Consider the following 143,263-nt stretch of genomic DNA (forward strand, 5'->3'; position numbering starts at 1 on the left):
TTCAAAATAATTTCAATGCATTAAGAAATTGGTATAATATCTAATTTCAGTGACACTGTAGTTCTACAATATTTAGTGTTCATTTGCATTCCTGGGAGGGCTCAGCTCAGCAGGGCTTCGTTGCTCCAACACACCTGAATCAAGGTGCAAAGGATTGGATTGTTAGGGAGTTTGAGTGGGTGTGTCAGGTTTGACACGTGGTCTATATATCCATGACATCATGTAACGTTATAAACATAATAAACTGACAGCAAATCCCATGTGTAATGAAAGGACAAATCTCAACCATTGTTTGGAATGCTACACTTTTACATAAACACACCCCTCCAACTCCACCCATTAAAAGACCTCGACAATCTTGCTATTTATAAAGTACTGCAAGTCCCTAACAGAAACAACATCAATGACAGTTCTGACTTCTATTAGTTGTTCATACCTGCTTATATAACCTGGCCCTTTAAAAAAATTTCTGAATTAAATTCACAGCCTCACTACATTTCAATTACTTTACATTTAACAAAGGAAACCCTTTTAAAGGCACATACGAACTTCAGTAAAAAAGAAATTCATGACTTTCAATTACTGAAAGCCACTTCAAACAGCAAACATTCCAGTAAAGCAGCAGAGCATGACAGCATTTTAACGTAGTTCTAACTAGGCTGCAGTTTCATTAATTATGTTCATTAACATTTGTTAACATCCATATCAAAGCTCTTCCACACTTTCAAAGCCAGTTTCTGGTCCTGGATTTTATAATCACTGGTAGTTAATTGAACAGTTAACATTAGTGATTGGACACCATCACTCCCTCTGGTGTCTTGCTGCTTGGTCTAGCATATTTGGTAACAACGCTGCCTTTCCTGTTTTTACATTTTTACTTTAAACCTCAAGAGCTCTGCTTTGAAAACCAATGTACTATGACATCAACAAACTAATATCCTGGACTGGGTTTTGATTCAAGGTCTGGAATAAATCTTTGATCTACAATGCCTTTAAAAGTATTCAACCCTCTGGATTACAAATGACACCTACACAAATCAAAGCCAATATTCTTTGTCAGCAGAGCTTGTGGACGTATGCTACCCCTTTAGATCAATACTTGAAAGATCCACTTTTTGCTGCAGTGAGAGCCTGAAGTCTGGAGACTGCTTGGGAGTGATGCCCATTCTTCGTGGCACAATGCTCTCCAGCCATTAGTTTTGGAGTTTTGTCTTGCAGAAGGTGACATTTTTCTTCCCATTTTCTCTTCAAACTGGAGCAGGTGGTCTTGATGCATCTCAGTGTATTCTGAACAATCTATCTGTCGATGAATTTCAGCAAGGTGCCCAGTCCCCAGTGAACAACTGCATTCCCACAACATGATGCCATCCCACACACCCCATACTTCACTGCTAGGATGGTGTCTGTGAGGAATGGGCAGTGTTTGCAACACACATAGAATGTTGAGATTTGGCTAAAAACCCTCTATTTTTGTCTCATCAGAACACAAAACCACATCCCATATTTCAGCTGGGTCACTATGATGCTTTCTAGCAAATGCCACATGTTCTTTTTCCCAGTATTATCTAGCCCTGGCATTTCGTCCAGTTGTATGCGGAGGTCTTGTTATCTCTGACAGGTGCATCTTCTCTTCAGTCTCAGTCACTGAACTCTATAGCTCCTGGGGCTTCCCTCACAGATCCCATCTTGCTCTGATGTTGGGTTTTGAGGGACGGCCTCATCTAGGCAGCGCCTGACCCAACAGCGTCTGACTCCTTGTAACTGAGCCAACAGTGCTCACTGGGATATCCAAACTTGGATAATATCTACAAGTTAACCTCTAGTTTCCTTAGAATTCTCTGGTTTTATGTTTTACAGCTTCCTTTAGATTCCTTCAGTGTGAATAATGGTATTTAAAATTAAGAGGGTCTTTTATTCGGAAAAAAACAAAATTATTTTTTTTTAATTATCCACAGGTAGAGGCCAACTGTAATCTAACTGACATCCTAGGCTGACACCCTTCATCTGTGCAAACCTGGAGCTTCCATGGTGCAGGAGTCGAATCTTACGCCAACAGGATTTTACAGTTAGCAGTGACAATTAATTTATTTTTTAATTAATATTAATTCATTTCGAGGGTCTTTCTTTTAAAATAAAATACGAGACAGAAAATATCAGTCATTTGTAATCCAGACAAATCTGATGACTTTTAAAGGGGAGTGAATATATATAATAGGCATTGCATATGTTAGTTCCCTGAAATACACAGCTTGAAGTTACTTTGCCTCTCTGAAAGGGTAATATCATCTGGTAAAAACCCGCTGAAAACCTTCAGCAGTGGTAATCTGGCCAGTAATGCAATAGCAGCCAGTGACGGATGGGATTCTGGTGTTTAATTCTATGGGTTTCTAGGGCGTACAGGTGCCCTAAAAAAGCCCAAATAGAAATTTTCCCCCAAGGCGCCCCCTGATGTCAGGCCTGTTTGGAGCTCTGTGTTCCATCGATGCTGCGGTAGATCTGTGGAGAGCTTTCGGCTACAGGTGACTCTGCTAAAGGGAAGAGCGTCGGCCTGCTCTTCACATTCCTGCGCAGGAAGCGTCCAGATGTTACCAGGTCACCGTAGCCACGAGCATGCGAGAAGGCGTAGCCAGAGCGACGGGTGCTGATACGTCGTCGTGGGAACCGGCGAGGAAGAGGAGGAAGAACTGCTTTATCCTGTCTCATTTTGTAGCGCACCTGAGCGGAGAGCAGAGGGGAGGTGAGGGGGAGAGGAGGGGAGAGGAGGAGAGGTTGGTGACAAAGGTAGGGGAAAAGAGAGGAGAGATTGGGGAGGAGAAGTGAAGACGGAGGGGAGGATAGGAGAGGAAAGAGGCATAAAATAAATGAGAAGAAAACAAAGAAAAAGAAAAAAGATAATGAGAATGAAAATGGAGGAGGGTGTAAGAAATTAAAACATAAAGCTAAAAACAGAAATGCTTAGTCATCAGTGAGTGCAGGTCATGAGACAGTGAGTGTAATTAACCTACATTACAGCTCTCTGCCGCACACTCTCACTCACACACACACTCACACCACACTCACACACACTCACACTCACACACACACACACTCAGACCACACTCACACTCACACACAGCCAGATGTCTCTCTCTCTCACCCACCCACACACCAAACAAAGTATGCTACACATCATTTTCTTGGTCTTTCTCTCTCTCTCTCTCTCTCACACACACACACTCTCTCTCTGTATGTATGTGCGCGTGTGTGTGTGTGTGTGGACCTGTACGCATGCACATTGTTTTGATCTTTTGATTTCTGAATCACTTTATTCCATTCTTCATACATGACATAGAAAAAGACCACAGCTCAGATGTGATTGCTTAGATGTGATTGGATTGAATTGGTTAGACGTGATTGGATAGATCTTGCACCTTGTCGTTCATGGTTGGACGGAGCTGAATGAGCAGGAATCGGAAGGCTACCACAGGCAGCACACACAGGATGGTGGTGAGGAAGATCGTCAGCCACACGTTTGGCTGGTTCAGAGAATTCCTTGCAGTACCTGACACACACACACACACACACACACACACACACACACACACGCGCGCAGGCCTTAAAATGTCACTTATACACAGGCGCATGAACATACACAGCACACATGCAGTGGCGATGATTGCGGAGTGACTCACCGATGAAAGGGAAGGAGGAGGTGAAGATGAGGAACATGCCATTACTGTACATGGTGAAGGTGACAGCGAAATACACGGACAGGCTCCCCCAAAGGAAGAACTGGTTCACTGCTGTCCAATAAGACGTATCCAAGCCAAGCTTCAAGAGCCAGACAACATCTGCAATTACATGTGTGTGTGTGTGTGTGTGTGTGCGCGTGTGTGTACATATCTGAATCCCCAAACCTGTTCTGCAGGGTTTGCAAGTGTTAGATGAAGTGTAAGTGAAGTGAAGTTAGCTATTAACACAGCTAGTCACAAATGGAAGCCAATAGCTGCTAATAAGCAACAACCAAGGAAGGTAGTATACACACACACGAACACACACACACGCGCAAACACACATGCACGCACGCACGCGCACGCACGCACGCACGCACGCGCACACACTCACAGCGGCTTAGTGAATTGACAGTCACCGAGTATTATGGTCAGTGTAGTCTGCAGATGTACTCTAGTGATGTCATCAGTAAGGGTGTGGCCAGTGGTATGTGCGGTATGGTTGCCGTGGTTCCCTACCTGCACATTAACGGCGATGAGCAGGCAGGTTTGGGCGAGCAGAGCAAAGGATTGGTAGTCAGCGATGTCCTTGCCATCATCCCGCACGGTGTCCTGTATGGCGGCGTACGGGATGAAGAAGAGAATGATTGAACTGTAGGAGCTGTGCAGAAGGATCCTGACGAAGGCCATCTTATTGAAGTACAGGTTCTGCTGCCCCGGGGCGTATAGCTGGGGGTAACGGAAACTCCAGCGGTCATCCACATCCTGGAAAGTGAGGTGCACACACACACACGAACAATAATAACTAGTCGAACTCATGGAACGCATGGAATGTCCACATCGGCTGGGAGACACAAACCTGATCAAAGAGACCCAGGCCAATGACAGGCAGTGCTGTGTATACCAGGTTGTAGAGGGTGATGAACCACTCGTCATACACCGTCTAGCTCAGAGAAACAAGGCCGCATAAATATAACCAATACCTGGGCTGGTCAGCACATAACATCAAACTAGTAACAACCCCTGAAGTTCTCGGCCATCTCATTCTACACATGCTAATAAAATGTGTTCAAAACAAATACACAGACATTGATAAACAGATGGATTAAAAAAGAAGAACACACTTTAATCAAATATGATTCTCCACACATGGCCTACACAGCAGAGGCTCCACGGAGGCATTTAAAAAACTGCAGTGCAGTCAGAGTGTTTAACCAGGCGGTAAATGACTTCACCTGGGCAGTGCTGTGTCCTCACCTGGGCGGAGAAGCCGCAGAAGAAGGCATACCACAAGTGCACGAAGGTGAAGGTGAAGTTCTTGTAAAAGAAGTAGCGCAGGAAGCTGCACATGCGCAGGTAGGACCAGCGGCCATGCACCAGCAGGAGGCGCTGCAGGTAACGGAACTGCGCGAAGGAGAAATCGCTGGAGAGAGCAGCCTGCATGCCCTCCTGCCCACTGATGCCAACTCCGATATGGGCAGCTAGGGGGACAGATGGGGGAGAGAGACATTCTTCATTTCTTAAAATGGTACAAATATATTATATATACGGTGACAGCAATAAAACTTGAACTAAAAACTAAATTGAAACAGATATAGAAGAAGAACAGAGGGAGAGAGAGAAAGAGAGAGCTAAGAAAGCACAGAGGGAGGGAAAGAGGAGAAGAGGAGGAACAGAGGGAGAGAGGACGAAAAGACGAAAAAGAAAATGATTCCTGGTCAAATGATTCGGAGATGTTACGGTTCCTCTGCCGTGCTACTGTTGTGTCCTTATATCCTGTTTGCAGGAAATGTCTCTCAGGGACAAAGCCATTAGGACATATAAAATAAAAAATAAAAATTCTGCACTAGAATAGGACGTACAGTTTAAATTTAAAAAAATATTCTTCTTTTTGTTGCTCTTTTAAATAATCACCTCCTTCCAGGTCCTCGCCGTCTCCGTCCAGCCACACCCACCTTTGATCATGCTGACGTCGTTGGCTCCATCTCCGATGGCGAGGGTCACGGCTTTCTTGTGCTTTTTGATCAGCTCCACCACCTGAGCTTTTTGCAGAGGTGTGACTCTACAGCAGATCACTGTCTGGCACATACACGCAGTCCTCAGCAGCTCCAGCTGCTGGTCCTCCTGCAGACCATACGCCTAGCCAGACACGACGAGCAGGGACAGAGATAAAGGGACATTAGCCAAAGAGTATTACAAATTTTCAAGTAAGCGTGTTCATAGTGCAGATAAATGCATCGGGAGTCACACGCGCCATGATTGCTGAATCAAGACTAGCTCGCAACATACTTGCTATTTATGTCTCTGTTTTACTGGTTTGTTTAACATTCAGTGTTGGCAGTTATAAAAAAAGAACTGAAACAGTCAGTTTTGGCTTTTATGGCTTTGAATAGCTCCCCCTGCTGGTGTGTCTCACCAAGCTGTGCCCATTTATAACGAGGCCATACTCTCCTTCCACCTTCTCGTCCAGAACCTCCTCGGACTTTTTACCAATAATGCCACTCTTTAGGACGGGAGGCTCATCTGGTGAACCTGGTGACATCATCTTTCTGGCATTCCTGCATGTTTCACAAACAACGAACAAAGAACCTTTATTGTGGTGAGGAAGATGGACACAATAATAAGTTTTATTTTGTTGTTTTTTTTTGTAGCAGCAACAGCTAAAGGGACGTAGCAGCGCTGGGATGGACAGAATCTCCTTTCACTTTGCTATGGCTCTTCCCTTCACTCAGAGAGCAGCGTCGACTGTATCAGGCCTGCGGGGTTTCCGTGAAGTGGAGCGAAGAGACTCACACCAGCTCCTGTCTCACACCCTCGGCCGTGTCCGCCGCGACGACGAAAACCTCCGTCATCTCCTCCTGCAGCATGTTACAGGAGTAGCCGATGTTCTCCGCCGTCTCTGCATGACACGGAGCATTCAGGACAAGACTATGCAGTTCTATAACGAGCCAGCAACTTAATGCAGTGGCACTGTAAGGCAATTAAAATGCAGTTAGAACCTAATTCTGTGAATTGGTTGTCTGGACACCCCCTTAGCATTCCCTGATATTTAGACACTTTTTTGTGACGTTGACTTTAAATAGATTAAATAGTTTAAATTTTGAGAAAAAAAAAGGTATAATAAAAATGCATCTAGAATGAAAAAAATGCATCTGGTCTGACCCTGTTTGTCTCCTGTTAACACCCAGATCTTAATGTCAGCCTTGGAGAGCTGTTCAATGGTCTGGGGCACCCCATCCTGCAGCTTATCCTCCACCGCAGTCGCCCCTATGAGCTGCATGCGCACGCACGCACACACACATGCAGGCATGCACACATACACACACAAACACACACGTTCAGGCTCAAACATTAAATTATTTATTGCAAAAAGGAACCAAGTTTAAGGAGGACAGAGTGTATCCTACCATTAGGTCCTTCTCGATGTCCTCGTATATGGCGTCCAGCTTTGCCTCACGGTCCTCCATGGTAGTGCTGGCCTCATGGTGCCGTACTTTCCACACCTCAAACTCTGCTTCATCCAAGTCCTTGTAGGCCAGAGCCAGGGTCCGCAAGCCTTCACCAGCATACTCCTACACACACATGCATGCACACACACACACACACACACACACACGCGTGCGCATGCACACATGCACACAGACACATATTTACTCGTTTTGCTATATATTTGCTTATTTTACCTGTAAGGACCAAAAGATCCAAAATTCAGCTTGTTAGGTCCTGCCGATAGTCCACATTTAATTTATTTATTATAAATACAAAATGTAATTAATGTTGTATTTATTAGAGAGTTTAGGGTTTGGTTTATTGTTACTTTGTTATAGTATCACTACAATGTGAAGATGGTGATATATGTGCATACATAGGTATACATACACATGCACAGATATACATACATAAACACTCATATGCGCATGCACACTCATATACACACATGCATGTATATTTTATTTCATCCCCCATTACATACAAATATCAACAGGAAACCCCCTTATGATTTAATCAAATTCAAACTGCTTAATTTCATCAAATATATTTTGTTATATCAGATATATTTTTACCTTATTCAAAATGTTGAACTATTTTTCTTCACACGAAACAGAAAATGAGAGTGTCTATTAGGGAATGTTAATGGAGTTTCCTGTTGATATTGGTACTGAATGTGGGATCAAATAAAGTATACAAGTGTGTAAGAGAATGACATACATATTCATTTAGACTGATATTTTGTGAAATAATTACATACAGCAACACCGCAGGTACTTGGGGGCGCATTAGGATAGCTGTTGTTACTCAAAAGGCTATCGGGGCAGTGGTAGCTCAGTAGATAAGGTACTTGACTTGTAATTTGCTGGTTCAAGCCCCTCAAGTTGTATTCAGACATAAGTGTAAGTTGCTTTAAATAAAAGCGTCAGCTAAATGCTGTAATTGTAAATGTGCTGCTGTGGGTGGAACTATGGCTGCACATGTGTGGGGTAAATGGCAGACTACTTATATAGCAGCATAAATGTTTTTCAATTTAAGTAAACAAGCTAGACCATGTGGTGTCATCTGATGAAGGTTTATTGTGTGAGCTTTGCTTCATATCAGAGTCTTTCCTAAAGAGTGCTGACATTGAACCCTTTTCACTTTTCTGCAATAATCTCTCTTATTTGGAAAAGTAAGCAGACACTGCAGTAGGACAGAAGGTGCTGCCATATCTGGTTGAGAATTTGTTAAAGACATCTCCATATTGTACTACATAATATTTAAAAGCCGTTGTAAAGGTCAGAAGAAGGCAGATAAAGAACATAAAAGCTGTCTAGGGCAGCATCCCATAATTCCCTGTTTTATTAGCGTCAGTTTCGACTGGTGAGTTGGACTTTTGTGGCAACTGAACAGGCAGCAAATGGCCATAAAAACACTGCTGTTTCAATATTGCACACACAAACACACACACACACACACACACACACACACACACACACACACACACACACACACACACACACACACACACAAAGTGACGTTGGCTCCTCACATTGAGGTGATCAGTGGTGACCTCCATGAGTTTAGAGCAGGAGGGGTGGAGCCTCTCATAGATGATCGTATCTGCACCCTTACAGTACAGCGTCAGCCTGCCGTCTGGACTTCGTACTGAAGAAACACACACACACACACACACACACACACACACACACACACACACACACACACACACACACACACACCATAATTTATTCATTTATTGACTAAACATACATAAAAACTAAAAAACACAATAAAAAACAATTAATCTGGCCCCCGTATTTCACATCATTTAGGTCATGCTGGAGTCATTACGGACCGATGACGGACATCCTCTTGCGGACGTTGTTGAAGTCCAGCACTGCCAGCAGCTGGTAGGCGGTGCTGATCCCCATCTCCACCACAGATATGGTGTCAGGGGTGCGGCCTCTGAACACAAAGCCAAAGTTCCGCGCCGCAGTGACCAGAGCGCCCTCATCTGGAGACTGCGCCTGGTAGAACAGCTCACCTGGACAGGGTCAGAACACACCTGAGTACATTTAGAGAGGACCAGCATACCGAACATGACACCTTGGGAGGACCCAGGACCTACAAGATCTTTCGACAGAATCTGTCACTATTGGCCACTATGCGCCCACCTACCAGCATGACCACCATTTTGTCAGTGTTCAAAATCTGAAACCTTTCTGATCTACCTAAATCTGATATATTGTTTAATGTTCTGTAAAGAGTTTAGTAGGTTAGTTGGAGTTAAAAGGGCCAGTGGGATGAGCACTGAGGTAACAAAGATGACAAATGCAAGGCAACCAAGAAGTGAACCTTGAGGTACACCTCGATAAAATGGAACAGTGTAGAATTTGAATTTGCTAATACAAATGAAGTGCTGCCCATCCGTAATGTTTGATATTTGATTTGTACCAAAACTGAAGTATCAGCAGTAAAACTTGAGTAGTATCAGCACTTGGAGTGTAAATAGTGGAATGAGGTAGAAGCTCTTTGTAGATATTGTTAACATTAAACTGAAGAAAGATTTCACATAAAATAGTGGAAACAGACTGTGCTGAAGATGGGGACTGAGCAAGTTTGCAGATTGTTTTGAATTGTGTTTATTGCTTCCATCATGAATGTGCTGACTTTGTGGCTTCAGGAGCATCTGTGTATTGTTTGATATGGTAAGAAAAAGCTATGAGGTAACCCGGGAGGCCAGCTCTACCGGCAGCTGGGCTCAGGGATGTACGTTGGGAAGGAATAGGTAGAGTGCACAGCTCTGGTTATCTGGGAGCGCATCTAAATGTCTGAGATAAGAGTATCACAATTGGAATAAAAGTCAGTACAGAAAGAAAACGAGAAAAATAATTTTACTTTGTAATAAGATGTGATAGTTTTCATGCATGATTACTTCAGCATCAAAATTTAATTTGAGGAGAACCCAAAAGGAACGCAAAGGATGAGTGATGTCCATATCAGCAGAACAGAGAGTGTGGACAATGTGTCCATGTTTGTTAGTAGGAAAATCCACATGTTGCAGTAAATCAAAACAAGCTATTAAAGACAGAAACTCTGCAGTCACAGAGCAGCATGAACATTTAGGTCTCCAGCAAGCAGGACTTTAGCACAGATGGTAAAAGGTGAAGGTGAAGTAAGGAGTTCACTCGGTCATCAAATTACAAAAGTTTAGGTTGGTTATAGATTAAAACTAAAGCTCTGATTAAAAACTTAATAACTAGTTATTTAAATGTTGTAACTTCTAGAAGACTAACAGTAGCACAATTTTAGTGTACTGCAAAACCTCCACCCTTGAACTGCTCCTGTAGGTTTAGAGAGGTATCAGATAGTAGGACTTCCAAGAAAATAGAAAATACCAGGCATAGATCATATATATATATATATATATATATATATATATATATATATATATATATATATATATACACACATATACACATTTCACATTATTCCTATAGCTGTTGGCCAATATAAAGTGATAACTGTTCATTTGGGGGGGTTTGCCTCCTCCTAACACAACAGGTTTTACTTGTTAAGAGCTCGGCAATTAAATAGTCAAAATCAAGGTTTTTGTTAGAAGTGTCATAGGTCAGTGCATAATGAAGTTGAACGTGAACTAAACCAAATTGAGGACCAGGATGTGAATAAAGAAACCACAGTCAATCTATCTGATAAGGACACCCTGTCTGGCAGAGAAATGGACACCTAAATGTATAGAGCAAAATACAGAGAAAGCCAGTCAGGTTAAGGGAGGTCTACAGGATTGCAGACTAACGACATGCTCTCAGACTGTCTGATGAGTGGCTCATACAGAACAAACACTCAGAGGGCATTCATTAGTTGTGGATCACTCACCCTCTCTCTTCTCCTCAGGCATGACAGTGTGGCAGAGAGCAAGCAGGCGAAAGAAGGCCTTCACCTCCCTGGAACCCTGCTTCACTGCTTCTATCAGGCTGTGGTCATGGAAACAGAACTTTGGATCTGCTAGCGGGTTCCAAGAAAAATCTACCTTCTCTGTTTTCTACCCACAAGACAGAGACAGAGATGATGGTGAACATATGTTTTCTCGCACACTGACAGTCTTTGAAACTTTGAGAAATGGCAAAAGGACTATAACAATAACTTTATATAGATTGTTTAAATTAACTACCAACCTCAGTAATCTCCACCCTCTGTCCAGAGAAGTCCACAACTTCACCTGGAGACATAAAAAAGCATTCAGAGCCAACATGGGAAGGGTAGAACAGTTTTCCTATGCTAATGCTAATGCTAACTCCGAATGAAAATCAATGTACACCACCTAGCATGACATCATTAGCTTCAAACTGACTGCACCAGTCTAGGCCTCACTGTATTGAACTTAGTTTGTGTTCTTACTTAAACTGTCCAGAGCACAATGACCACACAAGCCCAGATATTGTAAGCTCTCACCATAGGACTTCCCATTGATGGAGCACCTGTTGAAGACCATGATGTTCTGAGTCAAGGTGCCCGTCTTGTCTGAGAAGATGTATTTAATCTGCCCCAGCTCCTCGTTGAGGGTGGTGGTTCTCGCCTGGGCTGGAATATCACTCTTAGTGTGGTACATTTTCCTGTCCCAGTCTATGTAGTAGCTGTTTCCCAGCCGGAGGATCTCCACACTGCAAACAAAGTGCCATCTAATAAAACACTACCTACTGGAACCTAGTTACCATGTGCAACTTTAAACCAGGTCCTCTGGTACAACTTGCTTTGAGTAAAAGGTTCTGAACAAGTCAGCGAGATCACTGGCAGTAAACTTTAAGGAGCATCACTGGTATACTCTAATTAGCATGAGTAGGTGTCAAATCAAACAAACACCAGCAGTCTACCAGCATGGTAGACTAAGTTGTTGCTTATTTGCTGTGTAATTTGAGTTCAGTTCTTAAATCTAGGTCTGAATCTGAATTGATGAGATCCACAGAATCAGTTTCTTATACTAAATGGACCTGCAAGTAGAATTGAACAATTAAGGAATCAAAATACAAATGTTTGTTATACAATTATGTTGTGTAATTTACCAATCTCAAAGCTGTCTACAAACTCTTCCTCACTCAGAACTGTCTTTTCACGAGAGCATCCTAACCATCACATATGGACACAGTTATAAAGCAACGATCATAGTCACTATCCTTAAATATTACTAATGTAATATAAGTGATATTTTATACTACTTCTGATTTAAATGTTTTACCCAATTATATATTCCATATGTATTTCAATTATATTTTTTTATATATTCTAAATGTAAATAATCCTGATTCCTGCATGCCCCACAGGTGGAGATCGTCTCACCTGGAGGTTGTGCAGACTGACCTGACGTAGAGGGAGATGGGCACCACCGTATTCAGGATGATGACGTAGGACCAGAAGGAGAGGAAGCTGCTGAAGTCTGCGTTTGCACCCTCCTGACGAGGGAGGAAGGCGGTGAAAGAGGTGCCCTCCTGATGCTCCCAGATCGAGTTCCCGATGGCCAAGGCAGTGCACATTAACGCCAGGAGGCCAAAAATCTCCCGGACAAAGAACAGACCCCACTGAGTACCTTACAGCATTGCATATGTATTGTAATATGAGGTCTTAGATTGGACACTCACAAACAGAACCAGAACGTTCATCAGGTGATCGATGCTTGTGCGCTTGAATGTAGACTTCCCAGAGTTCTGCATCAACTTGGTGTCAGGTCCTAATGGCATTCACACACTGCTGTAACCACCAATATTACACGCACAACAGCCTGTAGAACCACTCAAAGGAGCAAACACACTGGGAATCGTAGTTTTTAAACATCACGTATGCCTCACGCCGTCTACACTTGTCTGTTAGGGTAATGCAGTGCAGGTGTGAATGTAATGTGACCATAGGGGTGTCCCACGCACCTCCGAAGAGCACCAGGCCGAAGCACCACTCCGTGTTGCGCAGGGTGCAGCCTCGAAGAATGATCCTCTCGTTGTCCAGCGCGTACGCGGCCCCCTGCACCGACAGCGTACCTGTGAACTTATCCAGGCGGTTGTTGGGAGCTTCACAGTGCACCTCCCCTGCACAGCAATGGCGTGACAGAGAAGAGAGCCGAGGTCATGCAGCAAGGGTCAGAGGGCAGGGGTCAGGTAGCACAGGTCATGGACAAGAGGTCAGAGGGCAGGGTTGAGGTAGCATAAGTCATGGACAAGTGGTCAGGGGTCAGGGGACACACTTTTCAGTTTCCCCGAAATAACACACATCTTTCGGCTCATTAGATGATTCAGGGAAGATTCAGGTCATTATCAAGCACTTCATGAGCTAAATTAGACGTCTCCGAGTTGCACTAAGAGTATTGGACCATGCACATGGTCCAGCATACGCAGCAGAGGAGAATAATTTAGCAGCTGCAGTCATGACTAGTGTTCATTCTCATAGCTAGACAGGACCAAAGATAGGACCTTCTTGTCTTTTGTGTGACTCACCTGTAAAGGCTGCCAGTGTGTCAATGTCATCTCCCATATCACCTGTGACTGTCAGAGCCTGTTTAACCTTTAGGTTGGTCTCACTGAGCCACAACAAGAGAAGTGCATAAAGCAGAATGAGCGGATGACAATGTCCTGAAGTTTAATGAGCTATGCAAGATCTCTAGGTTTGTTGTGAGCAGTTACTCACCCATCCAACTCAGCAGTCTCTATGTAGACCAGGTTAAGAGGCTCACTGCTGGACAATAAGAGCAGGTCAGCCTGCACAGGCAGAGCAAGCAGGGGGTTATGAAGGAGCTATGTGTGTGTGTGTATGTGTGTGTGTGTGTGTGTGTGTGTGTGTGTGTGTGTGTGTGTGTGGGTGAGTGTGTGTGTGTGTGTGTGAGAGAGCATCCTTACCGTAACAAACTGATTGTTCTCCAACTTAATGATGTCCCCCACTTGAACGTTCATCCATTTCTCACTCTTCAACCTGGTGAAGGTAATAGAATGCAGCACTGGACAGACGACTAGTACCCATTTTATTAACAGCATCTTTACTAACCGTGTCAGACTGAAGCCACCACTATGGTCTGGTCTACAACTGTAACATCTACACCATCAGTCCTCTGCATTCATTTTATATATTGTGTGGATTTATAACTAAAAAAAGCCTTGAACTATTAGCTAGGTATTAATATTTTAGGTTGAGGCTTTGAGCTGACTTCTAGTTCAGTTAAATGAAGCCATTTCCAACCTTTTGTCTATCAGTCTTCTAATAAAAGTGTGATTCATCATTACAAGTCTCCTAGACATAAAACACCCATGAAGTAAATGTAGAACTTAAAGGTATGTTTGAAGGTGTGTTTTCAGGTGTATTTTGGATAAGAAACTCACTTTCCATCAATGAGGACATCCACTCTGCGATTGTTCACCTGTCTGTCATTTTTGTGTCTATTCTACAAGCAGAGAAAGAGAAAGCGAGAGAGAAAGAGAGAGAGAGAGAGAGAGAGAGAGAGAGAGCCATAAAGGTACAGTGGAAGAGAGTATGGCATATATGAACAGAAACCAGAGCTAAAGGGAGACTTCAACTGCTGATCTGAAACTCAATTAACGGAAATTAAAGAAACAGAATAGTGCTCATTCTTAAGAGTGTAGTCAGTGTAATCAGAGACTCGTACACACTCTCTTCTCCCTTTGCCTCTTGCTCGCGCTCACTCTCGCTCTGTCTCTCACACACACACACAGCTGTAGAAACTGCACTCACAATGTCATCAGAGCCATCTTTAGCCAGGGTCATGCACAGTACCAACAGTAGAGGAACCACAGTGGTGAACCAGGAGAGAGAGGAAATGGCTGGAATCAGCTGCAACACACAGACGCCACATACACATCTTTAGACACATCCATTTATGTTACACGTGCATTCTGACAAAATGCTATTAGAGACCCATTCAGTATGATTCACATTATTTTTTTCTGGCTTTTAATATTCTTAATGTGTTTTACATTTCAGGTTATTGAGGTCTGATGAAAATGTCTTAAGAGCTTTTTGTGGAATTTGGCCCGATCACTGCTGTTAACACTGGAAGATACACTGGCGAATACGATGTTGCCATGGCGGTATTAGTCTGCCAACACAATCTCTGTCATACATTTGTCCATGTGTCTTGTACCTGGGTCCAGGAGAAATAGCCATAATGACAAAAGATCTACTGGGCTGGACTTGATTTAAAAGGACCTTATTCTAGGTGAAACTCCAGTGCATTTGTGCAAAAAATACAGCAATGATAGATGACTGACAGCAATGTAGTGCAGGCCTCAGAAAGGCCTGTGTGTATGTGCTACAGCACAGAGGTGTCCCTTCACCTGTAGGATAAGCAGGAAGACGAAGTAAGCATTGGCCAGCCTCTGGAACTGCTCAAACAGGTTGAGGGGCAGGAAGGTGAAGATGTTGTACTTGGAGGTCTTGATAGCATTGTTCTGTAGAGAGCATACACGAGACATGCTGATGAACCCGCAGGTACTGAGAAACTGGGTAGAACATATTCATGTACGCACACAAACGCACACGCACACACACACACATACACGCACACACACAAGCACACGAAAACAGCCCTTACAGCATATTTGAAGGAAAGATTGAATTCTCTATCGTTGGCTCGTAAATGCCTCTCTCCTGTGGTGGAAGAAAATAGAACCAGCACTTACAAACAGAAGGAGAACAATGTATACTTAGAATGAAAAGACCTTTAAGCACTGTTTTAAAGTGTTCTGTTGTGCATTCATATGAAAGCATCTGTTAGACTTTCACAAAATGACAAAGGAGTAACGTTACACAATGCAATTCCTGCAGAGGGACATGATTACCTTGTACTTTGTCTTTCCTGAACGTCAGACCACACGCAGACAGCACAGATCCCATCTTCCAGTCTACACAACGTGCAGCATACTGGAAACAGAGCAGAAGAAACAGAATAAAAAAAGACCCGATTAATGTCACCGATTACCTGGTCAGTGGTACTGAATAAAGCAAAACAATGACCTCTAACAAACAGCGCTCACATTAAAAAAGACTCACTGAAAAATTCCAGTTGAATTATAATTATAACAATATAAAATATATAATATAAACAATATAAAAATATAAAAATAACAAAATGACGACATAAAAGATCAATACACAACAAACTTCACTTTCATCAATCCCATGTACATAAGGTATGTGCAGTTTGTGTATCAGAGTTGTGTGATAATTAGTGGATTACAGGTGTGTTTCTGCCTCTGAGTAGTTAATAATCGACCAGACATGGCTGGGGAAATACAGAAAGCTTTCTGCAGTTGTATCTCTTATCAACGCTGTGGACATGGGGATGCATTTACATTACACCAACCCCCCCGTAATTATTAATTTTAAAAACTGTTTACATTAGAGCTGCTATTAAAGTCATCAAACCCTAACCAGAGTCCATGATCCTTTATCCGTGATCAAGCCGTGATCCATATGGAGCATTTGGGAAACCATTTTATTTATTTATTACAAGATATTGACAATATTGCCAGTGTAGTGCAATAGAGTCCAATACAGTTCAAACTAAGATACATTTGTGAAGGAAGGTTGGATCCTTATGTGCTCTTGTGAGTAATTTCAAAAAGAGAGAACAAGGGAGAACCGATAAGCATCTTGCCTGCCCCGCCCCCTGCCCCGCCTGCCTACCCTGCTTAACTCCACCTTCCACACCTACACCATTTGCCCCGCCTGCCTACCCTGCTTAACTCCACCTTCCACACCTACACCATTTGCCCCGCCTGCCTACCCTGCTTAACTCCACCTTCCACACCTACACCATTTGCCCCGCCTGCCTACCCTGCTTAACTCCACCTTCCACACCTACACCATTTGCCCCGCCTGCCTACCCTGCTTAACTCCACCTTCCACACCTACACCATTTGCCCCGCCTGCCTACCCTGCTTAACTCCACCTTCCACACCTACACCATTTGCCCCGCCTGCTTGCCCTGCTTAACTCCACCTTCCACACCTACACCATTTGCCCCGCCTGCCTACCCTGCTTAACTCCACCTTCCACACCTACACCATTTGCCCCGCCTGCTTGCCCTGCTTAACTCCACCTTCCACACCTACACCATTTGCCCCGCCTGCTTGCCCTGCTTAACTCCACCTTCCACACCTACACCATTTGCCCCGCCTGCTTGCCCTGCTTAACTCCACCTTCCACACCTACACCATTTGCCCCGCCTGCCTACCCTGCTTAACTCCACCTTCCACACCTACACCATTTGCCCCGCCTGCTTGCCCTGCCCACCTGCCGCAGCACAAAGCCCATCCTGAAGCTTCAAGCAGCACTTCCTTACCTACTAAGCTCTTAGATATCAGTGTGAATTACAGTGGTGATAACAGCTAGGCCATAACCCTGTACATTAGACCAAAAACACTCTCTCTCTCTCTCTCTCTCTCTCTCTCTCTCTCTCACACAGTCCTAACATCATTTATCTTATCTTTCAGCTGGCTGAACCGCCATGATGCCAAGCTCATCTCAGGAGTAAGGAAAAGGTCGACAAAAAAGAATGAAACAAAATCAAAACGTTTGAGTCAAAAGGAACAACCTTCTGAGTTTCACAGGATGTAATCTAGTTCAGACATATTAACTGTGCTTAAATTAAGACCAGACAGACCGCCAGGAGAGGAAGTTTTTCTTTAACAGAACAGTAGAAGCCAATATGAATATGGGGTTCAGAAAAGAAACATTTAACATGGTCAGTGCGACAACGGCCCTGACAACCCTGAGTTGGTCACAGTGACTTGTTACAGGTCAGTGACCACAGCTATGCTGTGACCTCTGCCAGTCTAGACCCAATCACCCCCACCGCCCCAACACACCGTCAAACTGGTAAAACAACTGTTACACAACCACCTTTATCCTTACCTATACTCATGCCTAACAGCGCCTAGAAATTACACCAAAATACCTGTAACCTTTGGACCAGGGCAAGGCTCTCATTCCTTTTTTTTGTACAAATTATATCTAAATATCTACCATTTGTGTTTCCTTCAAGGCTGTCATGGTGATGAGTAAATTCTGTGTCAGGGCAATGCGTGGCATGCCGCAAATAATTAGTTCCTTCCTTAAATGTCTTTATATCACAAGAATCTTTAACACCAGTAGGACTGAAGCCCAGCACAAAGACCCCTTTATTTAAAGGTCAAAATAGCCCAGTGTTGACACATACCTGAATCAGAAGAGAAGTTCCATCCAAGTTCCTGAAGACAGAGCCTCGTCTCTCACGCTGCCTCACCCACACACACAATCACAGGAAGAGCAAAAAGATGGACTACAATTCCCACAATGCAACAGTGCACACCCCTCCACTTGTCCCAAGTAGGGGATTGTTCAGATGAGGGCTTCACATGAAAGTAACACCTCTGGGCAGGGTCTCATGGGGTTAAGAGCAGAGGAATAGGTCAACGACTCAGGGAAGCAGAACAGCGTGGAGGAGACACAGAGGTAGAGAGAACCGACAGAGAGCAACAGAAGACAGGAGCTGGGCGGCAGGTGGAACGCAAACAGTACCTGACCTTTGGACTGTGGTGGGTACAGCCAGACCAGTAAAGCCCCGGCTGCATGCGTGACGTAGACTGTCCCAGAGGAACTACAAACCGCATGTGGAGAATAGCACTTCAGCACAGGGCCCAGCGCTTGTGTGTATTTCCAGCTGTTTCTTTGTTTTCTTGTGAGTTTTAATTTTTTTCCAACTTAGATTGTTTTTGGTGTAATAGGGTGGTAGCTATGTGTGTACAGAATGCTACTGTGCAGTACAACTGTTTACATACCTTATACACAAAGTCATTTGCAGGATGGTAGATTTACACGTTTTAATGATTACACAAACACAGTGACAGCATACAATATAAATAAACTTTCACATTTCAAATGTGATTTCAACAGACTTCTTGCATCATGTTTGATCAATCACTGTTATTAGTGCAAGAATTGTTTAAAAAAGGACTAACAAAAGCTAAATTCTGCACAAATTGGCACAAGGAGCTTGTATTTAGCAGAGGTCACACTCTCTCTTTTAAAGGTCACAGTAACTAACAGTATATTTATACAGGGTGAAGGTGACTCTAATATACAGGTGTGCTAGGTATATAAATACATTTGATAGTTTTCTATGACCACTGACAAAATGATGAGGCTTTCTAAACATAGAAAATGTTTTATGAAAAACCCAATATTCTCTGAGACAACGTTTTAGCTTCACATGGTGAGTATGTTACAGTGAGTATTTTAATGTTGTTTTATACATTTAACATGATGCCAGTGTTGGATTTTCCATGTAAGCATTTCAGATGAAAATACAGATATTCTGAAATAAGCCACATGACAAGCCCATACAGTAATACCAAAATCTTCAACCTGAAAAATTACTTCTAATAATGGAAACATGGACACAAACATTGCTTTTATAAACCATTCATAAAAAAACTCAGAAAAACTACAGCAAATAGGCAAAAGAGGAGAAAAGAACAGAACAGACCTCGTTCCTATTTACTTCACAAGATGAGAAATCCACGTCAAAACGACCAAATCAAGATTCAACTGAACTTCCATTTTTGTTTTGAAATGATCAACTAAAGTAAGGCCACATAGCAGTGAGGAAAAAACACGTAGAACTTTTTGACCAACTCTGGTGATCATCTGACCTTTGACTCCTGAGGGGTATATACAGACTCAACCACCACACTACCATAGCACCTTTATACAAATTCATACTGGTTCATTCACTTCATGGTACAACACATTCTTTACCTACAGTGATTAAAACGTCACATAGACCCGAACGACAAACCACACCATGAAAACTGAAACTAGAACAACATCTACGTGCGTCTGAGTGCCATCTGGGATCTGAGGTGTCTGGGACATCTTAATGGAGGTAAGCACCTCGGCTTCTACTTGACCGCAAAACTAGAGACACAGATCTGATTGAATTAACTGTCCAACCAAAACCATAATGCTACAAACAATAGGCATCAATTAACATCAGGCAATTTACACTACTCTGCTTGTGGCTACTAACTTCCAATTTGGTTTGCATGAACAATTTTGTTCAAACTCTAATTTTCAGTGTTCGAGCTTTGTTTATTGCTGTATGTTGACTCCTTGTCTGTAAGCCCACAGGCTTGGGCATCATGGAACATCACATTACACTACCATCCTATCATAGCCTTGCATGGTTGGTTCTTTAGCCGGGACTTTTATTCTGAAGTTTACTCTGGCTTCCTAGCTTTCACTTTCTTATCAAAGTCACATGACTATTAAAACATGGTTGGTTCCAGCTGTTTTCCAGCCAGACAACCTTGTTGAAGTTTGACTAAATTCCATCCTGTGTTCCTGGTCAGGAACCATGTGTTTTTTGGTCGGTCGGTCGCTCTCTCTCGCTCTCGCTCTCCAGTGCTGACCAGGTCAGACGACAAGCACTGTAGTGTGGAAGGCACACAGCTGGCTGTCACATATATCATGTTTGGCTTTACTAAGTGTCACAGGGAGGTCACGTATGAGTGGTCATGGAGCTGTACTGTTTACAGACCTAGGACAATAGGACCTGAAATACAAAGTTAAAATAGTGACTAGTACGAGAAGAAAAAAAACAAAACAAAAACAAAACACCATAATTACTTCACTGCATCAACAAAATAAGGCATTTATACACAGTGCAAAACATACACATGACAAATACACGGGATACTGCAAAAAAGTGCACAATACATCTAAGAATTGTGTGTATATTCTACTGTTTGAGCCTCATCCGATACACTCGAATGTAGTCAAAAGTGCACGTGTACACACACACACACACACGCATGCACATGCGCATGCACACACATGGTAGCCAAACAAGTTCACAGTGACAGATTAATCACAGGACTGAGTGAGTCCTGAGCATGACAAAAAAAATACAGAGGCGGGGGGGGGGGGGGGGCGGCAGAGGGAGAGAGAGAGAGAGAGAGAGAGACACAGAGAGAGAGAGCGGGTGTGTGTGTATGAGAGAGAGAGAGAGAGAGAGAGAGAGAGAGAGAGGGTGTGTGAAAGAGAGAGAGAGGGTGTGTGTGTGAGAGAGAGAGAGAGAGAGAGTGTGTGTGAGAGGGTGTGAGAGACAGGGAGAGAGAGAGAGAGAGAGGGGGTGTGTGTGTGTGAGAGAGAGAGAGAGGGTGTGTGTGTGTGAGAGAGAGAGAGAGGGTGTGTGTATGAGAGAGAAAGAGAGAGAGAGTGTGTGAGAGGGTGTGAGAGAGACAGGGAGAGAGAGGGCACAACAGAGAGAATCATTCTGCTAGTGAAAAGCTATTAGCTTCTGAATCAGCAGTAGAATGAGAACAACCCAATTTTTCCATCTCCTCCACCCACATGTGCAGCATTCAAACCCCTCCCCCATAACACAGGAACCTGGCCAGGACACGCCCACGAGTCTGCTCCGCCCATCTGTGCACCAGTGAACCCTCATCCACAGATCACAGGCAGCTCCCAGTAGCAGCACAGATGTCATGACACCTCCCAACAAATCACACATCCTTCCCACTTTCTACTTTTCATCCGTTGTTAGAGAGAGAGGCCTACTCGCTCTCTCTCTCTCTCTCTCTCTCTCTTCACCTTCCCTCCTCCGCAGAGCGCGTCTCGGACTTTAGCTTGACGAACTCTTTGGCTACCTCGTCCCCCGAGCGCTGCGACAGGATGCGCATGATAGTGAGGCCGGTGTCATCCATGTGCACCTGTGTGCCCAGCGGGCACCAGCAGGCACAGCTCACCCGCTGGGCAACATCACCCAGCTGGATGACAGCGACGCCCACCACGCGGTCCGCCCGTCCAAAGCAGTAGTCCTTCACACACACTTGCAGCTCGTAGCACTCTGGCCCATCCTCGTTTCCTAGGATACTGTCTCACACACACACACACACACACACACACACACACACACAAATCATTGCATGGTTTGACATTGCAGAGTTTAAAAACAGTTACTACAGACACACAGGCACACACACTTGTGTAACCAGGTTTGGCTGTAAATAACTGCAGTTTTGAAAGCAACAAATTCTGGTTCATGACTTCTGTTTATAGTCAGCATCAGTAAAAGAAAAGAGGAACAGACAGTGAGAGAGAGAGAGAGAGAGAGAGAGAGAGAGAGAGAGAGAGAGAGAGAGAGAGAGAGAGACACACACACAGGGAAAGAATGAGAGAGTGCAAGAGAGAGAAAAAGATACAATAGCAAAATAGTAGTAGATAGAGTAAAATAGATAGATCTGATCTGGTCTGCTGGAACCTTTACTCACAAGTGGAAGGTCTCGTTGAATTTCGGTGCCCAGCTGTTGTTCTTGGACTTGGTGGTGAACTTGCGTTTCTTGTCACTGAGGTGTGGGCCAATCATGGTGATCTCCACAAAAGGCCGGAACATTCCGGATGTTTGCCACTTCAGGTCATTTGCAGCCACCACTGAGCCCAGGTTGCAGATGATTAATTCGTGATGAAAATCAGCTTTACTCAGAAACGCTAGAATGGTCTTATTTGCACCTTATCAGCTGTCTACCAGTCAAACTGTCCGTTGGTTTAATGTCATGGATTAATACTGAAGCTTTCAACAGGAAAAAGTGGGACAGTCGTAGAATGGGCTGTAACTAATGAAAACATCACGGGGCGGTTGCACCAACAAGGCTTAACTAAGACGGACTTACTCAGTAAATTAGTCATAGTGAAGACCATTTACCAGAAAGGAGATTACGGCTGGTGCACTAAGTAAAGCTACACCTAGGTGCAACTAGGCCCAGTTGTAGCTGTGTGCATCCACGTCATACATCTGTAACAATGACAGTTGCTAAGCAACTTGCACTACTATTAAGCAAAACTGCAACTCATTCTTACTGTGGCAAAAAAGTCTGCTGGTTCCCACTAGCCTACCAGCTACGGAGCAAAAAACAACCCGCAGAAGTAATTTTGCCGACAGTGAATTGAAGTATATGGTTAGTTTACACAGAGCGACAATGACCTCTAAACAAAGCAGTGTAATAAATTTAAAAAACAGTCACCTTCAGCAGTTCTCTGACTTGAATGAATTTTATGCCCCATCTTAGGGAAAATTCAGCTTGCGACAGGTCGGTTCAACAGTCTTAAAGTTATGGCCAGAACGTTACAACCAAAGGTAGCTTATGATTTAACTTAAGAGCCATTGGTGCAACCGGCCCCAGGAACTCAATAAACGTCTAGCGTTCGCTCAGGCTGCAGGGGACCTCACCTTTCACAGTCACCTTGTGCTCCCCTGTGCCTGGATGGGTGAATAGATCAATCTGTATGGACACTTCTCCCATGGGCTTATCCACACCTGAGGCTGGAAATGCGCGCACACACACGCACACACACAGAGAGAGGGGCTGAAACCTTCTAGCAAACGTTCAAGGATTGGGTGGGGGGCGGGGTTACATACACTTCTTGTCCTATCATTTACATTTGCAGGTTTGGTCCTGTGGGTTACATTGTGAGCGAGGGGAAGAGGGAAGATGGCCTGGAGGGGAGCTGTTCTGGGGTCAGAGGAACCTACCCCTGGATGGCTGGGTTTTCTCACTATGTGTTATCCTCATCCCTTTCCCACCATGCACTGGGGCAGAAAGATGGTGCAGAAAGCAGAGCACAGTGGTGGAGGCAGAGAAACAGAGAAAGAACAACAGGACGAGTCAAAAGCACAAGAGAGCGGAAGACCAAAGCGGAGAATAAAGACCTAAAGAGAGAGCAAAGGTTTCCCCTACAGCAGGAAGTTCACAAGCACCATAATGGGTCAGTGACACCTCTGGATATACCAAGGACATGCTCTTCAGTGACCTCTGCTGGTCACTAGCTCATACTGCAAAACATCCCCAAAACTCTGAATGTATGGAAAGCATGAATACATTAGCTGGGACCCTTCTGTTTGTGTTTAAGTACGCAGCATGCTTTGGTGCGTGTGTGGTGTGAGAGAGAGAGAGAAAGATAGTAATAGATATATAGAGATCTAGCTATCTGTCTTTCTTTCTGAATATGATTTTAGTTAGTATATACACAGAGATAGTGAAGGTTTCCAGAGAAACAGGACATTTCATACAGAGCTCCTTTAGCTGTGCAAGCAAAGTGCTTTGGAAGTTGTAGGAGGTCAAAGAAATTTGTTTCAAACAGTAGATGTTTAAATTCCAATATTCCGGGCCCATGACTCCTACCCTGAGCATGCTGGGTAGTGACAAAGATCTTGATGAGCGTGTCAGTGGTCTGTGTGTAAAGGGACAGGGCATGACGGAGCGATGCCAGCTCAGGGCTCTTCTCCAGAAAGGTCTTCTTCAGCCCATTCCCTCCAGCATGGAAATATTGCTGAAGAGAGAGCAGAAAAAGACAGAGATCTCCAACACCACGCCACACTAGTGGAGAGACTTCAGCTGCACCCAGACAGTGCTTGTGGGCATTTTAGTTTTGCATTGATGAATGTACTTTGTTCCAGATGCTTCTGATACCTTTATTGTGTCCAGAGCCACATCCATGATGGCACACTGCTTGGGTGTGAGGTTTTTAGCCTCCCCAGACATGTGGTCCTGCGGACAGAGTGAAGCAGTCAATATTAAATCAACCTGATTAATCTGATGACCACGTGACCACAGTCCCAGATAAGATGGAGCTTTCAGTACACCTGAATGATGTTTGTAAATTTGTTAAGGAAAAGACAAGAAAGCAGTAGAAGGTGAGTACAGGAGGTGAAGGTGTCTGGGCTACCTTGAGCTTGGAGAGCTGACCCAGATCTTTGGCAGCTGAAAATATGTTGCCCTATGAGAGAAGGAGCAGAGAAACACAGAGGAACTGGCTGAAAATACATAAACTAAACTAAAATAAATAAACTAAACATCACATTAATAACAGCAATAACAAACATACTAATAACACACATATGACTTCTAGGTTTGCTTTTGCTTTGCATCTCATTATTATCATATAATGTGATCATGGATATAATTTACTTAGCCAGTGCAACTTCTAAATTAATACTTATAAATGAATAAGGCAATAAACAAATAAATATCAAAAAACATGTTCCTTGCAAGATCAGCAGTAGTGTAACAATCTGACGTGACTGTGGTCGTGCTGGCGGGTTAGGAGCTGTATGTGTGAGGGAGCGAGCAAAGGCCGTACGAAGGAGTCACTGCCCTGCGGCAGAACGATGGTCCTCTCCAGGCTGATCATGACAGTTCTCCACAGCTCCTTCAGCACGCGCTTCAGAACCGTCTTTTCACACACCAATGCAAACAGCATCAGGCTGGAGGCACGCATGCGCACACACAATCACAAACACGCACAACATTGCATTTCTAAGGGCACCAAAAAGTGGATTTTAAGTGACTAATTCCTGGACAAACAGCAGCACCATAATGGAGTCAGGGAAAAGGTGGGGTGGGGTTGCTTGGTTATTTTCACTTAGCAAATCATGTAATCGCAGAGAAAATGCACGATTTACAGCCTTCTTATTTTCTTATTTTCTGGCATGACTCAATTCCAGAACGTTCCAGATCCAGACATCCCTGCAGAAGCACGTTTGGGTTTGCAGTGCTGACTCACTTCCCATCCAAGAAGTCCATGAGGGGGCGGAGCGTGTTGTCTGCATCTGCCTCCACCTGGTGGCGGTTGTTGGCGTTGACCGGCCCTTTGATCTGGTATAGCAAGCTGGCCATCTGCCGCGTGCAGTCATCAATACGACTCTGAAATCTGCACAGACGCAGAGATCAGACATGTTAGAGTAGGAGAGAAACACTAGGTGGCGATATACAAACACTGGATTAGAGCAGTGAGATCCCTGCTAAAGTTGTAGCTGTAGCAAATACGTACTTTAAAATAATTCTTAAAACAGAGATACGACACTGCATGCAGAACACAAAAAGACTAGATGAAAGTGACTCACACGTGACTCACAAAGACTGTGGTGGCATGTTTGAGTGACAGTGATGCACTGACTCATGTGTCTGTGGGACACAGTGATCCACTGATTCACGTGTCTGTGGGACAGTGATCCACTGACACACATGTCTGAGTGTCACAGTGATCCACATTGAATAACATGTCCGAGTGAGACACCGATCCACTGACACACGTCTGAGTGTCACAGTGATCCATTGATTCACATGTCTGAGTGACACAGTGATCCACTGACTCACGTGTTTGCAAATGTGGAGCTCAACTCATCCAGAACATTATTCAGCTTGACCTGCAGTTCATTCAGAATGTCGCTGGCTTCTGTGTCCATCTGCGTGCGTGCACACACACACACACACACACACACACACACACACACACACACACACACACACACACACACACACTTAAACCACCAACATAAGTAGTGTGTGTCTATAAGAAGTCACAATACCAAAATGACTGTCATTTTTTATCCAGTGTTATTGTATTCATTATATGACAGAAATTAGAGAATGTAAACACAAAATGACAGTGTGATAGAACATACCCCCTCCCCAAACCAACATCAGACATCTATAGTGAGAAAGCCTTCAATGCAGACACACACACACACACACACACACACACACACACACACACACACACACACACACACACACACACACACACACACACACACACACACACCAGCTCAAGGCATCTTTATCCTACTGGTTTCCTCCTCTATAGGGGGATTAAAGATAAAGCCAGTTTTAATAACTCTTCTGTTGCCACATTACTGGGATCCAGATTTCATTGTAATTGGGGATAAATAAAGATAATGTTCAGGAAAATTTCAAGTGCCAGCAGTTACATTTCATGGCTGTGAAATCTTAACAAAAGTCCCAAATAGCCCATGCAAATTGGGCTGTGTAAGCAAGGGTTAATATATGCATTCATTCATTCATAGAGCTGTTGCAAGTGAGCCTTCTTGCATGCTGAAACACTATAGCTGATTCACATAAAAGCCATGTCACTGGCTGAAAACACCATTGCCACAGTAAGTTCCTTTGCACTCAGCCTGCGTAGAGTCATGTTAAGTCCATCAGAGAATGTTAGGTCTTATTTGGAAGGTCAGCCTGATTAATAGAACAGCTTCTCTTAATGAAACTGGAAAACATCTACTAATGGAGATTAAATACTTGATTTGGCAGTTAGTAGGAGTTGTCCATCTTACAGACAGTGAAAAGATGATGAGAGTAGTATTTGGTGACTGTGTGCCTGAAACCGTTTTAATGTTTAATTTAAAGCACGATTATTAGTTGTCCATATAAAGGACAAATTATCGATCAAATAATGTCTCTCTCCATGTCTTTGAAATGAATTTTTGAAAATGAATTCACACACATTTATAAATCACCTAAGTGTACTGTAAATACACACTGCAGTTTATCCATTACTGCACGTTATATGAACTCTCTACATACTGAGGTTTTTAATATTGATTTGATAATACAAGAGGGCTCCATAACACTAGAGAACCTGGATTTATCTTAAGTGTCCTTCACTGCTGGAACTGTACTGACACTCTAAGCTACATGTTACAACACCCACCTCACCAACCTTCACTCAAAACATATGCAAAGTGCTTGACTTGTAATCGGAATGTTGCCGGTTCAAGTCCCACCAACGCCAGGTCATCGGTCATGGCGGCTTCGCCCTACCTGTTTTCCACCCATCGACTCAAACATCTTCTCGAGCTGAACGCGGAGCTGCTGGGCATTATTCATCAGGACGCAGGGCTGGAGGAGCAGGGGCGCTCGCATTAGGACATGGCACGGAAAATCAACATCGACAGAACAGGCAAAGAAATATGAGGGAAGAAACAGCCTCTGACGTCAAGACTCACAATCTTCTCTTTGTCACAGTAGGAGGAAAATCTCTTTTTCAGAATGGCACTGTACTGAAGAAGGACTTTGGCGATGGTCTGGCGGGGAAAAAAAGATAAGAACAAAACATGGACGAGAGATGAGAAAACATTGTTATCTGATATGGTGATTCATAACCAATAAAATCTGAACATTGAAGGAGCATCTTCTCAAGAGAGCAGCTATGAGAATGCTTGAATTCCTTCACTTCCTCTCATGTCATTATCCCCTAAATGTCCATTTCCGCACAGAAGCAATGCCCTTGCATTCTGCTGTTTCATTTCATTAAAGAAGGATTTCAGTCTTTTTCAGATCCACATGTCCATTGCATTGGAGTCCCTCGGTTGCTGTTCCTCTGAGATGCTGTTTGCAGAGGGCAAAGTAGGGACAGGCTGCTCTCTCTGACCACAGACGGTAACGCATCAGTGGAAATATCAGGCGAAATATCACCATTTGAATAAATGAAACGACCTAAACCCAGGCAGGATGGGGCAGAGGGCCTTGCGCGGCTGACCCAGAGCTGGGAGGTTTTACCTGGGCAAAGCGACGGCTGTAGTGGGCCATGATGCTGGGATCAGGACACTCCAGTTTCCTGATGATCTCGCAGCTCTGGTTGAGCTGCGTGAACACATCTACCACAGAGCAGGAGAACAGAGCATGCTCCGACGTCTGCTGGAACTGCACCAACAACAGAGGGGACCACACCGAGAGGATCGTGTGCACACTGAGACCACCACATCCCAACCGATCCAATCACATTCATACTATGACGATCACTTTCACACTGAGATGATAGCATTCACATCAAAGCCTGTTTTCTGTTATATACAAGTTGCTTACAAGAGTCAGGAAGTACAGGAAGCTGTCATGTTGCACATAGAGGTTGAATTCCTGGATAGGTGCAATATTTCAGTGAAAAAAAGGCTTTTCCTTGCTAGCTAAGGAGCAGGCTTGCTACGCCTTCCACAGCGCGGCTTACAGCAGGTACGACGAAGGGAGAAACTCACGCCATCTTTCTTATCTCTCTCCAGAGCCCCATGCATGAACTCCATGGATACATCCTCATTCTCATCCAGCCAGTGCAGCACGAACACCATAAACCACCTAAATAAAGGCACATGCGCAAGAGTCGCTATGGCAACACTTTTGCTAACAACATCCGTTGTTAATATCGTTAATGTCTTTAATACATTTGTGACATTTAATCACTTTTGTGCTCTTTAGCAATGCCGTGACAATTTTATTCCAAGTGTGTTTGGTACAGGAGCGGGGAAGAGAGGCTGTGTGCAGCGCTGGGGACACTCACGCTGGATACTCCGGCACCACTCCTCTGAAGGCAGGCAACTCCTTCACATACTCAATGTACAGCCACTTCACCTTGAAGTGCAGGTTCATGTAGTCTGCACTCCTACACAAACAATGCTTCTCATGCTCTGAGAAGACGCACGCACACACACACACACACACACACACACACGCACAATGTCAGAGGTGTGTGCAGTAAGGGGGCAGAAACGTGCAAAATGGGGTGATCATAGAAAAAAGGTGGAGACAGGCTGATGGGGGGGTGGGGGGACTCTCTCTCTCTCTCTCTCTCTCTCTCTCTCTCTCTCTCTCTCTCCCCTCCAGAAGCACAAGACGCATATCCTAGGCAACAGCACAGACAGCCCCCCTCCGAGATCCCAGCTGTGAAAACAAACTCAGCTAGCAGGTGACTTTCCAAACACACTGGAAACCAAATACACCTAGAAGTCATTTTCAGAAATAATTAGAAAATAGAGCTAGCAGACAGAACCAAGCAGACATGTTTGATCTTGCTAAAAAATTTTTTTTTTACATTGATACAAGACACAAAAGGAGGAGGACCAGTGGTTACAGAAAAACAGATGAGGGAAATGTATTTAAGGGACAGGAATGGGGATTATCTTACTAGGATTACTCTCTCCACACACACACACACAAAGGAATTACTCCCCTCTGAGTGATTTGAGTGATTCAATGTCCCCATGGCAATGCTCAATCTTATTAGACATATGCAAAGACAGCTAGACACAGCACACACACACAAACACACACACACACACACACACACACACACACATCATTTCTGTAATTTAACTCACCTTCCATGGCATATTTCATGTCCTGGGAGAACTGGTTCCACATGACTTCAGCACAAACCTTTCCCACATTCAACTCTTGTGGAAACCTGCAGAAAGCGGCATGAGGGGACACAACAGCATTTCACACAGAGAACAGACAGAGTGTGTGTGTGTGTGTGTGCACATATGTTTATATGTGTGTATGTGCAGGAGAGTTTGCATGTGCAGTTGTGTATATGTGCATGCATGTGCACGCTCGTGTGTGTGTGTGTGTGTATACAGGTGTGTGTGTGCGTGTGGATAGACTGCCATGCTCACTGGTTGAGCACAGGGGTGTAGGAGTTGCGATCCTCCTCTATGATGGAGACAATAAGGGTGATGAGTTTGGGCCAGAAGTCCAGGTTCTTGATGCTGGGGCCTTGTTCCTCTGGAGGGCACTCATCTTTACTCTGAGGCAGAGCACAAACACACGGACCCGGAGTAAGGCCACTAGGAAAACAACCACATTTTGCTGAAAATGTCACAAAATTTGTCCTCATTGTGTAATGACTATTATCAGAGTAAGAAATCTGACAGTCTGATATGATTTGTATTGTTTTGTATTGTTTATACACTGGATTTGAAAAGAAACAATGAACATGAGGATTCAAGCACAGAATATCAGCTTTAATTTCAGGGTTTTTTACATTTAATACTGAGTGAAAACAAGATTTTTCTGGTAAATCTACATGCAGCTCATTATGTATGGAACTAATCAGATTCCACATTTATGCATGATGACAGCTTTTGAAAAGAACTGACCAGGTCTCCTACTGGTTGGTACTGGCGGCTATAGAGCTCTTGGCAGTTATTGAAGATGTAATCGTAAGTGGAGTTTAGGCAGGCTTTCACACAGTCCCGTACCACCTGACTGGCTCTTGGCGGACTCTGCAGTTCCTGGACCTGTCCAACAGGAGGCGATAACCAATGAGAACATCATACTGGGCCATGACGTGTCTAGCAGAGCTCAAGGGTGTGCCTATTGCACCGCATCCGTAAAGGTTCAGGAACTATGAAGTAAATAGCATCGTCTTCCCGAGCAGGACCCCGTGGCAGTGGCTGTAGAGTCTCACGGTGCCCCCCACCCCTGTACCTTCATCCTGAAGAAGGTGATGCTGGTGAGGAGGTCCACGGTTGACTTCAGGTCCTGCAGACGCTCCTTACTGCTAGCAGGGAAATTATTCTGCAGAGGGGGAGGAAACGGCCATTAACCAGTACTGCAGAATCAGCACTAGCCTACCACTTGACTGGAACAGCTTCCTCGTACCCACACTCACTGGTCACTATTACACACACCATTTTCTAAATGCAAAATTAAAATCTGTAGCCCATCTGTTACCAAGTACACCAATGACAGTGACATGGTCCACTACATAAAACCAGCTAGCCATCAGTTATACTGTGTGGATGGGAATACTCTCTTTTGAGATCTGGTTGCTAAGACTTACACGGTACATGGACAGATCAATGCGTAAGGAGTTGTGAAGCTGGTCCAAGAGCTTGACAAACCTCTCTTTCTGTTGGGGGAGAAGTTGCAATGGAAAGTGAGACAGTGAAAATAGACCTGTGAGTGGATCATAAGCTTTCCTGTCATAGAAGCTATGAACTACGAACTCTGCTGCATTAATGCAGTAACAAGCTTCCAATCCACTGAACAGAAACCAAACAGTCCACATTTGATCTGAATAAAGAACACGCTCAGTGATGGCGGTCTTTAAAGTGATGAGACGTCCAATGGCCACTACTGACAGCAGTGAAATAATGGATGGTGTTAGTAGAACATAATGGATGATTTGGACTGAGTATTGTGATGCTACATTGGACTGTGCAGCCATGTGTATTTTATCTAACTATTCTGTCAGTAACTCCTTAAAAGCACAACTGTCAACTTGCTTCTTGCTTAAATGGTTACCTTAAAAAGTTACATTTGCAAGGCTTTCTGTCCTATGGAAATGTAAAATATGTTTCTTCTCCTCTCTGACTGATGGAGGCACCACACTTCACAGAGACAGAGGTAAAGAGAAATACAAAAATCTGGAACTCCATTCTCTTGCAGCTGATCTACTCTAAACAGACAAACACTGGTGCAGTGTGTCTGCACACAGAGCCACAGTGCTGCAGTGTGTCTGCACACAGAGCCACAGTGCTGCAGTGTGTCTGCACACAGAGCCACAGTGCTGCAGTGTGTCTGCACACAGAGCCACAGTGCTGCAGTGTGTCTGCACACAGAGCCACAGTGCTGCAGTGTGTCTGCACACAGAGCCACAGTGCTGCAGTGTGTCTGCACACAGAGCCACAATGCTGCAGTGTCATTACAGTAATGCAACTCAAGTCTTTTTTTTAAACAAGCCTTTTAGAATGCTGTTCTTTTAAATGAGAAATATTTAATTAAAGAGCTCTGCAATAAATATATGAAAAAATACTAAAATGAAGACAACTACAGCATTGTAGTGCCTGTTTATTGTCTGTAATTTTGCTTTGTGTTTTTGTTGGTGTTTGTATATTACTACTGTTGTCTATGGATAAACAACAGTAAGACATTTATTGTACACATTACAGAGCTTTGGCTTCGGGCAGAGGTAAAGGAGATGAGCGTGAAAGCTTCCTCACATTACTGTAACATCTGATCTTCCTTAGAAAACTACCACAAACATAAGCAAAGTAACATTTCTTCTGCGTCAGCCTCAAGTTGATACACATCGAATGTGACACACACACACACACACACACACACACACACACACACACACACACACACACACACACACACAGTGAGTGGATTCTGGGTGTAGGTGTGTGAATGGGTCCATAGGGGGTCCGTACTTCCAAGAGTCATTTTGGGCATCTGTTTTACATCCGTGGACAAATTGTCACACCTGCAACACGGCTATGATGCTGCCCCCTTGTGGCTCGTTTGCTGTGTGTTGGTGTCTCCTCTTTTGTCTGTTTTGATGTAGCCTGACATGATTACACCGTTGCTTGCTGCGATGGGCTGGCGTACGAAATAAGTTTGTTTGATGCCACGGGGTCCATGATGGCTCGAGTTTACCGTCTGCCTGAGTACAACTTTGTAAAGAGTGATTTGTTTGAATTGTGCTTTGGTCACATTGACATTGTGGGGGTTAACGCCTTTTATTTTCAACCCTATTGTTTTTTTGCCTCTTTTGTTTCTTGTTTTAAACAGGGAGATCAGATATTTCTAGTTTGATTTGTTGTTTCTTTTATAAGAGGTTAGTATTAGGGGGCTGATCAGCAGTTTTGTTTGTTATTTTTGTTTATTTTTTTTGCCACAAGCTCACCCTGACATAGATCAACTCTGACCTGTTTTACTTTTCTTTAATGCCTTTCCTTTCAGAAAAACTGTTTCGTTTTTACACCTCATTTGTTGTGTAGAATGTCTTCCTTTATGTAGCGGCCTCTAGAGCAGTGGTCGTAACACCGTACCCCAAAGTTGGAGGCAGCGAAGCGGTCAGAGGCGGAGACGTTGGTGGACGCTGTGGTGTGGGCGTAGAAAGCGTTGATGTTGGCCAGCAGAGTGCTCATCACGGCTGGCACACCGGGGCACATGTACTTAGATGAGAGGCAGGCAAAATGCCTGCAGGTGAGAGAGAGAGAGAGAGAGAAAGAAAAGCAGCAAGAGAGCGAGAAAAAAGTGCAAAAGGGAGAAAAAGAAGAGCTATAAAAACAGGTAACAAAGGATAAAAGAGCAAGAAAGTGAATTTAGCCATAACAACATCCTAAGGCAGCCCTGCAGGGTCTGTGAGCCTGAGGAATGTGCTGAAGTCATCAGGGACGTGTTCATGGTCAGTAAGGCTGTCCATGCCCAGCATGGAATGTGCTGGAGGTCCAGTAGCTTGAGTGAACCATTGCAGCCTGAGGCCAGAGATTCAGCTAGACAGCTCAACCAATGAACCCCATTACCGAGCATCACAGCGCACTGCCGCTACCTGAATGTCATGCCGTTACCGTGTGAAGACGTGAAGTGCCACCAGGACTATTCCATTTTCCCTTCCTGTTTGCCTAAACTTAGGGTTCAATTTAAAATGATGGTAGCATATGTTTCAGTTGTGTAAAATAAGAATGGACTTTCCACACTATTCTTTCCAGAAGTGCCCCTGTCTCGTCACTTGTCGCAGCAGACTGCTTAAATGGCTGAATTTTTAACCGCAAGCGTCACATTCATTTGATTTCACCGCAAAATTCACAAACGGCTGAGGTGCACGAACAAACGGAAAGCCACCAAGCTAACATGGTTAATGTTGAACAAAATACTGTTTTTAAATCAACTACACAAGCTTCGAGGAAAACGATGATCTATTCAACACGTCACCTAACATGTGGATGAGCATTTAGCGGCGGTCGTGTAACTTCTGTTTGCCAGGCTCTCGCCTGCCGGCTAACAGCACAAAGCCAGAGCTCCAAGTTCTAGGCAGTCAGGGTGCTTTTTTTAATGGTGTGAAAATACCAAAATAAAAAATTCCTTCAGTTCTCAGTGGTCAGCACATCCTTTCCTTTTGAAGAGAAGTTAAGGTGGATTTCATGCCTTCTGTACAATGTCAGACTTACTGGCAACGTGCAAGTAGGTGCCAAGTTTGGTGGGTAAAACATTTATATTACAGGTTACGGTTTTCATTTTGCCTGTTGTAGTGGCATACACCTGTCCCCTGAACGCCATCCTTGGGGGCAAGGGGGATGATCTGCTCCTTGTAGCGAGAAAAATGTGTTTACATACTAGGTAAAGACGATTGCGTAATGAGACAGAGGCATTTGCGTACGTACGTCATGGCCTGGTAGATGGATTCAATCCCATAACGCATTGCAAACTCATCCACTATCTCCTGCACTACGTCATCAAAATAGACCTTCCAAGCATCATCTCCACGGGCACCTGGGATCTTCACCACGCCCTGGCCAAGGACGTCTGTCGTGTGGTGGAAGAGATTCTGGGGAAAAGTTAGAGATGACACACATTAATCACATAGTAAGATTTTTGGGTTTTCAGTCTTTCAGCCATTTTTTTAACACCATGAATAGGATTTGGAAGTGTCAGTGTGTGTTTTAAGGCCACTTGTTTAATCACTATTTTAAAATGATTCATAACTTTATTGCCAGCAGTTTCACACCCATTCACACTTCCAGAATCCAGCAACATAATGCAATCATTTTGTCCTACTACTGCCACAGGATAAAAAAAAGATGTGTGTGTGTGTGTATGTGTTTTACCTCATGTAGGCAAGTGTACTGCACATGGTAAGGAGCTACTTTTTCTTCTCCTTTAATTTCCACACTGATCTGAAGACGAATGGCACCAGACACCGCAGACTTATCAGTCCTTTTCTCTGCAGAAAGAGGGATGCACATACACACACAAACACACACACAGGGAGAGAGAGAAAGAAAAAGACTGGATACCAGAGGCTATTTAAATCAACATAATGGGCCGGTAGAATAAATGCATCTATTCCGTTCTTATTTCATGTAAAACAGGCTGTAGATAGGGAGAAAACAGACTAGACAACACTACAGCCTTTTTCCAGAGATACGGCGTTCATCCCAGGAACACTCTTTTTTCCCCTCTGACAGGAAAATTATTGGGGTAATTTGTACGTGTCTACTGATCAGTTGATTTCCGATGTTAGTGGGGTACGTAATAATCAAGGCAGCTTACGCCAGAGAGAGTGGGAGTGGAAGATGAACAGAGAGAGAGAGCGAGACTGTGTGTGTGTGTGTGTGTGTGTGTGTGTGTGTGTGTGTGTGTGTGTGTGTGTGTGTGTGTGTGTGAGAGAGAAAGTAAGGCTCAATTACTGGTATTGACTGTAATTGTTACAACCCATGCGGAGTCCAATGCTATAGAAAAGAGCAATTAGAAGAGCAAAGAAATGTGAAAGATAATGAGGGAATCAGGACAGCTTAAGCAGAGAAGATGCACATACGGAGACAGAGAAAACGAGTGTTGCAGAGACAGAAAGACGACTGAGAGGGGGCCAGAAAAAGGATTGGAGTGAGAGGACAATGAGAGATGGAGGCGGCTTCAGCAGCGAATTTGGAGCATGATTTAGAATGTGTGTGAATTTAGTATGTATGTGTGTATTTTTCTGGGATGAAGGGGACAGCTTGGGGGCCTCAGCATCCACACGGAGCTTAACTGTCCAGGAAGACACATTCCCTAGAGCAGGAAGATGTAGGTAATGGAGTTCAGACACACACACACACACACACACACACACACAAATCCTGCACTCCTGCATGGTCTCCCAATTGAGATTTTTGAGAACATTAGTGTTTTCTTCCTGCCAGCTTTTCCCATACATCATGTGTAGGTCTGAATATTCAACAGCCCATCAGTCATGGCAAAGATACAGCAGTTTTCAGCACCAGTATCACATGGCATCAGAAATACAGGCACTGTGCAACCTCTTACATCAGCTACATAGGGACTGGCGACCAGGGCTTATACAGTTCATATACATGCCAACGTCACAGCTGCATATGGTCATCATATCAATAACCCATGAATAAAACAACATTTCAGCCTATTTGACCTGTGATACATGCAATAATGGCGGATCATATATCACGGATAAGCAGTTGGTCAGAGACTAATAGTAACATTTTTCTTTTTTAGTGTTGGAGGACTCCGACATGCATTGTGTACATATCTGCTGCACAAATTGCATTTGTTATCATCAGCAAATGAAGGGGTGCACAGTGCGACGTAACAGTTTACACTAATAACACTACAGATCCTCTCAGAAAGGCAATGCACACACACACACACACACACACACAACTTACCCAGGTTGTACCAGACATCCATCTCTCCACTGAGGGTCCGGACCTCGATGATGCTCTGACCCAGGAAGTCGTCAGACTCCCTCTTCAGCCTCTGCTTCACACGTGACTTAATGTCATCATCCTCATCCCACACACGCACCTTAATGCGGTCCGATGAGTTGTGGCACTCACTGGGAGAAAAAGAGGAAAGTGTCAGATAGTGCTCTTTGTCTCCTGGTTGTTGAACCAAATTAACTAGTGTGACTCTCACAGGATGTGAAAGCAACAACATGCTTATTCACCAACACAACTATATAATTGATAAACTTGTGGAGTGCAGTCAGTCATTTATGGTAAAGCTTATAATTGCATAATACATTCAGTCATTGGTCATTTTTCTTATCCAGTTGGATCTAAAAGTGTGTCTAAAGTTTTGTTTCCAAATAATTCAGTAACGTTGAGACAGTAGCATTAGAGTTTGTAGTATCACTCTTTTCTGATGCAAAAATATATGGGTTTATAGTAACGCCCCTTACTGAAGCAGAAAAATGTGGGTTTATAGTAACACTCCTTACTGAAGCAGAAAAACGTGGGTTTGTAGTAAAACTCTTTACTGAAGCAGAGGTGTCTGGTTTTAAAGTATTTGTATATGATTCAGATTCTTTACTCTGACAGAAACCAACTCCTGTATTAATAGTGGCCTGTAGCAGGAGAGCTGTGCTTCCTCAGGATAAAATTTAGCACACTCTCATAGTACTGTAACTCCACCCTCAAAAAGAACTGAATCTTCAAGAAAAGGTGTGATGGATTTTAAACCACAAATCCAGGGGCTGTCAGTGACAAAGACAATGCTTAATAATGTGTGAAAGGTCTGGCACAGTCTGTTTGGCACTCACAAGTGAAACTTCTCCTCCCAAACAGGGTTGAGGTTACCATAGATGGTCTTGGTTCGCTTCTTAGTCTTGCCCACCTGAACGGTCACGTAGGGATCACTGGAGCCCGTCTTATCTTTAGCCTGCAGCCCCTGAGCACAGACCACTGGAGCACACAGATAGGCAGATAAAGGGACCAATGAGTGAATCCTTAAAATCACTTGTGCTGTTTTTAACAGCCTGTCTTTGAGTCAAGCATAGATGAGAGTAACATTCATTAATGGAAAATCTCAAACTGAAGACATATTGAGAAAGTATTTTCTATCCAACACAAACATTCTGAAATTAGCAGCTGGCTTTGGAGTGTTCAGAATAAAGAAAGACAATGCAAATTATTCAGTGTGAATTGGCTAGATCGTTACAGCAACTCCAACACAAATCATACCTGCATATGACAACCCAGCGTTTGGACTTTTTTGGAGAGTGATGGGTCAGTGTGTCTTGAGTTTAACTATGTGCGAATCCCCTTAGATCATAAGACTGGCATCACTTTAAAGACTCGGTCTCAAAAGAATATAGTTATCCATAAAACGACAATCCCTTTAGATAACTGGTTCCAGCTGAAGTGCATGGCATTTGTCACAGCATAGAACGTTAATGCATGCGTTCACTGCTTCATACCTGTAATGGTGATCTTGGCCGACCACTTGGAGGTGCCGTCAAGCACGCTCTGCTTGATGGTCTTCATCTGCTGGGCATGGACAGCCTTACTGACCATGAACACGTCCCTGATGACCTCAAAGATCTCAGGTTTGTTCCTCTCACGGATCTTCATGCGATCCTTCATGGCCATGATGATGTTCTGCGTGCGGTCCTCTGCTCCATGCTTTGAACTCTTCTCTGCTGCACCTGTGTAAGTAGCACGTGTCGGGAAGAAAAGACCAGTTACACACCAGTGCACACAAAACAGATTGTAAAACCATTACATTTTGCAAATGGCATAACAAAATACATGATCAATATGACCAACAATACATTTTCTATTCTATTCCTCCTCCTAGTAAACAGGCAATTTTACAGTAGTGAACACATCTAGTCATTATGAGAGCTTCAGATTTATAGACATTATGAATTAGATTTTAAATCGAGATCCATATACTGTTTCAAGAAACCCTGGAAAATATGATCCCTAACTTTAATTAAAACTAATTCCAATTTTAATATGCAGTAAACAAACTTGATCTGGCAAGTCTATCAATCCTGCAGGTACCCAAGCCTCTGAAATACATTACGCTAATAATTCAGGACTCTGCTTCTTCCTTAAGTCAGCTCAGAAAGCTAATAAAGCTGCCACTCAATTACTCAATGAGATACCCGTTTGGATAAACACTGTTGGCCAACACTGCAACCACTACCCTCTTGCTTAAAAATGGATACACATGCCCTGTGATGGACACCTAAATCACATTTAGGGCACCTCTAGGCCAGACCTTAGAGACCATGTTCAAGAAAGGATGAGAAGAACTAGGCTGATTTGTGACCAAACACGAAAATCTTTTCTGTTTTTGCAAAGCACTTTGCCAGGCTGAAACCTGATTAACTTTTGAAGCAAAGGTCTAAGGATTTTTTTTTTTTTCAAAAAGAAATCAAAAGGGCAACCCAGATAAAATCTAACTATGGAATACAAATAGTTTATATTGAGATATAAATTTTGCAAGTAATAATGACAGGGCATAGACAGTCTGTCCCCTGCAACAATAAACCAATCAAATCTTCTTAGAGCTTATTTGGTGTCTATGTTAAAAGCTGGAGAAAGCTGCTTTCCATGGACATGTGTTTGTTTCTCTGTCTGTCTGACTCTATATTACATTAGCTGTCTCCTTTAGGATTTTCACAAGGGCACAGTGGCATCAGTCATAATGGAACCCACAAATCAGTGAGTTGTAAACAAGATTTCTGACATCTGAACTGTTCCCAACACATGGCACCTTAATGACTTTCATTTAATACAGAAGACTATATTTACAATGCTACCCTGTACCACTTCCTATAGAGCTTAGCTACCACCCTAATTCACCACACCTGATGTTACTAAATTATGTTTTTTGAATTTCTTCATTAGCTGACCAGCTGAGCTACATTCTGATAGGAATGGAGCTGTTCTTAAGGAAGGGTTGGTGACAACTGCTCTATTAGGAGATCATGTTCCTCCACTGTACACAGTCACACTGCAGTCCTCACTGCACACAGTCACACTGCAGTCATCACTGCACACAGTCACACTGCAGTCACCAATGTACACAGTCACACTGCAGTCCTCACTGCACAGTCACACTGCAGTCCTCACTGCATACAGTCACACTGCAGTCCTCACTGCACACAGTCACACTGCAGTCCTCACTGCACACAGTCACACTGCAGTCCTCACTGTACACAGTCACACTGCAGTCATCACTGCACACAGTCACACTGCAGTCATCACTGCACACAGTCACACTGCAGTCATCACTGCGCACAGTCACACTGCAGTCATCACTGCGCAAAGTCACACTGCAGTCCTCACTGCACACAGTCACACTGCAGTCACCACTGTACACAGTCACACTGCAGTCACCAATGTACAGTCACACTGCAGTCCTCACTGCACACAGTCACACTGCAGTCATCACTGTACAGTCAAACTGCAGTCCCCATCATTCATACTTGCAATACAGTGCCCATCATCTATACTCACACTACAGTAATCATCATACATCCTTCATCACCTCCATACTCTCCATTCACCCATACTCACGCTGTAGGCAGTCTGCATTGAGGAGCTCCTGGCACTTCTCGTGACATTTGACCCCGCACTCAGTGCAGCGCATGCCCTGCCGGGCGATGCCCCACAGCAAACCCTCGCACTCGTAGCAGTAGGTGGGCGTGGTGGCCGTCCACACCTCAAAGTTGTGGGGTGTGGTGCAGGAGATGGGGTAGATCAGAGCCTGCAGGGTCTTCTTATACACGTGGTTCTTCTGCAGACGGAGGTGGTGGTGGGGGGTGAGAGGAGAGGTACACATTGAATGCCAGATGTCTCCTGATGTTTGTAACAACATCAAATATACATGAAGAGTAAATTAGCTCTTACTGTTCTCGCACTATGAAAAGGACATTTACATTGTCTTATTTAAATTGTATTAGGTATTATCTGTAGCTGTATTAGGTTTCGGGAAGATCAGCAAACTCACAAGTTCCTCATCTTTGATGGATGAACGTGTGGACATTGCAGAGGTGATACCTGCTTTCCTGGCCTGTACCAGTGACTGTGCCACAGAGAACTGACATTAGTGGGTGGTAGCAGAAAACACTTCAACAGATTCTCCAAGGAAAGTGAAACACTTAATGATATCCAAGTCTGGTAAAAACAAAGGGAATTCCAAGCAACACAAACAGACCGCAATTGAATCCTTTCAGTAGATGCACATTGCAGGATTCAATTCTAAATGAAACCGATTCATGGTTTGATATTCCTAATTTGCATGATATTCCTAATTTGGCTGCCAATGTAAAGCAGGGTGTAAAACAAAGCCAAAATAAACCAGTGGTTGAGGAGGTGAACAATCACTCCCATGTCTTTATGCCAAGTAATGTGCAAAAACATAGCAGGAAATGCACAGTAGACTTTCACCTAATGTACTGAAAATGTACTTCATTAGTAAAGAAAAATATCTCATTAATTGTAATTTCGATGAAAAAGGAGGATGGTGTATTTGTGGTGTATTTGCACATTATGAGACTGAAGCAATACTAATTCCACAAATTCAGTACTGTCCAGTCCTACTTAACATAAACGATAGCCAACGTTCATATCTGCAAAGGGGGTATTTCTTTAAACTTACCATTGCCTGACCACATTGAGTGAATGCATTCAAAAGAGGTACAGGTTTGTTTTAAGTTTTTCCAAGTTGGGGAGAGAGGAAACAGTGTCATAGCAGCTCTGTTGCCAAGTTGATGAGCCACGGTAATAAAACTGATGATTTCTTAGGATTTAGTCATCCATGTTGACAGTAAACTAGGTTTTTCATGTGAATGTTTGAGCTGGCTTGAATCTATATCATTTTCTCACATCCATAAAGCTTAGAAAATAAACAAAAAACAAGTTATGCTAATAAATGTTGGTTATTGAGTTTATATCTAACAAATTTTAAAGCATAAAAATCAAGAAAATATTTCACTAGTTTACCTTAAAAAAAGGGATTCAAGAGACAATCTTCCCACAGGGAAAATAAATGCAGCAATTAACATTTGTTAAAAGGAGGAAAACTCCTTAAAACATTAAAAAACTAGACACCAACAGTTCAAATAAAAGTGATGATTGCTTCTTTTGCTGGCAGGCAGAGCTGTATGGAAGAGTCCCATCACTTACCACATCACTAACCAGCGGGACAGGTTTCTTCTTCCTCAAGTCTGGCATACTGTCAATCCCAAACAGGCCACTCCCACTTCTTATCAAGTGAAGTGTGCATGCAAGCGCACCCACACACACACCCACACACACACACAAATGTAAATTTAAACAAACAAAATAAGGATACATGCTCATAATTCTATTTGTCTACCATAAGCTGCTACTGGTAATCTGCTGGCAACAGAACAGCTTTAGCAAAAGTCACAATAGTATGTTGGTCTGAAATCTTATGAATCAGAGTTAAAGCTACTAAAGGATAGCATATATCAAAGGATAACACAACAAATTACATCTAACCATAATCCTTAATAAAATGAACAAAAAACAATACAAAACAAAAATAAATATAAAAGGAAGCTCTTGAAATAAGGAATAAGGTACAAGATACAAAACACTTTTTAAGAATCTGGATATGGCCCAAAACTGCACTGCAAGGCCATTCGGCCTTTTCTGGGGTTTATTCTGCTCAAAAATGCCTCCACATGTCTGCACACTTATTTCACCAAAAAATGTACTTGATTTTATTTTTCATTTTCATTGCTTCTCTTTAGATCAGTAAACACTTTCCTTTACTGCTACTATACAGCATATACAATGGCACGTGGTTGTGTTTAGGGTACAGTTAGGAGAACCCACCCTGATTTCAGCCAGGCTTGTGTGGAATTCTCTCCATTCCACCGGTTCTGTTTCAGGCACAAAGACAATCATGTTTGGTATATACTAATGAGAGCAAAGCAAAAACATACGTCTTCCATCAAACAAAACAAAACAAAACAAAACAAAAAACAAGCATGGGTAATAAGACCTAAAATAAATGACAGACATGTGATTGGTCGAGTCTCACCACTCTTAAGGTAGAGTCAAAACTTAAAGGGGCAATACCAAAGACGACCTGGGAGACGAAGAAATACCATTTTTTATTCTAAAAGATTGAAATTCATATGATGAAATGCACAAAACTGTTACATCTGATAACAAATCAAAGCTTAACTTTTAAGTTGCCGCTTGCCAAAAATAAGTATTTGTTTTATTTTTTATTATTTTATTTATAGAGAAAGTAGGCTGAAAGTTTGAGGAGCAGATTAAACTCAGCAAAATTATTTTAATATAAATGTTTGTAATGTATAGATATTTGTTATACATATTGTAAAATAATTTATCCTCTGGTTTTGTTGATAAATATACGTCACCTATGATACAGAAAGCAAGTTCTTGAAAAATTCAAAATGGAAATATCTCTGGATGTAGTACTTAAGTATAATGTTTGTACATTTAAGTCTGCTGTTGTTGGAGGGTTGTTTTTGCTCTTACAGTCTTGATCTTAAGCATTGATCTCTTACAATTCTGCACACGTGTCACAATACTGTGCTTGTGCAGGCCAACAACAGCAAAGGCAAAAAAGAAAAAGAAGTGAACCCCATGGTACACGCAGAGTGATATGCTCTTGTAGGCTTTTTACTTCATCATATGTGGCCAATGCTTCCAGTATCCGTAACAGGGTCTCTCTCTCTCTCTCTCTCTCTCCCCCCCCCTCTCTCCTTCTCTCTCTCTCTCAGACATTCTGATTTATTCAACACGTTCATTTTTTGTAAAAAAGCAAAAAAGAATAAAGAATGAGGTCACAAAAACGCTTATTTAGACAACACCTATGCATTTCACATTCAGTGGTGAGAGCATGCATTTTGTTATGAGCACCCGGAAACAGTAACACAACAAGATGGACACTGAGAATGCAACTTTAATCAAACAAAAATCAAGGAATTGATCAAAATGACCTGATCATCCTGTCTGCTTTCTTCTGCAAAATAGATTAGGATAAAAACAGCCACAATAAGTTTAGTGCAAATATGTGAGTAAGCAATTTTTTAGGAATATTTTTGGTGGCCTTATATATAATTTATACCTGTATTGAATTCCTCCTGAGAAAAAGTATGCTTTGACCCACTAGAAATCCTACACAAACTGTGTCTTTGTCTCTGCTCCTTGAGAACACGCTGGATATTGGCAAGGCACTTCTGGTGGTGAGGATCTAGTTGTTCAGGGCCATCATTGTCTGGGTCTACCTGAGTCTCTGTCTGATCTAATCCAGTCTCCGTTTCAGGGATTGTGCCCAGAGATCTTGGTTCAGTGGTTTCACAGGCAGTCGAAGTTATTTCTATGTGAAGTAGCTCCTCAGGACAACTATTGACTATCCCTGAATTGGGGTCTAACCTCTCTGGGCTTAGATCAGGAGAACCATCTGCATTGGAAAGTTCTTGGTCTGACAGACATTTTTCTGCACTGAATGAATTGTGCATTGAATAGTATTCAGTTGGAGAACAAAAGGGTGATGCAGTACCAGAGGTGGATCCCTGAGGATCAAACAACTGCAAAGATTCAGTTGGTTGGATTACTTTCAAATTACATAAATTATATTCTCTGTGGAAAGAAGCATCACCTGTCTTTTGCGGTGATGAGCATTGATCTAAAGCTTCGCTGCTGGCTGGTATAATGTGAGCGGAACCATAACTATCCACAGTTGAGTCGACATCCAAAAGCTCATTTGAGTGGTTGTCTGGACTGGAGGCTACATCTGATATATTCTCCTCATCAGAACACTGACAATCAGACACCTCAAGCCTCTTCAGAGTTCCACAAAGAGCAGACCGAAAGGTAAGCATGGCTCTGCTCACTTTTACCACGTCGATCGCAACATTAGGTGGCTGGGAGGCATCTGTGACAGTATTGTCAGAGCAATCTGGACCACCCTGTTCTTCAGTCACGCTTGGATAAACCCCGTGAGGCCACATCCTCTCCATGCTGTCTGCAGAATCCATACCTGTGTGCTTGACGGAAAGGCAGTGTTCGCAAGAAGAGTGCAAGTCCTGGCAGCCATCATCATAATCTGTTAGTCCCAGTGTGGAACAACTAAGGCTTCTGGATGGACCACTACACGGCTCATCTGCATATGCATCCATAGTGTGGTAACCCGAACTCCGGGAATATGGGCAATTTGGTGCATATTCACATTCTATATCAGACACCGCCTGTTTTCTGGTATGCTTCCAGTCTGCAACACTTGACAGACTGGAGAGAGAGTTGTAGTGGTGTCCAAACAGTAAGGAGAAGTGCTCAGAACTGCTTTCGGATGAGTGGTCTAGAGTGCTACTAGTCTCCCCACCATTGTATCTGTGCCAGGCATCAGGATTCCTTACATCTTCTACCTCATCTGCACTATTCTGGCATGAGCAGCAATCTTCCTCACTCCACCCTGTGTCCCCACTCCATCCTCCTTCTCCACTTGCACTTAGAGTCATGTGTGAAGGTTCCCATCCACTCATTTGAGGATCTACATCCCTGGAATGAAGAGTACCATTCTGCCCTCTGCTTTTGGAGCTGTGACATGAGGACAAAGTGCTAGTGCTTGGGAAGTCCTGGCCATAAGCCATGTCATGATGGGGGTACTTAGAAGGTCGCACTCGGCAAGATGATTCATCCGAGTTTTCTGAAACCTCTGGGTCAGGCATTTTGGATTTTCTTGACACATCGCAATAAGCAGATGTTCCATTCTTTTCAGACTTTACAGGTCTTTTTAATAAAGGACTTTTATTATGTCTCTTGATAGCTGTGACACCTTTCTGTCTGCCTAAGCTCTTGCGACGAGTCACCACTCTCTGAGGTGAGGGATGACCAATGGCACCGGTTGTATAGAGCTCCTCAATTTCCATCAGCACAGCATCTACACAGCAGGACATCTCATTAACTGAGCCACTCACAGACATCAGATACTGACGCAAGTCAGAGATCTCTTCTTGGATTTTATTAATGCCCTGAAGCTCTTTTAAGATGTGTTCCACTATGGTGCTAGAACATCTTTCTTTGTTTCCACCTTCTTCTACCTCCTTGTTTGTGGGTTTGTGCATCTCTTCCATTTTGGGTTTTTTGTCTGTGTACTCAGAGTTGGCTAAGACTCTGCCAACTGTTGCAGGGCACTGGATCCCAGTGGTGCCATCACTGAGTAACTCAGTAGGTTGGTGCTTCTTGTCTCCTTTAACTGGACCTTTGCTACTTGGCAGAGAGATGACACTAGGTTCATGACTAGAAGGTCCTCGTTTTATTCCACAGATAAACATGTCTTCCTCCACCTCCAGAGCATTGTGATGAAAGCCACAAGTATCATGTTCTCTTGAGCTCTGAAGAAGTTTCTGGATCTTCTTGCACAGGCCTCGTCTGACATTGTGGCTCTGAGCTTTCTTGCCAACTTTTTTGTCCACTTCTTCTCTCTTGGGCAAGTTCTGATGAAAAATGCCTGTTTCGCTTGTTTCATCTTCTTCATCTTGATTGTGTGATAACATTACTTTGCATCAGGTGGTGCTTAGCTGTTGCCCACCATACAGTCAGGTGTTCCTCAGATGTTCCTCACATGGTGACCAGCAGTTTGAAGCTACAGTTTGTAAAGCCACAAAAAAGGGTCATCTCACTTGTAGATCCAACCTGTAATGTATGAAGAAACTGTTCAGTTCCACATTACCACAGAAGAACTGACTACCACAGACTGAAATGCACTTGACAAAAAATAAGGAAAGTTTTAAAAAAATTAAAAAGACTCACAGATGTCACTAAACATCATTTACTATGACAACAGAAATGTTCCTCTCAATTATAATACTGCACATACCAAAACACTTCACTTTTGCTATTCATTAATTGTAGTTATACCATAACAGAAAGAGTATAAAATGTCTTGGTGTGCAATAACAGCTCTTGTGAACTATTTATAAGTCAAAGCAAACAACATCTGAATACACATTCAATATACTGAGCAACTACACCAACAATTTCCTATAAAATCAATGAGACTTTCACAGAGGATACTTAAACATGTTAATATTATACCCTGTAAGCACAATGCGGAATAAATATACACAATTTCACAGGCCACCACAGAAAACTCAGAAATACAAAAGATAAAAACTTTGGCATGCAGTGGTAAAATAAGTTACCATCCAAGCTAATTATGATGGAAACCCTTAGTAATATTTGACATAGTCATGAGTCATCATCAGAACAGGCTCAGTGTTTTTATCGCTTACTCTAGTAAACCTTAAACAAATCATCTGTCACTTGAAGGTAATGACAGCATTGTAAGCCTGGTCTTAAAGCAGTGAACATTTGTGCATGCAAGTGACAACAAGATGACCTTTAAGCATTATTGTCTTGTCTGTGGCCAGTATTAGCATGTGTTAGAAACAATGGACTCACTTGCTCATCAATTTCTCACAGTTTGAAACCTCATGACCACAATAGCAAATTCCTAAAAATGATTTCTTAACCAGCAACACTATCTTTGTGCGTACTGCACTCGACATACTTGAGTCTTTGAAGGAATGGCAGGCTTGACACATGCAAGGACAAGTTCCTATTAAAAATCAGGGTGGTATTTAGTCAGCATGTCCCACAGTGTGTGCGACTGTTGCCTCCATCCAGCTGTGTGGACCGTGTGTCATTTAGCTGTTGGCCAGATCCCTGCTGTGTCTAATAGCTGCTTTACCATCTCCCCAGGCTGACAGAATGACACCACATTTAGCTCATCTTTTTCAGAATAACTGACCCCCTCCCCCAGAAATTTAAGATATATTTAAGGTAATTAAAAAAACAAGCAAAATCTCAGGAAGTCTGCTTGCTCACATAACCAGTTTTAAAAGCTGATCATAGTGACAGACTGTAAAATTTTATTTATTATTCAGTCTATTAGAATTTTCAACAGCAGGCTCGACAGTTCATGCTCATGATGGATCATGAGTTTGGCCAGAACCTTAGTGAGTATAAGCAGGGAGTCATCTTCTGAAACAAGAAGTTGAATACATTTTTTTATAACCATTCTTAGCACAGCTAATATCTGTTACTCCACAACAAGGTGGTCATTGAAATTCAGAGCCAGTCCCACTAAGCTTCTAAATGCACTCAGTGGTCGACATGATTGTAACTGTAACTCCAACAATATGCGTTTGAGGTGGTTGCACTCAAGGGCACGCATTGGCTTTTTGCCTGGAGTTTTAAATGGGACATTACAGATTATATTTTTACCAGACATACACCATCAGATATATACAGCATTTGAAGTCATATTGACAAAAAAGCTCATTCTTTTGTTTAATTATGAAAAAAAAAGCCAAAAATGCACTTATGAACTGATATCACTAAACTTATTAACCAGGGTGTGTTCAGCCTAGCAGAAAAAAATGTCTTAAAACATGGATCTTGTCCAAGACCACATTCTATATATAGTTATTATCTAGCATCTCAGTGTTCAATCATATATACAAAACATAGCAATAAAAATGCCAGACCCCATACAAATAAATTCATTAATCCCAGCTGAAGCTTATCGTCTAACCAGTGCCACTCAGAAGCTGCATGTGTTCATTAGCATGATAATAGAACAGCCAGTAGAAATGACAAAAATCACACACTCTGTAGGAAATCATGCAAGACCAGTGAGGTTATCAATAATATGCATATAAAATCTTAGAGGAGACAGCCAGGATTACATTATATATAGCAATTCATTTTACATTTAGCTGGCCCTTTCAGAAGTATCATAATTTTATTTATTTATTTTTTCGCTCATATGCAGACACAGAGAAGCAGTTTGTTAAGCTTCATTAGAAAGTCTTGTACTCTGGCAGAAGTTAAGCTACTCCAGGGAAGATGGCTCTGGGCCATTTGAGGAATCAAGTTAATCGGGTCTTGGTGGCCATGACCTGTTTAATCCAGTTAGGTCTCTGCTCCCCTCAATGTGGAAACAGCTGCTGAAAATCTTGATTGTTTTTGATGGAAATGTTGCTGCACCCTGCTACATAGTGATTTCCTCTTCCTGTGTGAGCTGTTTTGTCTCGTTTCAAACACATGCATGAGTGAGGTCCCTCTGATACCAATAGATCATCAGTTACTGCTTATGCAAAGCCAAAAACTCATATGTGCCTTTTTCTCTTTTTTATGCATTTCAAGCAGCACTGCACAACATGACTTTCCACAACAAAAGTGACACATTTTCAACAGTCCAGTGAGAAAGAAATATACTGCTTAATGAGCAACTTGGCACACTTAGTCTTGTGTTTGGGTTTCTTTAATTTAAGTAATATGCTATAATACTGAAATAATAGTTACAGAAAAAAACATGCACAAAAAAGTGAGTAATCTTACCTTGCAGAGGTGACCCAGGCGAGCGGAAGAAAATTGTGCTTCACTTTGATGGAATTATCCGATTCATCACGCTGACAAGTGAATAAAATATCCCCAAGATATAAAATCCATTACTACAAGTGTTTTCATCAGATGTGAATGGCTCATGGGTCATTGGAATGCTGACTGTTGGCAATGGAGCAAGACTTCAGAGAAGAGGCACTGACAACCTTCTTTTCTCTATGGCTGACATGGTTGAGTGGGGTACAGTCCAGCCTGGCATCACACTATATTAGACTAGCGGTTCTCCCTCAGACAACCAGCCCCCTACTGTCCGTCTCTCCGTCTCTCTCTCTCTCTCTCTCTCTCTCTGTCTCTCTCTCTCTCTCTCTCTGTCTGTCTCTCTCTCTCTCTCTCTCTCTCTCTCTCTCTCTCTGTCTCTCTCTCTCTCTCTGTCTCTCTCTCTCTCTCTCCATTCTTCCTTAGCCTCAGACAACCCCCACCTCTCTCTCCAACCCCCCACGCTCTGTATCCCTCCATCTAACCCCACCACTTTATTTCTCTTCCTCCCTCCCTGTGCATCTGTCCCTGTCCTCTGGCAGTGTATTCCAGCACAAGGCTAATCTGAAGCTGTCAAAATGCCAGCTCAGTGTTTCCTCTCTCTCTCTCTCCTTATCTGGCCCCCTTCCTCCCTCTCTGCCTTTCATTCCTATAAAAACAATATGGAGATACTTACTGTGAGGACCCTCATGCACAAACATCAAACAGAGATGAACATTACAAAGTTAGCAAACAAAAAATATGCGCAATTTTCATGGCAAAAATGGTCAGCTGCACGTCACCAGTAAAAATACTGTCCAGGATAATACTTTCAAATGAAAATGGACCTCTATGACCATCTTTGAACATGGCAAGGATGAGCTAACATGAGCTCCATTTCCCTGCTTTTTGCTGAAACTAAAAAGCAACATAAATCGGTCCTGCATTCATACGTGTTTCAGTACCGAGACGGAATGCTGAAGGGAATGAATCTTGCCCAACTTTAATTCATTAGTGCCTTTTAAGACTTGTGTTTTGAGCGCTTCCTCCTGTCCTCTGTAACATGACATTTACATGAATGTACACTGTGCTCAAACCTTGCCTCTCCTCACTTCCACTCTATTCGATTAGTAGGCGTTTACGCAGACATCTCCAACAGCCTTCCTAACAGCAATCGCCATAATGGAGCTTGGAGCCAGGGCCGCTGTATGAGGGCAGTTAATTAGCATTAACTGAGTTTTATTAATGGAATGCTTCACTCCATACACCTCTCCATCTAGCATCAAATGCCCTCCACGCCAGAGCACTTGTATATCAATCTAATGAAAAGCCCTTGCCCAACACATCTTTATGTTCTCTTCTGTAGCTGGATTTTCTGTTCCCATACTCCACTTTCCTTTCATGATCCCATGTCATTCACAAGCTCAGTGTCAATCAAGTGTTGCAGTCACACTTTAGGGTTAATTAAAGCCCCTGACAAATCACACACACACACACACATATGCAAAGACCTGATCCCCCAGTTACAGCCTGTTCAGACAAATGAGGAGCAAGAGGAGAGAGGACAGAGAAACAGTGATCAAACAAAAATGAACATATAAAACTGGAATAAGGGGAACATGCCATGGCACTATATGGAAATATAAGTCTACATAAATGCATACAGAGCCATTCCAAGCAGATTCATTTTTGATGGATATAAACAGGCAATAGAATACGTTATTTGATCCTTCAGAAAAGCCTGTGAACATACATTAGTGTATATAGGATTTCAAACACATTCCCTTTTGTTCTATTAAATTCCAGACCATTCATCATTATGGGATTTACCAAAATGACAGGTTTACAGGGACTAAACTGTATGGATTAGCTATACACATTTTAGACAAACAATTTACTTTCTGAAACATTGCCATGTTCCATGTAGTTACCTTTAAAACATTTTTATTTAATTTCTAGATGCAAGCACACACACACACACACACACACACACACACACACAGCTCTCTGTTTCTTGCTCTTTAATTAGTCCTCTAGACTTTATCAGTGATGGCAGGATGGCGTCTCCTGAGAGCCTGACCTTGGCCTTAGCAGATTAGCGGTCTGCTGTGGGTTTGAAGAGGAAGCATCCTCAGAATCTCATGAGCCTTTACCTGCCTGATATTAGAGTAGAAGATTAACGGCCATACACTGGCACCGAGGACCACACATCACTCTCCCAGCCACACCTGATGATCTATGCTATACAGGCGCTCCAATCAGGGCTGAAGGGCTGAAAAAGTATCGCACCTGTTCCAGTATTACTGGGGTTTAGTGCCTGAGAGCAGGGCAAATGCACACATTAAAGGCTTCATGAGGCAAATGGTATTGTTTAAATTATTTGTTGTTGTAGTACTTAAAGCGTGCAAGGAGTAAAAACTGATTTCCAAGAGAAACTAATTCGTCTACAGATTGCAAAATGCAAAGCCCTCTTTTTCAGAACAAGCCAACATGTCCCACTAAAAAATGTGGTGAGATTTGACCAATCTAAAACACATGTTTATGTGTCAACCTCATAAAAGAGTGTGATTCATACTTACCCGCCTGCTGAAGTGGGAGTTTTAATAAAGTATATTGGTAAGATGTCGGTAATAGGGCTAGACGGCGGCGATAAAACAGCTCTCTGTGGTGTTTTATGTGAGGCATAGGGGATGGAGGGTGTAGCCTCCCTACTGTACCTCCTGAAGCTGAACTCTCACTCTGTTGACAGCCTTTAGCCAACGAAGTCGAGATGGGGAGAATGGCAGAGGTGATCCATTATCCTGGGAACTGAGATGGGTGCATATGCTTTGAGAGTAGCTCATTTTCAGAAATTTATGACTTAGTACACTCAATCAATTAGTTGCACTGAGCATTATTCAAGGGTCCAGTGGCAGTACCAGCAGCAGGAATTAACCAGTGCTCAATTATACTCAAGTGCATATGGCTGCACAGTTAATATTATTTCATTTGAAATGTTAAACCCTGCACTTGTTACATTGGAACAAAGACTTATTCCAGCACTTTAGCAAACAGAGAACACACAGTAGCTCATAAAGTGCATATAAATCGTCATCATACCATACAGATTTCTCTGGCTGATTCTTCTCTTGGAGCACACCATCTTTTTCCAAGGAGCTGCTGTTACCCCTTTCAGTCTTTTGAGAAGACTTCAATCCTTCCTTCTCCACAGAGGTGTTTACATTGGCAGGACAGTGTCCTTTGGCAGTGTACTGTCCATTGGCTGTGTGGTGTCCATTTGTGGGTGGGCGATAGCCTGTACTGTGGAATGAGTGCTGCGACTGCTCCAGTTCTGAACACACAATACTCTCATGGCCAATCTCACTAAGTGGAGAACTGGCCTGGCTGATGTTCCCTGAAGATCCAAAGTGACTACAATCTCCTGGGCTGATTTGTGTGAAAGAAAAAAAAGACAATACTGTAAGACACAAAATAGATTTAAATGATCATAAAATAATAGTAACAATTCTTAATAATGTTTTTTTGTTTTTTTTTCAGGAACATGTTAATGCACTCAGCTTTGGGGTAGGAAAAAACTACTAAGATCTGCTAAGGTCTTAGCAGGAAAGCAAAAGTATGCTAACACCCCCTTCCCCCACACCTCCACAAACCCACACACAGGGAGACAACATAAAATGATGATCTAAAGGATTGAGGGCAATAATAACAGAGGAAGCTACTAGCTTTTGATGCTAATGTGGTAATGTTGAAGACATTTCATCATAAATTCTTTTCATTTATGATGCTACTAGCCTTTTTGCACTTAAAAGCTCCTTGTTTTCCTGCTGTAATCCTGAAGAGAGCGCTGCAGAGGGTAGGGGATGAATCTGGGACTCTTGCTGTTTTTGGGATGGAGGATCTGTTTCTGGTGTTAAGACACTAATCTGGGCTTTTGCCAAGTTACCTATGGGGCCTTTTATTTGGACCTTTGTCTCAGAGTTTTCTGGGTGTGGAAAAATGTCATGTTTTATTTCAACATCATCTTTGTTGACATTTTCTACACTGCTAGGTTTTATGTTTCCTTGGGCACTTTCTGGAATGTTTACATTATTGTCCTGGCCTTTGGATTGGGTTGTAACAACAGTGGGAGTCTCCTGTGTGGTCGATGCTGGAGTATCTCTTTGCCATAAAAAGTCTCTCTGCTCTGCAAACAAAGAACCTGTTGATATTGTATCCTTTGATGCTGCTGGCTTTTCTTCTTGAAAAATAACTGTTGAAAGTGACTTAAATCCAGACAGAAGTCCACCACCATCTGCTTGTAGCATTGCAGGAAAACCTTTTGGTATGCTGGGTGCTGAGGAAAAGAAAGATCCAAAAGACATTCCAGCATCTCTGGATCCTGCTGTGAAACCAAGTTTTGGGGATAATAAACCAGCCATGCCAAATATGTACTGTGATGGATCTGATGAAGGCAATTGAGCTGGTTTAGGTATGCTGTCTTTGGGAGGTCCTGACTTGTATCCTATCTTATCTTCAGGTTCTGCCAAAATGACAGTGGGCTTCTCATGTATTGCATCATGTTTTATGTTTTTCTCAGTATCTCCTGTCCTAGTTGATGGACTAATATCAGATGGGTTTACAGCTGCAGGTGTTTTGTCTGAGTCTTCAGTGGACTTATTCAACCAAGCTGATTCTTTGTTAATCTGATCATTGTTGTTTTTGTTTTCTATTAAAAACCTCTCAGCTTCTGGATATTTTTGCTGAACTTCTCTGTCAGCAGTTATGATCTGTGTAGTAGTCACATCTTGTTTAGGCTGAGTTTGAATCGGACAGGAATTCTCATTTTGTGAGCATGGCTGAGTATTGTATGGTACTTCTCCAGAACAATAAGGCTTACTTACGTCTTGGCTAACTACCGTAAATTGTATATCAACAGTCGCCTTCTCAGATCTAGTGAGGTACTGAGAGTAAGAAATGCTCTCAAGTTGTTTTCCTGTGTCTGCCATTACAGTTTGTGCTTGCATAGTCACTGCGTCAATGTCAACACTTGTTTTTTTAATTATTTCTTCTGGCATATGGTTAGGTGATGTAGCTGTTTTTTGATCTTCTACAAAACGTGCCGGACACGTATCTTGATGTTTCGGCGGCTTGTTTAAGAGACCCAATCCTTCTGTTTTGGATTCATCATCCCCTGCATCACCTCCTTGAGAAAATAATGAGGAAACATTAAAAACACCCTTATTTTCAGATTGTCTGTACGTTGTCCGTGTCTGACCAGGTGTTGAAGCTGGACTAACTCCAAGAATCACAGACAGCAGACTTCTCTCAGGAGCGTCTTTTGCAGCATGGCAACTAGGCAGAATACCTCGAAATAATGAGGAAATAGGAGGTGTGGCCTGCTGGGCACTTGTCCCAAAAAACACAGAAAACAAACCTTTTCCTTGTAGTTCTGAAGCTGAATTTTCAGGAATATTATCCTCTGATCCTGAACTGCTCTGAACACCAGCAAAAAAACTCTGGCCAGGAATGTCCTTATATCCTGAGGTAACTGGAAGAGGGTCTGTATCTAGGGAACCTGACCCACTAAATATTGACAATAAACCTGATATCGCTCCTTCTTTAGGTAGGAAAGCACCCTGGGAGTCTACCTCAGGAGCTGAACCTTCATAAGGATGGGTTAATTTGACAGTTGATTTAGCAGATACAGAGGTTGTGATTGGAGAAACCTCCTTTTGAGCAGCTGAGGTACCTACTGTGGGAGCAGGAGTTTGTATAAGCTGCATTTCACTGGCCTGAAGGCTAGATCCATTTAGCGTTGACATAAATCCTTTACCTGAAGTTTTATTTATCACAGATGTACTGGACAGTGTTCCACTTAGAAAATGAGGTTGAGAAGGTCCTTGCTGCTGAGTTAGGGTGCTGAACATGGACAACAAGCTTTTAGCTGGTGACTCTTCAGACTGTTTACTGTCAAGAATGGTAAAGTTCTTGGAGTCTGGTTGTTCTGCAAAAGGACCACTGGATACTGAGGATACATTTTTGACTCTTATGTCTTTAGATGGTTCATTTTCTGGAATAACTGACTCTGGGGTTAAACTCTCCTGCTCATTTCGCAGAGCACCAGTCTGTTGATGTGGTTGAGGACACATGTGAGCATTTGACTGGAGACTTTGTCTATCAAACACTGACAGTAATAATTTTGCTGGCCCTTCATTACCACTAGATCTGGCTGCGATACCACCAAAAATGGATGTTGAATGAGACGTTTTCTGTTGTGGACCAGGACCACTGAACAATGAGAACCGACCTTTTGCAGGGGGCTCTTTTTGAGTGGCTACTTCTTGAAGATTACTTGCATCAGAAGGAGCTTGTGGGGAAGTCTTTTGAGGACTGGATTCACTAAATACAAAAGAAATACCTTTGCCCTCTTTCTTTGACTCTTTGGGTGGTACTACTTTTGGAATTTCTGTACCTGGAGTTGGCCCTGTTGCTGATTGAAAACTGGCTGGTGGTTTTGGACCAACTTCTTTCAACATAGAAATCAAGCCTTTAGCTTTACTCTCATTAATAACTGATGATCCACCTAACACTTCACCAAAAGCAGATGTTATAGTTTGATTTAAGGGTCCAGTTTGTTTGCTGGTTTGTTCAGTACTAGGGCCACTGAACACTGAAACAAAACCTATGCCTGTGGTCTCTTTTGGAGAAGCAGTTCCAGGAATTTGACTTATGGAAGCAGCCTCTTGTGTCTGCTGTGTGCTGGTACCACCGATGATGCTTTTGCCTGATGTGGCTCTTGCAGGTTTACCTTCCACTTGAGAAGAAGATACAGTCCGAGTTGGTGCCTGTTGTGGACTAAAACCACTCAACATAGACAGGAAGCCTTTCCCTGGAGATTCATCTTTACTTCCTAAGGTCTCAGAAATTATTTCCCCAATGGAGAAGCCAAAAAATCCAGTTCCTGGTTTGTTGGAAGGTTCTGGTTTTATTTGCCCAGATGTTGGTAGTCCATCATTAGCATTGGGGGAAAATATTTGTGATTTAGTCTTACTTGATAATTGGACATGCGGTATCTGTGATGCATCAGGCATATCTGACATATCTGATAGACTATCACAACTAAATGTATTCATTGTCACTTGTTTCTGGATTCCTTCAGACTTTGACGTAATTTGCTGATCATGACCTTTTTTTGCATAATGTCTCAAATCAGCGGACAGAGGTTGATGTAAAGAGGACACTTGTGAATCTGTTTTCTTCGATGTGGCCTGAGAGCAAGAGTTTCCCTTTAACCTAAAATGACTGGACTTTACAGTGCCCACATTCTTTGTGTTTGAATCTTTAAATCCACCAGGAAGACATTTGTTTTCCTCTGGTTGTGTTGCAACAGCTTGAGAGGATAGGGAAGTCATTTGCTTTGGCTCTTTAAGCACTGCTCCATTCTTGAAAAAGTTTAGAAAACTTCCCTGGGGTTTATCAGAAGGTATTTCATCACTCTGTGCATCTGGAGAAAGAGTGGGTTTTGTAGGTGGACTTGAGTTTGTGGAAACTACAGCAATGGGTGGTGTAATAGGAAAAGCTAACTGTTGAGGCATTGTGGCTTGTCCAGCTAGTTTAGACTTCAGAGTTGTACAGTGAGAACTTGAAGAGGATGTTGGAAGCCCTACTGGTATTTGGGGAAAGATTCTAGATGACACTGAAGCGGTTTTTGATGTTTCCAGATTCCTGCTTCGTGATAGGGTTATAGCAGCTGACTCATCATCCTTTATGAGTTTTGTTTTTGTACTATGAATACCTGTTGAAAGAATGCCATTTTGGTCATGTTGGTATGCAGAGACTAAGCGCGTACAAAAATTTCCCTGTTTCACTATAGGATGTGTATCATCTCTATCTGTTGTGGAGCTTATATTGTTTGATTCTGATTTTGGACTTATTGCAACAATTGAAGCCAGTAAAGAGGATATCTTAAGGGACTTATTTTGCAGTATCTCTCCAGGCTGAACTCTCTTTCGCCATTCTTCCTCTGAAGCGTCATCTATATGCTTTATTTGTATTCCAGTATCTGAATGGCGTCTCTGGTGAGGCTGGTAGCATCTGTAAACACATGTATCAGCAGAGTACGTTTCTGCAGTTGGGGAAAAAGAAATCAGCACTTTCTGTCCAAGGAGTTCTTTCTTTCCTCTGCTATTTAAATCTGAGTGATTGTATTTGGCTCCATTTACTGTGAGATCAACAGCTTCCTGTAAAGGCTTCAGGGTGGCAACACTGTTCTGAATTTGTCTTGTATCCAATCTAAACCTGTTTAATTGATATGATGAAAGAGCCTTAGCTTGTGCTTTTTGGGCAAAAAGAGAGCTCTCAAACCACTGAGAGAAACGATCCAAGTTCAGATTCATTATTTCATTACCTTTCCTATATGCCTTAGACAGGTTTAAGGGTGCACTTAAGAGCTGAGCCTCACTCTCTTCTTGCGCTGGAAGCCCGAGGACTTCATCTTCATTGAAGAGAGGAATTTTGAAGCCACAGACAATAACCATCTCATTGTTGAGCCAGGCACTAGGGTAGCTGCTCGTCATCTGCCCATTTGTGATCATCTCTTCTTCTGGAGTACATGCATAGACATACTGGCCAGTGCCATCGGTCAGCAGGGCATATATATACTCATAATCAGTATAGATAAAGTAGCCACAATCTCCATCATCCGCTTGCCACCACATACCTTGCTCCATAAGTGAGAGCCATTGTTGGTACCACTCTGACTCTTTAAGATATACATAGTCCTCTGTATCCACATTGGCTATAGAAGGAGGATTACAGCCATTGGGATAACCAGTTACATCTGGATGGCTTTCATTACTAACACGTCTGTAAAAGTCTGATGTGCCATTATACATATATTCTCCATTTTTGTCCACCAAATTTGGTGGGTGCTCCTCATAATACCCCTCATGATATTCTACACTATTTAAACTGTGACAGCTCTCAAACATGTGAGAACTGCTAAATGTATCATTGTCTTTTGTGCTTAAATTTAGAGCACCTACTTCTTCAGTGCAGTACCCATGATAATTGATCCCATTCAAACTGGGGTATGTTTTTTGCACAACTGAATTGTTTACTATATCCTTGCAATATTCTGGCTTCTTATAGCTCTGTCCCTGGTTAGTGGGTAATTCAGTCAAGGCTTGTGGGCCACAGTACTTTTGATTTCCATCCATATTTATGTTGCCTAAGGATTGAGAAGATTCTTGTACTGGCTCTCCATGTGGTGGTTGCCCATATTCCCCTCCATAGTAGCCCAATGACTGATTATTCAGCTGTTGCCACAGAAGAGAGTCTTGAATACAGGAATGTTCATAATTATGAGAAAGTTCATGTTTAGTATAGAATGTGCTATTTTGACAGCCATTCTGTCCTGGCACAGCATGTAAGGAATGACAGCTCTGTCCTAAATATTGCAGAGATGTCATTCTTTGATCTGGGATACTAGGAGGGAACACACAAAGATTTTTGGCACTATATGATATGTTCTTTACATTGCTTGAATGAGATGGCTTTTGATAGAAACAGTTCTGAGGAAAATAGCTGGTGCTATTTAAAGTATATGCTACAGGAGTTTGCTGCGATCTTGCATAACTTGCAGATATCTTGAGGTCCCAACTATTGTTTTCACTGCAGACAGGCTTATTATGTGCGATAGCCTCCTGTTGAATGGTGTGACTTTCAAGGAGCCCATGCCCCTTTGTTTCTTTTTGTGTTTCTAAGCTAGCCCCTAAGGTGGTTTCATTTGAACTCATTTTTAAAATATTTGACATGAAGCCTAGGGAGTTACTAGAGCTTTCCTTTTGATCTGTGCAATGCATAGGTTGATCCCCTGATTTTAATGTAGACACATCTTTTAAAGTCCGACTGAAAATGCCAGATACAAAACCTTGCTGATCAGGGGACTTTTGGTGTCTTGCTATAGCCTTACTAGGGGATGGTGCCTCAGGCAGCTGCCTAGATAATGGGCTGCTGTGAGAAGAAACCATTTTTTGTAAATTTTGCTGGTTTTCTTTCTGGTCATGTGGAACCCAGTTGCTCTGTGGTGCTTCCTCGAATGAAGTTGTTATCTTGTTAGATCCAGAAAATATTCCTGATTTGGTATCTTGTCCTCGAGGAGGATTTATCCCCAAGATTGTACATTTACTCTCCATAAAGGAACTTTGGTTTTGTTCTGTAACTTTTTGAGTTTTGATGTGGTGCAAGTTTGTCTGACTGTTGGATGAATCTGCTTGTTGAGTTAATGCAGACTGAGTAGCAGAATCTGAAGAAGCCAATTTCAAAAATCCAGAGAGGAGGCCACCTTGCTGAGGGGTTACTTGTGTAGATACAGGTTGACATTGTCTAGAACCCTCAACCATGCCAGTTTGAGTATCTGAGTGATTATTTGAGGTCATCAGCTGTTGAGGGTGATAATGTCTCTGTGTGTTTTGCATGTTTTGCTTGGAAGATTGATGAGGATGAGCAGGTGTTGATTCATGTTGCTTCTGCTGGGGTGAGTTAGACTGAGTGTTTGGTAGACTATCATTTGAATCCAGTTGAAACAGGTCAGACAACAAACCTCCTTGACTATATGTGGGATCTGACTCTCTTTGTTGAGGTTGTACATTAGTTGATACATTATCAGAAGAAAGACTTAAAAGTCTTGAGAAAAAGCCTTGTGACTGAGATGGATTGGATATACTCTGTTCATGCTGTGGCTGATTTTGCAGATGGATCTGCAATGAATTTGTTGTTTGACCTGGCTGCTTCTTTGGGTACGTGTGACCCATCAATACTTCACTGGCAGAGGCAAATTTCACGATACTAGAGAGCATATTTCCTTGGGGCATTTGACTAGAACATGCGCTGGAACTTGATATATTCTCAGAAGAAGCAGATTTAAGTAAACTAGAAAACCTGTCCTGAGGTTCTGCCTGAGAATTGTGTTGTTCTGAAATACAGACTCCAGCTGGACCTGGATTTTGTTGCTTATTCTGTGTTTGCTGGTTAACTATCCTCACAGGGTTCCATTGTTCAGCTCTTGCCATGCTCTGATTTGACCCAACTGGAGACTGAGAGCTCTTGTTCTCTGGCCTCTGGCTCCACAGTGCATCAGCCACAACATTTTCCTTTGGTGCAGTCCTAAATAAATTGGAAAACCAGCCTGTCTCTGTATTCTCTTTACTTTTTATTTCATGCTTAGCAAGGTTTTGTGGCCATGATCTGGCACTGTCCGAGTTTACAGGGGAAACTCTGAATGACAAACTACTTTTAGAAGATGCATTTTGATCTGGTTTGACTGGATTTTGTGCTGAACTCTTGGGTGAACTGATATCATCACCAGAGGCAAATATTAAGAGTCCCTCTTCTGCTTTTGGGGACTGCTGGGTAGATTCTGTGTCTGAAGGGAAAAAAGGAACTATGGTTTTGCCCTCAAGTGATGAGATATCTGTCAGTTTGTGTTCTGTGTGTTCCATTTTCTCTTCTGATCTGAAAACAGGAAAAGCTGTTTGTGTGTGATATTGAGGAGGCCTAGTAGGTACTGGGGAGATCAGTGAAACAAATGATTTTTTTAAAGGACTGAAAAAATTAGAATCTTCATGGGATTGTTGCAATATGGTATCCATATGTACATTTGTCTCCATAAACACAGTTGTTCTAGATTTTCCAGTGTCAACAGTCTGATATTCACTTCCAGATATACAGGTTACAGGTCTGCAATCATCCCCTGATTGCTTATGACCTCCATCTGGCTCGCTGATATCAAAAGAGCCATCTTTTAAAAAACTTCTACAAGTGCTCTTAAAAAAACTTTCAGTGGAAAATGCAGAGTTTACAGAAGAGGGTGGCTGACTTGTAATGCCACTGTTATTTTTGGTCTGGGTCTGATTTATGCCTGTGGTATGCCCATTTATCTCTTGTGACATGACATCTGATGGATGAAATGGCGAAGGGAACTTCCTATCAGTGGAAGTTTCTTGAGAAGGGGATACCACAGCTACTGCTGCTGGTCTTGGAGATGTTTGCATAAAAGAAAATAATTTTGATAACCCAAAACTACTAGCAGCACTAACTGAGCTTTCTGACTGTTTAAAACAATTAGATCTCATTTGTTTTGAACTTGGATTAACTTTATCAGTGAAGGAGCTAAAGAATGAGTTCATGGTATTCTTCGCTCCTAATATTCCCTCTTCAGATGAATTTCTTGCTTTGGACAGCACAGAGTTTTCTCCTCTCATCTCCTCAGAGGTGATACCTTGTTCATCTCCGAGTGATTCTGTTCTTGCAGTACCATGAGATACCCGCCTTGACGTACTTGATTTGGGCAGAGAACCATACTTGCTGATCTCCTCTTCTTTTGCAGCCAGATATTCTGACACGGTATTAACCAGGCACTGGAGCTCATCCATAGGATCAATATACACATCACTGGGTTCTTCCACAGGGGACAGCATGGCCTCTGGTGCCCAACCCCAGCTTCTACCCTTTAGGGTGGTCTTATCACAGCAACACTGAAGCTTTGCATTACAGCCACGATAAGGTGACACATACCTGCGGTGATCATAAATCCGCCAGCCCTCAGAAAGGAATGCCTCAGCTAAAGAGGCAATTTCTTCCAACTCCTCCTCAGAGCCTACTGAATTCAGTATCTCCGAGCTATTGGAACTAAGGCCCGCACTCGCCAAAACTTCACCTGCTTCTTTCTCCTGATATTCATGGATCTCTAACGTGTTTTTTAACTTGTCGTCTTGAGCCCACATTTTAGTTTGGTAGAGTAAGCTGTTTTTGTATGGTCTCAGGCAATGCATCATCTTCTCCTCCTCTTCCTCCATTTCTGCCACTTGACGCAGTACCAACTCTCCTCTTTTTTGAAGGAGGGGAGCAATATCAGGAGGGAAACAGTCTTCCTCCATGCATTCTTCGCCAGTGTGAACAAACCCCTCTAGATCCCAGATCCTTGTCTTCGGTCTTCGGCCAGTGGTGTCATAGCCCTCTGGGTAGGCAGCTTTCACTGGGCTCTTCCCTTGTGTTTTTGTTGGGTGTGGGCTGAGTGTAGTGTCATGGCCAGTGTTTGCTGTGTAGACGTCGTTATATCTGCTTTTCTCTTCATCCCAATCACAGTCTTCATCAAAGAAACTGTTCAAGGAACTTGTATGCTTGATTTTGTATTTCCCTTCCCAGTCCTCCACTCCCATACCAGGATCTATGGGAATGATTCTGACCCTTCCTCTCTGGTTTAGAGTTCTGCTATAAGATAAATTCGTTACAAGATGGACGTGGGAATGTAAAAAAGGAAAGAAAAAGAGAAAAACAATTTAAAACACAAAATATACAGATATAAGAAACCCAGAAGATCGCAAACTGTAACTAAAACTTGATGAACTGCCAAACCAAAAAAAAAAAAAAAACCCTACAGAATTTTGTGTGAATCTGTAAAGCATTATCGGATCAAGTCAGTTCACACAAGAGACTCATATTTGCCAGAATCTCAGGTAAACTAATTGCTTTCCCCTTTTAATCTTAATCTTAGTACTACTAAACCCGGGAGGCTACAAGACCATTAACGAAACACATCTAAAGTTCAGCCATAAGCCAAAAAGTCAAAGCCATTGACAAGGAGACAAATGAAAAGCAATCACGAACAAACAGCTAATGTAGCATCACGGTTACACACATCCAGTGTGTATGTGCCAACTGCAAAGAGAACACCAAAGTCACATCTGTGAATGTCATGGCCAGTAAAAGTAATGTTAGGGAAATAATATAAGGGACCATAACAGCGAACACCTGGATTAGGACCCAAAAAGAATGTCTGCATAAATGTCTGAATAAAGAGAGAAACAAACAATTGTAGCCTAAAGTTTCCTTAGAAAATAGTCTGCCAACTAAGCAATTTTACAGTGCACAGGGTAAAAATGTACATGTGGTAATATGTGACATATCTGTCCTCATTTCTCTACTGTGTGCTTACATCGAAGCTTTTGATGGTTTTAAACCAAACCAGCCAGGGCTGTACCAAAGGGAGCATCTCACAGTCCACAACAGGACGTTTGGATGAGTAAAGCTGTTTTCTAAAGACTAGCATCAGACAATGGGACTAATGCCTCCAGTTCCAGTGTTGCAGTACACCCCCTATAATAACAACAAGGTCTTTCCACACTGGGTTTAAGCCGGGTTGGTGCCTGAAGAACTTTCAAGACATCTGAAACATATATGTGTTATTCTGTGTCACGCCAAACTAGCGTGTTCTGGTGTGACGAAAATAATATACCTGCTGGCATGGTGCTCTCTGTAGTCCAGGTCAAAACTGTGCACCGATTCTGTGCAGGAGTCTGTCTGCTGCTGGAAACGTGGTCCCAGAGGGTACTGGTGTAGGGAAGAGTTGGGCTGGGACGTGCTGTGGTACCGGGGAGGAAGACTGTTGCTCGTCTCGCTCCTGTAGTCACTATCCCGATCATCTACCACACTGTCCATGTCATCCAGCGCTGTAGGGTTGAGATACACAGCTCAGGAATGGAGTGCAGCATGTTCAAATCAGACAAACAAGGCAACAAAAATGACAAGTGAATATCACATTACAAAACTAGAATCTGAGTTAGGCTATACCTTGAACAAAATATAAAGCAGTTGTGCTTCATGTGTAAATGTACTTTCACACTGAACGTGATATCATGCTACTCATTCTGTATTTATTTGATATGAGATATAATAATATATAACCCTTTACTGGGTGAGCCTCATTAAGGCAATACACAATACATCAAGCATCCCAGTAGCCAACATAAACAAACATTCACAACTAGTCACACAAGAAAAAAAACGCGTTTTAAATTATAAAGGAAAACACAAACTCAACACACACACACACACACACACACACACACACACACAGAGACAATATTCATTACTTTGTCAACAAACAGTCATCTGGACTCAGAATCAGAAAGGATCAAATGGACTCAGATAGGACGTTTGTGCATCCACTCACTCACGTAAACAAAGTACTACAAAGTATTCAAATCCCTGTTTCTCCATCCCACCTAAACTGTTCATATAAATGATGCAACCCTGTTGTGGTGTGATGAATGTGCCTTTGTGTGTTTGTCTATTGCTGCTAGACTCTTTTTGTTTAAATAACTCATGTCTGAGGAGGAGCTCATAAGTCAGACAACATGCACATACGGTGGGAAAACTGAGGGTTACAGAGGAGGAACCCAGGGAAGATGAACCAGGGCAGATGAACCCAGGGAAGATGAACCAGGGCAGATGAACCCAGGGAAGATGAACCCAGGGAAGATGAACCAGGGCAGATGAACCCAGGGCAGATGAACCCAGGGCAGATGAACCCAGGGCAGATGAACCCAGGGCAGATGAACCCAGGGCAGATGAACCCAGGGAAGATGAACCCAGGGAAGATGAACCCAGGGAAGATGAACCCAGGGAAGATGAACCAGGGCAGATGAACCCAGGGAAGATGAACCCAGGGAAGATGAACCAGGGCAGATGATTTTTTGCCATCAGGGCATGTGATTCCAGTTCTGCACTGCATAGTTCAGTGCTTTTCCCCCTCAAACATACCTGATTCACCTCAACAAAAGGTTTAATAACTTGCTAGTTAGGTGAATCAAGTGTGCATGAAGAACCCTACTGGAATGTACCACCCTTGGGAAAGGGCAAAAGGTCAGGGCACTTATAATTGTAAAATGACAGTTACATACTTTGTAAGTTGGCCCATCCAAAATAGTCACCTGGTAAATCAAACATCAGAGAAGCAGTTGAACGATAAGGCAGAAATGACTTATTTTCCCCAAATTCTTTCTACTGGGAGGAACATTTCTTTTCACAGCTCTGCAAATAAATTAGGCTCAAGCAAACTCAGACTGCATGACACAGTGACACATGACAAATGAGTTTTCAGTGCACAGGTAAGTACAGAAAGAGTATGACCTGCTGGTGAGTTGCCCAGAGGCTACAGCAATGACTACATGGCGCCATCTAGTGTGAAAAGGGGAAAAGTACTCACAGCACTGGGAGGCTGCGAGAGGCAGTGGGTGTGTCTCTTCATCATCCTGGAGTGGGTACTGATGTGACAGGGAAGGACATGAATAAACAGGAAACAGAAAAGAGGTGTTGTCACTGTAACTAATACAACATCCCCTTATTTCACAGATATCTCCACACTCTCAATCCACAGCTTATGCTTGTTACCAAAAGGTGTTTTGTCCATGTTTTGGTAAAGGTTTGCCAAAAGTGGCACATCAAACCAGGAAATGAACAACTCAAAATTCAAACAATGATAATATGATGATAAAAATGATAATAGATCATAAATTAATAACATTTCATAGAAAGGCAACACAGTGAGTCACTGGTCAACACAAAATCAGCATCAGTGCATTCTATTGTCACTTCAAACAGTTTAGTTTAAAGGGGATTCTTGGTGCAAACTGACGTTGCACAGTAATGGTGGTCTGAAGTGTTCTGCACAGCGTCCAGGGGACATTTTGCTTTGTCATTTCAAGCACTCACAGCACATGCAAGCCATGGTCATACTTTTTTGGTTGAAACTGGGGGAATTGGTGGGGAATTCTGTGAAAGATGATACACTCTCACTCTCTCTCTCTCTGCTACTTAACTCACTGAAACCTGAAATGTACATTATAGATTGTATTGTTTTCCTCATTGAATGCAACTGTAATTCCACTTCAAATTAATATTTTAATTTAAATTAATGTTAATGTTAAATTAATGTTTTGATTCTACTTGTAAATTTCAGTGGTACCCTCTACAAAACCCACACACACTAGGCACTAAATGAGCAGGCAGAGAGAGGCTTACTGCACCTCTGAATTAAAACCAAAAGAAATGCAATATGATAATTACAATTCCAAAATTTCCAGTCCATCTTAAAACTCAGCAAACTTAGCAGCTCTGACGTGTCATGTGGTTTGAACATACTAAAGCCACAGAGTAATTAACTTCATGAATTTAGAGGAGAGTGCTTTACTCATTTAGTTAGAGTTTCTCCTCTCTGGCTCTCTGATATAATCAGGAGATACCTTTCTTCTTTCCTCAACTTGCTTTACCTCATAGTCAAACTGCAAATGGCTTAATAAACAAATACGGATGGTGGTGAACAATGCTAAAACACTATTTTGTCTCATTTAAATGCTCTCACTATCATTCCAATAGCAATGAAACTCATCATGCGAGTGCAGGAATATCTGCATTTGGACAGAATAGTTTCAGTCGCGGCTAAAAATACAGTGCTCAGACTAACCTGGCTGTGATCACATAACCTGCAGTACAAGGCTGCCAGCAAAGCTCTGCTGGGCCATTTTAAGGCAGGACTGTGACTGTATTGGATCAGATTTTCTTAAAAATGTTTCTCCCGATATCTGATCCAGCCTTTTATGAATGATATAAGGGATTTTTCAGTGGATTTATGGTTGCCATGGTATAGCCCTTGATCTGTCAGAAGTAGAAAGAGTTTTTACAAGCATCACTCAAATATCTTCACTGTTGTTAGTAACTTCTTTATTCATTTTGGCTATTCACAGCCTGCAAGTTATTGAACAAGATCACTTACAGAACCATTGCTGAGCAATTTTTTAATGTTTTTTCTGTTATTTCAACTTCTTCATAGCACCCTGTGGTTAGCCTGCACTTCTGTTTAAACATCTGTCACGAATGACATTTAAAAATCAGTCTGAACAGTGCAACTGTGGTAAAGTCATTATACTGATTTTGTCATTATTTCATTTAAATCAAATCTTCAGTAATGGACATGTTTTTATTTTTAATTATTATTTATTATTATTATTATTATTATTATTTTATTTTATTTTTTTCATTCTGTCCCATGCTTCTGTTTTATCAACATTTTTCGAAATAAGAAAGAAAAATAAAGAAACTCCTTACACTAGAAAATGATGATGTGTAACGAGAAGCAGACCTGCATGGTATGTAACAAATGTGAGGTCACGTTAAATGCTTCACCTCGTTGTGGATCCCCAGGGAGTTGATGCGCTCCAGTTTACTGGACCAGTAGCAAGCTTCCTCCTCTGGGATTTCTGTTGAAGACAGAGAGATCAGGATGTCATGTGGCTCCATTTGTCTCAGACATGCTAAGACTGCATGTTCTGGCTGTTTGAAAACTGTACATAAGAAGAAACGCAATGAAACAAACAAAAAAGATCTTGAAGCAGTAAGTGGCAAGGGCCAGCATTTCGGAGTCAAGTTCACAAGGGCACTCAGCTCCCACTAGGCGCTCCAAATCCCTGTTATGTCTGTGCTGGGGGTTGGGCCTTCCCCCAGGCCAGGGTTGCTGTAGAGTAAGTAAGATGGCATAAGCTAAAATTATTCCCCAAAGCTGAAAGGGACATATTCTACAAAGAGAAACAGACATACAGCTCCTAGCCTGAAGTCCAGTTTTACTTTGTAAGTAAAAGAAAGACCCTGGTCATTGTAGGTGGTAATAGGAGTTAATCATGCCAGGAACTACAACAGCACTATGATGGCTACAGCCAATCCTGACCACTATTGGCAAACACAATTGCATCTTGTTTACTCATTCAGTAATAGACCCCACTATGTGTAACCAAGTCATAATAACCAGGGCCAGTAAATCTGGGGCAGATCCATTTGTCCCTGAATCATATGACCAACCTTTGAAGCCACAGAAGACCCTGAGTACAGGTGAGCAAAAAAACCCACCAAAAACAAAAACCCTGTAGCTTCAAAGACGGCAGATGAAAGCTGCAACAGGCAGACTGAATGGGATCAATCACAAACAGCGCCTGGGTTACCAAACCAAAACACACTGCTTCAGTAAAACCTGACCTTCCAATACCAGCCCAGTATGTAGCAGATGTGCCAACTATCAGCAAGGTTCATATATCTGCTCTACATTCCATCTTCTCTTAATTTTGGGCTTTTTAATCAAGAATCAAATAGAACAAAGATAATACATAAGAGGTACATTACAATATATAATTGGTCCAATAGCACCAAAACACATCCCGCTATTCTGGTACTGAATTATTTTGGGGCTGGCAGGGTTGTTTTATACAGGTTGTTCTGTCAATGTGTTCATAAAATATCTCTCGAATCAACTTTTTATGTATTTTATGAATTGATGTAATGTATATATTTTACTAAAAGAAAATAAGAAAAATGCTTTTATATCTCAATGCCCCTACCACACAAATTATGCTCAAGCAAAATTTGAATGTATAATCCCTCTGAATTTATAATCTAAGATATCAATGCAACAGTGGCTATTAATGCAAGGAGGTAAATGACCATGCTGGCTGCCTTAAACAGGATTATACATTTGTAGTTTTTAGCATCTCTGTTAACACTGCTGTGTGTGCGCGCATCAAATGCACACTACACTACAGGGCTCCTGATTTTAATGAGTCCATCATAGCATTTAGCATGAATTCAGTATGGATCCTTCGAAGGCTGTTTATACTCTTTAGGAGGCAAATGGATTTTATAGACCTGAGTGGTATTGATACCTTCTTTTGCATCAATAACCTTCTTTAGAAAATAACTGTGATTATATAAGTAAGTTAAAGGATCAAATTGTTCCAGGGCTAAATTGGGATGCTCATGTTAACTACATTAGGATTTAAGAATGGCTTATCAGTAACTGGAACTGATCGATTGTGGTAAATCTCAGTTGGCGATGTTGGTCATGGTGACTATGTCCAGGTGAAATCTGCTAATATAAAGACATTGAGTTATCTGGAATAATTGTTTGAAGAGGGTGAATTTAACATCAATGCAGTGGGTTCTGTGCACAATGGGCACAAATAACAGTCATTGCCCATTTAAGAAGGAAACGCACCAAATGGCAGCTCGAAGCGTGTGTCCAGTAGGATCCGGTGTGACGTAGGGTTCTTCGTGCCATAGATTTCGTCAGCCTTCATTAAAACCTCTGAGTCCAGCAATGCCCATTCTCCAGGGCCTTCCTGAGGAGATGAGAATAGCTTAACAAGAAAACATAATGAAGAGGGTTGACAAGATAGGTTGGTATTTGGGAATGTGAATAAGTGCTAGACAATCACGGTGCTTCTATCACAAACCCTGCAAAGTGTCATATAAATGTGAGTAGAACAAGAGGAAATGCCAAATGAACCAAAGTGAACCACTGTTAATCAATGTTAATGTAAATCAGAGTCATTCACACGTGTGTTATTAGTGTTTCTTTCTGATGTGTGTATGAAATTACTGAAAATCTACACAGTGCCAAGTTAAAAAGGCTTCACACGTATTCTACCTAATCCTGCTCTCCATCTTGAGAGTGTGTGTGTGTGTGTGTGTTTCCTCACCTCCTCTGCATGCTGTATGCTTTTGAGAGGGACCCATGCTGTCCCCAACAAGGTGTCCCAGATAAGGCCTTTGTTCCACACCTCTACAATGAGACCCAGGTCCAAGCGGTTGATCTCACTAAGGAAGAGAATCGATGTGGTTTATTAATTTATTCTTTACCCATAATTGTTTATTCGAATAGCAATTATACAAATAGCAAGCACGGGTTCAGTGTGTCATTATGCGTTGTCCATGAGGGTAATAAAAATTCAGAAAAAAAATAAACACAGTTTAAGAAAATGTAGTAATGCAACAGGTAGTAATGAATGCTTTTTTAACCACCATCTGCAGTAATCAACTACTTGTTGCCCAACATGGAAGCGATTTTTGAAATACATATACACTCAGACAACAAGTATGTTGTTGCATGTCACCTATAAATCAGACTAATTCTAATCTCAGCATTAGCAAATATCTTTGCATTGAAATTATTTTACTCTGTTTTGAAGTCCCCCCCCAAATAGCTCTAATGCCCAAAATGCTCATTCAGTGCATCCTAAAATTGAAACCCAGTGCTCTACAGGTCCTAAGGCGTCAGAGCTCCGCACATGTTGCGTGCAACACTGAAGAGCAGAAGATGTAATGATTGCAGACAAAGGAAGAGGTCTGAGAGTGGGAGAAGAGCTCACAGCTCAGCATGAAAGAGCTGCGCTAATTAATGCAAGCTCCTGCTCTTTTGTCTCTGAGCTTTCAAAGATACCAGGTGCATCACACAGAAGGGAAAACAAAACAACATTATACATATTACACAAAACAACATTACACACACACACACTCACACACACACTCACACACACACTCACACACACACACACACACACACACACACACACACACACACACTGCTGGGGGCTGGAATACTCTCAATTCTCAAAGACAAAACCGAAAACCTCATGATGAAGAACACACCTATTTGTTTATTTATTTTCACCTTTTTTTGGCAAAACACACACACAGATCAGAGGAATAGGAGCTAATTGATAAGTTGTATGGAAATTGGGAGTAGTCTATTTTTGAGGTGGTGTATAGCCAACAAAACATCATTAAGGCCCTCTGAAAGAGTTCTTTCTCACACACAATGGTACCAATGGTAAAGGTACCCCCCAAAAAGCCTCTATTTATAAATACAAGCCAAGTGTGTACATCTCCCACAGATTCTTGCTGCGTCAGTTATGTCAGGGACTTTGCAGTAAACACTAGCAACACATAGGTTAATGGATAAAAAATAGTTGATTTGCAGGTACAACTAGCCAACCGAGCGAACAGCAGCAACATTTGAGGAGATGGTGAAGAATTTTCAACCACCTATAAGGTGTTCTGATTCTTCATACAGTTCTAATTGCTGGTGAAATAAGAATATGTGAGAAATGGAGCCCCAGATAGTCTATACAGTTGATGTTGAAGTCATCATACAAGGCTGTGTCTCTTCCTATGGGTTGGACTATCAAAAAGGGGAATTTTAACTGCGATGACAAGCCATGTGAGGGCGACAGTTTGGCAAGTCTCCTGGTGTTGTTTTCACACCCCCCGGCACTCATATAAACAGACCACCTTTCATCGACAAAAACAAGAAGCTTTCAGAATAAAAAACAACAAACTGAATCCAAAACATAGGCTGTTTGGTGGTGCTGAAAGAGAGGAAGCAGATGTTGGCTTCTGGAGTGCTGAGTGAGAAAGCACACAACTGCACAGCCGCAGCAGCTGAGGAGAGTTCACACGATTCTGACCACACAGCCAATTCTGAATATGATCGTAAATACACAGCTGATTCTGAACACGCAGACACAGTGCCGGTTCTGAACACGCAGACACAGTGCCGGTTCTGAACACACAGACACAGACACAGTGCCGGTTCTGAACACACAGATATGGTGCCAGTTCTGATCTGCTTTCAACCAACTCTTATTGGCTCTCAGCTTCTTAAACACACACAAATATCCCTGATGTCTGTTTACGTACTTTAGTCAGGTGATTTTTATGTCAGAGCATTGAGAGCCAATCTTTTCACCTTCATTCTGTTTGGACCATAAAGGCTACACACACAGACACACACATACACACAGACTCAGACACACACACGTGCGCACACACACACATTCACACTCACACACAATGCCAGCCAGCCTTCACCTTATTCACAGGTGTCTTTTATTTCTTAGAAATCTCCCCAATTTTGACCATAATCCCATCCTCCACCCTAGCCCTGACCCTGAACACAACCACTTCATATGGCATAATTTTCCCAGAACATGGTCTACTAAACTCCAACTCATCACCCATTTTGTAAAGGGGTAGAAGGAAAAACAACCAAACAAATGCTAACGCTGCTAAAAAATGAAAGGAAATGAAAGGGGACTACTTAGCATGACCTCATCTGCATCATGCTAACTGGCCCCCTTTGTGTTTCCTTCATTATTAGCAATGTTTGCAGGGTAGCAGTTAAGTCAAAAATACTGCATTGTGAACTCACAACATAAAGTCTTGCTCCCAGCAAGGCTGCTCCCCCCGTACCGCAATTGTTGTGCTTTTCACATTCTGCACCTTCAGGGTAACGTAGGTGTTGAATTTGTCTGTAATAAAAACAGAATAGTGAGAATTAATGAGAAAGTATATGGCAGAAATAGAGAAACACATCACTAAAAATTTCAAGGTAAAAATTAAAAGCACTGTGTTATAGAATGCATATGTAATGCACGGAAAGAAGTAATCAGACACAACATATAGGGCTTTATACCGTGTGAGGCTTCCAGTCGTGTAGGCTATTGAGTCTAAAGGAGACCTGTAAGGCATTTCCAGTTTTTCCCTTTCCTTTAGCATGTTGTACAATTTTTTGTGCATGTTCAAATTCTGCAAAGTTATAAAGCCCAAAATTCACATCAAAGTGTGTAACACACTCTCAAATAAATGACTTTTTTTCAGCTGCCTGAAAAGCATAAATCCTGAAATCTGCAGTTGCCTCATTGGAAAATAAGCCATTTTCTTTGTTACAAGATGATGCCTACTGGCAAGCTTGGCACGCCTTCATACATAGGAACTACTGGAGCCCAGGAAGAGTTTGCTCATTTTTGTAGTCATTTCAGGAATATGTTGTGTCCTTCATTGTGAAGGGAAATCTCCTTCATATGCTCTGCCAAAGGCAGAAACTCAAAGAAGTCAGTAGTTGAAATTCATTTTTACCACTGTTACAATTATTTTACTGTGTTCCCAGCACATCACGGAGGACTGCTTCAAAAACCGTGTGAAGTTTGATGCTAAATTTTCACATCTGATACTCCTGAAGGATGGGGCAGTTCCAACTTTGCATGGTCTAACAGAAGAATCAGGTACACAACTTGCAGGTATGCATTATTATTGGTGGATTTGGGATGTTTAAACCAAATGGGATAGCTCCTACAAATGTTCAGGTGTGGAGTGGTTGCCTGCAGCTAAGTGATAGACACAACGTTCAGCTAACAAGGCTAACATAGTCTGATTTCATAATCAACTGCAGGCTCCTTTTTACCCAAAATTGTGAGGAAATATGTCAATCAGTGTTCAAGTGTGGAGGTGGATTTATGATTACAAGTGCTAATATTTCACGGTTTTAATCTACTGTTGTGGGACTGTGAACATCTGTGAAACCACCAGACACTAATGTTCTAAGGGCAAGTACAGCTTGAATATAAATTGTGCCTAAAAAGAAAGCAAAGAGTTTACCTACAGAAAAGCATACCAATTTTCAGTCTAAAACCTCTTCAGTAATAAGCTTTGTATCATTTTTAATCATTGATAAACCTAACAAATATTTGTACATCATTTTCAAGTGCTGTGTGCAGACTGCACGACAGGGCAGAACATGTAGGGACAGAGTGGGCAAGCTGACCACAGGTTGATGGCACGGGTTTACTATAGTCTCGAGAGTTGCATTTCATTCCACTTTCCTTCGCTATTCTTTCCATCTCCTCTTCTGAATTCCATGCCATTACAGTGTCTTTCCCCACCAAACTTCATATCATTGTCATCTAATGCCCTCCAGGTTCCCTAGATCACTTCATTGATGATCCTGACATTCTCCTGAGTCAATTACCTTTGAAAGAAATCCACTCAATCTCCTTGGAGACTCCAACCTTCCAGACAAGCTTCATTCCTCCTGCATCCTTCCACTGTTCACAGCATTTGACCTCACCCTCAACCACTCTCCTCCAACTCACAAAGTGGGCAGTGTTCTGGACCTGATCTTCACCTGTACAACCACAACATCAGACATCGCAGTCCTCCACCTCTCGGACCATCACTTTCTATCCTTCTCTCTCTCCTTCCTGCTCTTTCCATCCAGTCCTCCCCAGCATGTTCCTCCTCCTTCTGTAGCAATCTGCACTCCATAACTCCCTCTTCCCTTATTTCTACTATTGTGTCCACCTTTCCTCACACTGACTCTGTCTTCTCTCTCTTTGGATACAGTTACAAAGTCTTTCATTTCTACACTTTGCTCATCAATGAATATTCTGTGCCCTCTCTCCTCTATACCTGCAAAATCCTCTCCTCTTCCAACCAGTGTGCATTCCCCAACATCCAACTCTCTGACTTCTTTTTCTCCTCTCTCCTCAGAGAAAATTCTTCAGCTCCTGACTTCCAGCAATCCAACTACATGTCCACTGGATCCAATTCCTTCAACTCTGTTCCAGATAATCTCAAGAGATCTGCTTCCTTTCATCTCTGTCATCATCAACAACTTCTTATCTTCTGGATACATGCCAACTGCATTCAAAACCACCAGGGTGGTAACAATCCTCAAGAAAGCCATACTCGATGGCTCCAACGTTACCAACTACAGACGAGTATCACTTCTCACTTTCCTCTCAAAAGCCCTCGAACGAGCAGTTTACAATCAATTGTCTCTTTTCCTCACCCAGAACCAGCTGCATGATCCTAATCAGTCTGGCTACAAACTGGCACATTCTACAGAAACAGCCCTCATAGCAGTGATGTAGAAACTTCATGCTGCTAAAGCAGCCAAACTGTCATCTGTTTTGATTCTTCTAGACCTTTTGGCAGCCTTTGACACAGTGAACCACAACATTCTTCTCTCTGTTCTCTCCAGGCTTGGTGTGACTGGCTCTGCTTGGAGATGGTTTCAGTCCTATCTGGAAGGATGGTCCTATCAGGCAATATGGAGAGGATCCACATCCAAACCATGTAGATTCTCCACTGGTGTTCCACAGGGCTCAGTATTAGGCCCCCTTCTCTTCTCTTGGTGTTGTAATATCTTCTTATGGTTTCTGCTACCACTGCTATGCCAATGACACTCAATTATTTCTTTCTTTTCCACCCTCTGACACGCAGGTCTCCAAACGTACCTCAGCATGCTTTGACTGACATTGCGTCATGGATGACAGCCCACCACTTGAAGCTCAACCTCAGTAAAACTGAGCTTCTGTACATCCCAGGTACTCCCAACGCTTACCATGACCTCACAGTTTCCTTCGAGAACTTCCTGAAGCTGCATGGACATAACTTTGGACAACCTGTTGTCATTCTCAATTCATGTTTCAAATCTAACCCAGTCTTGCAGATTTCTCCTTTGTAACATACGAAGGATTTGGCCCTTTCTCTCGCAGGAAGCTACCCACGTGCTTGTGTAGTCTCTTGTAATCTCATAGCTGGACTACTGCAACTCGCTACTTGCTGGTCTTCCTCTAAGAGGCATCAGACCTCTACAACTTGTCCAAAATGCAGCAGCACGACTGGTCTTCAGTCTTCCAAAGTTCACACGTTACTCCACTGCTGCACTCCCTTCGTTGGCTTCCAGTAGCTGCACGCATCAGATTTAAAAGCCCGATCCGTACCTCGAGTACTTCGAACCTCAAGTACGGCTCGGCTTGAAATACTGTGATTCCGATCTCATGGAAGACAAGCATCGAGACTATTTTCTCTCCTGGGTCCAAGATGGTGGAATGAACTTCCTGTCCAGACAGCAGAGCCCCTTGCAGTCTTCAAACACAGACTGAAGACCCATCTATTCGTGGAATATTTAAATAACAACTGACCCTGCTCCTATATTGACTGACTAAATTAGTACTTATTGTTTATTACACTGTTGTTTAACAAACTCTAGCACTTATTGTTTATTGCACTTATCATTGTCTAAGACAGACTTTATGCATTTTGTACTTCTAGGCATCAGCAGCGATCCCGGTATTTCTACAGTATTCTAGATCGTTGGTATGTTGGACTCTAACCTGCTGTACTGTACTAGGATGTGTTCTATGAGCAAATGACAAAGTGCTTTTGTAAGTCACTCTGGATAAGAGCTTCTGCTAAATGCCATAAATGTAAATGTAAATGCAAATCTAAGCATTTCAGACTTAGTGAAAATATGTAAAGTATGAGAAAAATAATGTGTTTGGGAACAATCTATTCAAGTAGACCCCAAAATTGAAATTATGAAAATTAAAAATTAGTAAGAGCCTAAGAGAAAGCCCAGCACACCATGCTGAGGCTAAAGACGTAAATAGTAAATACTGCTCACTCAGTAATGAATACTACAGCTGAATAAAAAGGGGAGGGACAACAGAAAGCTGAGTGCCTTGAGAAAAACAAACACACAAAAACAATAGTAGGAATGAGGAACACACACACACACACACCACACAAACACACACACACACACACCCAACACACACACACACACCAAACACACACACACACCAAACACACACACACACCAAACACACACACATAGGTAAAAGCTTCAATGTAAAAAAACGTTTTTAAATACTGGATTTTTCAGTCAGGTCCTTCATCAGCTGTGTAAGTTTGATTTGATTGTTTATATCCATTCTGTTTCACTTTTCGTCTCTCTCTATTGACGCTCTAACTGCACAGGTGCCTCTAGCAGGCGGCTGAGACAGAGGCCTGCACTCTGTCCGTTGTCCTAACGCTGTGTGCACTGACCCCGTCTGACCGTGCTCTGGTAATTTCACGGAAGCCTCATGCAGGCCGCAGGGAGATTACAGACATGGTGACAATCAAGCCTCTTCATTTCCTGCTCTTTCTGAGAGAGGAGTGCGTTGTGGGAGTGACATGGGTCCAGTAGCACTCCCTTTCATCCTCACCAGCCCCCTCCACAACCATGTCCTCTTCTCCCACCCCAGTAACAGAAGAGGACAGAACACACACACACACACACACACACGCACACACGCACACGCATACACACCACACACCACACAAACACACACACACCACACAAACACACACACACACACACACACTAGTGGAGTGGTACTATGGATGATCACAGGCACACAGACATATATGTGTGTATCGACAGCAATGGGCATGGCTAGTGATAGAACCAGAGAAGAATCTCAGCTGATAAAACAGATCCTCCGATCTTCAATGTCCTCCATTGTCTCGCTCTTTGCCATAGGGATTAAAAAGCAAGCGGTTTTGCCCATGACAACAGGTCAACAAAACAAACAAAAAAATTCAAACAAAAACAGTTCATTTTAAAAAACAAGGTCCTGTAAAAATATCAAATTCAAAGGCTGCTATAACAAAAGGAGGTATCCTACTTCAACCAGAACATGTCTCTGCAACTGCCAACCAAAAGCCGATGAATGCCTTTTGTCATAAGATTAAACAGGAAAGATAATGGCAAAGAGAACAACCATTTTGTTTTGTGCACTGCAAAAATAGCGTCACCTAATAAACTGCAGTAGCATTAAAGAAACTATTAAAACTATTAAACAAACAAACAAATAAATAAAGTCTACTGGTTGAGAACTCTGACTGTAATTGGAAAAGCCTTTCCTCTGAGGTAGCATTAGTATCGCTAAGGTAGTATTGTCATCGCTGAGGTATTATTAGCGTCGCGGAGGTAGACTGATAGCCATTAGCGCTGTTGTCCTGAGAGACAGGAAACCTCTGTTCACTTGTACCTTATGCCGGGTTCTGCAAAACCACATTTTACTTTCTCAAACAGATTACACAGCATTTCCCATGACTGCTGCTGCGACTTGTAAACAGCACAAGAGTATGAAGACAAAAGCGATGAGAAGATGGAGGAGGAGCTAATTAATCACAGGAGCACTAGAACCAGGCTGAGGCACCAACTACAATAATCCTACAAAAGCAGTAAACTGGATGGAAGACAAAAACAGGGAACTACATTTCTGATGAGTTAGAATTCAACCTTACTATAGATGAATAATTCAGCTTTAAAAACTCTTGAAGGTTGCTTCTTTGCTAACCAACCAGTGGTGTACCAAATGTTTCTTTATTCATTTTTGATGCTTGTTAATTTTTTATGGATAGGTGTAGAAAGCCTGGAATCTAGAAGCCAATGCTTTGCATTGATCTCCTAATGAACATGTGAGTGCTTAGTATCATCCATCCAATTAGTGTGTAGTACTAATCATTCAAATTAGTGTATAGTATTAATCATTCCAATTAGTGTGTAGTACTAATCATTTCAATGCCTGTGTGCAGAAAGTTCTGATGCCTCTGGGAAATAGTTCCAATGTATGCATGAACATAAATCTGATGTGTGCAGACATTGCCAATCCCTGTGGTGGACAGTTCTGATGTCTACGTGCAGATAGCTTCAATGTCTGTGGTGGATAGTTCTGTTGTTTTTATAGATAGTTCTGATATCCAGGGATGTCATTAGGGATAAGTCTTTGGGGCTAAAGCCCTAAATGTTTCGATGTCGCCCACAAATAATTTTTCCTTCTGCACAATAGCACTACAGTCAATTAAAAAAAAAAAAGTACATTGCAAGATTGAGCCCAGAATCTTTACATATACAGCTAATGCCCCTGGTGATGTGTGTGGTTGATCAGTCTGATATATGTGGAGGATAATTCTGTCCCTGAGGAGTCTGTTCACCGTCAAAGCGAACAGCAGTGCATCTTTTGTGTGTCATGTCTATGATGACTGATGTGAACTGCCAAGCAGCGGCATTGATCAGCAGAGACAATGATCGAGATCATGAACTGTAAAAGCCTCTCTCAGAGCCAAACCAAACCACTCCAAGACAACACCACATGTCCCTCTGACTTTCTCAGAGATTAATGTAAGATTAATGTTTATACAGTATCCAGAGTAAGCTCCAAATTAACTTCTCAGAGTAACCTTTTGTTTGTTTCTTTCTTTCTTTCTTTTTGTTTAAAAAAATGTTTTTTTAACAGTTTATATGTTTTCTCAACTTTTATTCTTCAAGTAGATGCAGCAAAAGTAAAAATCATAGGGATATATAGGAAGATCGCTTCACTTACAATATTTCAGGTATGATTGTCACTGATACAACAATTCATATCATTGCATTATTACAGCCAGGGTAATAATGCAATGATATGAATTGTTGTATTAGTGACAATCATCAAGCCCATTAAATCAAGACCTGTCATAATTAATTTCCTTTCACCCAGAGCAGGCCACATATTGTTTGGCACGAGAACACCCATGCCGCTGAGATAGGTGTGGGGTGGGCGTGGAGGGCCCCGGGTGAACGTTTACAGAGCTAAGCAAACACTGGATTACATGGAAACAAAAGAGCCGACAGCCAGCCATAGAGGCAAGATTGGTAGGCCTGTTTACAGTCAGTCATAAAGAAAGGCCCAGTGTCAGCACGACAGCTTGCTTGTCTGATCCCATGTTTGTCCAGGACATGAAGCACAGCGACATCCCAGTTCTTGTATGCCATGCCAGTTTCATGCAATGGCTACGATAATTGAGCCATTACATCATTCAAGGAAGCTAAAAATCAGCAAGCAATAAGCACGATGGAATGCGTCACAGGAGAAGAGAAGGAAGGAGCTGATGACTTTAGTGTCGTATTTTCATGTTGCATTTTGTAATAAAGCAATCCCATGCAAGCAGTGTAGCTTACAGGTATTTTAAGGGAATGTGAGAGGTAGTTTAGGGGTAGTCTGGAGTAATTTAGAGGTAGTCTGGGGTAGTTTAGGGTAGTTTTGGGGTGGTACAAGTCATCCTGATGTGGAGCTACTTTCTTCGCTGCTCTAACACAATCACCAGGCTTTTCAGGAGTTGAGACAATTGTTATAGCACAGGGAAAATTGCTGTTCTGAGGGGCTCCAGGACTAGATGTCCTCTCGCAGTGTGGGCCATGGCATAAACTGGACTATGGAAAGTGGACTAAGTGTCAGAACTAGAGGAAATCCTGACAACCGTATCCTTTGTTTTACAGAGTCATATCATGTAGGGTAGATCAAACCAAATATTGTTTCCCTGGAGATGTACAGAAAGGTCAGGCCCTGTCTTAAGATGCATCACAGATAAAGGAGCAGTATTTAAATAAATAGGTTTAAATTATATACTAGATAAGAAATAACAATACTGCACTTACCTCGTGGGCCCTGAAGTTTGGCTTTCTTTACTAAAGTAACAAAAGGAGAAAGAGAGAGAGAAAGAGAGAGAATGGTTAGAATGTAAAACAAGCCAATATAATACATTGAGCAGTCCCAATGAAAAGTAACTGAGATTGGCACCATTCAGAATAGATTTAGAGGGTAGAGGGTATTTCTCATGGTGTCCTTTGTCACTTCGATGCTGGACTTCATTCATTAATCCTGCTGCCTTCTTCTCAGAGGCCCTGTGCACTGCAGCCATGACCTGTGTTCAAAACTACTGGGGCATTGGGCTTTGTGGCATTGTGGAGCATATTAACTACATCAACGAGCAAAAAGTGAGAGACTAATAATAATCATGTTCATTTATATAGCATATTCCAAAATCTCTGAATGCTTCAAACAGAGTAAAAAATTATTTGATTAAACAAAGTCCATGACAGTACATTAATGAAACATTTTACATATTAATAAATACATTTTTTTTAAATAAAAAATGACAATAATACTTATAGTCCAGCTATATGTCTTTAAGGTTTACATTCCTAGTATTCTTTGAATATCTAGTTCAAAGTTTAGGAGTTTTATAAGAAAACCATCTTCTATGAACTTGGTCGGAAGTGATCAGCAAGATATGTCAAAGCAAATCCACCAAGGGCTTTACACATCAAAAGCAAGCCTTTGCAATAAATATGTAACTTAGTAGGCAGCCAATGTAAAGGATTTTGTTGTGCTGGTAAGGACTATGTTGCTCACATGATAAAATCTTCAAGGGTTACACCAAGGCACTTGATCTGAGTTTTTAATTTTACAGAATATCCTTCAAGGATAAAACTTGGAAATTGTTGCCAATAATCTCCTGTTCCACTGTATCAATAAAGCAGCGAGGACCCCGGAGCAGCTCAGTTTTTGGGGTTTTTTTCCACTCAGTTTTTTCTACAAAAACTTACTCTGGATACAAAATAAAATTTAATGCTTGAAATCAACCTATGTTCCAAATGATCATAGAAACTGACTGCTCTTAAAAAAATCTTTTTCCTGTTTCAAACAGTTTAAAATATAACTTTTATTCATAACTATATTTATAACTATAAAAATATTTTTAGAAGTACAGAAATGAAAATGTTAAGCTCCTTTTGTATAGACACAATGACTATTATGGGATTGAGTGTGGATTTGGGGGAGATTACCGTAGCCCGCATTATAACAGCAGCTGCAGCGGCAGATAGATGAGAGGACCAAATGTCTAGCAGCCATCACTGGATTATTCCACATAAACACTTCCAATAACAGTGTGTACTGTATTATATAAATTCTAACCTATACGTAATCTAACCTAGGTATAGTTGGTATGTAACATCCTACAGTGTGAGTTTTAGGTTATTTCATATAAGCAGTATAGTCAAAGCTGCTCTGGCTGAGTATGGCTTGGACAGCTAATGTGATAGCTCACTGTCAAATATGCAAATCACTAAGAAAAGTCAATTCCTTGTAGGACATTTGACTACATTAAAGTTTCAGATACAAATCAGCACAAGTCAAAGCAATGTAAAGTGGCAGGCATGATTGCTTATGCAAAGACATGCAAATTAGAACAAAAACATCCGCAGATTGCAGGCCAAGAGAGGAACACGCAGTGGAAAATAAAAATTAGGTATGCAAGTGCCTTTCCCCAGTTTCCTTATGGCTCTGGAGAGTGGGTAAGCATTCAGTGTCTCAGTGGAAACTGAGGCTTATCCTTCCGGTTAGTTTAGATTCAGGTTTTCTCAGAAACCCTAATGACATTTTAACTTTCCCAGTTTCGCTCCTAGATGTAAAATGTTGTTCACATATTCTCTCAGAATCTTAAAGTGCACCACAATAACATACTACACACTAATCCTATGAGATATATACAATATACTGATCTTAATAGTATGGGTTTGTTAGGTTAGTACACAAAATATTAACATACTACTTTGTTTTGTAATAACAGAAAGTGATGAAGCGTTGCTATGCCAACATGCATCACTGTAAGATGTGACAGTTACTTTTGACAGGGGTATTAACATAAAAATCTAAAATACTTAGTCCTGATCTTTTACCTCGCTTATAAATATGGATAAGTTATCTAAATTTAGCTGCCATCATCTAGTTAGATAATTAGCTTATAAAGGCCAAGCACTGAGCTAGGTGACTACTGTGGCTAGCTAAATTCAAAATTCCCTAGACATAAGTAGCTCCTCCCTTTCCATTTTGCATTGCATTATGGGACAATAGTGTCCATCCAAACCATACTAAAAAACAGCTGGCAGCATGAATATATACTCAACTCATTAACATTTTTAACTATGCTACATACTCAAAAACTAGTTCGAAATTGCTTATTCCTTTACATGTGGCCTGTGTCATGAGAACTGGGTCATTGTTTCCATTGTAAATCAGTTCCAGAAGCAGACAATTAAAGCATTCACAATGTAGAAATATGGACTGGCTGAATGATCCAAGCAACTGCACTGGGGATCTGTGGTGCTGATGAGCCATAGTGAGCTTGTACACTAAACATGTTTCAGTGGGGCAGCAGAGCAGGACAGTATATTCTGGTAGCAGAAGTAAGAGTCACATGACCAATGTTTTGCTATTACAGAAGGTAAAAAAAAAACCCATCAAGTATCTTCACATCAGATATAAAATTGCTAACAAAAGGTAAAAGAAAGAAAGCCAGATTGACACTACATATATCTTTGCTGCGACCAGTGGCCATATTCTGGTGAACTGAATCTGTGAATCTGCCAAGTAGATTACCAGTGATGATGCCTGCATCTTAGGTCACATTACAGCCATCCTGAGAGTCATGTGACAGAGAGAGTCATTCACCTGTATCATTCTCTCTGCTAGGACTCTACACCGTATATTGTAGTGTTTCCCTACATTATCACACCTGATTAAGCTCAGAAAGCACTTGATATAAAATACATGGCTTAGTACTGGGAGAAAGTCTATAAAGCTGGGATATGTAGCCTTCCAGGACTGAAACTGTGAATCCCTCTAGGTAGGCAGGAAGTGTGCAACAGGAAAAAGGAAGTGGGGGGTTGGTGTCTTTTGCAGTGCCTGCTGTTTACATTTGGCACTGTGGAGTCAGCGCGGCGAGGCCTGAGAGTCAGCTGGACGAGCGGACAAAGGAGCACAGCAGATGGGTAGAGGATTATCGTCCAGTTTCCCTCCATCTCTCCTTTCCTCTCAATCTCCCTCCCTTTTTCTCGCTCCCTCTCCCCAACTACGCCAGTCACTCACTGCAGACTGCCTTACCTCTTACAGACAGAAGCTTTTTAAATTCTCTATCCTCTATCTGACATATATACACTAAAATATTAAATAACAGAAGCCCCCCCCCCCAAAAAGGACACTGCGACACCAAGTTTTTTTTTTAATTATAGTGCTTTGGCCACTTTGAGCTCATTCAGTATTTTTAAAGCACATCAATTTCTTTTCCAGCATATCTGTGCCAGGATTTTACTTTGTGCCATACATTCATGCAAACTACAGGCTCACCAATGTTCTGTGCAACACAAACGCATTCCCACAACGTCACAATAAGACAGCTACTGAAAATGATACATATATAACAACAGCTATAATAGAATCGTCTGCTAAAACAGATCTGATTCTGAATGCTTTCCTCACCTCCTAAGTGCTTTGATGGGCATGGCTGGACCCTACCTGTCTCTCCCTGTACAGATGTTTCTTACATATCACACAATACCTGCTGTTAGCATTACAGACATGCAATTCAAAATACATCATATGAACTAATGAAAATGTATTCAAGTCAAACATGCACTGTGTGATCTCTGCATTGCTTCTTTTCCATTGATCTAGAGAAGCAGCAGCGTGAAGACGGGACAAGTCAGGGCGGTGGGAGAGGTCAGGGCAGGGTGCTGAGTTGATGTGGTTCACCACACCATCTTTTGATCTCATGTGGACACTCGTTCACCATAGACACTGGCCGTGACATCACCATAGAGATGGCTCTTTTGGCGGGAAATAATTGAATAAAGAAATTGCAGTGTGACTGCAAAAAGACAAGGAAGAAGGCAGTCATGTGCAGCAGTTCCACTGGTCTCACACAAACACACACACACTCTCAAACCTCGGGTTTAACTGTCCAATATTTGTGAGTTATCATCAACAAATAAATCTGAATTTTGGTGTGAGTTTTGCAGCCTACTGTGGAAAATCGGAAATGATGCTCATAGACCAAAAACATTAGGAAGTTATATGTAGCATGATCTATATTGTGACATCACCCTTTGTGATGAAGAGATCATACTATGTAAATGAGCCCTCTAAAACTCTCTAAATGCTTGACTGGGTGTAGTGATCTTCCTGGCCAAACTCAGATGCTCCTGATGAGTGTTCTGTGGACTGTTGGATTTATCAATTCTGAAAACCAGTCTGAAACCATGTCACACTAAGAGTTCACGAATGTTTCGCCAGGTGTACCAGGTGTTAGCAGCACCATGCTCTACCTGCTCTACAAGGTGCTAGCAGCACCATGCTCTACCTGCTCTACCAGATGCTAGCAGCACCATGCTCTACCTGCTCTACCAGATGCTAGCAGCACCATGCTCTACCTGCTCTACAAGGTGCTAGCAGCACCATGCTCTACCTGCTCTACCAGATGCTAGCAGCACCATGCTCTACCTGCTCTACCAGGTGCTAGCAGCACCATGCTCTACCTGCTCTACCAGGTGCTAGCAGCACCATGCTCTACCTGCTCTACCAGGTGCTAGCAGCACCATGCTCTACCTGCTCTACCAGGTGCTAGCAGCACCATGCTCTACCTGCTCTACCAGGTGCTAGCAGCACCATGCTCTACCTATTGTACCAGGTGAGCCACAGGAGTTACTGGAGCAACACGTAGTAATATAATCACAATGTGATTTTGTCAATATCATGCAATTCTGTTAGACATTCAGTGCAAGTGTCAGACAAAGTCCATGATGAAGTCAAAGCCTAAACTAACACTTGAATGGTGAGAATCCCTGCAGCTGGTGCATGACGCTGATGAGAAGATGAAATTACAAGGGAGGACTGTTTTCATTCAGTACACAGAGACCGCTGAAATCACCTGTGCAGCTGCCAGTCAATGTTATGCTGACCTCTTCCATATCTATAGTAATACCTATCATAGATTAGAACTCATGTTTATGGAATAAGGCAAATAGGAGAAATGTCTGTTCCCATTTTTGTTGGGTTAATTTTTGGGGCCTGATTCTTGGAGATCTTTGCAGCATGCACAGACAGGATTTTTCTTGGTAAATTCTCCAAGTAATTAATCTTTTTCTGTTGCATAAACATTATTTCATGCCTCATATGGTAGCTAATCTCTGTGCTACAGTCTCTCTGGTGATTTTATTTCACAGCTGTTCAGTGCAATCAAATCTTTCCCCAACCGTTTTGTTAAAACAGCCTCAGACACAACTGACCCAAAATACTTACCTTTTCTGAGCCTTTATTGTAAACCCATTGTAAACTGAGCCTTTTGTCAGTTTACTGTCAAATTGTCAGTTGTACTGTCAAATTTATTGTAAAATGCTAACTGCCAATTAATAAAAACTAGTAAGTGTAGTAAAATCATGTTACCTGATCCCAAGTTATCTTTCAGCAGTTGTGAAATTACCCAATGGACCCTAGTATAACAAAGAAATCATTTCTTCGAGTGAAGATAGTCAGTATTTCGTAAATCTGAGATCAACATGGGAGTCAGTATCTTCAGGTTTTTTAAACCTGTAAACCCAACAGGCAGAACAGACTACTGCAGTGACCAGATTACTACCATGCACAAAATAAAGGAACCAAGGTTAAAACAAACAAACAAACAAACAAAGAAAAACCTAATTGTAAATGTCATATGGTGTTACCATATACCAAAACAAAGAATCAACAACAAAAAAGTCATTGCTGGGGTTGGGAATGCTTCATGGCAGCCATCACTGAATCTTACAACTGCTATCAAAATTACAAAAAAAATCAAATAAACTTCTCAAAATGACTACACATACTACACCCACATTCACAGTTACTACAGCTTACTTAACCAATGCATTCATTTTTTTCCTTTAGCCCTTGTCCTCTTAACTTAAGTGGATTTATAACACATTACTATGTCATTACTATGCATGTGTGACAAAATACTTGTCTCCATTCTGAGAGCTGCAGGCTACAGTCACAGCTTGTCTCGTTTTCGAGGCAGTCACATCTTCTCTCGTTTTTCGAGGCAGTCACAGCTTCTCCCGTACTTGAGGCAGCAGCTACACAGCACTGTCAGTTAACCGTGCAGGACTTCAATGTTCAACTGGTTAGTACATTTTTTCACCTCAGACACACTTTCATCCAAACAACATGGCTTTCTGCATGCTTGAAGACTGGTACATTACACAAAATCTCTCCTCGTTCTGAAAAAAACTGCAATTTGCTGATCTCACACAAACAGGTTTTGAGTTTATATCAGCGTACAGAATCATTGATATTTTTTGCACATCTCTTGCATAGTTGTAAGTCATATTCCAATTCTGGCACAGCACAAGTGAAGAAGGGCATAGACAGAGGAGCACAGATAAGAGCAGATCGACCCTTCACATTCTCGCAGACCATAATCACTGATATCACGTGCTACCCACCAGTTAAACATTGAATCTGCACTGCATCTGTATTTATTTATTTCTCATACCATGTATGCCAACATTCTTCTCTTTCCCGCTCAGATAAGAATACCAACTGTGATGCACAATTTCATGATTTATCTGCCTTTTTGGCATATGAAAAACTGCATTTCATTCTCCTGTACTTATACTGTGTTCAATGACAAGGTTGTATGTGTGTATGTATCTATCAGCACAGAGAATAGATTCAACACAGAGTGGACAGAGAAGCAGAGGGTACTTGGAGAAACGGTGAAAGAATGAATAGGGCAGCACAGGGTAGGTAGACGAGGGCAGATGGAGTAGAGGAGCACAGGGTAGGTAGACGAGGGCAGAGAGTAGAGCAGCACAAGCTGGATAAATATACAACAAAAACAAAAACAAGCACATCTTAGGGGTCAACTTTTCCTGGGTAACTGGAATCTGAACTCATTTCTTTGACAATAAAAACCATATGAATGTGCATATCTGATGCAACTATGATAAAACAAAAACTGTAAAGTGACCCAATGTCCTGTCCACTTATTGGATAGCTTGAATATAGATGATGTACAACACAAAAACATTTCTGTAATCTGTCTATATGCCGCACTCACAGCACTACTGGATTGGCAGAAATAAGGACCACGTGTCGAGTAAATCCAATCAAATGTCGTTTTTGGTGTTTGGAGGAATACGTGAACCAGCCGAGGAAAGAAAAGAGCGAGTTAAACAAAGGAGTTGGCAAAAAGCACCCTGTATTCAATCATAATGTCGCTAATGCACTCTTGCACACACTCAGATGATGACCCTCGTCAATTACACACTAGCCAAACAAACATGCCCCTGCCCAACAGCACATGGGTTTGGTGAGAGACAGGTCTCTGGTCATGGGAGCAACAAGGTATTCAGATCCATACTGCTTCTTCTGTAGACTGAATGCATCCAGAACGTGTGTGTCTACATCCCAATTTACACCAGATGTGCTGTGCCAAGTACAGCAAATCCCAGATTCTCCTAAAGCTCAAAATGTTTCTTTTTTTTTTTACAGTGTCATAATTTTAAATATTGTGTTCATTTAATGTGAATTGTTAGTAAAAGTTGCATTCTCATAAATACAAACAATCAAATTTATGGCAAATGAATATAGGCCCCAAATATCAGTTACCAATGTCCTTGATTGCCAATAATCTGTATTGGTTTTGGTATGAGACCTGAAAAAAAAATCTGTCAACCCTTGGTAAAGACAGATTATCCCTGCCATCTCCTTTCTTCTAACATTACACTTTCCAAAATGTATTTGCATAGAAATAAGATGTTTTAAAAGTTGTCATCAAGAAAAAGATGAAGATCACAAACATGCTTACAGGTCTTTAAGAAGTGTTTCTGTCTTATTGACTGTCTCATCAGTACCAGGGCTTCTCCCTATTCAAATCAATCTGTGTAATAACAGACAAAGGCCATATGAGCAGTGTGCACCCCCCCCCCCCCCCATTGCCTTACACCCTAAAGCAATACCACACAAACAAACAGAGGCAGTTCAACAGAGAGAGAGAGAGAGACAGAGAGAGAGAGAGAGAGAGAGAGAGAGAGAGAGAGAGAGAGAGAGAGAGAGAGAGAGAGAGAGAGACAGAGTGCCCATAACGTGCAACCAGAAGACAGCTGACTGCCAACCAGACAAGGAAGCAAAGGGGAAATGTTGATCAGTGACTTGCCAGTGGCCACAGATGAAAGTAGAATTTCTAGAGCAACTCCCCTTATACACACACACACACACACACACACACACACACACACACACACACACACACAAACACACAGGATCAGACTGGAGTACTTATAATTATTTCCATATACACCATATGTCATGACTAAATAATAAGCAAAAGTAAATAATGATGATGATGGTGATACTATTGTTGTTTTTATAGCAGCAACAAATATCAGTTAATGTTAAGTGAATAAATGTTAACAATAAGTGAGTTGGATTTAATGAATTAATTTAATTATTCATAACAGGTTAAATTTCCGCACAGGGGCCTACATGTTAATGTCGACAGAAATTAAAATCTGTATTAATTCAGTGTGAATTCGTAATAATATACAGCATGTAGTGACAGTTCTTCGTTAATGAGATAGTACTTGCTTTGTTGAACAGTAGAACTGGTGGGCTCTACCTATTTGTTTACTTTGGGACATTCCAGTCTCAAAAGTAATGGCATCACGCTGGCGGGGAGAAACAGCTGCTAGGTTGTGGTTGTCTTACACGCCAAATTACATTATTATTTTCAACAATCCTTTCCGTTCCAACAAGAGATTCTGCTCGAATCATTCAGTCAAGGGAAGCTTTACACAGTAGTGCGATAACTAGATTACAAAGACCTTAGTTACAGTCAGCACTGAAATGGCAACTGGTATAGTATCTTATGTATATTGGACAAGAGGGACCGGCGCAACTTTCCGAAAAAAATCTAAACAAAGTAAAGCGCGTATTATCTTTTGTACACAAAGCATAGGCTACGACAATGACACGTAAGAATCTAAATTAATTAAACTCAAAGTGAAAACACCTCACCTCTCACACAGAGAAGAGACATGCCAATCTTTTTCCTGTTGGGTAAATCCTGGGTTAGTATAAATCAAGGGATTTAGAAGAGACGACTGCTGTCCGGTGACATTGCAAACGATACCACAAGTCACTTTACTGTGTGCGTAAACACGGACGTCTGGCAAACTAATGCTGCGCGGTGAACTTTCTCCAACTATTCTACAGGTGCCGCGTTGAGTGTCCGAATCCTCGCCATGATAAAAGGTAGCTGGAGGCAGAAATCAGCGGAACGGGTCGAGGGCGGTACCATCCAGATCTTCATGACATAACAACTATCCATTCAACAACTATGATTCCTGAGAAGGCGGGGCACCAAAGTCTAATAGCCAATGGAGAGCAAAGAAGCGTTTGCTATCGTTGACTAGACAAGTAGTACGAACAGGTGTGACGCACGGAGTTTTAAGTGCAGTGTAACACAGGTAATTCTGTACTCGGGAAAAATTGGGACTTTGTAACATTTTTTTTTTTTTTTTGTGGAAGCTGTCTAATGAAAAAATAAGGCATTTCATTTCTTAATTTAAATTTTTAATCTAATATTTATGACTTTATATATCAACAGTGAGAGATAATCATAATCTTATAATAATGAGAAACGTATTATTAAAACTTATAATTATGGGATAATATTGAAAAAGACTAAATAATATATTATATTTATGATAAATTTATGAGGGCTTTCACGTTGAGCAAACAAGCTTTTGAAAGGAACACCATTCTACTATCTGCCGCTACATTTTAATCACTGAGAGTAGCTGAGCAGTATTTTCTTATTTGAATTTATTGTTTGAAATCATAGTAATCATAGTATCATTATTTGAAATTTTCATTGTTTGAAATGATTTGTCCTGCCATATTTTCCTGAAAATGTGAATGTGTATGAGAAGAAATCATTGAAGCTGTTGCTTTTTGTTTGCAATAAATTGGTCTATATGATGAACATGGTTTACTTAAACAGTTTAGTAAGGCCATTGTTGGGTACACGAGGAATATGCTATTAGAGGTGATAGCACAGTTTTATGCAAACGAATCTATTGATCGTGCACGATTTATTTTTCCCTTTGTCTTTTTTTGGGGGGTGGGGGTGGGGGTAGCGGGGGTTGATTAGGCTACTTAATTGCATTCAAAAGAAAAAAATTATGGAAAAAAATAAGAGTTTTGGAATCATTTTTTTTTACTTTTGATCATAATTATCAAACTGGGTAGTACTGGGCTTTTTGAAACTGATATTTTAACGTACTCCACCACAGCTCCCCCCTAGTGGAAAATTTGAGTGTAGATTTCTGAACACGATGGTGTTGTCAAAGGAGAACAGAACATGAAACCTATTTACACTTTCCTGGACAAGCAGGCCTAAGTTACGATTGGAATTATATATCAGGAAATATCAGAAATTACATATGTCCATGACCTTGATAATTGACGTTAGATGTCAAATGCGAGCCTCTGCCTCTAAACGATGGATTTGTAAACCTGTAACGAGATAACAATAACTAAATGTGATGTTGGAAATATTCGATACCATAAGAAAACGATTGAACTTGTAGCGTTAAGGAACTGAGCTATAAAATAGGTAGGCTCTACCGTTTAATACCATCGTTAACAACCCGGAACGATACATGGGTGCTATAGGCTTCTACCAAGTGGACGGATGAGTTTCAGCGTTGCACGTTCTATCGTGGCGCAATCGTGCATCTCTAACCTGCAAGAGTCACGTTTGGAAAAGCGGGCTGGAAGGTTGGCGAGGAGCTTTCCGTTTTCTCAGAAAAATTACCCAGTAACGTGTGTAATTTAATCTTGATATGCTAAGGACTGTAGTATGGCGGGCCGGTAGTGGCCTTCTAAAGGTAAGGAATTTTATTTGTGAATGACATTCTGTCTTTACTGCTGTAGCCATGACAGCTAAGTAACCTAGCGTTAGTTAGTTAACTATCCAAGCTATCTTAGGTAACTTAGCGAAATAATTAAGACTAATATAGACGAGGAATCTGAAATAATAATTTAGTATAAATCTAAAATATTTTAACTATAATATATTTAAGTGTTCAGTTTGCCTATGTTCGAGATGATGACTAGTGTAGCTAGCTACCAAATGATCAGTATAGTAACGTTCCTGCAGGGCCGTGGTCCCTGTCCAATAGTGATGATAAGCGAGAGCTACAGCAGCGGTGGTAATATCTGAAACTAATCCGGATCAATACCTAGAACATCTCGGTGAGGCATTACACAGACCCAACAAGCTTTGATATGATCCATGCTTCACTGCTATCAGCTAACCCGAAACCAGTGAAGAAAGCTCCATGTAATTTTCAAAGGGCATTTAAAACTTTGGTCCAGTATTCTTGTCATTGAAACCTATTTTTAGAGGCATTCGGTCATATTTCTAAAGGATGTGTGTGTGTGTTGGTGTGTGTGGGTGTGTTTAGCACTCGCAACAGACTGTCCCAGTGTCGTGGAGAACTCGGATCCAGCAGCGATGGGCATCCAGTCTCCCCATGAACACAGTGGTTCTGTTTGTACCACAGCAGGAGGCCTGGGTGGTGGAGAGGATGGGTCGCTTCCACCGCATCCTGGAGCCAGTATGTGAGCGCTCTGTAGAGCAGATTGTGGCATCCCTGGACCTCCAGTCCAGATCTGGAATTTGCAGTCCTCGGTAGTTTATTGATATAACGCAAGTATTTCAATCACAGCCCTTGATGTACAGATATTACAACCTCCTTCCTTTTACTTTGGAGTCAGGTGTGATGACAAATTGGCCAGTCAGTTACATCATCTGATTATTAACTACCAGTGATTACAAAATTCAGGAATGGATTTGGTCCAGAGTTGTAATATCCCTGCTTTAGACCTATCTGCTACTCTAGTTGATTCCTAACCTAGAATGGAAATGTAGAGTGGTTGAAAGTCTTCAAAGACTATGTTCCCTAATTAACGTTCACCAATTTCTGCAGGGGCTAAACTTCTTAATTCCAGTACTGGACAGAATCCGGTATGTACAGAGCCTCAAAGAGATAGTGATAGATGTGCCTGAGCAGTCTGCTGTATCTCTTGGTGAGTAGAACTCAACTGTTTATATATTTTACCTTCACTAAACTGGATTATTTTTAGTTTCACTCTGTTGTCTTAATAAGTGTGTCTTTTGTGTTTCAGACAATGTGACGTTGCAGATAGATGGAGTTTTATACCTCAGGATACTTGACCCCTTTAAGGTCATAACGATACACTGGATTGTGAAAGAGTTCTGTATCTGTGGCACAGGGCTCATAGCATTCTGTTATGTCCTGCCGTTTCCAGGCCAGCTATGGAGTTGAGGACCCAGAGTATGCAGTGACCCAACTTGCACAAACGACTATGAGATCAGAATTAGGAAAACTCACGCTGGATAAAGTTTTTAGGGTATTGGAGTCTTGTCCACCTTCCTCCACAAAGCATTTCAATAACTGTAATAGTGCCATGCACTAGCAGATTAACACACTGTATTGAGGCTCAAAAGCTTTTAGATATGAAGCCGTCTTGTCTTTTGGTATCCATGTATTGTAGATGGTTAGACTTCACTGCTTAAGATATAATGACTTAAAACAACATAATTTTGATAACAAGTTAAAGGTTTCTATAAATGTCAGTAGTTCAGGTTGCATTCAAGCCCTTTTTGTGTTATTGGTGATCCTCAATGGGAACTACAGCAGTGTGATCCTGACTGACAGTGCAGTGCTACCCTAACATGAGCTACGACTCTACACTTTTCCAATAGGAGAGGGAGTCTCTGAATGCCAACATCGTGCACTCCATCAACCAGGCATCCGATGAGTGGGGGATCCGCTGTCTACGCTACGAGATTAAGGACATTCACGTTCCCCCACGGGTTAAGGAATCCATGCAAATGCAGGTGCGCAAAAGGGAACAATCTAGAAAATGTCAAAAGTTGTAAGACCTTTACGCAGAATGCTCACAGCCTTATTATTATTAAACACTGAAGACAACGGTGGCCTGCATGGGACTATGGAAACGAACTCTGGCGTGACAGTTCACTGTGTGGCCTCAGGACTATGATTTGCTCGTGCACAGGTGGAGGCTGAGCGGAGAAAGAGAGCCATGGTTCTGGAGTCGGAGGGAACACGAGAGGCAGCCATTAACGTGGCAGAAGGACGCAAGCAGGCTCAGATCCTGGCGTCTGAGGGAGAGAAGGCTGAACAGATCAACAAAGCTGCAGGTGGGTTCAGAGCTTCCATTACTATGCCAAGTGCTTTTTACAAGTTTTATAGAACTTCTGCTATTATGATGCTGTGTGTGTTTGTGTACAGTAGGTTGACTGAATAGGTGAAGTTTAATGTGTACCTTCACCAATAGGTGAAGCGAATGCTGTACTGGCAAAAGCAGAAGCCAAAGCCAAGGCCATCGGACTTCTCTCTGAAGCCCTCACTCTGGAGGTCTGAGCTTTTGCGTCATGTCTCTGTGAACTCGTGTCATTGTGAACGTGTGTTAAGAAACAGTACACACAGAAAGAAATTCATTAGCACGTGAAAACAGATATGCTGAGTGCGGGATGTGCTACTGTCTGTGCTTTAGAACGGAAATGCCGCAGCGTCTCTTAGTGTGGCGGAGCAGTATGTCTCTGCCTTTTCTAACCTGGCCAAGGAGTCAAACACCGTCATCCTACCCTCCAACACAGGAGACATCTCCAGCATGGTCACCCAGGTCAGTCTTCCGTGACTAATGTCCTTCAGTTATTTTGGTATGGAAAATTATTCCCTATAATGAGTATTCCTTATAACTGCCATGGCCTGCAGTAGCCTCCTTTTTTCCAAACCAGAATCTCTTATCTTGTGTATTCTGTATATTCTATAACATTCTCGTATTCCGTGTTCTATAACATACACTGGCTTATTCTTTGTATTCTCTAAGGAACATTGTCTTGTCCTGTGCTCTTATTCTTTGTATTCTCTAAGGAACATTTGTCTTGTCCTGTGCTCTTATTCTTTGTATTCTCTAAGGAACATTTGTCTTGTCCTGTGCTCTTATTCTATGTATTCTCTAAGGAACGTTGTCTTGTCCTCTGTTCTTCGTGTGTGAAGCTCATACCTTTTATCCCTGTCCCATTAGGCAATGGCTATATATGGGAGCTTAGGAAGGACGCAAGGCCGAAGCTTGCGTGAGGGGGTGGCCCCTATAGCTCCAGAAGATTTTCTAGAGATCCCACCAGCACCTGAACCTGCAGCTCCCGAGCACACCTCTAGCATTTAGAGCACACAGTCCATCCCAATGAGGAGGCCACCGCCCAAACCCAGCGTCTGCGTCCGGCACTGGGGCAGGGTGTGACTGATACGGGCGTGTCCTGTCCCTGCTGAGCAACCTGCCGAAGAAGAGATCCAGGCTAACCATTCTGCCTTATAGCTCTGGCTGCACACCAGGCATCTGAAGAGAGAATAAGAGAGCAAAGGAAAAAGAGAATAATTCATATAATTCCACTGAGGATGTCAGTAACTGGAGTTTTTCATTGTTTTTTGTTTTTTCCCCTCCGGGAAAGAGTAGGTGAAGGTGTTACATATTTTAAAAATATTTTTGTTGGAATACATGATAAATGTTAACTGAAACATACTTCTTTAAACCCAAGTTTATCAGAATTTATAAAACATAATTGCATCATAGACGTTTGTTTTTTTTTTCCCCCTTGATGTGAGCATTGGGAATTTAAACAATATATGCTAGTGTCTATGTAGTCAAATGATGATAAAATAAATTATGCCATGTTCTGACAGCACTTGTATTTAAAATTTAGAACTGAATATAATTAAATTCATAATTAAACTGTGTGTATGTATGTGTGTGTGTGTGTGTGTGTGTGTGTGTGTGTGTGTGTGTCTACATACTGGTTATAGCTTGTGCCTTAGGCAAAAGCAAGTGCTTTTGCTCTATGCAGGGAAAAGAATTCAGAATACATGTATGTCGGGTCTTTTATTAGCACTGCACATGACATGCAGAGAATATGCTGCCAAGTATGTGTTCTGGAGGGATTAGATTTTAGTGAGTTCACTTTTGGTGTTTTACACCCTTGTGAGTAAATTTCAGATGCAACTAACACATGCAAGATAAGAACAAAATGGAATAGGAAGTGTCGCTATACTGTATAAGCACTAAAAGTTAGAATTGATTTGTGTCGGTAACTAAATTCGGTTTGCATTGTTTTGGTTGTGCGCTAGCTGTGTCAAATACAAACACCAACACGTGACTTTTACTTTGACAGTCACTAGGTTGCTACCGGTTTTCGCGTGTCGACGGAAGTAGAAACCGCGCAGCGAGGCGACCAATATTAACAAGGCTCGCTGTCTCGTGTTGAGTGTGGTACTGGTCCGGACCTGAAGCCCGAACTGGGGTTCGGATGAGGGTAATTCAGCATTCACTTGTGGCACCAGGTTCTTCTGGCCGTGTATGCTGCGGGCGCGTTCCCAGTCCCGACTGACCCTTTGAGAGAGGACGAACGGAGCTTTACAAGGTCAGTAGTTTGTAGGCGAGTAACCGTAACGAGCTGTAGTTATCAGCGGTAATCGTACACCTGTACTAGGATCTTGTTATTTGCGTTTCACGTACCGTTTAACTGAGTGGATATTCCACTACAGTCCACAGGATAAGAGGTTGTTTCGATAAATAAGTTCTACTACGTTACCTAACATTGCACAAAGTCTAAAACATTCTTACAGTGTTTCCAAAGACACCTCCCCTTGTCGTAGTGCCTGTTAATTTATCCCCTGCTTCAATCTCCACAACCACCAGAATGAAGAGGCTTCCAATCCTGCTCCTGCTCCTGTGGTTGTGCTCTGTGTTTTACGTGGGAATCTTCCTCTTCGTGGGGGGCTTCCTTCTTGTGCGGCTGGAGGTGAACAGGACCAGCAGCTGTGCAGATGTCTTACCTCCAGGAACATCAGGCAACAGAGATTTCTGCCTGAAAGAGCCACGTTTCCGTAGGGCTGTCATCCTGATCGTTGACGCTCTCAAGGCCGACTTCGCCCGCTATGACCCGCGCAACACGTTGCCCAGACCGTTTGAGAACAAACTGCCAGTCCTAGATGAGATGGCATCGTCGAGGCCGTCCCATGCCAGGCTCTATACCTTCAGGGCGGATCCGCCCACCACCACCATGCAGAGGATCAAGGGCTTCACCACTGGGTCACTGCCAACTTTCATCGACGTAGGGAACAACTTTGCCTCCAGCGCCATCCTGGAGGACAACCTGGTCCGCCAGCTGGGTCAAGCGGGTGAGTATAGCCATGCTATGAAAGCATGAGGTCAGCTTCGTATATCAACTTCACGAGCATTAGGGTAGGAGGTCGTCAGTGTCAGCTGATTTTGGCTGCAGTTCAGTTGATTCATTAAAATTCAGCCCAATGTTAACATCCATATATCTTTTTCAGATAACTAATTGGATATGTTTTGCCCCAAGTAAAGATACAATGGGCCATGTGTCTCACATCCATTGCTTAATGAGTTATAAAACATCCTGGTATTCCACTTGAGGACCTTAAGGAGACAGGTTAACCTGTGTTGCATCAAATCGTACAGTAGACAGGTTTTTTAAGTCAGATGTGACCACCCAGACGTGACTGAGGCTAACAATTGTCTTTCTCTCCTCTTTTCCTGTGTCTGAAGGCAAGCGAGTAGTGTTCATGGGCGATGACACATGGGTCAGTCTGTTCCCTGGAGGGTTCCATCGCTCACTGCCCTTCCCGTCCTTCAACGTGAAGGATCTGCACACCGTGGACAACGGAATCCTCCAGAACATCTTCCCCATTTGTGAGTGTCTAGGGCGTTTAAAGCGGAGGTATTTGACTCCACCTAGGTTTTCAGGTTGTTATTACCTGCTGAGCAGCGGGTCCGGAACAAATTAGACCTTGATTGCATTCTACGCTTAGCCAGCCGAATTGATGAACATGTAACGGCCGAGTGTCCTCCCCACAGTGGAAGGAAATGACTGGGACGTTCTGATCGCTCACTTCCTGGGAGTGGATCACTGCGGCCACAGATTCGGCCCTGACCACCCTGCCATGGCAGAAAAGCTTACTCAGATGGATGGAGTCTTCAGGTCAGCGTTAAAATGGTTAAACCCGAAGTACCCTGCTACTGGAGATCCACTGCTAAGCTAACACACCCGATGCTAACGTTGCTAATAGTAAATTAAGCAGATGCTAATGCTAAATTAAGACTAGTGTCCACCAACTAGCATGTCATAATGTGCGGTGCTGTTTGGGATTATTTTTGTTGTAGCCTTTAGTCATTATTAGCTGCCGTGCTGATTGGTCATACTACTCATGGAAAATACAATGTACTGCAGAAGCACTAAGGGTGTCTTGTGTCCACCCGTCGATGATTCCAGATCTGTGATTCAGCGACTACAGAATGACACACTGCTGGTGGTGCTGGGAGATCACGGGATGACCGACACGGGTGACCATGGAGGAGAGAGCCAGAAGGAGACGGATGCAGCTCTGTTTCTCTACAGCAGTTCCGGCCTGCTACTGGCCCCCAGCTCACAGGTGACCTGCTGAAGCTATAAACACTAGACAGCCCCACCACTAAAGGTCCCCAACCTACTCAGCTGTAACGCAGATACGTGATGGTAGATGATGGGCAGAAGAGGTGAGCGATAAGCCAAAGATTTAATATCAGGCATTCTGAGGCCCTTTGTGCAGTCCATGAAATATTTCAAAATAGTTTGCTTTCCTGAGTTCAGCTGATAGCTGGTTAGGGTCCAAAAGGACTGATGATACCGCTGATGTGCTCAGAAATCATAATGTGTAACAATAATCATAGAATATGATCATATCACCCACACTTAGTTACTAGTAGCATTCATGTTCGCTTATTACATGGCAGCGCATGACCAAGTGCATACAGGTGAGGTGTTGTTCTGTTATTTACCACAGAGTCAGTATGTCAACTGGGCCAAGGCTTGTGATGCTTGTGAATCTAAAACAGTAGAATATCTGTCTGCCTCATTTTGACTTCTGACAGTGAAAGGTGTTCCATTACGTTTCAGTACGTGTTTTCTCACCTCCTGCATGCCCATAACTGAATTCCATTAGTCAAGGCAACGTGGTAATGTACCACAGTATGTTATATGCCACTACTTCCACAACAGGGTTGAACAATATGGACAAAACCACCATATTGTGATTGTACTGGTATATAATGCAATAGCAATATGTTCTAAAATGTCTTACACATCAATATCATAGGTTGGCCTGTTTTATTTTGATTAAATTTGTCTGTGTGTTTGACCATGTGAATACAATGATTCACCAAACCACCCACACAGCATCTGGAATATATAGGATTTGTCAGGATGCTCATAGAATACAATAATTTGATACACTGTGTGCCTGAAAGTAGCTATTATAGAACATTTGCATATTTCAGCCTTCTAAGATAACAGTAGTGCACCAGCTAGTACATGTTAATAAGCAATATGTTCTGTAGCTCTGGTCTCACATGCATGTGTTTGCAGATTTTGTATAGCTCAAGTGATCAGTGACATGCAGCATTTGTGAGGAACAAATGATTCGAAGATCGCAGAAGGTCTATCTTTATGAAGTCTGTGCAGGTAGAGCCAGAGGTGGTGCCGCAGACCGACCTGGTGCCCACGCTGGCACTGCTACTGGGAGTGCCCATACCCTACAGCAGCATGGGCCAGGTTCTACTGCCCCTTTTCCCCCTCAACACCACTCTGGGTGTACCTTTGGCTCTCAGCCAGGAGGAGGCGCTGTGGATTAATGTCAAACAGGTGACCAGGAATGACGAGATAAATAAACCTACCAATAGTACACCGAGAAGTACACTAGTCGCTGAAGTTTAGAATTTTTTTCAGTTAGAAAGAACAATTTTGTATGTAAGCTGTCAACACTATTAGAATATAGGTAGATGCATAGAAATTCCAAACTTGCGGTGCATATCCTGTTGTATGTGGTCTGCTTGTTAATATTGGCTAAAATCTTTTTTGTCTTGCAGGTAAACCGTTTTCTGGAGACCTACTCGAACATGGCGACAGACATCCCGGCAGACAGTCTGTGGCACCTGCGTGCCCACTTCTCCCAGTTGTCCTCCCAGTATCTCAGCTCCGTGCACACCGGTACCCCTCTCCCCCCTGCTCTCGTGGTCTCCATGCAGGAGTACCTGAGCTCTGTTAGGGAGACCTGCCGTGCCTCCTGGGCCCGCTTCAACCCCGTGAAAATGGCGTGTGGCCTGCTGGTGCTTTGTGGTGCGTGTGCCGTGTGCTATGTCCTGTCGGAACTCTCGTCCGTGGTGCTGCGGGCCGGTGTACTGAAGCCAGCGGTGCTCGGCGGCCTGGCAGCGGGCCTGGCGGTGGCTGCCGTGCGGCTCTTCGCGCTGGGCTCCGCGGAAGCGTCGTGGGGTTTGGGAGCTGCAGCACTGGGGTCGGAGCTGCTGTTCCTGTGGAGGACCTGGCGTGCGTGTCCCCGTGGCAGGCTCTCTCCCCGGGGACTCCTCACGGCACCGCTCCTCCTGCTCCTCCTGCGATGTGCCTCCCTGCTGTCAGACAGTTACATCATCTCGGAGGGACGCGTGGTCACCTTCCTTCTCTTCACGCTGGGAGTCTACGTTCCAGTCTGCCTGAACTGGGATGGCTTCCTGGTACCTGCTCCCCCTGCTGATGCGCAGAAACCCCCGGGGCTGCACTCTCCCACAGTGCCACCCTCCACGGTCCGCCGGGAGAGCACCTTCCTGCTGGTCTGCCTGAGCGTGCTGGTGTCCTGCCTCTACCTCTCTCTCTCCTTCCATAACTGCCGTGAGGAGCAGGGCTCCTGCCAGCCCTCGGCCTTCCTGATGCCGCTGTCACGCCTGCAGGACAGCCGTGTGCGCAACGTGCACTATGTCCTGTCTCTGGTGGCCCTCTCTGCCTGGGCCTTCCTGCTGCACCACTGGCTCCGCCACTACGGGAACCTGAACGGCTCGGGCGTGGCTAGGTTCTCCGCCCGCTGCCTGCTCCCGCTGGCGTCTGTCTGCATGGGACTGCACTGGGCAGTCAGTGCCGCTCCGGAGGACAGCTTCAGGAACCTGGCAGAGCTTATCGGCCTGGCGCGGGTGGTGATGCCGCGGGTGAGCTTTGGCCTGCTTGGCCTCGGGCTGCTCTTGCTGTGGTTGGACCCGCTGATGGTGTACCTGAAGAGCCGCGGACCTCCCAGCTCCGGGGGTCCCATGCCTCCGCCCAGGTACCGCGCGAGTACGGGCATCAGCCCACAGGCGGAGCTGCACCACCTTGTACCGCAGCTTTACCAGCGCATACGCCAGTCGTTGGAAGACGGCAGCGCACTGGGGGCAGAGTCAGACGGCCGCCCCGCCGTGGAGGCCTACGGGCTGGGCACAGTGTACTCGGCACCCCTTGTCTTGCTCTGTGGACTCCTGGGCCTGATGTTGCTTCTGCTCCACCCTGAGGGCATGGCGCTGGCGTTCCTGATGCTTCTGCTGCAGGCCACAGCTCTGCTCCACCTGCATGCCTCCACCTGCACCCTCTCCAGCCTTCAGAGTCACTCCAGTAAAGCTGAACTTTGTCACTCTAAACCGATGCTATACCTAAAATAAATAAATGAGCGACAGCATTGAAGAGCTCAATTACCATAAAAAAACTAAGGTGCTAAAGAAAACTATACAGCTCAGAGTTAACATAAAGGCTAATGTTGTTCATCAATGAATGCTACCATTTCCAAAATTAATGTAATCTGAAATGTAATGTAAGCGGTATTACAACCATTTGTGTTGATTAACGACAACGTCTTTTAATGTATTTCTAATTTAGAAACAAATTTAGAAATGTAGTCCCCCACTAATGGTGTTCATTTCCACGTGACTCTTCTCAGGTGGGTTCTCTGTGCCATGGACTCCAGTGGTACTGTGGTCACTGGCCGCATCCCAGTTCTTCCACGCAACAGGTCACCTGCCCACCTTCCCCTCCATACAATGGGGCGCTGCGTTCGTGGGCTTTCCGCAAGGCCATGCAGGCACCGTGCTGCCTGCTTCGCTCGTCACCCTCAACACCTTCACCTCACACATCCTGTTTGCAGGTAGACTCTGAGCTCCAGGGGTGCCTTTTATGCACAAACTGGCACTTGGAGTTTGATGGCACCTGTGCTTGGCTGTTCAATAATTACTAATAGTGTAGTTTATCGTTTTCAGCAGATCATCACTGAGGTGATAAATGGTTAAAGGAACATTCCTACTACAATCTCTGTCTGCCACAGCTGTAGTGTGTCATTAGTTATCATGAAAAACACATTTCCCTCTACTTGGAGACGGAAATAAAACCCGCAGACTGTGAAAACACATAACAGAACCCTAGGGGCAGACAATTTATGCAAAACATTTTTGTAAAACACTTTTATGAATTCTAAGGACAAAAGCATTTGTAAATTAGGCTTTCATTTATATGCACAGTCCTCGACTGTGTACTGGTTGTAGTTTTGAATTTGCATTACATCAGCATGTATTTTGATACATTTTGTAAACAAGCATTAAGTTTGTTCCCAATCAGAAGCATTTCTAGTTTTTTTTAAGTACCAAGAAATATATCAGAATTATTACATATGGCCAACAACCAAATGCTACAAATGCAGTTTATACAGTTTGGGTTGAAAAATGCCAAAATATTTCTTTAATAACTTTTTCGCTTTGAAATACAGATTTGACCACATTCTTGACCACATCCACAGAGCTTTGACCACATTCTGACACATTCATAATTAAAGTGAAGTCCTAATGAAACATTTGACTAAGATGTCAAAGCAGTAAAAATAATACATTTTTAACATTTAATTAATGTTGAATCCATATTTGTGTATTTTCTACTTGTTCACATGTACATGTTAATTTCAGAAAGTATAGTATAGTTATACAAGGCTCAAGAGTAACTAGTGCAGCCCTGCTCTCTCTCTCTGTGTGTGTGTGTTTGTGTGTGTGTGAGAGCAGTTGCATGTCCACTGCTGCTATTCTGGCCACTGGTGTGTGAGGTGCGCAGGACTCGGTCTGGTCGCTCAGTTGCCGGGGAGGATGGAGATGATGTTGCCATGGAGATGAAACTGCGAGAAAACCCACAGCAGTTCAGTTCAGCACTCCTGCAGCTTGCAGTGCGCTATCTGCTCGTCAGTGGAGCTCAGGTGCCCACTACACACACACACATACACACACACACAACATGCCAAACTGGGGGCAGAGGATTAGGGTTAGAGTTGGTTTTGGGTCAGGGCTGTGTTTTAATCTGTGTTTGCTTCTGTGTGTGTGTGTGTCTGTCTGTCTGTCTGTGTCTACCCTGTCTTAGGACTGTTTTGTCAATAGGATTTTGTTATGGTCTGTGTGTGTGCATGCTCAGGTACCTGCAGGTGTCTGTTTCAGGGTGTGTGTGTAGGTCTACAGGTGTGTGTCTCTGTGTTTACCGGTTACTCTGTGGTGTCTACAGGTGTTGGCCTCGGTCTGTGCTGCAGCTTTCCTCAGGAGGCACCTGATGGTGTGGAAAGTTTTTGCACCAAAGTGAGTGAAGAATCTCCCTCTCTGACAGTCTCTCAGTAACCCCTGCCTTATACTCACACACACACACACACGTGCGTGCTCACACAGTCTCTCTCTCTGTGACCCTCCATTATACACACACATACTTACACTCTGCATACTTTTATTCATTTACACGTTCATCACTCATCTACTCTTCCATTTTTTCATTTTGATCTTATTTCTTCTGACTTTATTTAATCTCTCTTCCCTGTGTGTGTGCTTGCATGTACACATTTGTGTTTGTGGGTGTTTCTATGTGTGTACTCATCTTGGTTTGTGTGTGTGTGTGTGTGCACAGGCTGATGTTTGAAGCCAGTGCGTTTGTTGTCAGCAGTGTATTTCTGCTGTTCGGAATCGCTCTGGTCCTGAGGGTGGATGTGGCAGTGGCGTGCTTATTTCACAGACTCCTTCCGGAAAATTCCAGGTAGCGACGCTGCTTGCCGCAGGACGATAGGGGTGAACTTCCCGGACACGACTGCCAATAGGATGGAAGAACAGGCTACAACCTAGCTTGGACTGATGAGGTCATAAAGGGCCTGACCTCTCTGACGTGGCAGGCGAATATGTACAGGCGCTGGAATTTCGCACTGATTTTGTTGAGACTCAGACACTCATGGCACCTCTGTGTAGCTGAGGACAGTTGGGAGATGCCTTTCTACTGCTAGACACCACTCTGACACGTGGCTACTGAAGGCATTTAGTCAGGGGCTGCAGGGTTGTACTTGTACACACTCATTGTACACTCAGAACTGGGGAACAGCCTCCAGGGGGTAGTTATTTAGAACTGTGATACCTTATCTCATGCATGAATCTGAATTTGTAGGTTTACACACAATGTTTGGCTTAATTTAAGACTTAGCTCACACTACCTTAAATGAACCCCGTTACCTTGCTAATAAGTAAATACCTTTACACAGTACACTCTAATGTACCATTTGCTCTGGATGGTTTATTCTTCTTCCTGCTATAATCCATCTGATTTCATGCACTGATTAGCATAAGTAGACCAGTCCACTGGCTCACAGCAGGGCTGACACTGCTGTGGGATGTAGGGGGGGTTTCCTGGACTGGGATCAGGAAATGCTGGAGCAGGGCACTGGACTGCCAATCTACATAGCAGCTTCCATTAATCTGTGAGCTCCGGTGTGTGTGTGTGTGTGTGTGTGTGTGTGTGAGAAATTACTTTTATTTGTCCATTCTGACTTTGTAGCAGTTTATGGTTAGTGCTAACTTTGCTGCTCGAGCTCTTTTGTAGCAATAACCACCTATTATCAGTTTCAGAGTCAGTAAAATAATATTAGTTAGTAATATTAATTTTGCGTTTGCTGTTTAGACCAGGTAAGGCCAGGTGTGGTGCAGGTAACAGGAGGATTGGTCTTAACAGCTGCCTCATGCGATGCAATTGATTGAAATGTTTAGTTTATTCAGTACGCATTGGCTGTTATTTATTGTTTTTCATGTTTGTGTCCCTGTTGATGAATGAAATTTATTTAATGTTTCCTGTTTTGTTTATGAAAGTGAAAGGTGAGAATTGAAAGGGTGAAGGGAAGTATGATATCAGGTAGAGTTTGGGTACAATTAAATAGTTGTGTTGCTGCTGTGGTGTATGTGGAAGTGTATGTTCTGTGTTGGACATTTTTATGTTGCTGGTGGCAAGTGCATTATATTTTACTGAACTGTTGGATTTCACTAACATCTGGCAGAAGCAGGTAAATGTAGAGGGTGTGAGAATTTTTTTTTAATTATTATTATTTTAAAATTGTTTTAAACTAAATGTTGCAATGAGGAAAAACTGATTAAATATTTTATACATTTCACAGTTTATGTGAACTGTGTCATTTGTTGGCTTTTGGGTCCATCTGAGCTCTGGTGCTCCACTGGAGAGATCAAGACTCCCACAAAATAAATCCTTGCTAAGAATGGTTTAGGCTGTCAAGACAAGACCACTGCTGAGATGGAGATCACATTTTTATGGTCACCATGTTTTAAAAATACCATTTTTTAAATTTAAACAAGTTAAGGTCAAGCCTCTTAACTTGTTGCATGACACCACATTGTAACAAACAAATGAAATAATCCTGTCTTCTGCTTTCACTCAAATGAAATTAGTTTTATGCTGGTTGTTGATGGTGATAGTCTCTCCTTATCTCTAACTGCACTGTATTCTGCACAAAAAAACGATGTCAATTTTATGGGGAATTTATCTTGCATGTAACAAATTACCCTTGACCAGGATGGTGGTAGCGGCTCTTATCTCTACTGGAAATAGCATATGGGGCTTTCCCCGAATGCTGGTTTACTTTTTTTTTTATTGTTTGTTTGTTTTTTTATTTATGAATGAATAGGTCACTGAAGTGCACATTATCCAGTAAGCTTCTTGCCCATTTCCGGAACTCGGGGCCTAAAGGTATTTTTCTATGTGGAAAATGAATGGCGGTAGGGAAAATCGCATACTGTGATAAATAAATACATTTAAATCCAAAACCTTTTGCTCTACGTACAAAACGACGTTGTTCTCCCCAGACGTCATTGGATTCTCTGAACTTCGAAGAAGTCAAAACACGACTTGAATTTTGAAACTAAAAGTTACAGCTCATTACAATGATATAAGTTGAAGCGCGCTGTATTTCCAAACATGCCATATGGTCTATCTGTCTTTCCCAAGAGATACAGGAGGATCAGCGGTATTCGGTGTGCAGTAGCATTAGCTTACTTGTTATGTTTTTCAGCTCTTTAACAACCTCATGATCAACATCAAATGATCCAGTGATATTTGGGAGACCAGCCCACAGAATGCTTGGTGAGAGAAACACCAATACACAGCAGGACTGAATATTTATGGCATTGAGCTGAAGCCTTTATCCAGAACTTACAATTATGACTTAATTTGAACAATTGAGGGTTAAGGGCCTTGCTCGGGGGCCCAACAATGGCATCTTGGCGATGGTGGGGCTTGAACAGGCAACCTTCTGATGGCCCTTGATGAACGTTGTCTTGCGGGATGGGTTTCGGATACATGCACACCATCGGGACAAGACTAGGATCTCTAGAAAACCAACCTAGACATTAATTGCTTATTTTTTCATTTTATTATTATTTGTTTCTCTTAAAAATTGTTACTATTGTGGAGACCATTGTCAGCCAGAGGAGGATGGGCCCCCTTTGAGTTTTGGTTCCTCTCAAGGTTTCTTCCTCATGTTCTAGGGAGTTTTTCCATGCCTCTGTTGCCCTTGGCTTGCTCACTGGGGGCTTGGACTTGGACATTTGTAAAGCTTCTTTGTGACAACATGTATTGTAAAAAGCCCCAGGTAAATACATTTTATTTGGTTTGATTTGATATTTGGGAGAAAATGTTGCTTACCACACAGATGATCTTTGAAAATCCCATTAATCAATTAGACCCGGAGTATTTTATTTGGGAATAAAAGCATGAGGCTGATAACAGTATGATGACATGACTTCAGAGGTTTGTGGGTCTTCTCATGCACACACAAACCTTTGGCACAATATTTTTTAACCATGGTGTCAGCTTAATCTTTAGTAGTGTCATGTTATTGCCTCACTAAAATCATTTTTTGAGGCCCAGAAGATCCTACCGATCCTTGGGGCATTTTGTTAACTTTTTCCTATGGAAGCCTGCCCTTTGTGTATGATATTTGTGTCCTCTTCCTGGGCAACTTCCCACTACACTAGTGGCGATGCATTTAATTTATTCCTCTTAGAATGGATACTAGTACTTTTATTTTTGGTGTTGGTTATCCTTTTCATAGTTGTCGCATAATTCGTGAAGATCAGTGGTTTGCCTCATTTCTGTTGTTGGTTCTTAGACCTTCTCCATTTAATAGACATGGGTTCCACTATCTGTTAAATGGATTCACATGTTTTCCCCCTCAGTGATTGAAACGCTTATTTAATGAAGGGGCACTGTAAATTGTTGTGTGTTATTTGTTAAGTGAGACTTAAATATTAAGTAATAACAAATTCAGATCACATTTAAGGAGCTATTCATGCAGATATTCTGATAATTCCAAAGGGGTCATATAATTTCCTTAACTATATATTAGCGGGATGGTTGAGAGCACAGCATAGGTTTATGAAAATGGGATGAACAGGGTTGGTCACTTTTCACTTTATGTAGGCATTTAGCAGACCTGCGGACCTACTGTGTCATATATTTTTCCTCAGATCTGGTGGTGGGGCAGAATGCACCATTGGTGTGTGCTGTAATGTCAGTCTGTGCTCGATGAACAGGAGCTTGCATGTTTTCCTGGTAAGCTGTATGTTTGCACGTTGCACGGACAGTAGAGGGCAGGGAGACTTTAGGTGCAGTGTTTGTGGGCTAGTCCTCCACTTCACATGGAGTCTTCTGGGACTGAACCAATAACCCCACCCTTTCACTACATGCTATCTGTGGCCACTGTGGCCTTAGCCAGCTATAGACCTCTGTCCTGATGAACTGTCGTGGTGAAGTAGTTTATTTTTTGTCTTTTTAACGACAAATTTTTTTTAATTGTTATTTTTATTATTTGCTATCAGTCAATCAGTGAATGAATCAGTCAATTGTATTGTGAGACTGTACAGGTGATTGGCTACTGTCTGTTGATCTTGGACATCTACTATTGGTTTCAGCAGATGAGTGACAAAATACCCACCTGGCACACAGCACCTTTCCTTCCTGGAAAGTGACACACCCCTTTTATACTTTGGCATCTCTGAGGGAGTTTCCAACAATCTGGCAGCCATCCAAATGGAACAAAGAATGAGCAAAAAAACAACAACCACCTTGTTTGTTTCTTGGACTGTGCTTAATTGTTTACCATCTAAAACATTCTGTAAATATGTAACATCCGAAGTAGAATGAAACAAAAGCTAAGAGAACTGAAGAGCTGTGGCTGTTTTTATGTATTTTCTTCTCCCTTGGAGCAAAGACCATAGGGAACAGAACGGATAATCTTATCATCACCACGATAAGCTAGTGTAGAAACATTCCACAATGACCTCCATGGCCTCATGAGAATTTTGTGGGAGTGCAAATACTTGGCAGTCAAAGAAGCAGTGATTTATTGTGAACTGTCAGTGAACATGTATTGTGGCTGAAATGAAGGTGCCACATGATGCTTGCCTAAGGCTTAACAATAATATCAGAATGGCAGTAGGCAGGTTCGTAGGCCTGAATGTCTGTCCGGTGAAGAGAGATTAGACCGACATTTGGCTGTATTTGGGAAAGCAGTGTGGCAAGACATGGTTCTCTTGCGTTTCATGAGGTAAACGGTTGCTTTGGAATCCAATGCCTCACAGGTTTAAAGAAGGTGATTATTTGGTATTATCAGTCACGCAGAAAAGGAAAGAAAAAATGCTCTCATTCGGTCGGCAGAGAGGAATAACACCACATACGTTCACATATGTGTATGAAGTGGCATTATATCATGGCAGGAGATTTCAATCAAGTGATTTGATGTGTTAAGGAGAGGGTGCAGTTAAGGGACATGAAAAGAACCTAAGAAACAGAAACATGTGCCTCACACATAAGGCAAAATCAAGTCAAGTCTATATTTATGCAGAGCATTTTACAACCGGTGTTGGCACAGAGCAGCTTTACAGCTGTTTGGGTCCAAGCCCCGAGCGAGAAAGGTAGGTTTTTTCTTGCCAGCTTTGGCTAAGAGCATGAGGAAGAAACCATGAGAGAAACTAAGACTGCCCCTTGACAAAGGACAGCACAACAAGAACAAAATAAATAGAAGTCTATTCTGGGCTCCTAAAAGTCCTAGTCTTGGTGCAATGAGTGTAAGTGTGTTTAAAAAGTTGAATAAAAGTCTTTGGAGCGGTTAATCTTATTGCATAGGTCCTTAACTGAACTTACCCCTTTGGAATCAAGCTCATTAAATCCGTTTCCTGTAAATGCAGAGGGAAGCTGGATCACGACAGCATTTCCAGTCTTTACAGATCACCAGCAAACACTGTAAGATTACCTATCTGAGATCTTAAAACTTATAAGCCAGCAGCTGGAGTTTTCCCTGCTCTAAAACATAAGTGGCCTGGTTGTGATGTGGCATGTTGAGATGATTATAGTAGCACAGTGATTAAAGGACTAGTAATCAGAAGGTTGCCAGTTCAAGCCCCACCACCCTCAATTGCTCAAATAGTGTTCAGTCATAAATGTGAGTTGCTTTGGATAAATGTGTCAGCTAAATGCCATAAATGAAATAATATCCTGACATATTATACTAACTAGATTGTTGCTGTTATTAATCAGGTTAAACCTTGAGTCCTGACCAGAATATTACCAGAAGTGCACTCTACAGACAGGTTCAGTCCCGGCTGTTCAGCATGCTGCTGTGGACCTGGTGAGGAATTTCATTGTCTGCCTGGAGGTGTCCCACTGTGCATGCTCAAATACTCCATGGAGCATAGATTGAAGTCATCTGGTGAGAGACTGAGTACCAGGCTTTTCAATCTCACATCCTGGAGAAACATAACGTAGCTCCGTTCATTTTTATTTAATATCACATGAGTGGATCTGGAAACCACCCTGTTAGATTCAGGTGCTTGATAAATGCCTGCCCTGGGTGGAATGTATTATTACATTAAACCTGTACATTGATTAATGTGAATACCGTACCAAGAATAAACTGGTTCTTATTAACATTCATTACATGTATTAACAAAATAAAAATGAGAATACTACTATTATTTTTCTCTGCTTGCTATGCACTTTAATGCACGAGTCATAATTTCCATCAAATTATGTGAATTCTGTATTCATTGCAACACCTTTGTCTTACCAATCATTATCAGGGATCTTTTTCTTGTTATCACTGTTTTAGGTTTTGTTTTTTTTTTCTGCTTCTCAGAAGTCTTTTCATCTCATTCCCACATGACACAGTTTGCCATCTTTTCTCATCTTGATCTTCACAGAAATTCTCTCTTGTATGCTGATGTGTGCTCAGACAGAAAACCTCAAGTAAATCTAGGGGATTTCACCTGAAAAGGTGGATTACTTAATAACACAGTATGTAAACTTTTGTTATTGAAATTGCTCCAGTAACTCCAGAGAGATTAGGGCTGTTTTTGCACTGTACTGGCCTACTCCTTATCCAACTTTGGTGTTTAAATAGATTATTATTTAACATATGAACCTTGTCTAAACCTTATTTCTTGGCTCAGCCCTAAGACAGTGATGAGGGATATTGAAATGTATTATTTGCAGAATACACGTCCCTCCTTGATAGACACCCACCCTGTGGCCTGTGTGCAAGTGTGTGTGTCTAACTTTATATTATAACTCAGACAGAATAAGAGCACTTGTGCATGGAGAGATTTATTAAACAAAAACAAGAAAGTGCACAGAGGAGGTGGAGCACCTGGAACATCTGGAATGTCAGGAGTAGACCCGTGGCACCTGTAGCTTGTGACAAACTGTAGCTATATTGGCAATACATCTGTGCAAGTACAATTGCTTCACCCAGTTCTCCTCGCTACCTCCTAATCTCCCCTCCTTAACTTCTCATCTCCCCTCCCTACCTCACCACGTCCCCTCTTTAATTTCTCATCTCCCCTTCTTATCTCATTACCTCCCCTCTTTAACTTCTCATCTCCTTAGGACTACTGTACTAGTTAATATTACCAGTTTTACTACTAAAGCTTTATTACAAAACTGCACGAAGAGAGAACTGGTTGTGACTTCTACATGTACATGGTCTAAGTGCAGTTACAGATTAACATGGTAGGAAACTTTTCTCTGTGTAACTAAAGACTGTGAATGGTTAAACCTGTTCACGTATCCTGTTGTATGGTTTAATATTAACTTCTCACCTTCAGTCTGAACAGTTATGGTGCCTTCATATTGCTGTATGGTCTACAACTCGCATTGTGTATCAAATATCAGATGAAATCAGGGGAGAACATATAAATGAAGTTTTATTTTTGGCTGTAAATATCCCATCTAATTAGATTTATTTCTTGCTTTTGTTACAATCATACTGAATATTATGATATTATAATATAATGAGTTTGAGAAGGATTAACATTGTGAGCAAACACAATCTGTAATTAAACATGAGATTACAATGTCAGTCACATGACAAGTATTAATATCATTTTTTAAAATGGACACTGCATTCATTTCATACAGTGTCTAAGGAGCTGATGACAGTCTAGATCATTTTTCAAAGTAATTTGGTGATGTCTCACTGGGAGGAGACCACAGAGCATTAACGGTAAGATATATCAACTGCATGCCAAGACTTTTTTCCCATGAGATGTGACACTGATAAGCACATTACAGGATCACACTGGAGGCGGGGTTTTCTTTTGTGCTCTAATGAATAGGGCAGTTGGCAGGTATCTCTGATTTCTGGTAAAAATATGTATTTGATTTGTTTGCACAACAGGTTCATTTATGTCAAATCTGGGGAAGGCGAAAGTGAAAGTATGATTGCAAGAATATATAGTGGTCGTGCTTGGTGTGCTCTGGACACTCGCGGAGGACACACACACTGAAGCAGAATGATGAGTAAGAGTGTGACTGTGCTTGCAGCTACTTTTTTGATGATGCTCTTGGTCTTCAGCTGGAACTGTGCAGAAGGTGAGACTTGCGCTATTCTGAGATTAGATATTGCAAGACCCACATGGTTCATTATATTTTATATACAAGTTTATTTTATGTAAACTATTTACAGTGGATCCTCTAAGAGACTGAACTTTTTTAAAAATCTGCTGTAGACTTTTTGTTTTGTGTATAAACTAATGTGTCAACACACAGCCTACCCGTGGAGGTACTATATGTAGCTTTTAGTAGAGTTCACTAACAATAAATACTCTAGAATTAACACTGTACATTTTAACAATATTTTAACTTTATAGTGAATACTTCTTTTTGAAACCAGTGCACTCATCTTAAGTCCATATGTTCACTGTGAGATTAGTGCGATTATTGTTACGCATACTTCATTACAGTGTGCACTGACTCTCATAGCCACCGACACAGCGGCTGACTGCTGTTTGACAACCAAGAACAAGAGCATTCCACCCAGCCTGGTGAAGTCCTACTACGTCCAGACAGAAGCACTGGGCTGCAGAGAGCATGCCACAGTGTGAGTTATATTACACACCATCCCAGTCACCTTGAGATTTCCTCCTCTGGCAGTACTTACTGTAACTCAGTGGTCAGCAATGCCTCTCCATGAGGTCTCTCTTTCTATGGAGTTTCCCTCCAGCCATAAACTGATGTATCTGAAATAAGAAACATGAACTACGTCGTAAATGTTATAAATACCAGAAATATAAATGTGCGTTTGATGTGGATGGTGACGGACCTGTATGGAAGTGGGCTGAAGGCAAGCAGCCTATTGTCTTACTGATTTTCTTATCTGCTGTTTTCTACAGGTTTATCACAAAGAAGGGCAAGAAACTGTGTGCACCACCTCCCACCAAGAAATGGGTTAGAAAACTGATTAGTCAACTAGAAAGAAAATCTAAACCAAAATCCAAAAGGTGAGTCTTTATGTTTCCTCCAGACCACATGGGATTTATTTTTGGAAGCTAACAGAAATGCTTTCCCAATGTGTTTGCACTTACAAGCTCTCCCACTTCTAATCCCCCAGGCAACAAGCAGTATGATGGCACATCCATGACAAATGGATCCAAGAACAGCTGCTTGTGATTCTCACCTTGCAATAGGTGTGACTTGGTCTGAATGCTTTGTCTGTTTCAGACCAAAGCTGAAACCACTGCCAAATAAATAAGCTGTTAAATATCATTAGTAGTAGTAATAATATAGAAATATTATTACTATAAATTACTAATGCTGATTGTTTAAATGTGAATCTTAGCCCAACACACGGGGAATGTGTGCAGCATATACATCAGTACTATGGGTTATTTTGTCATACTGTTTATAACCAAAACACTGACATATGGAATGTTCTCAGTTTATTTTTAGTTATATGCCATTGATTCGTATTGTTGATATAAATAAAGGTTCCCAAAAAAATCTGCAAGTATGTTTTAGTTGTCTGTATTGTATTAATCATGTGTTAGTCATGTGATATTTAATACTGAATGGTTCCTATAAGATATTCTATGAGAACAACTTTAATATAAATGTATACTATTATATGTCAGAGAGAACTTATTAAATTGTTTGACTAAATAGATGATGTTACAAGTGCTATTCAAAGAACCACCATGTTAAAATAATTCACTAGTTATCAGAAGGTTGTATTTCAAGCCCCACCGATGACAAGTTGCCACTGTTGGGCCCTTAACCCTCAGTCACTCAAGGTGTATTCAGTCATAATTGTAGGTCACTTTGGATAAAAGCATCAGCTAAATGCCTAAAACGTAATGTCAAAGTGCACCTCCTGCTGGTCAAATCACAGAATTATCTTGATAACTTTTAACCTCAACCCTTACAGCAGGTACTCTACAGAAGCTAAAACGGTCCTAAATAGATGTATTTTTGACAGAAAATGCATGCAAATGATATTTTATGGTGGACAATGGTAGAAAAGCTACACAATAATTGCAGTGTAATTTGACGTTGACAAATAGGGAGATGAGTCTTCCCCCATTCCCTCGGCTGCCAGCCATAGCTGTGGCGTTGGTGGTGATTCTGTCAGCGTGGAGGAGTGTAGTTTAGAGATAGAAGAGGTGATGGCGCATGAAGTCTGACTCTAGGATAACCAGCATAATTGATGATGTTGAGAAAGTAGATATTCTGGTTGGGAATGGTACCGCATTGAAAGATACTTGCTATGGTGTTTCCCCTCATCTATCCAGTGAGGAAAGTTACGCTGAGCAACGTCTCGCCGTTCATTAGAGATGAAGCAGGTTCTGTGATCTCTAGGTGTGGCCAAAATCTGTCGGCCTTTGAGAAAATCCCATTAGGCTGTAAATCTCCTCATGGATTTATGGTCTTGAAGAGTGATATTAGTGTTTTGATTACACTTTTGTTAAAATTCAAGATTGATGGTTTTGATTACATTGTTCTTGCCATGACAACAGTGACATGTTTAGCTATGGGAAGGAAGACCCTGAATGCCAGTCTATGGCCACTGAAGAGTCTCGAGGACAACTGATCCAAAACTGATGACACTATCACATTGTTAGCTATGTTAGCTGTCCTTCCGCTAAAAGACATACTAACATACATTTTCACTGTGTAAGTTCCTTTATCAGATAGTTAAGCAAAAGCTTTGCGGCAAATGTGTACAGCATCCCTGACAAATAGCAACTTTTCCTAAGTCTCCTTCCCACTTTAAAGAGGACACACAAACCACCACTGACCTTCAAAACACTCTCAATGTCACCATAGAAGACCATAACCATTGAAAGAATATTAAAAGAGATGAGACCTAAACAGAGCTCTAATCCAGACTCATCTAAAATACCTCAAAAACAGATGTGCCAGGTACACAGAAGACCTGATCCTAATGAATGATCCGCCTGATCACCTCCCACATGCGGTTAACCAGTACTTTAGAGAGGACTCTATAATGAACACATGACAAGCTCACAGGCCTCCGGTTCTTAACCTCACTGAGGTCAGCTTTCATTGCCAGTAGGAAAACGTGTCCCATGCCAAGTGTCCCAAAAATAATGCAGACACATCCTAAATTTAAACTCAATAATAAGTGTTTTTAAGGCATGGTGGTTGTATGTTGAGAAAAAAAAAACACTTCTCTACTGACGCTCTTTACTGGCTTCTGTGGGAGTCTGTGTACATGGGGCTCAGCTGTCGGCAGGAGGGACCCCATGCCTGTCGGAGGGGATTAATGGTCATTCTCACCTGCGGGAGACAGCTGGAGTGGCACTGGACGATGCGGAGCCTGTGATGCAGATACTCAGCATGAGATTCATCAGAGTTGCCAGACGGATGCTACAGAGGGTTAAAACAGGCAATGACTGCTGAGGAAGCAGGGTTTCTGAGGGAATCGATAGATAACCACTACATCCAATTAAAAAAACCCGACAAAGTTAGCAAGTGCTGTAGAGTAAGCTACAACCTTAGTTCAGAGCAACTACCCCATGTTGGGCCGTGTAGCTTAATACTAATGTCAGAGAATTACTGCTCAAGAATGGAGCTAATGCAGATGTCTAGAGAATTCACAATGGAAAGAGGATTTGAAGTAGCGAGGGTAAACATGTCTGTCCTTGGCAGGTTACTACGCCATTCTGTCATGGCTGTGCTCCAGGTGAAACCTTGGTAGGACAGAAATACTAAGCTTAATATGGCTTAATGTACTAAAATTGTTCAAGTTCAAGTTTAGTTTATTCGTCACATACATAGTCATACACAGTATAACTCGCAGTGAAATGGTTGTACGAAAAATGCCATAAACGTAAAATGACAGCATAGGAACACTAAACCTCTCTAACTTTTTACTGTTCATAGGTACTCTCTACTGCTGAAATGACAAATCTGTGATCCAAAAGGAAAGCAATCCTTTTTACTTTAAGCTTTTGTTTTCCCATTTTAAACCTATTAAGTGAAAGCTGTGAAATGGGAGAAATGAATTAGATGCAAAAAGAGGTAGAATTTACAATGAAAGAAGGCCACGGTTGGCCGGTCATCCAGCAGGATCACACCGCACACCTGCCACATTCCCAGTCAAGTTCAAGTTCAAAGAGGTTTTATTGTCATTTCAGCTATATACAAGTACACAACAAAAACGAGACAATGTTCCTCCAGGACCATGGTGCAACATAAAACAACAGTGCAACAGACAACATGCTACACAAGTGCAAACAGTCCAATATAGTGCAAAATGTCATTAAATAAACATTAAATGAACAATAATAAATACAGGACAGGACAAATACAAAATACAAAATGAGCAGACAGTGCAATTTAGTACAGTACACAGTACTGGGCATATGTAAAGCGAGTTGTGCATAGCAATCAGTGACATGCTACCCTGAACATAGCAGTCACCGGTAGCAGCCAGAACAGTTCAGAGTACAGCGCTGGTTTAGTACAGTACTCTAGCAGCAAGTAGGATAATGTGCAAGACTGCAACAGGAGTGCATAGTTTATTTGTGTGAGGTTTGACTTCGGCACTAGTCCGATGCAAAACAATGTGTGAGTGTGTGTATAGATATGTATGTATGTACGTACGTACGTACGTGTGTGTGTGACTGTCTATAAGCATGTATAGAAGTGCCCATTTTGGAATCTGAATTGGAGTCACCAACCTGTTAACTTTCCTCACCTGTTCCTTGTTTTCTTCCTTTGCTATTTAAACTCACAGGTGCCTGATGTCAGCGTTGCATATTAGCTGACCGCGGAGCTACTTACTACGACAGAACACAACGCTACTTCAAACGCCTGTTTCATTTTCTGTTTTGTCGCTGCTTTGCAGTTGTATGATTTATGGATAATAAAGCTCTCTGTCTTTCACCCTCATCTCTTGCTCCCTCTGTGCCGCAGAGACAATTCTCAGTAGTGTTCAGAAACACAACACAGGCGGACCAGTCATGGACTTTTGATTCGATCAAATGACAAGCAGAAAGGGTAAAAAAAATAAATAAATATGGGGGGAAAATCTTGAAGCATTATCATCACATAAGAACTACTCAATGTGAAAAATGGTCCTTAGTCTTCAGGAAGAGTGTTTATAGAATCTTTTTGATTCATTATTTGTGAGATGAGACTACTCATGTTCCATGTATACATGATGATGCCAAAACTGACAGAATTTTTTATTGCTTCCAAAAAAAGTATATTCTCTGACATAGTTCTCCATGACAAAGGGCAAGCCCCTTCTAGTATTTATAAGTCAGTCTTGGCCAATGACTGCAACACTTTTCAGGAAAAAAAAATACCTGTTGACATCCCACATAACCTGAAGCAAGTCCAGAACATGCTGTGTGCAAATAGAGCCAACAGAAGAATTTCTCAAGATGAAATGTTCAGCCTACATAACCCGGTGTAACAGCTGCCAGGTTTCATTTGGCATATTACAACTTTCCCTGACCTTATCATTTTTGCTGGCATGCCAGACATTATTGATTTAGCCTGTGCCAATTTGGAACAGCCATAGCTTTGCTATGACATTAGAGATGGGAGATTATGTATCTGTGCTAGTTAATTGAAATACCCTGTCTACACTGGGAATCTTGTTACACAAATTCCTGCAGCATCATGAAAAGTTTCTGGTGGAAATTCTTTGAAATCTTGAAATGGGATCTTAAAAGATTTAAAATATCCCTCTCACTGTTGACAGAGAGTAATTGTTGGTGTCTTGAAGAGGAATTTTCCAGATATTTGTCTTGTGTTCTACCACAATTTACAAGATGTTGAGTTGTGGGTCAAGAAAAAGGGTGGGAAGAGGGATGATGTGAAGGTCCTGAAAGATGAACAGCTAATTGATTCAAATAGTCCAGAGGAATTTGTGGTGCATTACCAAAAGTGTGTGCAGGGATGGTCACAGGGATTTCTCAGATACTTTGATCAGCATCTGAAATCTGATACATCACAGAACATAGCTGCATTCTACACAAAACAACTATGCATTTCAAAGCAAAAGTCCAGCAACATTAATGAGAGAATGAACAATATGGTAAAATCTACAAATGTGTGGCTAGAACTGCAATGTAACTTTAGCTGGCCTGAGTGCAACAAAGCACAGGGCAGGACACACAGACTTCCTCAATGGTGCAAGACGTTTATTAGCATTAAGCATATACGACACAGGTGGCACTCACTTACAGTAAACATGACTCTACACAACATTAAACAAAGAATACATACACTAACACAGGACTACACAAACTAACGTTACAGCTACAGAGAGCGAAATTAACACACGTAGCCACAATGACCAACAAGGGTGCACACACTGACAGGGGTTTAAATAGATAGATTCAACAGTGAACCCTGTGCAGGTGTGTGCAATCCCAGGGGCGTGGTTACAAATAATACACATGTGAATCCCCTGCACATGGTGGGCTGTACCACGTGACTCATGGGGGGGGAGACATGCATAGCCATGACATGCATAGCAGACGCAATGATTCTCTCTATACTACATGCAAGCCTACTTGTTTGAATTTCTAAGAGCCAGATGCGGCTTGGGCATTTACAGTGGTGTGAAAATGTGTCTGCCCCCTTCCTGATATCTTATTTTTTTGCATGTTTGTCACACTTAAATGTTTCAAACAAATTTAAATATTAGACAAAGATAACAAGTAAACACAAAATGCAGTTTTTAAATTAAGGATTTTATTATTAAGGGAAAAAGAAAATCCAAACCTACATGGCCCTGTGTGAAAAAGTGATTGCCCCCATAAACCTAATAACTGCTTGGGCCACCCTTAGCAGCAACAACTGCAATCAAGCATTTGCGATAACTGGCAATGAGTCTTTTACAGCACTGTGGAGGAATTTTGGCCCACTCGTCTTTGCAGAATTGTTGTAATTCAGCCATATTGGAAGGTTTTCGAGCATGAACCACCTTTTTACCTTGGATGCAGGTCAGGACTTTGACTAGGCCACTCCAAAGTCTTCATTTTGTTTTTCTTAAGCCATTCAGAGATGGCCTTGCTGGTGTGTTTTGGATCATTGTCCTGCTGCAAAACCCAAGTGTTCTTCAGCTTTAGGTCACGAACAGATGGCCGGACATTCTGCTTCAGGATTTTTTGGTAGACAGCAGAATTCATGGTTCAATTTACCACAGCAAATCTTGCAGGTCCTGAAGCAGCAAAACAACCCCAGACCATCACACTACCACCACCATATTTACTGTTGGTATGTTGTTCCTTTTCTGAAATGCTGTGTTACTTTTACACCAGATGTAACGGGACATACACCTTCCAAAAAGTTAACCTTTTGTCTTAACAGTCCACAGAGTATTTTCCCAAAAATCTTGGAGATTATCAAGATGTTTTCTGATAAAACTGAGATGAGCCTTTATGTTCAGCAGTGGTTTCCATCTTGGAACTCTGCCATGCAGGCCATTTTTGCCCAGTCTCTTTCTTATGGTGGAGACATGAACTACTGACCTTAACTGAGGCAAATGAGGCCTGCAGTTCTTTGGATGTTGTTGTGGGGTCTTTTGTGACCTCTTGGATGAGTCGTCGCTGCGCTCTTGGGGTAATTTTGGTCGGCCAGCCACTCCTAGGAAGGTTTACCACTGTTTCATATTTTCACCATTTGTGGATAATGGCTCTCACTGTGGTTCGCAGGAGTTCCAAAGCTTTAGAAATGGCTTTATAACCTTTTCAAGACTGATAGATCTCAATTACTTTGTATCTCATTTGTTACTGAATTTCTTTGGATCACAGCATGATGTCTAGCTTTTGAGAATCTTTTGGTTTACTTCACTTTGTCAGGCAGGTCCTATTTAAGCGATTTCTTGATTGAGAACAGGAGTGGCAGTAATCAGGCCTGGGTGTGGCTAGAGACATTCAACTAAGCTTTCCAAAGATGTGATAAACCAGTTAATTTATGTTTTAACAGGAAGGGGGCAAACACTATTTCACACCACTGTATGTTATCAAGGACACTGCCAGTATTGCTTTGAAGAAGGATATAATCAATCAAATGAAATTCATTATCAAAAATAAACCATGCCCAGTTCAGAACACCAAACGTCTAAACTCACAGGTATATTTGACCAAGACAGTTATCGAGATGAGTCTAGTGAGTTTTAAAGGCTTCCTTGAAAGTGTTTATGGTAAAAAGCCCCTGAAATAAAAATGTTGACGTAGTGTGAAATATCTCAATTGGTGCAAAATGCACCTGTCCTAGCTCTGGTAAATGCAATCACATGCTTTTAGTAGAAATGGCTACTGGATTGCATTTTACCATAAAGCCAATGTAAAGCCTTTCAGTCCTGTGGAAGAGAGGAGGAGGAAGTGAGAAATCTGGCCAAAAGAAGCCACAAACCAAGGATTTTGATTATTTGGTCACTCCAGTTCCTGATTCCTTCCTCTCATCAATGTCTGATGGTCTCATGGCAAACATTCCACCAATCCCATCAGATTCTAAAAATAAGGACTACAAAGAACATTCAGTATCCTGATATAGCCGCTCTGCCTGAGATACTATCACAACCTATAGTTCTAAACTTCTTATACTGGGTGTCCAGATGAAGCTACTCCATATGCAGTACCACTACAAGCATCCAAATTAATCAAAACAGATTCTTCCTTTACTCTTTGGATGATTGCCAATGCTATTAACCCCGACTGGTCAAACGTCTCTCCCAGAAGCCAATGCTTGTCTCCAAAGACATGGTTAGAGGGAGAAACTATTGAGCAGGCCATTGCTGCTTTCATTCAGCAAGAAAAAGTGTCAGAGTCTAGTTTGTGTGTGCCTATGTACATTTACCAGCAGGTAGCAGTTGAGGACTTTTATCCAATCTTGCAATTTTGTGTGGCACAACGGATTCTAAATTATGACAAAGTCAATACCTTTCAACAGACATTTCAGGCACTGGTTGTCACTGGCTTCTTGCTATTGTAAATTTCAGGGAAATCTTTTGTTCTCAATTCTCTCCACAGTTGCGAAACAGTAAAAACTGCTGCACTAAGACTCACGAAAGTTGTGAACTGCATGTATAGCTCAGCTGCAGAAGACCTTTAGGCTTCTGGCTCGAGAGATACAGATGTGGTAAATGTCCCACAAAAGAGAAATGGCTATGATTGTAGTGTATCAATCCATGGTCATTCATTAGCAATAATATTGAAATATCATTAAAATGACAAAAATAGCACTAAAAGAAAAATAATTACCATCATCCTTAAGATGGCTTGACAATGCCAGCATTCTTTTCTTCATTTATTATCCTTTTTTTATACACTCTCAAGATATATATTTATTCACTGCCCAGAGCCAGAACCACCAAACCTTTAGCCTATAACTAAAGAATATACTTGTGCTTCTGAGACTAAATAAACATACATTCTTCATACACCAGTCATTCAAAGATGCCTTTGTCCATAGGAATGAATGGATGGACAGAACAGTCAGCAACAGATAATAAATATACAATGAGACTGCTCCTAGCATACAACTGCAAAGTTTAGATATTTGAGCACATCTTCAGGAGAGCAGACAAACAAAATTTGTCATAATAATTCAGCAACAACTTAAACTTTCTCTCTGCATCACAAAACCTTTCAACAACTAAACAATTTTGGTACATACATTTGTCATTTCAGTAGTAGAGAGTACCTATGAGCAGTAATAACTGAGAGAAGTTTGGTGTTCCTAGGTTGTTGATTTAGTACATTAAGCCACATTAAGCTTTTTTCAGGTTAAATGTTTTACATACCCTAACCATGATCAGGCCTGAAACATTTTATTTTTGTTTCTTCTTTGAAAATAGCCATCTTCATGTAATTGAATACAAGGGTTTTGTATAGCATTGTGAAAGTGCATCAAGTGTTCCCAAATGATCAAATCTTCCTTTGAGGTCTGATGATTTAACCAACCACTATTACCTAGACTAAGGTAATAGATAGCCTTTTGTAGACCTAGACGTATTGATTAATTTACTTTCTGAAATTGATTATTCAGTGTTTTTTTTTTTTATTTATTGCTGTTTACTGGATTGGAGACACTGGGTCCTTTTCCATATTATCTGTTGCATTGAACACCACACCGGGGTTCCAGTCCTGTCAGCTAATAACAAGCAACTCAGGCTACAATTTGCATGGACTCACCAAAATTGGACAATAGAAGTTTGGAAAAATGTTACCTGGTCTGATGAGTCTCAATTTCCTCTGCGCCATATGGATGGTAGGGTCATAATTTAGCATAGAGAACATGAAAGCTTGGATCCATCCTTCCTTTTATCAACTGTTCAGGCTGCAGGTGGGATATTTTCTTGGCAAACTTTGGGCCCCTTAATACCAATTGAGCATTTAAACACCACAGTCTACCTGAGTTTTGTAACTGACCATGTCCATCGCTTTATGACCACAGTGTTCCCATTTTCTGATGGCTACCTCCAGCAGGATAACATGCCATTTTATAAAGCTCAAATAATCTCAGTCTGGTTTCTTGCATGTGATAATGAGTGCACTATCCTCAAATGGCCTCCACAGTCACCAGATCTAAATCCAGTAGAGCACCTTTGGCATGTGGTGGAACTGGAGATTTGCATTATGCGTGTGTAGCTGATAAATCTGCAGCAACTGCATGATGCTGTCATGTCAATATGCACCAAAATCTCTGAGGAATGGTTCTGGCATCTTGTTGAATATAGGCTATGAAGAATTAAGGCTGTTCTGAAGGCAAAAGGGGGTCCAACCTGGTACTAGCATGGTGACTTAATAAAGTGGCCAGTGATTGTATATTGGCCCTTGGCAATTTAAAAGGTGGCCATTTTGATTAATTTAATGTAAAGGACATATATTTTGGCTAAAGTGCATAACCAGGCCAAGCTGTCAGGCCTGGTAGATACTCCCTAGTGGGTGCACTTTGGACTCAACTGTGAGGTTAAACCTGAGCTGAACAGCACTCTACAAGCCATCATTGACAAAGTCTACTGGGAATTTGCAGTAGATATGTGCATGGTGTAATTGTTCTTAATGCTTTCGTGTCCATTTTAAATCCTGTGATGAGTGTCCTTTTGTTTTCAAAGGCAAAGTCTTTCATTGTTTTACTCATTGTTACAGACTCAGTCTTTTTTTATATAAGATTCAAAGTTCGATTTTGGTGTCCTTAATTAGGTTTTTGCCAATCATTTTTATTTTTGGTTATTATTATCATAGAGAAGAAGTCTCAAACAATCAATGTTTTAAGGTCAGGCCAAAACTGGAATTTCCTCTGATATGGATTGCGATTTCTATCATTTTTAAAACTTGGTTGGAAAAAAAAATCGAATATTAAGGTATTGCTGTCTATTAAACGTATTGTTTGAAAAAAGTGTTGTTTAACACTCTGCCCGTCTTTCTTTCTCTCTCTCCCTCTGTCTCTTTCTCTCTCTTTCCTTCTCTCTCTGTTTGCCTCATCTCTTTCTGCATAGCAAAAAGGAAGACCTTCATCTCTTCCTTTGAGAGTCTGATGGAAAGAGGGATGAAGGAAGCTCAGTAAGTCAGTGTAAAGAGGAAGGGCAAAGTGTTGGGGTGGGGGCAGCTCTCTGGGTAGGCTAGCAGACCGCTGGAGTACATTAGTACATTACTGCTAATGGACGTAGCCTGTGGGGGTCGGGTGGTGCCATTCCTGTGCCATTTGCTGCACACAGAGGCCAGAACTACATCAACTCCACACCACTGCATCTCTCCCACACCACTGCGCACCAATGCATTTGCAACTCAGTGAAACAGCTACTGACTTAGCCCAGGCTGTACGTCTGAGACAAAGGCTTTTTATGGAGCAGTGGGAAAGATGAGAGGGGTCAGGAAGTTTGGCATGTATGGAGAAAGGGGTTGTGAAGTAAAAGTGAGTTGCTCATGACCTTTGATCTGAATGTGCTTTGTGCGTGCTGAAACGCTGAAGGCTGAGCTAATGCAGACGGACCATGGCCTACGGATGGATACCAGTATTCTCCTGCTTTCACTCCAGATGCTCTATGTGTCCCAGGTTTGCTTGTGGGGCTTTTTCAAACAACATCCATCGTGTTCCTGCTCACTGAAATAACTCCTGGAAAAGAAAAAGAAACAAAAGAAGATTCACATAGTCCTACAGCACCAATAGGATGACGTTGCTCTGGGCATCTGTCTATGAAGCAGAGCGCCCGTCCATATTTAGGATTACAGTATGGGGCGTAGAGGGGCCCAACCCTGCAGGTGCAGCGGCCCTAATGGGGAGGTGTGGGAAGAGAAGAAGGGGCATCGCTGATATATCAGTGCCATGAGCCACAGAGCTGTAGAGCACTCTGATATGCCTTTCAAGTTCCATTGATTTTCAGTGATTTCAAATGCCTCCTACACCTTGTCTTTATCGCATTGTGTCTCCACTAAGGCTAGAGCTCCTGTCCTAACATTAATGTGGCTGCTGCCCTTTTCAAGAATTTTCAAGAAGATTTGTTGTCACATGCGATCAGTCATTCCCCCTGAGTTCTCAGGTTAAAGCAAACGAACCGAATGCAGACACTGCAGCTGCTCCATAAAGGCTTTTCTAAGAGATTTTGGTAAATGTCCTGTCTTTCTTTATAGTATCTTGGGGACACTGTGCACACATTCCTCAACAAATACAGGAAATGAATTGAAATGAAAGAATTAATGGCATTAATATCATGCCCTATCTGTGTGTGATTGTTTATAAAGATCCATTCACCTATGTTCATTTCCGTTGCCCCCCCCCCCCCCCCCCCATTCTATAAACATAAAATGTTTGTGACATGAGGCAAAACCTGTTTTTTTTCTGGTCTTGGGCTTATGAAGTGAGGTGATTTCAAACCTTTTTGATTATTTAGGCTTCCTGTATCCCACTGCTGTCTGCTATAATTGAAGGAGTGGAGACACCCCACTGCTGACAGGCTGAACCATGGCAAGCTCTTATTAGCTCTGTTAATCAGGTAGATTGATGTGTTAAGAAGAGGCCATGAGTAGAGGTTTCCCCTGCTGCGTTTTGTAATGAGGAATCTATTCACAAGCCAATTAAGCTCCCTCCATGGCTACTGAACATACACACAGCCATGCCAGCGATACAGAAAAAGGTAGGGGAGCATGCTAGTTCACACAGCTCTATCAGATGGAGCCGACAGCCCACTTTGAACCTCGTGGACGTAATGCTGATGAAGCAGAGTGATGGAGAAAGCCTACATCCTGCACCTCTTTTATATGAATGATCCCTTATCTGGGGGACTGATTTGATATCTAAAATGAGTAACAAGAACTAGTGAACCATAATACAAAATACCAGGATTATCATCCTGTGCACTGTAAGTCTCTGAGTGTTCCCTGCTGTGGCTCTGTGGGCCATTAAAGTGCTCATTTAATTGAGGTGCTTTTAATGACATGAGCAGTGCTTTTCTGTTCTAAACGAACGGATGCCCTCATCGAGTCTGCTTCTCCTGTAATTCCCTTAAGTGCCCGGCAGATGCACCTCCCCGGTAAAAAGGCCCAGTCCTGGACATCAGCCCTGAGACCATTCCAAGCGCAGGAATGCTTATAAGTTCTGCACGGGGTTGCCTAATTGAAGCCTGAGCAGGAGCTGAAGGAACTCATGAGAGTGACTTCCTTCAGGAACGTCACACCAAATGACAGCTATTATGACAGGGAGGAAAAGAAAAGGCTACTCACGAAATGGACAAACACAGTTGAAGAACTAAATGGAAACTTTTACTCTTCCCACATACACTTAGGAAAAAAGACAACAGATCAATACTGATGAGGAATTTATGGCTGTGTTAGGAATGAGAGACAAGAAAAGAGAGGAAAGTAAAGATTCTAAAGCTGAGCCCTAAATCAACATAATCTTTACAGTGTTCCACGCTGTGGTGAATTTTGCACCATCCATTTTGAGTTAAACTCAGTATTATAATTGTTCCTCAGACTGGAGTATCAGAACTCTGCTGAGAGAATCGTTATGCCCAGAGTGTGGAATGAACATAGAGTATCAGTGTAACATGCATAAGTGAGCATTTAAATGACAGCCTGCTAAGTTCTCCATTGTGTGACTGCACAGATGAGCCAGTTTGAGCACAGGAGGAATGAATATAAATTGTGAACCATTGCTTATTGACATGGTTTGAGGATATATGTTCGCCCACAGGACCAGACACAGACCCCTCTGACCTTAACCAAGGTGATTAATGAGTAGTCCACAATGAGAGCTCATTTGCTCAGAGGTGCATAGCGTCTTACTAATTACTACAGAGGTGCAGCGCATCCTGCTAATTACTACAGAGGTGCAGTGCATCCTGCTAATTACTACAAAGGTGCAGTGCATCCTGCTAATTACTACAGAGGTGCAGTGCATCCTGCTATTTACTACAGAGGTGTTGTGCATGTCGCTAATTACTACAAAGGTGCAGTGCATCCTGCTAATTACTACAGAAGTGCAGTGCATCCTGCTAATTACTACAGAGGTGTTGTGCATGTCGCTAATTACTACAAAGGTGCAGTGCATCCTGCTATTTACTACAGAGGTGTTGTGCATGTCGCTAATTACTACAAAGGTGCAGTGCATCCTGCTAATTACTACAGAAGTGCAGTGCATCCTGCTAATTACTACAGAGGTGCAGTGCATCCTGCTAATTACTACAGAGGTGTTGTGCATGTCGCTAATTACTACAAAGGTGCAGTGCATCCTGCTAATTACTACAGAGGTGCAGTGCATCCTGCTAATTACTACAGAGGTGCAGTGCATCTCGCTAATTACCACAGAGGTGCATTACATCCTACTGATTACTACGGAGGTACATTGCATCTCGCTAATTACTTCAGAGGTTCAGTGCTTCCTGCTATTTACTACAGAGGTGTTGTGCATCTCGCTAATTACTGCAGAGGTGCAGTGCATCTCAATAATTAGTACAGAAGTGGAGTGCATGTCTAATTACTGAAGAGGTGTAATGCATCTTACAAATTACTACAGCGGTGCAGTGCATCTCACTAATTACTACAGAAGTTGAGCACATGTCTAATTACTGAAGAGGTGCAGTGCATCTTGTTAATTTCTACAGAGGTGCTGAGCATCCTACTTACTATCTGTTATAGCAGGTACAGCCTTCTGGTTTCACTTTTCTTTCTCTACTGTTGATTATGCATCTGTGGTTTACAATCTTTGTTCTTCTCCATGTAGAGGAGTGGATTCTGCTAGTGCAGTTACTCTCAGTCTGACTTCTGTGACACTGCATGGAACTCTGTTCTCTTCTAACATACCTGATTCAATTAATCAAATAGTTATCAAAGCCCTTATTAAGCTCGTCTATATTGTAGAGATAAAATTGAGGGCCTAGTACCGGACAAAATGCAGCAATAATATAATATAAAATCCACTGTGGTCTGCTCAACCCCATGTGAGCAGTAGTCCCAGGCTTGAGGAAGTTGATGTGTCATTATGAATATGGCGGGTCATTCACGAAGACAGGCATGGTGTAATTGTTAAGGATGTGCAGGGGTGGGTAATCATATCAGGATAATTGAGAATTTTCCACTCACTGGATCCAGAAGAGAGAACTCCAGTTTAATGGCAGAGAACATTAAGTGAAGTCTGTTCCCTCTTCTGTCGGCACACGCCAACTTTCCTCACTTTCCGAAGACAAACTTTGTTGTGGATGGTGCAGCACTGTCATTCATACTTCCCCTTTCCTTACAACAAATGCACGTCTGCAGACACATATACCATACGGACTGGCAGTAATACTATAATGTTGTTTGATGGCGTGAGGCCTTACTGATAATTCTGCACAATAATTTGCACAAGTACATTTTTTTGTACTTCCGTGAGCCCTCTCTTACACTATAGAAGACTTGTTCCACTATAATTATGAGAGCAACTGTAATTTTGGAGACCTAGCCAACTCTAGACCCTAATATTTTAAACACTTGAGTGAACATCAAATGGAGATCACCTATGACTCACAAATTAGTTACTCAGCTAAATACTAATTCTGTTTGCACAGCAGACACACCAACATTCCATGTGCAGATAGTATTTTTCAGTTTTCAGTGGGATTTGTTTTTACAAAAATGTCAGTCTTGTATCTTATAATTTTGTTAGGCAATTTAGCTGTATTTTAATGCAAGTACAAATGCAAGTGGATTTTAATTACTGAACTTATGATACTTATGATTTATGATTCTTAAGATACTTATGACAGTTATAATTCTGTAAAGAACTTCTTCTGGTATTGGAAGTGAGATAATTGCAGTAATACTTTACCCAATATGCTTACTGTCTCTTTACCCAATATACTTACTGTCTCTTTACCCAATATGCTTACTGTCTCTTTTGTTTTCCTGTTTTTTTTCCTCTTTTCTTGCTTCTTATCTTTCCAGAGAGGAAGACAGAGGGGCATTGCTTGAGCACTTCACTGTGGAGAAAGCCTACCTAAGTGATTGAGATGCCTGCCTCTTACCGTAAACACTATTAACTTTGGCACTAAGTGGTATTCATGTAAGATGGAAGCTTTTTCTGCATCTGGTCCTCTCTTTTATCACTCCTTCCACCACTCAGAGACTTCTTCTATGCGTTTTTAATTTATTATGCGTTCAAACTCTTAAGAGCGTTCCACTGTAAAATATTCTGATCCTGATGAAGTGCTGTCATGATGAATTAAAGATGGCATGATTTTTAATTTCTTTCCAGAACCAAGTTCAGGTACAGCAAAATAAATGCATTTGGCAACATCATTTTGGTTTTGCAGTTCTTTCACTTTCAGTTGGCCTTTTCTTGACATTTAGCATGCCTAATACAGATTTAATTGCAACAAATCCTCATGTATTTTCAGTGGAGGTATACCTCAGCCCCAGTTAGAGGAGTATTTTGATTTTAAGTATCAATCTCCTGTAAGTTCATTTCTGACTAACTGACCTAATTGGGTCTTCAGAGGCCCAAGAACAAGTGTGTAACAGCTACTAGTCTGGGGGACACATCAGAACATAGCCTCAGTGTGACATCAGCAAACAACCTCCGTTACCTCCACATCACCAGCTGGCATACTTGCTGCATCTGTGCTCCACAAATATAACCTTGATTTATTTTACTATTTCTTGAATACGTTTGACAGAAAGTTTAAAAATAGAGACACCAATAACACCTCCAGGTCAGCCTACCTTTCTAACATACAAGAAGGTACGAATCAACCCAATAACATTTCAGAACCATAAGCTAGCTTCTCCAGCTTCCATCTTTCACACTGTCTTGTTCATCAACTTGTTTGAAGGCTTTCAACAGATTTTTATTAAAAAAAAAGATGCACTCATCTATGTGAACACATCTCACACTGACTTTGTATTCACCTGCATTTACTCCACTGATGTTCCTTTTCGCAGTTTTGCTCCTGCTGACCTAGCACACATATATGAACTCATCACAAAATCCAAAACTTTCACAAGCACATACATCACTTCTAAAATAAAAAGTCTGTCTGTCCTTGCTGCTCCTATCTCCCACATAACAAACTGTTCACATGCTTCTGATCATTTTCCTCGTTCTCTGAGTACTGTAGTTGTTACATCTATCCTTAAATAACCCACTCCTGACTCTACCAGCATCTGTTAACACAGAATCATATTTCTTTTCCACTCCTCTCTAAGGCACTAGAAAAGCTAGAAGCTTCCCAATTACAAACATTTAATGTCCGCTAATAATCGGTTAGAGCCTTTCTAGTCGAGCCATCGATCACATTAATTGTACAGAAACTGAATTCCTCAGACGCTACTCTCATTATTCTTCTACCTTTTTCTGGATCTGAGGTCACTATATCCTACTGTCACATCTCCAGTTTTGTCTCAGCATCTGTGGTACTCCAGTGGTTTAAATCACGTCTCATGGACAGGCAGCATTGCAGTTCCTACTGATGCCACAGAAAGTGTCCTGCAAGGTTCTGTTTTGGGTGCTTTATTATTTAGTATGTACATGCTCCACAGTGTTTCCTTAGTGGCTTCATCATTCCTCAGTGCAGAAGTGTGTATTGTGGTCACTGCCAATAATATATATATATATATATATATATATATTTATTTTGTGTGTGTGTGTGTGTGTGTGTGTGTGCGTGGTGTGTGTGTGGTGTGTGTGTGCATATAAAAAGACATTTAGATGTAATAAGGTCAATCAGAATAAAAGTCTTGTATTAATGGCAGAATCTGGATACCTCAGGTCACCCTGTGTGAATCTGCTTAGCTGATTAACTATCGTGTTACAAGGGCCACCTTGTACCATATGTTCTCATTAGTTTTTAATTTTTTTGATCAGACACATTAGTAAACATTTTATTTGGAGAACGGACTACTTTGACCTTGATACGTAGCTAGCTCAGAGTGCGGCCCAATGCCGCCATTTCCCTTTGTTTATCCTTTTGGTTGTTTGTACATATATATCGAGGTGTATCTAAGTAAACTTTGTCATTCTTGACTTTCATTTTAGGACCACAGTCAATGCTCACTTTACAGCTAGTTAGCATTAGTATGTTAGCATCTAACTGCTACATTAGCATTAGCCTAAGTTTGTGTTCATGGATGCATAATAATGAGAAGTGTAACTCATTGGTACTTAACTATTCATAGTTTTTGTGTACTAGAGTACTTCTTTTGCTTTTAGAATCACACACTGTTCAATCCAGGACGGTACAGTCCACCTTGAACATATATCTATATCTGTACTTGGAATGTTAGCTAGTGTGTTACATTAGCCCAAACTGGGTTGAGTAACCTAATCATAATCAAGAATAAATGGGATGACCACCCATGCCTGGCATTTTGTACATAACCACAGATACATCGAGTTACTTGTAGACGATGTTTCTCTTTAGTGTAAATGCTATCCTAGGTTTCTCAAATAAGTAATCTGAAAACCACCACTGAACTGGTGGCCATTTTGACAATTAACCCTTTCAGCCTATTATTCTGTATATATCTGGGATAATTTCTCCTGATGGTAGGATTATATAGCTGATACAATCCTGGTAATTAGATAAGTTGATTCGCATAGGGACTTGCAGTAGAGCCTGTCATTGTTGCAAGACCTTTATTTTGAAGGCCCTTATTAAATCTAAATGCCTGCATATATGCATCATCATTAACTGGGTTTGCTTGTATACTTTTTTTGTCATTCTGATTGTACTCACTGATTGAAATGCTGGCAAAACTGTCACTTCTGGTTTGAGGGAATGCTGAGCGTGTATGTTTTCCATCTTTTTCTCATCATTGGCAGTTTCTTTTTTGAACTTCTTTTGTTTTCTGCACTAGTGGAGTTTAATTGATTTTGGAGTGTTTCTGTCCTGGATGTGGGTTGGCAAGAAACATACCATCCGCTTGTCTTCGATCTTCTCTGCAGATTATTTACCTGCCTGAGCACTCTCCTGTCTGTCTGAATCTTTTGTGATTGCATGCGTTCTTATTGAGCTTTTACTCTTTTGCTAAGCTGTAATTGCTAGTTTGTTGTGTAGGTTGCTTAGCTGCTTCAATGCACTCAAACTGGCCTGGTAGGTGTGGAAAACTGGTGCTTGGCTAGTGTGGCTTAGTTTGATACATGGTGCTTCAACATTTTTCAATTGTTTGCAGATTTCTGTCTTTGAATATAGGTCAATAAATAATCATGATGATGAATGTCTCTGGTCTACATTTTGTTTTCCATTTGCAGTCATTTTGGACTGATTCATTTTTCCTATCAACTAATGCAGATTATCTACTCTATACAAAAATGTAGATGCTTGAACTGGCCTCACGGTACATGTGCAAATTTACTGTTCACGTGCAATTTTACTGTACATGTGCAAATGTACAGTCATCACACACTTGTTTATAGATATGCCCTTAATGCTGCACATGCAGTATTAGCTCTCACAATAAGGCCATGACATTCACAGCACAGATACTGTTTCTGCCTCTGAGCTCATGTTAGCTAGGCCCTGCCCTTAGCTCTTTTCTCAAGGCCTGTGCGCATGCCATCTCTACTCCAATTGCTCTATTGATAAAAATAAGTCTGTCTTCTAGTTTTGTTCCTTCTGATTGTAGCTTATAGATGTTTCACCTATTTTTGAAGAAACCCAGCCTTGACCCATCCTAGTAGTAGATCCATACTCCCTTTCATAGATTATTTGAAAAGTGGTGGCCATCCAACTTGAAAGTTTCCTCATTGAAAATAGTGTCTATGAGCCTTTTCACTCTGCACAGTACTGAAAATGCTCCTCTGAGAGTTGTGAATGACCTTTTACTGTCTATTGATTATTTACAGCTAAATATTCCCTTCCTACTTGACTTAAGTTTGGCTATCGATACTTTTAATCACAATGTACTGATTTTCTGTCTATTTTCTATTGGTATTAAAGCAGTTGCATTAGATTGGTTTAGGTCTTATCTTTCTGACAGAAAGCAGTTTTTCTCCTTAGGTAACAAAAGCCAAAAGGTGTGCCTCAAGGATCAGTTCTTGGCCCCCTCCTGTTTATTATTTAAACATTGCCCAATGGTCAAATTATCCATAACCATGGTCTTAGTTGTGCAGTTGTGCAGACATTCAGTTATATCTAAGTGCCAATTCCACTGCCATCCCCAGTGCTTCTACTAATAGCACTCTGGTACATGGGAGTAGTGAGATTTATCTTAGTGTTAACTCTGGAGTAGTGAGATTTATCTTAAATTAAACAAAGATAAACTGGGATTATGGTAGTAACCCCCATATCTAAAGTCTCCAATCTGTCCAGTTTTTATATTATAATTGAAGGTCTCACTGTGAAACTTTTAAGCCTTCTTTCATCTCTGCAATATTGCCCATCTTTGCCCTTTTCTGAATATCAGTGATGCTAAAACTCTGGTCAATGCCTTCATCAGCTCACGTGTATCTGGCAAATATTTCAACATACATTCAAAACTCTGCTGCTACAGAACTGACACAAAGAGATTTTCTCCTGTTCATCAGCTACAATGATGATGATGGTTATTTGGTTAACTGATGGTTATCTCTCTCTTCCTGTATTAAATACAAAATCCTTTTTTTCACATTCAAAGCTTTACACGATCTTGCTCCTGCTGAACTTTATGAAGCCCTTCATCTTTATAATATTTCTTGCACTCTTAGATCTTCTGGCAGTAACTCTCTGTATCTCATACTAGGCTTTCTTCTATGGGTAGCATGGCATTTAGTCCTGTGGCACAGGTTTGCCATCCTCTAGTATTCTCAGAGACTGTTCTACTTTTACATCTTTCAAATCTCAGTTAATGACTTACCTGTTCTCCATTTCCATTGCCAACATGCATGTGCAGCTTCCCAGTGAAGTTGTTCCTTAAACCATCTAGCCATATAGATACAGTAAAGAAAAGTAAATGATGCCAGCAGCATCAAGAGATGACATGGTTACCACGCACCCTTGGCAAACTGTGAATCCTTCACAGAGCAGTATTGGTAAAACAAAACCTTAAAGTTTTACATTTAATAAATAAGTTATACATAACTGATCATTTTTCACACATTTTCAAAAGTCAATCAAAATAGGACTGATACATTAAATATTGCTGTTTCATTAAACTAATTTTTAGCTGAAGACCAAACTGAAACACATTAATGTTCACAGTTCTTGATTTTAAGTAGCAAAAAGTAGCAAAGGTTTTTCCTGCATGGTTGCTTGGATGTATATTTTTTATTTAGTTTCTTTAATTTTTTTAACAGTTATATTTATAGTTCTATGTATTTGGTTCTATGTGTCTGGTAATTTATGTAGCTTGTACCTAGACTTTCTGGCTTGCACCTTTATACCAAAAATGCAAGCTTCCACACCCAGATGGCAGCCAACATGCTTAAAACATGTTCCCACATGCCTGCAGACCAAATGCAGAAATCAGCAGAGGTCTTAGATGTGGAAATTCCAAGTGATGGAAACATCCAAGGGAAGGAATACAAAAAGTTGGAAAAATACCAGGGACTGAAGGAGGAAACAGAGAGAAAGGTTAACACCAAGGGACATTTGATGCAAGTAGAGGAGTAGTTTCGTTTATCAAACAAATACATGAAATATGTACACAACATTTTTTAATACCCACAATTTTTGGTTTATACAGGCAAAATTATTCAGTATGACCTCCCTTGGCACTAAGCACAATTTGAACTCTTTTGTGAAGACTGTCCTGAATTTTTCTGAAGTAATCTTCTGGTACCATTCTATTCAGGTTCCAGTCCACTTAGGTTTAGCAGAGCCAGGTTCCTGCTTTTGCTCAAGTATAATAAGTGTAAATACTTGCCACTGTAGCCAATAGAAGCAGTTTTTTTCTGTGTTCTGGGTTTTGCATTTTGTTAAAAATACTGAGAAATGATATGGTATTTATACCATTGCTATAACAACAAATCTAATTGTGGCCTAAGACTTTTGCACAGTACTGAGACAGCTCTACTATCTGAATGTCCAGTCAAGGTATCAGAAGATCTAGGGTGTGCCAAGAAAACCTTCCCCACACCATTAGTCCACCTTCACTCTCCTGAACTGTTGACACCTGACAAGAAGGGCTCTTTGAGTCATGCTGCTTGTGCTAAATTCTGACCCATCAATATGGTGCAAGACATCTGGACCCCTCTGACCAGGTGATGTTTTCCACTGCTCAGTGATCCAATTTTTGCACTCTTTGCTCACTGGAGTCTCGCCTTTCCATTTCCCTTAGACAGCAACAGCACGTGAACTGGTTGTCTGCTATTATAGCCCATGTTGTACTGCCAAACATGTTCATTATGGGACCAGCGTGGTGTTCGGCTGCAGTTGTGTGCGTGTGTGTGTGTGTTTGATGACAATAACCATGATATTTAAAAATGAAATATTTATATTAGAGATGGCACCGATCCATTTCCCAGAGTCAGAATTGGGTCGATATCAGCAAAAATGTTGTATCAGATATTGGTATATACATTTTTGAGGAAACTGATCCGATACCATCACAAATCCAGCCTGAAAACAACACAGCATTGTAGTGCAGCAGTGATAATAGCCAGGTCCATTTTAGCAGGTTATGTAATAACAGCCAGGCAGATTTGAGAAGTTTATACACTGCTGTAGAGTTTAATGGTAGCATTTGACATTTACTAATGTGTTCACATGCAAATATCCATGCATTCACACATGTGTGATGAAATACATTGCTATCATTTACAATGCTATCATTTACATATTCGCACTGGTAACTCAGTGTGAATAGGTTATTGGCCTTCTATTGAGAGTATTTAAACCAGATGAAATAGCATTTGAGCACTGTTTACTGCCATGGATATATGTATGTATATAATGTCCTGCAAGGTTTTTCTCTGGAAACCTTGTATACAAATTTGAATCTCTAGATTTTTTCCTTCGGGCAGTCTCTTTTGCCTTCAAGCTCGGGTCCTCTACCAGAGTCCTGGGAGCTTGCGGGTCCTGCATATTGTCTTAGCTGTTCCGAGGCTGGCAATCTTCTGGACAGATATATATATATATATATATATATATATATATATATATATATATATATATATATATATATATATATATATATATAAACAACTACACCTTTTTCAACAAATCCTCCATAAAACAATGTCAAAAGAAAGTGCCCAATCCATTTCATCAATAAAAGCATTGAGATTAACTCAGTTTGCAGATGGCCGTATCTGCTATGAACAATAGCTGTATCATCTGTTTTCAGTTACTTCATGAGGATAAATCGCCCATCTTGCAAGACTCCACAGTACATTTACAGCATTTAGCAGACACTTTTATCCAAAGCAACTTACAATTATGACTGAATACAACTTGAGCAATTGAGGATTAAGGGCCTTGCTCAGGGGCCCAACAGTCACAACTTAGTAGTGGTGGGGCTTGAACCAGCAACCTTCTAATTACAGGTCAAGTACCTTCGGCACCACAGTATGTTATACAAGCTACCACACAAACTGAAATGCAAATTAAGCAGTGTTTGAAAAGACTGGTATGATCACACAGAAACACAGATCTGTTGAAAGATTCAAGACCATCTCAAGGTCAAGACACTTGTTAGAGCTGCTACAGTAGCATCTTCTACTACTCCAACTGAGCTAAAGAAGTCAGTAGCTCCATTTAAAACCTGAGTATGTGTTCCTGCATTAACAATTTGCAAGGTGCTTTAAGAATTGAAAGAGCACTGCAAACTGTCTTTTAGTGTAAGAGTAGAAAAAAAGAAGCCATTGTTTAAAAAAAAAGCATGCTCTAAAGAATTTACAGAATGATAAGTTTAAAGATATTCCATAGGATGTCTTGTGGTGAGATGGGAGTAGTGGGATAGTAACATAAATGAGGATGAGGTACATACATGTGAGAATCTTTTATTTAAGTCCATATCCTCATTTGAATAGAAGAGCAAGGTACTGACACAAAAAGAACACAAACAAAAAACAGCCTTTGGACAAATAAAAAGCCACCCTTAACACTTGTTCCCATGGTTACATACACTTCTAGGTACACTTACACTAAGAACACCCAAAACAAACAAGCACACCATCGAAGATAACAGTAGAATGCACACAAAATACAGCTGACACAGGCATATGTCAAAAGAAAATTGGGAAGTAGTACACAGACACAGGGAAAGAAGAGCTGCTAAAAAGATGTATTAGGGCAGGGGATAAATTACAGGTGAGCGGCAGGACAAATGTGTGAAGAAAGGAACCGAAGCAGAAACAAGAGGCACATAGCTACAGAAACAGTGCAGACACCATGGAGGGGAAAGAAACCCTGGGAAACCCTGACAAGTAGAACTTTCTGTCTTGAATACTAAGCAGTGTGTGTGGTGTCAATCTAACACTTCATATCAGCGATGAAACACCATCATCAGTGTAAAATGTGGTAGTAGCATCATGTTATCTGGATGACTTTCAGCAGCAGCGAGACAATCTGGTCAGGAATGATGGGGAAATGAATGTCAGGGAATAGAGAAATAATCTGTATAAAAACATTTCTTCCAGAAAGGAAGTTCACATTTCAGTGACTTAAAGCACACTGTGTAGTCTTGGAACAGCTTAAAAAGAAGAAGCTGTATCTGTGGGTGGCCTACTGAGGGTCACAACCTGAACCCCAACCTTAATAACTGTTGCAGGACCTCAAAATTGTCAGCTGCCTGCTGTCTGCTGACACTCAAATCTTGCAGAGTTTGAGCAATTTATCAGAGAAGAATGAGCAAAACTTACCCTGCAACACCTGAACAAAATTAATAGTGAGGAAATCTGGAAGGTTAACATCAAGGTTGTCCCAGTGGTAGTAGGTGTACCTGGGGCTGTGAGTGAGCCCTAAGATTGAAGAGTGACTCGAACAGATCCTAGAAATGACATCTTTCTCAGTCCAGAAGAATTTAATCCGAGTAACAGCAAATATTCTGCGCACCCTCAAACTTCCAGGCCTGTGGTAGATGGCACAAGCAAGACCAATATCTAAAAGAGTCACACAGAAATATATACTTTTATATACCTATAATCATTTTTTATGCAGTTCCTATCTTTTAAAGCAATCTTGGGCCAATGGAAGTGATATATAATCAAATATCTTATAGTGTGATCATAATAGTGAAACTTTATTCTATGTAAAATGGTTGTTCCCATGGTTACATAATCTTATGAGAGAGAAAGACTGGCAGAAATAAACGTTTGGAGCATATATCTATCCTCCTTTTTTCCTGGAAAGTGTTGAGCACAGCAATGACAGCCCACTGTTTCCAGTGCCAGTCACTGCAATAAATACGCCCGGAACATCCTCCACGTTTAATTAAAAGAGCTAACCGTGCTGAAGAGCAGGGCTGACTCCGATGTTAACACTCCTAATGGATGTCTGCGGTCCGGCCTGGCAGAATCATCCGTTAGCGTATCTTATCTATGATAAGTGAACTCTTAATCAACCCTGTGACTGCTGAAGGCCTCCTTTGCCTCAAGTTAATTCCACTTCAGTTTTCATCTTGCCAACATATTGGGTTTGGAGGCAGTGAGTAAGCAGTAGGTGGATGCGGTCCTACTCCAGGCTCTGTAAACAGTCCTCCACCACAGGCGTAAATGAAACACCTTGACGGATTAAAACGAGGGGGGGAGCAAACAGGTGGAAGATGGTGTAACAGATATTGCAGAGAGGGCTAACTGCTCGGCACAGCTTACAAGGCTCCACTGTGGTCACTGTTTTTAATACATCACTGTACTGCTTAAAGTTATGAAGAAATGTTTTCCTGCTTATCACTCATTCTATCAAACTTTACTCAATACAGTGATACATTGTTACAAGAATGGCAGGCAATGTTTTATTTATCAGTGTATAATGCAGTGTGCCAATTTCTACAAGCTCCCCCTAACAGGATTTAAAAGAGAAGGGGGAGGAGGGGGGGTTCACTGCTGAGTTATTTATGATACACCAAGAAAAACGTCGTTCAACCTAGCTTTCTTTCTCAAGGAAAACCTAGCTCATCTTTGCTTTCTCTCTCAATGAAAAAAGCACAAAACATGGACATCTGTAATCTGGGATATGAGTCAGCATGAGACACCCACACAATACATTTAGAGTTTGACCCCAAGATGGCTTCTGAATTAATGAAACAAAAGTACTGTACAAATGAACAATATAACAATAGGCATAGAAAGTAGACGATAGGAAGGACTAATCATTAAGAAGGTTTGAACATGTCGTTGGTCAACAGGATATACTGTACAAAGTTTCTATAATAAAAAAATGACTGTGACCCATTAAGCAGAATATTCACAGAAAGGGTTTGTTTTAGTCTTTGAACAATGATGAATTTTCTTATGTTTTGTTTGCTACTATAATGTAATCCAGTGTTTCTTAGTCATTAAGCGATGTAGCTAATATGTTGGGTGTGTTGTGGGAAGAAGAGCTCAAATATGAACAAGGCAGGGCTGTTCCATGACCAGGACAGAGATACTCTCTATATAGGCTTTGTATCTTACCACTTTGAGAATATTTAAAAATGTATTCAATATTAAAACACGACACATGTCAGAGGAATATTGATGCCAATATTTATAGTGTCATTAAAGAACTAATGTATTTTTTAAAATGTAATTAAAAGCCTACAAAGACAACCATTTACCCAGGAGACTGTGGTGCAGTTCAGAAGTTGCCCATCTGCAATTCTCCAGCAGAGCTCAGGAAAAGATGAAAACGAGGACTGATTGTCATGGTCTCTATCAGATTTCAGCATTACTGGCCTTAATATGATTAGAGATCCATTGTACTACGCTGGGCTGAGAAGCATGTTCTTTTCATATCCTGCCTGTGCGGAAATGGGAAACGCTGAACACGGAACAACACGCTGTGCTGAAAACTGTGCCTCCAGCATAAATGGTATGTCTGGAGACATTTGAGCAGTGAGAGTATAGTCTGGAGAGTATAGTTTAGAGGGTATAGTCTGGAGTGTATAGTCTTCAACTTCAATTCTGGTCTTTAATAGACAATGTCACCACAGTATAATGCAGTATGAGTGTTTCCAATTGTGTTCTGTTTTTGACAGTATCATTTGGTAATAAATGTTTTTGGATATGAGACAGAAATCACTTTCACAGCCAAGCAATGCAGTACTGCCACTGACAAGAGTCTCATAAAGAATGCACCTAGCTTGGATTTTTAAAAATATTTATCCATCAAAAGAAATAGGAGATATATGCAGCAAGTGCAACGTGAACGACTTTTATTTAAAGGTAGATTGATAAATCACGTTGCATTTTCCCCAGCCCATAACACAATGTTTGCATGAAGGAATAACATCTGTAAAATATGGGCTGGTTTGAGAATGCAACTGATGGATAGAACAAAAACCCTACAGCTGTTTGCAGAGGAACAGACAAAGCACTGAAGTATGCCCTTGGCCTATGCAGATGAACTTAAATGACTCAGCTGTTTCCTCAAGTCTATAACCATCTTCTGTAGTTCGTGGATGCTTATATCCGTGTTGCCCTGATGCTACCAGACTAACAGATAATCACCTTCTGTCTGTATAGCCAGCTCATCTATTTGATAAAACATTTAATGCCTAAAACAAACCAAAAGTTAAGAAATTAAATGAGATACTTCTGCACCTCAGACTCATATATCAATGCATTAGTGGTCAGTGTATCAGTGTATAAGTGATTCAGTGAATCAGTGATTAAGTGAATCTGTGAATCTGTGTACCTGTTACTCAGTGCTTCAATCAGTGCTCCATTCTGTGGGAGTCATGAATGCCTGCACTACGTTGGGCACTGACTGCATGCTGAGTTCAGCTCACCACTTTGCTAGCATGCCCTTGATGAACCAGAGCAAGTATATCAACACAAGGAGGTTGTGTAAACTGTGGAGTGCAGAGGGTCCCTGCTTCTGGACAGCTTTGCTACAGTTGCATGTTTCTTTTTTGTTTCACATGTGACATGGTTTTAAATGTTCCAGGTGCTGGAACTTTGCAGAACTCACACACTCCCTTGCAAATAGGGCAGAGCTAAAATCACACAGTGAAGGTTGCTAGGCAACACTTTTGGTATCAGAGTTGTGAGATTTCTGTTCTTTCCCTCAGTAGGAGATTCTATTTAGTCTTTTTTTCTTTCTCTCTCATTACGGTATAGCCAGCATGAGAAGCAATCCATGATGTCTTTGCATGTTGTTCCCATTTCCTTATACTGGAACGCCAGGTCTTTTAAACACTCAGTAGACTGAAAGAGGGGATTGCCTGACTTACTGGTGGGTCCAGACACAGCTTCTCCAAGCTACACTACCTACACAAATCATTCTCCAGTTTTCTGGTTAAAAATGGTTTTTTTGAAAACACAAAACACTTAACCTTTAGACCTTTGTATTTGCACTGCCACTTAAACCATACACAGACATCTAACTGGTGTTCTGTGCATTTCAGGTTGCAGTCCGTTTAAAGGTGGTTGAGTTTTGCTGCACTGTATTTGCCTCAAATTTGTGTGTTACTAATGGATGATGGTAGTGTCAGAGCAGGAATCTGCCTAGAATCACTTTAACCAATGCCGCAGTCTGGGAAGAAACACTCTAACCAGTGCCGTGGTCTGGGGAAGAGGCCATCTGAAAATGGGCTACATCAAGGTAGCTTACGCTGAATCATGTAATGAGCTGGAGAATCAAGAATATATATGTGGAGTGCAAGAGGTGTGTTACACCTTGAAAAAAAAAGAGAAGCATGTGGCGACAGGACATGTTTGGGGAAAATGGTGAAAATAGAGGAAAGAATCTCTGAAGAATTTCACTATTGAAGCCTGATCACTGATGCTGCTATTATAAAAGGAATATACTTTATCCCCAAATTTGTGTGTGTGTGTGTGTGTCCTTGTGAGTAAAGTTCTGTAAAGGTTTTTGTCTGTCGAGAGCATTTGAGCAGTGATGTGTTTGTATGCAGCAACACCTGTACTGGAACAGAAGCAAATGTCAAAGCTCAAGTGAATGGGAAATCACAAAATGAAGGCACTTTTCAATTTAAATAGGAAAACTGAATCATCAGGAATACAAGAGGCTGATTTACACTTGTGGGTAACATCATACAATATATTAGAACCAGATTCAAAAATAATTCATTCATGCAGGGAGGCTCCTACATATTTTCGCAGAATGGTAAGGAATATTATGAAGATCCAGTCAACAACCAGCATGAGATGTAGCATAACCTCAGTCAACTCAAAGGGGCTTCTAACACCACTGTCTGCTGCCTTACCTGCCTCTGTTGTTCACTAAAAGCTGCATTCAAGCGAAGAAACACAACAGCACCTTCAAACAAAGCAGGTACACAGCCAAAAGAACATCACTCACGCCTTCCACTAACCTATGCTTTTACACAATGATCTAAAAGACTAATGTGGAAGGGTCTGACATCTTTTCCCCTCTTTTGAGAAATAAACACTATGAATGTTCACAGTGGAGCATGAAGTTCAGCTTTCTCCCAGGGTCTTATAAAAGCTCTGGCACTGAAGCAGTGAGGGGGATGTCTTGTCTGATTGGAGTGCTCTGAGTCTGGCACCGAGGCTAGCCTTTTCATCACCACTCCAGGCAGAGAGGCTGATACACTTGCCTCCTCCCCTGGGATGACCAAATGAACACTAATGGTGGAGGGAGAAGCTCTGCTGATGGTCCTCTAATGGTGATGGAGGTAGTGAAACTGTGCCCTTTTTTGTGAGTTTGTAAGAAAGCACCAGCATGTGCTCCATCCGGGGAAGAGGACTCATTTTGTCTTAATTCCTGTCTCAGTGACCAGAATTTAACAGCGGTCAACAGAGGTTAGCACAGGTTGACTGAGGTTAACGAAGGTTACCCGAGGTTACCTGGGTCTATCTGAGGTTAACAAAGTTTGCCGAGAAAGTTGAAGGTTTGCCTAAGGTTTCTTGCTGGAAATAAATAAGTAAAGTGAGTTAAGCCAGAGCAGAAACAATGCTATTCATAATGTTTGGTAAGTTAAAGGTGCTGCATGACTAAAACTGGCCACAGCTGTGCTTTGTCAATGCAGACAATAAGTAAAGGAAACAAGGAAAACAGGAAGACCAGAAGCTGTAAATCCCCATGCTCTAGCTTGGTAATGGGACTACATTAATCAGTGACTCTTGAGAGTTATTCTAAGCATCTTCTCTTGAGGAATGGTGTAACATAACAGATGCATAAAACACTGTATTGAACCTCTGATTCGTACAGTTGTGACCTCCTCAAATCCTTATGCTTGCTTGTATGATAACATTATTCAACCTCAAATGATTCACAGTGGTATCACATGCCTGTAAAATGACACTCAACCACTGACTTATGTGCACAAAAGAAGAGCCTTTCTTGTGCTTCAATGGTTGAGAATGGGATTTAATTTGCTCAGGAACAGTGGCTCCAGAACAAAGATAAATGTAGGTCATTTTTACATTTTTTTTTTACATATCACTTCTTTACATTTATATTTACTGCATTTGGAAGAGCTACTTAAAATAGTGGAGGGTTTTTTCTTCATGTAGTAAATCCTCCTGGTCTATTAGGCCAGTATGCTAGGCCAGCACATTTTTTTCCTTCTTTTTCTTCTCTCTCTCTCTCTCTCTCTCTCTCTCTCTCTCCTCTCTCTCTCTCTCTCCCTCCCCCACCTCCATCTCCCCATATGGAAAGATGGTCTCTAGGGGCCCTATGGTTGGATGTACATTTAGCTCCCCATCAGTAATCAGCCTACTCCATTTAACCCAGCATACCTACAGTCAGCACTGCTGGGAAGTGCTGAAGGTAAGAGCGACATTTAAAACCTATTTACTAGTTTAATTAATACATTAATTATAAAAATAAATGAAAAATTGAAAAATGAAAATTATAATGTATTATTTTTTATTACTGTTGTAGTTATTGTTGTGGTTGTTAACAGAAAATATGTGCAGAAAAAATCAGCGGGATATACTCATTTAAATGGTTTCAAGTACGTTTGTTTGCCTTAAGAGTGCCCTATACATCACTATTATTTCGGCAGCTCTAAGTTCAAACATTTATTTATCAAACTGAACACGTGATCTGGCCCAGTATATACAACATTAGTGCCTTGCTCAGTGTATAAAAATTGTAGTATATTTGCCCTTGGAAAAAATAGTAATAAATGAACTTTTTATGAAACGTGCAAATATATGTCTGGAGGTAATGTAGCAGTTAATGCAGTTCATGAAGGGGTTGGATTTGTGTCGGTTT

General features: G+C 41.8%; 6 protein-coding genes across 23 annotated transcripts; 3 read left to right on the top strand and 3 right to left on the bottom strand.

Moving 5' to 3' along the window:
• Positions 1-748: 748 nt before the first annotated feature.
• Positions 749-19,048, bottom strand: atp8b5b (ATPase phospholipid transporting 8B5b). Its single transcript, XM_027006449.3, has 28 exons — positions 18,418-19,048; positions 16,037-16,118; positions 15,790-15,845; positions 15,533-15,646; positions 14,931-15,029; positions 14,561-14,622; positions 14,084-14,156; positions 13,875-13,945; positions 13,685-13,767; positions 13,121-13,279; positions 12,839-12,927; positions 12,561-12,754; positions 11,658-11,866; positions 11,381-11,424; positions 11,082-11,247; positions 9,040-9,228; positions 8,734-8,849; positions 7,118-7,282; positions 6,873-6,984; positions 6,504-6,609; positions 6,127-6,268; positions 5,666-5,849; positions 4,968-5,191; positions 4,570-4,653; positions 4,230-4,475; positions 3,672-3,810; positions 3,411-3,541; positions 749-2,715 (listed from the first exon to the last, which is right to left on the bottom strand). Exons 2-28 carry the CDS (start codon positions 16,089-16,091, stop codon positions 2,452-2,454), a joined length of 3,576 nt encoding a protein of 1,191 aa, XP_026862250.3. The 5' UTR covers positions 16,092-16,118; positions 18,418-19,048; the 3' UTR covers positions 749-2,451.
• Positions 19,042-89,745, bottom strand: unc13bb (unc-13 homolog Bb (C. elegans)). Of its 14 annotated transcripts, none has more exons than XM_081701747.1 (42): positions 89,475-89,745; positions 80,237-80,266; positions 72,356-72,455; positions 69,846-69,963; positions 69,362-69,485; positions 67,507-67,580; positions 65,531-65,588; positions 65,226-65,255; positions 63,779-63,992; positions 53,296-62,754; positions 52,603-52,929; positions 52,221-52,311; positions 42,937-42,983; positions 42,259-42,337; positions 41,081-41,155; positions 40,648-40,867; positions 38,535-38,762; positions 37,878-38,019; positions 37,003-37,172; positions 35,431-35,546; positions 34,987-35,150; positions 33,652-33,802; positions 31,656-31,724; positions 31,301-31,390; positions 30,970-31,110; positions 30,487-30,617; positions 30,190-30,275; positions 29,373-29,499; positions 29,074-29,170; positions 28,601-28,744; positions 28,048-28,125; positions 27,863-27,940; positions 26,399-26,487; positions 25,806-25,952; positions 25,383-25,506; positions 24,969-25,019; positions 24,713-24,790; positions 24,425-24,572; positions 23,776-23,832; positions 23,473-23,565; positions 22,517-22,676; positions 19,042-22,118 (listed from the first exon to the last, which is right to left on the bottom strand). In XM_081701747.1, the coding sequence occupies exons 1-42, from the start codon at positions 89,494-89,496 to the stop codon at positions 21,833-21,835; spliced, it is 14,313 nt and encodes a 4,770-aa protein (XP_081557873.1). In that variant the 5' UTR covers positions 89,497-89,745; the 3' UTR covers positions 19,042-21,832. The 14 variants fall into 14 exon arrangements, 11 of the variants coding, with proteins under 11 accessions (XP_081557873.1, XP_081557872.1, XP_081557871.1 ...); XM_081701746.1 differs by having other exon boundaries at positions 53,296-62,751; positions 69,362-69,503; XM_081701745.1 differs by having other exon boundaries at positions 69,362-69,503.
• LOC145652363 (uncharacterized) lies at positions 42,992-49,857 on the bottom strand. 2 transcript variants are annotated; one of them, XM_081701757.1, is made up of 3 exons: positions 49,486-49,857; positions 44,204-46,773; positions 42,992-44,098 (listed from the first exon to the last, which is right to left on the bottom strand). In XM_081701757.1, exons 2-3 carry the CDS (start codon positions 46,632-46,634, stop codon positions 44,043-44,045), a joined length of 2,487 nt encoding a protein of 828 aa, XP_081557883.1. In that variant the 5' UTR covers positions 46,635-46,773; positions 49,486-49,857; the 3' UTR covers positions 42,992-44,042. The 2 variants fall into 2 exon arrangements, with proteins under 2 accessions (XP_081557883.1, XP_081557882.1); XM_081701756.1 differs by having other exon boundaries at positions 44,204-49,857.
• A 1,427-nt stretch (positions 89,746-91,172) lies between the features above and the next one.
• On the top strand, positions 91,173-95,257 carry stoml2 (stomatin (EPB72)-like 2). The gene is made up of 10 exons (XM_027006462.3): positions 91,173-91,351; positions 91,931-92,083; positions 92,456-92,555; positions 92,655-92,713; positions 92,799-92,900; positions 93,256-93,390; positions 93,570-93,714; positions 93,852-93,931; positions 94,071-94,199; positions 94,605-95,257. The coding sequence occupies exons 1-10, from the start codon at positions 91,307-91,309 to the stop codon at positions 94,743-94,745; spliced, it is 1,089 nt and encodes a 362-aa protein (XP_026862263.2). The 5' UTR covers positions 91,173-91,306; the 3' UTR covers positions 94,746-95,257.
• Positions 95,258-95,406: 149 nt separating this feature from the next.
• On the top strand, positions 95,407-104,866 carry pigo (phosphatidylinositol glycan anchor biosynthesis, class O). 4 transcript variants are annotated; one of them, XM_027006468.3, is made up of 11 exons: positions 95,407-95,994; positions 96,273-96,754; positions 97,146-97,289; positions 97,455-97,578; positions 97,870-98,029; positions 99,088-99,276; positions 99,501-101,043; positions 101,366-101,569; positions 102,471-102,658; positions 102,958-103,028; positions 103,348-104,866. In XM_027006468.3, exons 2-11 carry the CDS (start codon positions 96,274-96,276, stop codon positions 103,475-103,477), a joined length of 3,234 nt encoding a protein of 1,077 aa, XP_026862269.2. In that variant the 5' UTR covers positions 95,407-95,994; position 96,273; the 3' UTR covers positions 103,478-104,866. The 4 variants fall into 4 exon arrangements, with proteins under 4 accessions (XP_026862269.2, XP_081558619.1, XP_081558620.1 ...); XM_081702493.1 differs by having other exon boundaries at positions 99,097-99,276; XM_081702495.1 differs by lacking the exons at positions 95,407-95,994; positions 97,455-97,578 and having other exon boundaries at positions 96,614-96,754.
• A 6,512-nt stretch (positions 104,867-111,378) lies between these two features.
• Positions 111,379-113,047, top strand: LOC113575139 (C-C motif chemokine 19-like). The gene is made up of 4 exons (XM_027006467.3): positions 111,379-111,633; positions 112,024-112,141; positions 112,434-112,541; positions 112,652-113,047. Exons 1-4 carry the CDS (start codon positions 111,555-111,557, stop codon positions 112,665-112,667), a joined length of 321 nt encoding a protein of 106 aa, XP_026862268.2. The 5' UTR covers positions 111,379-111,554; the 3' UTR covers positions 112,668-113,047.
• Positions 113,048-143,263: the final 30,216 nt, after the last annotated feature.

This window comes from Electrophorus electricus, chromosome 19 (genome assembly GCF_041902795.1).
Source record: "Electrophorus electricus isolate QZ-2024a chromosome 19, ASM4190279v1, whole genome shotgun sequence".
Classification (NCBI taxonomy): Eukaryota; Metazoa; Chordata; class Actinopteri; order Gymnotiformes; family Gymnotidae; genus Electrophorus; species Electrophorus electricus.

Bases quoted from the DNA above. Each gene is read 5' to 3' on its own strand.
- atp8b5b (XM_027006449.3), bottom strand. From the start codon at position 16,091: ATGGGATCTGTGCTGTCTGCGTGTGGTCTGACGTTCAGGAAAGACAAA. The intron at 15,647-15,789 runs GTAAGGGCTGTT...TGCTCTCTACAG, and splicing joins ATCTTTCCTTCAAATATGCT to AACAATGCTATCAAGACCTC. The intron at 12,928-13,120 runs GTGCGTGGGACA...GAATGCCATTAG, and splicing joins CGGCCTGGTGCTCTTCGGAG to GACCTGACACCAAGTTGATG.
- LOC145652363 (XM_081701757.1), bottom strand. From the start codon at position 46,634: ATGTTATCACACAATCAAGATGAAGAAGATGAAACAAGCGAAACAGGC. The intron at 44,099-44,203 runs GTATAAATTATA...TCTATTTTGCAG, and splicing joins TCAGGAGGAATTCAATACAG to AAGAAAGCAGACAGGATGAT.
- unc13bb (XM_081701745.1), bottom strand. From the start codon at position 89,496: ATGTCTCTTCTCTGTGTGAGAG. The intron at 24,791-24,968 runs GTAGCCCAGACA...CTCTGTCCGCAG, and splicing joins GTCAGCTCTCCAAGCTCAAG to GACCACATGTCTGGGGAGGC. The intron at 22,677-23,472 runs GTGAGGTCCCCT...ACCTGGGCTCAG, and splicing joins GCACAAGGTGACTGTGAAAG to TGGTGGCTGCAAATGACCTG.
- stoml2 (XM_027006462.3), top strand. From the start codon at position 91,307: ATGCTAAGGACTGTAGTATGGCGGGCCGGTAGTGGCCTTCTAAAG. The intron at 93,715-93,851 runs GTGGGTTCAGAG...CTTCACCAATAG, and splicing joins ACAGATCAACAAAGCTGCAG to GTGAAGCGAATGCTGTACTG. The intron at 94,200-94,604 runs GTCAGTCTTCCG...CTGTCCCATTAG, and splicing joins TCTCCAGCATGGTCACCCAG to GCAATGGCTATATATGGGAG.
- pigo (XM_027006468.3), top strand. From the start codon at position 96,274: ATGAAGAGGCTTCCAATCCTGCTCCTGCTCCTGTGGTTGTGCTCTGTG. The intron at 98,030-99,087 runs GTGACCTGCTGA...ATCTTTATGAAG, and splicing joins TACTGGCCCCCAGCTCACAG to TCTGTGCAGGTAGAGCCAGA. The intron at 101,044-101,365 runs GTAAAGCTGAAC...GACTCTTCTCAG, and splicing joins CAGCCTTCAGAGTCACTCCA to GTGGGTTCTCTGTGCCATGG.
- LOC113575139 (XM_027006467.3), top strand. From the start codon at position 111,555: ATGATGAGTAAGAGTGTGACTGTGCTTGCAGCTACTTTTTTGATGATG. The intron at 111,634-112,023 runs GTGAGACTTGCG...TGACTCTCATAG, and splicing joins CAGCTGGAACTGTGCAGAAG to CCACCGACACAGCGGCTGAC. The intron at 112,142-112,433 runs GTGAGTTATATT...TGTTTTCTACAG, and splicing joins TGCAGAGAGCATGCCACAGT to GTTTATCACAAAGAAGGGCA.